Raw genomic sequence first — 137,120 nt, forward strand, 5'->3', positions numbered from 1 at the left:
TCTGCAGCAGCTCTGCATCATGTCTCCCATGCCCTATATCCCTTCCCTAGCCCTGTGTGATGTGAGACATCCCCAGCTGGAACCAGCAACCCTGCGGAGCCAGGGATGCAGCAGATGCGACAGACCTGGCTCTGCCAGACCCCAAATCCTCGATGCGCTCAGAGGAATTCCCCCCAAGTTCATGGGGATGCAGCCTCTCTCTCCAAAACCCTCCTCCCCAGCTGTATCACCACTAAGCTAATGTGGCTAATTTTAAACGAAGCTGCCCTCCCTTGACATGCATCTCCCCGTGGCATTGAAATTAAATGTAGGCTGTAATTTGGCATTTGAGAAGCGAAAGGCATGGTGGCCCTAAGGGAGACGATAACAGCTTGGCTGTTTGTGTTAAATAGCTGTCTGCGAGCTTCAAACTGCAGCCGGAGATTCAGCTCGCGGCGGGCAGGCTGCCAGCCGCCGGCCCGCTTTTTGGCTACAGCTCCTCTGCAGCAGGAAGCTCGGCGGGGGGGGGGGGGGGGGGAGGATCTCAGTCCCTACCCCCCTTTTCCCCTCCTGCATCTCACAGGGCTTCTGCTTTTTCCACACCCTCCACGGCTTCTGTTGAAACCATCTCGCAGGCTCCTTGATTCGCCAGAAAGGGGTGTCCAGAGGGCACGGCCACTGGGCAAGCAACAGGGATGGATGCACAGCCCTGGGGAAGGAGCAGCACACTCCTCCAGGGCACCCAGAAACCTGGCGCGGGGCAGCACAGCCTGGCACAGACCCCCCTGGTTTATGCTGCAGGTTGCACGGTGAGGGCAGCCCATCAGGGATGTCCCCATCGCACGCTGCATGTTTCACTTGCACGTGGCACAGTGGTGGCAGCCCACCGGGGCCACCCCTGCTGCACATCACACATTCCCTTTGCATGTTGCACAGTGGATCTGTGCAGCTGGGAAAGAGGGACACATCACAGGGTGAGAGCTCCTTGGGTGGCACTGTCCCTTGTGCCAGGCCTGGGGACAGCACTAGGCAAAAGTAAAGGCTGATACTGCACTGAGCAGGGAGGAGCTGCCACCGACCCGAGCAAGGTTAAACCCTCCTATCAAGCATAACCTTGGCCACCACCAAATGCTGCACCACCGTGGACTTGCAGGGATTTGGCTTGGGCATGGCACAGAGGTGTCTAGAGCAGCTCCAGCCCCTGGCACTCTTCATGCAGGAAAGCCACCCGGCACCTGAGGACTTTGCTTTAAATAAAACTTTGCTTTGCTCAAACCAAATGTTTGCCTTGGCCTGAAACAAAAAAATAATTCTAATTTCAAGCTTTTTTTTTTTTTTTTCTATTTTAATTGTAATGGCTGTTGTTAATAAAAGGGAGACTCTGAGATAGCCATTCCAACAGCAGAACATGCCTGGTTTGGGGGTAGTTAGTTTTAAACCAGAGAAATTTGCCAACCCAGTAGGAATTTACCTGTGCTCCCTTTGCACACGTTCCCCCCTGGCTGAGAGGTGCCTGCCTGGGACAGGGACCCCCAGCCGCATTGCAGGGGCCACTGTGGCAGGCGGGGGCTGGCAGTGGATGGGTACAAGGCAGACGTCCCCGTGTCCAGAGCCCACTGCAGCCCAGGGATGGGGCTTTGCAAGGGACTGGGTTCCCTGATGCACCCCCCAGCCCTTCCACTCGCACAGGACACCCAGCCCACCCCACCACCCATCTCCATCCCTCTGCCCTCCTCGTCCTCACCCGCACCCAGTTGCCATTTCCCGGGAGCCGCTCGTCCCTCCCAGCCCTTTGTCCCGCTCGCCTCCATCCTCCTCTTTGTTTAGCATTTTAATTATTTTAATTACCTTGTTTGCCAGCTTATCGCGGCGCTCAAACCCATCTGCGTGCGCGCAGCAGACACACAGACTTTTATCTTCAGCCCGCCGTCAGCCCCATTAGCATTTTTCGCTCCGGGTTTGGTGGAGGAAAGGAGAAATTAGCATTTGTGCCTCGGCCTCTGGGGCCAGCATCACCACCGTCCCTCGCCTTGCAGGGTCACTTCATTCTTCCCAGATGAATGGGACTAATTTATCTCCCCCTCCCCACCTTGTAGCCAGTACAGATGAGAGATTTCAAAGATAACAACTATAAAGCGCAAGTGGGGGGTGATGCCTGTGCCCCACCATGAGGCTTTCCCTCCCTGGGGAGACAGTGCCCAGGTGAGATGGGAGCCATCCCCAGGGAGCACCTCTGGACCACCAGGAGCAAGGTGTCTTTGGGAAGAAAGAGCTTCTTTCTGTTGGATTTAGATGCCAAAAAGCTGTTTGGTGGGGGAGGCGGGGGTCAAAGGCAGGGGTGCTGGACCTGACAACCTGAGGACGAGCAGAAGGAGATGGGAAGGCTTCATTCCGTGGTTAGAACAGCCACCTTGGGTACTTTTCAGGTGGGCTGTATGGCTGGAGGCCCCCTCTCGTTTAGGGACAAATGACACATTTCACTGCTGGAAATGCTTTTCTAGCATCCTCTTGGTGCTACTTAAATGCCTCTCACAAAGAGACCTGGCCACCAATAAATCTGCATCAGCTCACCTTCAAATGCACTTCAGTGCCCTATTTTCTCTCCACAACAACAAAATAACAGCCCTGGTTTTGGAAATGGCTGCCAGCCCCCCACTGGGCTCCTCTGAGCGACCCGAGAGCCCTTTTCCTGAGCAAAGTGTTGTTACAAGCGTGCCAGGAGGTGTTGTGGGGGGCAAGGCTGGGTCCCTCAGGGGAGGCTGGGTGCCCATGGGTGCCCAGTTGTGCCGTGGTGCAAGCAGGGTGGAAAACACTCAACAGAGCAGGGTTGAGGATCCAGGAGCCCACCCCGCTCCCATCACCTGCTTCTAAATCCTCCTTTAAACACCCAACACACTTTAATGCGTGAATAAAGGGCCTCACGCTTATGATTTGAGTCATCAGGGAGAACAGAGTGAATAAACCAAGGTCCAGATCAGGAGACACCTCCCCAAAGCCTGTGCACCTTCCTCATATCCAGCAAAATGCTCTAGGACTCAGAAAGGGTGGTAAAGACCAATTTGTTGGCCCTAAACCTGTTAAAAAAACAATTCAGAGGCAGAAAAGCATCCATCAGCCCAGAGAGAACTGAGGGAGGTGGGCAGGAGGTCCTGTGGGACTGGGAGCAGGGAGAGTTGGCCCCAGCAGCCAGGGACCCTCCATGGCTCCACACTGCAGCCTGTAATGGGAAAGCAACAGGCAAGGTTTTTTCTGAGGTCTGGGCAGTGATAACTTGGCAAGGAAGAAATCAGAAAAGTTCATTAAAATAACATTAGGACATCAGCCCACCAAAGTGACGGGATGAGGAGCAATGCTTGGGTGAAGAGGAGAAGGGTGAGGAGGAAGGGCTGCCCGATCACCTTGGCGCAGCCCAGTGCCGCTTGCTGGTAAGGCCAGGCTCGGCTGTGCGGTGCCAGTAGCAGCAGGGCAGGTGAGAGAGGAGCAGCAGCTGGCGGTGTCCAGCCGTGCCGTGCCGTGGGGAGCAGCCACTCCATTCACACGCACATCACGAGCTCGGCTGCTGCTGGGAAGCGCAGCGAATTTGATCTATAATTTACAGACACGTCTGTCTGGGGAGCGGCTCCGGCAGCCGGGGAGAGCAGCGCTGCCCTCTCGGCTCTCGCTCTTCTTTTCCTTTAAAACACCTTTACATGGATGCATGGAATGGATAAGGGACGGTGTCAGGTGCCATCACCTCCCTCCCCTGCCACCACAACCCCCCTGGCTTGCTGAGCAGGTCCTCACATCCCACTTCTTGCCTCCCTGGGCACGGCTCGGAGGTGCTGGTTCCTCCATCTTTAACTCAGGCCATCAGGACACATTTTCTTAGGAAGCCCCCAGAGAGATGTCACATCTACCAGGGCTGGGCTGGATGATGCTGGTTGCTGTGGAAACAGCAGGGCCGGATCCAGGGACCGCAGCATCCTCCCTGCACCCGGGACCAGCTCCTCTCGCTCAGTTTGTGGCTGAAGAGCGTAGGATACAGGAAAGTGATTCTGGTGGCATTGAGCTGTCCCTGTCCCCAGCCTGCTCCAGTCCTACCTTCCCCAGGCGGGCAGGGGCACCCTGTCCCACCTCACCTGTGTTGTGCATGGAGTGTTTCCTCACACAGGGCTCCCTTCTATGGGAGATGATGCACTGGACCTTGGCCATCACCTCTTTTCTCAGCCACCTGGGGTGCTGGATCCAGGCACTGCATGGTGCAACCTCCAGTCCATTATGCCCCCAGGAAAGCCTTTTGCACTGGCACCAAGATTTCACGCACCTGGTGCACTGCCACTGGCCCTCCTAACTGACACCCAGACCTGGGGGAGGCGGATGCACAGTCCCCCATGAGCACAGCCAAATTTGCCAGGCAGATGCCCACCAAATGCCAGGCTCCCATCTCTCCCAGGCTCATAGCACTCCACTGCTGGGCAGCTCAGCTCGTTAGGGATGCCAGGATGATGGAGTATCCTGCCAGAGCAGAGGAAGCCAGGTAAACCTCTCCATCCATCAGGGCCCACACTTTCTGCCAAGCGCATTAGGGGATAATTAAGTAAAAATAGGCCTTCCGACCAGTGTAGCTCATTAAGGGCTAATTAAGTTAATTAGTGCCAGGTGTGGATTGCAGCGCTTGCGCGTGTGGCTGTTGTTTGCTGTAATTGCATTTTCTCAGCAGCTTCCTCTGCCAGGCTGGAGCACGGCCAACAAGGAAGGTATTCAGTGCCTTGTGTTGGTGCAACACAACCCTGATGGGCACCGAATGATGGCATCACACCGTGGGCAATTAACCCTTCTCTCCCCGTCTGCACCGGTGGGTCTCCAACCCCAAAACCAAGGCTCGGCTACGGGGCAACATGCACAGCGCCTTCCTGTCCCTCTCAGTGTGTTCCGCCTGCCTGCACGCAGGGAGGGATGACAGCACTTGCCGCAGTGGTCCCCAAAAGCAGCCAGAAAGGCCAGGGATAGCAGCAGAAAACATCTCCTTAGGGCTCAGCAGGGCCACCAGGACTGAGATCTCTGAAGGTATTTGAAGGGAAATACAGGCAGGAATGAAGGAGCAAAGACAGCTGAGTGCATTGGTTGTATCAGCACTGGCAAATGAAAGAGGGATGGCAGAGGAAAGGGTGGAGAGGATGAGAGAAAGGCGAGAAGAAAGCATGAGATGGTGAGGAGAGAGCTGCAGGCTCTGATCTCCGCTCTCCGCAGCCGGGAGCAATTAGAGCTACTTGCTTGTGCCCTGCAGAGACACTGGAGGGATGAAGATGTGACAAAGACCAGGCTATTTTTTGCTAAGGTTACTGTCACTAATAAATGGAGACTGTCCCTTGCCACATGTCCCTGTTCCTTCCAGCATCTGGACATTGGCATCGTCCTCTGAGCGCAGCCCCCCCCGTAGCATCCTCGCCCGGAGATGACCCGTGCTCCCTCTGGAGCAGCGAGACTCATAAACAATGCCATGAAATACGGCACAGAGGGGACGGAGAGGCCGCACAGGCACCGGCAGCTCTCCTCCATCCCTCTCCCCATGCCATGACTCAGCCCCCAGTGAGCAGGAGCAGGGCAGAGAGCCCCATCCATAACCTGGGATGGATGCTGCGGAGCACAGAGGCATCCCAGGGGCTGCCTTGCCTGCGCCCTCCAGCCAGCAGCGACTGCTGCTTGTGCTGCTATGGCAAGTATGATGAGAAAAAGGGGGCTGAAGGGGAGGCAGGAGGAGAGCTGGGTCCTTGCAGCCCCGCCGAGGTCTCTCAGCACCGAGATAATTGCCTGCCGGTGACAGCTGAGGTCAGGCATGACGGATACCTTGGGAAGAGCTCCCAGCTCTGAGGCCTCCTTGTAGCAGCCTCATTCAATACTATGGTTGAGAGGCAATTTTCCCCATCTTCTCCAGTGCAGGCTCTTTCTGGATGGATCAGGGTCCAGGCAGTGATCCTTTGGGCATCCCTGCCTTCAAACTCCATGCAGCCCCATCCAAAAGCTCTACACACAGGCTGTGACCCACAGGGAAGGATGGGGAGTAATAGAGGAGCAAGCTTGAAGCCCTGGAGCTCTCATGGGATGCAGTTAGCACACCCAGGCAGAAGCTGTGCCCACCTGGAGGTCAGTGGGGCACATACAGACCCGCTCCTGCCCTTTATGCACATGACCAAAGGAGGCTTTTCTACTTTCCTCCTCCCACCCCCTGCCACCCCATCCTAGTGCACCAGGGATGCAAGGAGCATCAGGCCACCCCGCTTCATCTGCTATGGCGAAGAGGCTGGGGAGGGGGTGCCCTGCAGCCCTTTTATATGGCTGAGAGGCTGGTGGGCACATCCCAGGGCTGGCAAGGGCTTCATTCCCCCCCTCTGCAGTGAGGCTTTACTCATCTGTGCCCCTAGGAGAGCTGCACATTTGGCACAGAGATGCCAGGATGAGACATGGCGTGTGATGGAACCAAACTGGCACCTGCAGGGGCGAGCATGTGCCCATGCAGGAGGGAGCAGGCAAGGAAGCAGCAGGCAACATGCTCAGAGGCAGCTCAGGCTGCCCTCTCCCTGGAGCTGAGCATGGAGGCTGACAGGATCATTACAGCTCCTATCTGGGCCCACTGGCTCGTCCCTCTCCCCTTTGCCTTTTGCATAATGGATAGGCTGTGAGTAATGGGAAATGGCAGCCCAGCCGCGCTTGCTGGCAGCCCCTTAATGAAGAATATGGAAATCTCATCAGTCCAATCAGGCCAGCAAATGAAACTGCTTTCCCCCGCCGATGTGAGCAGAAGGCTAACGACCCACTCTCCCCAGCTCTATCCCTCTCCCAGGAAGCCCCCCCTTCCTGTATCTGCATTGACAAGCGAGCTGTGAACTTCATTTTTCTGGCAAGCAGAGCCCCAGCTCATCTTCCTCACCCCCTTCCTGAGCCTTGGGCCAGCAGGTATTCCTGCCCTGAGCCTTCCTCTTGCTCCTGCAGGGAGCAAATTCACATGGAAGATCCACCATGGAACTGTGAAATGTTGTCCTTCAACTTGGCTACCAGCATGGCCTAGTAGTTTGGCTTGTGTACCCTGGTAGGATGTCTGGCTGAGAAAGTGTGGCTTAGTCCATAGTGGGACACAAGGCGAGGTCAGTAAAGGGATCTCAGTCCACCCCGGATGTGTAGAAGGATGGCTGCCCTGGATAACGATCTAAGGGACGCAGGCTCAGTTCTGCTGTGGACTCCCTGCACTCCTGTTTGCCCCAGATCTGCATCGAGGCTTCCAAGCCACACCTATTAGGTCCAAAATGTGGCTAAAAATAGGTGTTTGTGCATCACCTCACACCAGCGGGTCCTGAGCTCCATGGCAGCATCCTCTGGCCTTTGCAATGCTTCAGGCTGGGGACAGCGGTGACATCCTCCCCTGCATCTGCCTGCTCCATGGGCAAGGGCAGGTGGCTGGCAGGGAAACGTCAGCTCACTGGGTTAGGGGAATGTTTAATTACTGGCTTTCACAGCCTGCATGCAGCTCCTAAACCGATGGTGCACTTCAGCTGTGAATTTGCCCACAAGCACCGAGGTGGGTATATGTTTTAATAAAATCCCAAGTTATGTATACACCCAGGGCATTCATCCATGCATAAATATAGCCGTAGCATGCGCTTTTTGTACAGCAGAATGCTAGCTCAAGGCTGGAGGAAATAATTCGTTTTCATGAGTTAAGATCATATCTGGAAACACCTCTAACAAGCCAACATCAGTGCGGCGGCTGAGCTGGCGCTGGTTCCCAGAGCAAGCTGTTTGCACACACCAGTAATGATGTGAACGGGTTCCGTTCAACGGGCTGATCAACATCAAACCATTGAAATTAAAGGCTGAGGAGAAGCAGAGTCATAAACATTTATTGCAACACTCTGCATATCATCAGCTGCTGATTTGGAGGCAGTGGAAATGCGCAGCTGAAATAATAGGATTCATCGGAGACTGAGATGAACTGTCCTTGATGGATGGTTGTAGAAGGGAAACAATGTGCCATCTCCAGCACAAGGCCATTCCTAAAATAAAGCAAGGGGGTGGGGGGATGTTGCCTTTATTAACACTAATCCCTCATGATTTTAGAGCCCACACCAGCCGTCAGACCCAACCACGGCTGAACAAGGAAGCCAGCTTGAAGATGATGCACTGGAATATCCCCGAGGACTGGAAATCAAAGTTGTGGTCTCTAAACGCCAAGTGTGTAATTTGCTGGAAAGCTGACACTGTTTCTGCTTTGTCTTGATGTGTTTTCCATTTGTTTGAGCCCCTTTATATTTTTATCTCCTTTCTTCAGACAGAAAAAGCAAATCTAGGAATTTATTCAGCTGGTTTTTCTTTTCGTCCCTGTTTCTTCTGTTGCTGCAGTGACACAACTCAAGCCCATTAATAATGACACAGACAATTAGCCTTTTACTCCAAAAGCACCTCCATCTCCTACCACCCACCAAAGCAATGCATGTCCGCCTTTGGGGGGGACACACAGCTGCCATGCAGGTTGAGGCAGGAACCGACGGCGCTCAGAGCTCAGCACCACTGTAATCAAATTGTCTCCTGTCACCTTGGAGCACCTGGTACTGCTCCTCCAGCTAACGGGCTGGGAGGAGGAGAGTGCTGAGAAAAGCACTGTCAGAAGAAAGCAGGAAGAAAATCATTTGATGGATTTTTTAACATCTTTTCTTTTTTTTCCCCTTTTTTTACATTGATCTGAAAATTGAGGCTATGGATTGGTATTTAAAAGGGAGCTTCAGATGAAAGATCTCTGTCTTTCTTGCTAGAAATGATCCCAAGGAAATATTTCCATAAAAAAGTCTCTTACGTACAGATAATCCAAGGTGGTTTATGTGCATCAAAGTACCTAATATTTGAAACAGGAGATAAAACCCCATTTGACTTCATCAGATTTGTAAAAGCTTTGGCAGCGCTGAACATCTGCCACAGGCCCCATGGAGAAGATCTTGTACACCTGCACCTAAGCCTCTTTTGGTGACCCCTGAGTGTGGCTGGATGCAGAAAGACTGCTGCTGTGGCAAACTGTCCTTCATTTGCCACTAAAAAGGGGAGCTGCATTACAGCTAACACCTTGTCAACCCTCCATGGCACTGACAGGACAAGCCTACCTGCACCAAGGCAAGAGGGAATTCAGCGACATTCCTGTCCCATCTGAGGCATCCCTGACAGCCCAAAATTTAATTTATTAATTTAATTTATGCCTTATTGGTGTCTTTTCTACCTCCTTGACACCAGCATCTCTGATAAAAGAAGCCTCCCCAGGAGCCTCTACTGTACCTCATTCTTCTTGCTCAAATGGCTCAGAAGGGACATGCTTTTGTTTGCACCAACACACAGCTGAAAACAAAAAATACCCAGGGCTACATCAGTATGGGTTGTGGGTGGTTGCAGGTAAATGGGTTTCCCGCTGATTTGTATGTCCTAATGCCTATTAACTGGTACTCTGTCTCTACCGCTTCTTGCTCTGCCTGACAGGTTAAGCCCACATGACTTGACAAGACATTAGCGGCAGAAATTCCCTTGTGCCAGCCTGCCGCAATTCTCACTCCTCAGTTCAGATGTCCGGTGCTCAGCTGCTGTTGGATGCAGCATTTGAAGTCGCTGCAGCCCACCTCCTCACTGAGAGCTCCAAGGCAGTGCTCTGCAGGTTGCGAACTATGTACAAACAAACATATTTCTACGAGATGAGGCTGGGTGCAGTGAGTGACCAAGGCAGCACGTGTGGGGGATGCAGGGTCACCTAAGCAGAGATTTGCTGCCCAGGTCCCTCCATGCACAGAGGTCCCTGCAGCACCCCCTCCTCTGCAGGGCATCCCTGCTTCACAGACCTTCCTTGTGAAGGTGAGAAGCAGCCCACAAGGTACCTGAAAGAGCGGGGATGGGGTCTGGAGGGAGTATTTTCTATAGGGCGGTGATGGTCTTGCCTTGATGCTGCAGGTCCCAAGACCAGCTACTACATTGTGTTCTTTCCCAGAGTGGCCTGGGCTGTAACCTGGTCTGGACAATCTAGGATCAACCCCTCTGCCGTATTTCCAGGTACAGGAGCAAGTAACTTTTGACCAGTAACTCTGGGTGAAATTAATTCTGCTGTTTAAAGGATTAGGAGCCTACTGCTGGACTCATCAGTTAGGCTCTTCATATCATCAGAAGGGAGGGAGAGGCTGCTACAACACAGAGGCTTGCTCAAACACATCTCTTTCAGACAAAGCCTCAGATGAAACAGCCCACATTTCTGAAGAGGAGTCACCTCTCTGGATGTCTCTAGATCATTACTGGAGAGCCATTCTGCTGGGCTGCGTGGCACATGGAAGAAAAGGGGTAGCGGGAAGCTGACATCCTTCTCCCTACCATTGTCCTGGCCCCTGTGCTATTACTGGGTAAATAGAGGAAAGCTCACAGGGCCACTTACCAGATTTCACACTATGTCACTTCTTCCTGTGCCTTAAAACCTTCCCTAACAGAACTGCTTTCTTTCCCTCCCTCTTGTGCTTCAAGGATCCCTGTCTCAGCCTTTGCTCTTCCTCCTCAGCTTTTCTTGCCTCTTCCAAGAACTCTGTTCCCACCAGCGGTGAGAACTTCAGTTCTCATTCCTTCTTCTTGTCCAGAAGCAGTTTTCTTCTGCTGCACTTCCTAATAGAGATCTATTTGTGAGTATACCTGAGCCTGCTTCCTCCTACCTGCCCTGAGCCCTACTTAGTCCCACAAGGAGGAAACATAAGAAACATGAATGCTAGTGCTTTAAAATGCAAGAGAATGGACTTCTTCAGCGTGGCTTCATGTCTCAGGGCTTGCTCAGAAGCAGTTTTCAAACACTTCAAATCACATGATGAAATCTGCAGCTCTGCACCTTTGGAAAAGGTGAATCACTGCTCAGGTAACCCATCCAAAACTGAGGGGTCAGCAGAGGTGCAGGTGAGGGAAGAGCCATGCGAGAGTGCCTCCAGGCCTGTGCATGATCCCTCACTGCAGCAGAATCATTAACCCCTGAAGCACATATGTCAAACCCAGCTCAGGGATCACGCCTGCGGGCATACTCTGGTTGATGCAGGAAGCCTTGCCTTAGCAGCAGCTTTTGGAAAGACCTTGCCAAGACTGGATGATGGGAAGGAAGGGCTGCTGTGTGTTTCTGTTTGCACTGACACACTTGTCCCATTATTCATGGCTGGTGTGCATTTTCTTCCACTTGGTTCCCAGCTTACTTTATAGCTGGGGTTTCATTCCTTCAAGGCAAGCCATATTGAAACGGTGCCAGTGCGACAGTCCTTTGCCAAGAGCCAAGTGGGCATGCTCTGGGCTTTGGTTTTTGTTGGCGCTAGTCCCAGAACAAGGTGTCTGTGGTCTTCAATTGTCTCTGTTGCCTCTTCTCTCCCCTGCCCAGCTCACTAATCACTTTTTAGCTCTACTAGCTGACTCCTTGTATTCAACGAGACGTGACGGAAGAGTAGGAGTCTCAAAGACAAGTGCTATGAAAACAGGTGTCCAAGTCCTTTTCCTCCAACTTCTTGCTTTCCTCCAACTGACGTGACAGGCTACAATGCCTGAGCTCACTTTTAATTAGACTTCAGATATTCCATCTAGGAGAGAGCAATAGCATATAAATCCATTTGGGGCTAAAGATAAGCTTCCAGCAGCGTCTCTCATCACCTGCAAGACACTCGGTGTCTCCGCCAAGAGTTGAAGGCTCTTCTCCGATGCTAGATCAGGTAGGGGAGAGTCCCCCAGAACGGCTGAGTACTGAAGGAGGACAGTTGCGGGATGCTGCCCACAGCAGGAGCTACTCACTTCCCAATGCATCCTTGCTCAGCCAAACAACACTGACTTGGGCTTTATTTCCTGTTTATGCCCACAGCAGCACTGAAGAAAACCCAGGGCCCATTCTGCCCTGCATCCCATCTCTGCCTGTGCCTTTTGCTTTGCACAGTTGCCCTAAAAACAGAGCAGTGTGGGGCAGAGTACACTGAAAACAACACTGCTTTGCCAGCAACAGGTCCTCAAAGCCTTCTGCCCAAACCATGAACTTATTTGCCTTCTCCTACGACAATACAAGGTCTGAAGGTGAGGAAAAGAGTGATGCTATGGGGTCCACCTCTGAAAGGAGCTACCTAAACCCAGGCACAGGTTAGGTCAAGTCAGGCAAATTTCTCTATGGGTTTTGGCTGCTATTGGGGCTGCTCATCAGTGCAGGGGGACAAGGCAAAAGACATTCCTTTCCTTCACAAAGGCACAAGTCACTGCACCTTCATTGCTTCTGCCCTGCAACGTAGCACTGAGAAGGCGCTGCTGCTCTCCCAGTGACTGGCACGAGGAAAGCAAACTGGCTGTCCTCTGCATTTGATATAAAGCTTTCCACAAACACCAGCTAATGGGAATTCCTCAGTGGTGTCCCTGGGAGCTTCAATATTGGATGTCAAGGCAGTCTTTTGTCTTCTCAGCAGGCAGTTGGACCTGATGTGCTTAACCCTTTCCAGCCTGAACTAGAGGGCACAGGACTGAGCGTGGCAGGGTCTCCGAGTGGGCTGCAGGTCCTGCTCCAGCTCCCTGCTGTGCTTGGCTGCTCCATGCCCCTGCCTCAGCTGCACAGCACCTCTGCTCCTGCAGACTCGGGGCACCCACAGCCTCATTTTATCGGCCAGGAGCCTCGGAGGATGGTGATCCAGGAGGACTGAATGTCCCACAGCTCAGAGCTGGCAGGCACACAGGGCATGCTAAAGGGTTTTGTTTGTGCCCGGTGAGAGCAGCTGTAGGCAGGAGTGGGTGAGCAGGGGAGTTACAAAAAGAGAAATAAGGAAACAAAAGGCGCGCTGGGGCAGAGGGGGTATGTTTGCATGGGGGAGGGCAGGAATTTCTTTTCTTTGCCCGAAAGTCTGAAGTGCTTTTCTTTAGTGCCTATGTCGCTGCATGGGGCCTTGGTCAATAACATTCCTCCCTCGCCCTGCGGAAGGAGACGGGCCAAGCAAGACGCAGCTGAATGAAATTCCTCTCACCTCACCCCGTAAACATCCCGAGAGTCTGGCCCCATTATGGCTGGGTACAAAAGTCTGGGTCCGAGGCCGAACAAAAGGATGGGGAAGAAAGTGCAGGTTGCCAGGGCAACGCTGTCCAGGCCGCCTGGTTTTATCAGCAAGGGGCCTGGGTTTTCTGCCTGAGTTACAGGAATCTGAGGCAATTTATTTCCACCACAAGACAGAGGCTTTAGAGAGCAGGGTGGTGAGGCTCGGCTTCGCCTTTGCTCTTCGCAGCAGGGCAGGTGAGTTGGGAGCAACTGACACGGTCTCCAGGGAAGCCACGTACCCAGACAGCCGGCAGCATCCCGGGAGATGCAGGGAGCAAAGTGGTGCCGAGGGGCTCTCCTGCAAAGGTTAACACAGCGGTAACCCTCCAGCGGGTCCATCCCACCTGCCCATTACAAGACATGGACTCTGTCCCAGCCTCTGCTGCAACACAAAGAGCCTGCTCACTCCTCTGTTCACTGAGGACGGATTTACCCCCTTCTTCCTGCTCAGGGATCCCAGTGCCCCAGCAGGTAGAACTAAACTGCGGAAAGCTGGTTTTCAGTAGCCTGATGGAGAAGGTTTTACAATTTAATCAGAACACACTTTGTTATTTTCCTTCCCAGTGAAGGCTGCAGACTCCCAGGTCTAGCATTGCCCCCACTAGAGAGGACCTGGTCCATCCCCAGATTGCATTAAAGTTGCCTGTGACAGGCCTGGATTGCAGTAGGAACATCTGGGACCCAAAGCCTGAGAGTCAGAAGAAGCAGGACTGCCAGGTCCTCTTGGCATGTCACTTAGCAAAGTGAATGTAAGACCTTAAATCTGTCTGAGCCCCTAATTGAGGACTAGATCTGAGATGTGCTTGCCTCACACTGACAAGGAAGAGTTTAGCTATGGGAAATCCAGTTCTAACTGGATCTATGTACTCCTCTACCAGTTTTGGTGACAAGAGGGATGCTACTTTAGACACCTGGAAGCAGCAAAGATAACATGGCAAGCTGAACTGAGATAAACCTTATAAAGGATACTATGACACGGGGGAAAATACTATTCAGGCATCAGCTCAACACGGTAGGTTTATTGAGTGTCAAGGATGTTTATGATGTGGCCCCCAACCAATCTGAAGGAGATGACAGTGCTGGGGGTAGGTAGGGTCAACATGCAAGATAAGAGGATGACAGCATAAAGACGGAATGGTATAACATAATAAAAGACAACAGTCAGATGCACCGATGCACTGCAGCCAGGGCAAGCACATATCTGTGGGTTCCAAACAAAATAATGTGCCAAACTGCTGGTGCAGTGGCAAGGTTTCCAGAGGCAAAACCTAAACCTCTCGCAGGAGAGAAAGAACCACACTGAAGATTGTGAACCTAATACCCATTCTTCCTTTGTTGTTTGTGGGCTTGGGAAGTTTGCAGGATAGGTCAGTAGCATGCAAAGACCTGGAACAAAACCTGCAGACCAGCATGGTTAAATGGCTGGAGGAAACCCATCTCAGCATGCCATGGAAAGCATTCAACCGACTCAGCCTGCTCATCTCAATTTATCTAGACAAATTTCTAGACACATGCAGCAAGCTGTGCTCAATGGAGTAACAGGGAAATTACTAATTAAACTGAAGATGATGGCACCGGTGGAAGAAATAGAAGTTGGGGGCAGAAGCTGTTCCTCTGGACAGAGGCAGTAGCAGGGTGAACAGAGCTCACCACTGGAGTTTCTCCCAGATCAGTCCTGGGATCGATCTTGTTTATTCTCCCCGTGAATGATGTTGTCATAAGAAGTGGAAGCGCTTAGGTTAAGCCAGCTCATGACGCAAAACGGGGAGGCATCGTGAATGCAGAGGAGATGGGAGATCAAACAGAAAGCAGCAGACAACCTTGAGCATAGAGACGCAGGAAGGAGTTGAAATTCACCAGCACGAAATGCAAGACTAATCACAGGGTTGGGGATTTTTCATGCTAGACAGGCAGTGTGTCAGCTGGACATGACTGAGGAGGAGGTGAACTTGGTTGTAGCAGTCATGGGTGATTATAAACCACCAATGAGCTAAAGGCACAAAAAAGGTGAACGAGACCCAAGGGGTTTGGGATATTTCCAAGAAGAAGAAGATTATTAATAGTGTTTGCACAGTCCTGACAAGACCTGGTCTAGCATCGGTAGCAGTCCTGGGCAGGTAGGCTGAATTCACACCAGAAGCAATGCAGAAAAATTCTCTGAGTGTGATCAGGAGAATGGAGATCCTATTTCACAAGTAAAACAAAGGCTGGAAGGAGCTGGTTTATTAATCAGGGTGGGAGGAAGAAAAGGCATATAAAATGATGGGTGATGTTGGCATGAGAATAAGTGATACCAAAGCACACCAGAAAAAGTAATTAGGAAGCAAGGATCCTGACAGCCCGAAGACCCTGTGCTTCCATCCCACCTGAAGACACCTGTGCCCTTGCCTTCCAAAGAATCTCTTTTGCAGAGGAATCGATTGTGCCCTGCTCCTTTCCCCTCCCTACCTTCATGTCTGGAAACCGATCCCCACTTCAACTTTGAAGAGGGAGGAAGAAAAGGAAAGCCAGTAGACTGGGCCTTTTGTACAGCAAAGCAGATTAGGGGCCTCCCAGGGACTTGCAGCTTGTGTTCAGAAGAGAGAAGGGCTGGGAGACAGGGGGAGAGACGGAGGGAGGGAAGCAGACAGGGAGGGAGGCTCCACTGTCATCTGTGCTGGGTGAAACTCAGACCTGCCTTTGGTCTGCTCAGCAAACCCTTTATGTCCACCCTCCTTTCTTCCTCCCCCCACCCTGTTTGACACCGTGGATCAGCATCTTGGGGACTAGGATCTCTTCAGTTCCAGCAATGGATTTAATTCCTGAGACGTGTGTCACGTTCCCCCACTCCCATGCTGAATCAGGAAAGCATTTGCTCAGACAAAAGCCAAATCCCCCTCCTAGGGGTAATCAGGAAGAGAGTCCCTGCAGCGGTCTCTGCTCTGATGACAAAAGGTTCCTTGGGTACAGAGAAGCAGGTTAGTGCCACCATGGATTACAGAAACAGCTGTGGACAGCAGGGATTAGCCACCACCTGTGGGATGAAGGCTACATGTCTCCAGTCCCAGGGCCAGGAGGACAAATGCCAGATGCTCTGTGCTACCTTTCTGCCCAAGCTTGAGCCTTGAGGTGTTTTATTTTCTGCTCCCCCCACCAAAGTGCCTAGATCCAGGTTTGGACAATCTCTTTTGATTTGGAAAGACTGATACCCTCTTTGGTTCTGGGCTGCAGGAAATGACCAGTGAGCACATAAAGGTGGTGTGGTGGCTGGCTTCAGAGCCCTCTGCTACCACCCGGGCTCAGAGCTGCTCCTCATGCAGTAGCTTCGTTATGCAGCTCGTACCACACTGGTGTGATCTTCATTTTCCAGGTGACTGCCATGGGGCTTTCGGAAAGACCCCTGTCTTGAAGGGAAGCTGCTACACTTGTCTAAGTGCTCTGTAACATCTCACCTGAGCTGTGTCCATGCAGGGCCCCAGAGATCCCATTCCTTTAGCCCTTCCGGGCTGCAGTTGTGTCCTCAGTAAAACAGCCCCAGCACAGACCCGTCCTCAGGCAGTGGAGCTCCGAAGCTAAAATCATTAACAGTTTCAGAACATTCAGCTATTTTAGTGAACTCAATTGAAAAGCTTTTTAGGAGACTAATAATCTTACCTCCCTAGCAGAGATTGAATAATGTGCAGTAAATCCTGCCTAGGGCTTCATGCACTGAACAACACAATGGAAACGGAGCAGTGCAGGACTTTGTGCTAACCATGCAAAGTCTGTCCTGAGTGTGGGACGATCGGGGGTCCTCAGGAAAGCAGCTCAACTCTGTCATTCACATTAAAATAAAAATCAGGTGTCATAAAAAAACTAAGGTCTGTGCAAATGACTTTGAAATAGCAGTTCTTACGCTGCAACCAGACTGGCCTTTGGGTAATTTCCATGCATGTTTTGCTCTGTAACAGGCACCTATACTGTTGGTTTTATTTTGGCCAGATTCAAGTATATTTCACAGGGACAGGAAGAGCTGGGAAGAACAAGAGCTTCTTGTTGAACCAGCTCCAGAGTCCATCCACAGAGCCCTGCTAGGAGCACAAGGGCCAGAGACAGAACTGGAGAGAAGGCTACGCATGGGTCTTAAGTCCCTGCAGAAGGCAGGGCCAGAAACACAGCTGGAGATGGATGCACCTATAATGTAGCTCGGGCAAGAGCAGGGGGTCGGGGTCCAGGGCTGAGTTAAACTGGTGCGGCTGGAGCAGAGTGTGTTGCAAGGACAGCCCCTGGTCAGGGCCGCTAAAGCCCTCAGGCCTTGACAATATGAGCTGCGCAGCCTCATTGGAAGCAATGGAAATACCTTAAACAAAACCCAGCAGGTAGATCCTGCTCATGCCTCTGCTAATAACCACCTGAATTATCCTCGGTGTCCTCTTGCATATTGCTTGCATCTTGGGAAGAGGAGCTGGGAATCAGAGTGTTCCCAGGGGACACGGCAAACATACCAGGCATGCCCAACATGAAACGGGATCTAACAGGGAAGAGGAGAGGGAAAGTGGAAGGGAATCCATTATTCATGAAGGCAACAGTAGTACAACACGGCCTCCACAGACCCATGCAGCGTTGGATAAGGTTACTGCAGAAACAAGGGTTGGTAATGGTATGCCAAAGCTCTGCTACTTGGGTGCAGAAAGCAGAGAGGCATTGAGTCCTGTCTTTCCCATCCCATAACACTCTCCTGATGCATATGACAGCAGAAATAAGCTTCTTTGGAAGCTCTACCTATGGTCCCTGGAAGACTTAGGAAGTTAGAAGCCCATAAAGCACAGGAAGAGGGAGTAGCAAGAGAGATGGCAGACAAGTGAGACCAGGGTAGCAGAGAAGCGAATGAAACATGAATGCAAACCATACAGCCACAAGGCTCTGGTTAGCCAGAGGAAGAGCCGAAGCTCAGAGAATGGGGTTCAAGAGCTTTGGCACAGGCTCCTAGATGGCTGTATCAGAGCTTCCTGTCTCTCCATGTATGTTACCTGCTCCCCTTCTCAGCCTCTCACCAAGGCTGATCCTGATTTCCTCGATAGGGAAACCTATCAGGGCTTGGCACTTGTCTCAGATTACAGCATATGCTTGCTCTGGCTCTGCCGTGTCTCACAAAACAATGATTTCTATTACACCTCCTAGACAGCCTCTCTTTTTTGTTCCCTGTGTTTGCTCCTTTCCCTCTCTCTTCCCCTTGAAACCAGAGACACTGGCTCCTATCAGTCAGGCTGGCTGTAAGACACCTCTTACACCTGGATGATGAGCAGGTAGAGATACAATGCTGACTGTTACAATACAGAGAATACAGCTTAGCAGCTGTCCGAGAGAATTAAACATAACTGGTTGCTTAGGCAGGAGACCAAGCTCTGACTGTCTAACACTTACCTTGGGAACATCCTGAAAGTATGCCAGAATATTCATAACAAAGAGGAGGAATCAACAGCTCGTAAGAACATAAATATTAAACAGGGCTAGATTGATTTGCAGGGAAAGGGTTGTAGCCTTTATAGCTCGTTTCCCCTCAGTGCCATCACCTGCAGCTCCTTTATCGGGGCTACTTAAACTGTGCATGAGATGCTAGCTCTAGTTTTTTCCAGGCATCAAATGCTGGTTGTTGTGTGTATCACTGTAGCTGCTAGAACACAACTGCTCAATTAGGTTTGTGGAGTAAGGATAGGTATTGCTTCCTGGATGTTTGCTGCTCTCTCTCTCTCTGTGTCTATATATATATATAAATGCAACACAGGTGATGAGTAAGACAAGCATTCGGCTATTTGCTCAAACTGGTATGCTCCTGCTTACCTTTTGGGTCTGCTGTGTAGGGGAGAGGCGATGGGGAAGAGGATTATATACTAAAACAAGATTTAGATGTTGAATGTGAATACGGGTTATTTTTCAGGGGGAATAAATCCACTATTCACTGCCATGCTTTTGTTTTGCCTTGAACAGAATCAAACCTGGAATCTTGCAGGCAGCAGGAAGTGCAGAATTTCCTATTCTGGGAGCTCAGGCAAGCAGAAATGTGTGCAGGCATCTGAAATGAAGATGATCTCTCAACTAAGCAGGTGAGGAGGCAGCAGCAGTTGTGAACTTGTACTGGTGGCGTGGTGGCCCTGTGACTGCAACACACTTGTAGGGGCTACTTTGATGGAGTGGAGTACAGGCTGGCTTAGACTCTTGCGCAAAAAGAGGTCTCACTCAGCTGAGGAAGGCTCTGTGGGATCAGACCGTGCTGGTGCTGTAGGAGGTGCTAGTATCAAATGAGTGTATGTCATTGCTGTGCCTGGAGGGATGTATGGCGCAAGCACACTGGCTTGGATCATGTCCCAGGTAGAGTGTTGAGGCTGCCAGGCACTGCAGCCAGGAACGCTTAGTGCTCACCTGGAATATGTTGCAAGATATATTTAGAAGACTTCTTTTATTACTGTTTTTAATTACACCCAGCTTTTCTGATACTCCTGGTGGTGGTCGGCCACATGGCTTTGCAAAAAACAAAAGCCACCATCCAGCAGTGTGTGGGCCCTGTGTCTGCCTGTGAGCCAGGTCCCATCTGGCTGTAATTACTAGCTTCACATCAGCAGAAGATGTGTAATATTTAAACACAAATGTTTAATGTTTGCATAGCAAACCTCAGGATGGAAAGCCCTTGATAATCAGCCTTGCAGGAGAGGAGGTGGGTCTGCTGCAGGTGAGCACTGAGGTTTATGGCTTGTAGCAAGATTTGTGGCTTTTCCTGGGGATAGAAGGAAAAGCAGCACAGCCCAGAATGCCTTCATGGCTCATTCCAGGCAGAAGCTCCACACAGCCTTGTAATCCTCATTTCTTACTTGTATAGAGAGGAGCTGCAGTCAGAGGTGCTCTAACCGGGCTACAAGCCATGCAGAGTGGTACTTGCAGGATGATAGAGAAGTCACTGAAATCAGCACAGGCTCCTTGCCCAGAGCAGTGGCCGCCAGGATAGGAAACAATGTCTGGTGGATCTCAGCAGCTCACTGTCCAGCTAACCCCAGAGGAGTGGAAGCTCTGGCACATTCCTTGAGTACCCAAGCGCCCAGAAACACAGACAATGTACTGCATTAGCCCCTAAAAAGTAAGTCTGAGAGCACAGCAAGCACTAGCTGTGACAGGGTGGATCTTATCTCTGCAGAGAAGGTGGCTGGTGGTGAGCCCCGGCCATTCCAAGGGGCCTTCCCCTGCCTGCAGGGGACCCAGTCTGATATTTTGCTTATGAAACTTTGCCTCCTCAGAATTCTCTTTTGATCCTTTGGGGAAGGAAATAACTATCTAGTACTTCACACTGCTCCACATAGGATGACAAGGAAGAGAACAGCTTTACCCGCTCCCAGGCACCTCTGGAAGGTGACAGACATGTGCTGTCTGCAGCATCCTCATTTCAGCATTAAGGTCCAAGGACAATCTGGCACACCCAAGCCAAATGACAGTCCTGTTGCTGCTGGTCCAGGTGCCACCTCCTGTAAGGTAAACAGCACCCTCCTGATGGGGAAGAAAAGGTATGCCTGGAGATGGCTTTTATTCATGATGCCATCGTGTGGCTGGTGGCTGTCTCTTCCTGAGCTTGTCCACAACCTGTCACAACTTGTTTCCTATCAGCAGGAGGCTAGAGCAGACGTAGGATAACAAAAGCCTCCTCACTGTCCCAGGGGGTTTGGGAGCTGCTTCTCTGCTGCTTGTGCACCCAAGGTGAGCCAGCCCTGCCGTCGTCATTGCCTCTGAGATTGCTCATCTCGGCAAACTTTAAAGCTGCATCCTGACAGACCAGAATAAATCAATCAATAAATAAATCGTCCGTCTCGTCTGCTGGATTCTGCAGTTTATTTCCTCAGCACTGATGAAAAATAGTTGGATGCTTAGTAGCTTCATGAGACTAATTATGATAAACGGCCCCATCGCTGCTAATATCCGGCCACTAATTCCCAGATGGAGCTGCAGAAAATGTCAGGAATGGAAATGTCAGCTTTCTAAAAGGACCTGGCAGGTATTGAAGTGGGGACTGGAGTGTCAGCAGAGGAGGGAGTAGGGGGAGAGCCGGGAATTAGCAGGATGACGATACACATTTGAATCTATAATTCTTCTGACTTGATTGTCCAGTTTCTCTCGGTTGTCTACGCTACAACCATGGCTTCCTTTGGATTTTGCTTCCTCTGAGCTCTGCTCCCAGCAAAGAGACAAAAGATTTGGTAATCATTAAATGGGAGACATTTCTGTTGGGGAGAGGAAGCTCAGTCTTAAGCTTCAGGAATCTCCTTCCTGCTGAGATCCCCAGGAATGTTGCCTTGTTTTGGGAGACAAAGACACCAGTAATTCCCTTTACATTGAGTGTGAGGTGAGCAGGCTGACTTGCAACACAAGGTCACACCCAAACTCAGCTCTTATTTTCTGGGTTGCACATCTGTATTCACCTTCATGTTTACACTGCTGCAATAATCAGCTGCATACAAAAATCAGACGGAAAACAGCAAAAAACCACTTGGGTTTTTTTTGCTTTCAACAGATAGTTTTTAATGGTTTCTCTGTGTTTGAGAGGGCTCTTTATGGGGAATAGTCACTGCTAAGTGAGAAGGTACTTCAAGAGTAGATGAACCAGCCAGACAAATGATATAAATGCCCAGATATTGATGGTGCTGTGTTACTGATGGTAGGAAGTCAGAGCGGCACCTGGTGCAATACATCAGCTCATGAACAAATGTCAAGAAGGCATGTTTTGAAGCTGTTCTAAATCCAAAAATGTTGAGTTGTCCTCTTATCCGGAAAGATGTTGCTCTGTCATATCCGCGTGCTTGACCCTCTGCTTCTGGTGGTGCATGCTTTTCCTAAGGCCTGGCACAAAGATATGCTTTGATTTTGTTACTCTGTTCGGCCAACCAGCTCAGACACTGCTCTGCACAGCTTCTGAAATGGTGGGGTTCAGGTGAGGGTCTAGCCCAGCTTTTGGCATATGCTTTCTAGTGGGGAAAAAATCGGGACAGGTTAGGGATTCCTTGATGAAATGCCAGTCGGTTGGAAGAAAGGCTTTTTGCAGGAATCTGTTACTGTTTGTCAGCAAAGGGCAGATTTATTTATTTATTTATTTTTCCCTCAAACTAGATTACTTTGATGCTTACCTGCTGAAAGGGCATAAACCATTAAGCCTAATGGTCTGTTCTGTATGACAAATTTGAAGCAGAGCTCCCTATGCCCCCCAGCAAGCGCCCTTATGAAGGGAGCCGAGGTGTTGCTGGCTTCCTCATGAAAAGCTTGATGCTCATCTGGAAGCTTCAGGGAAAATTTCCAGCCTTTCTAAGAAGGGGCAAGTAATTTCTCCTGTTCCTATTAAAGCAAACCCCCAAACGCTCCCCTGAACTCTCGGAAGCGTGCAGTATTAACTGGCTGAGGACCTCAGCTCCCTGTATGTTGTCTGGGAATGTCTGAGTTGCAAGACTGCTCGTAGCTCTTCAGAGATGTTTTGCAGTTCTTTGAGGATTGTTTTCACCAGGGCTGGGTGACAAATTCCCTGGAAGAGAGCAGGCTCTATCTATAGCCTCCTGAGTGTTTTGCATGCTTGAAGAGTGTTTATGTGTGAATCTGTAATTTTGGAAGCGTGCCAGGAAATGTCCTCCTACCCAGTGCAGACTGGGGGTATACTGGCTTCCTTGTGAGGCTGGCCCTGGTCCTCTTACGTGGGATGACTCGTGTTCCAGAGGGCAACAGCCCCCTCTCAGCAAGAGCAAGGCTACAGCAGCCTACCCTTATGCTCCTGAGTACCAGTGGTTAGACTGATAGCTCCATTTTGATGCTTTCACCTAGGAAGATGGGGAAGTGCCTGTACCATATTTGCTGGGGGAGCTACGGAGGTCAAAGCCTCCTGTCAGCATGTCATCTCAGGCTGCATGAAATCTGGTCATTTACCTGCCTGAGGCTTCTGAGGTATCTAAGGGTCTATTCCCAGGGGATTTGGGAGCATCTCTGCCACTCACCTTTTCTAAAATCAAGGTCCCTCTAAAGAAGAAGACTCTTCTTGGAAAAATCTCCCAGCCTGCCGATGGGTGACAGGTTCTTTCCACCTGCAGCCCTACGCAGAAGATGCCAGAGTTGCATTGGAGACCATTCTGGCCAATTCCGCTGAATCAGTTGTGTAAGAAATGCCTGCTGCCAGCTTCTCTGCCCACCACTGTTGAGATCTCCTCACTGAGGCTTGCTTAGCTTTTTCATCATCACCACCACCACTCCCTGCCTGCTCAGGCTTGGCCTTGGTAATCCTCACTGTCGTCTTCCCGCTTCTGGCCAGCCCCATGCTTTCTGCACACCTTCCTCGGAGAAGCAACCTCTGCCTGCAAATTCCTTGGGGAAGCCTTCTGGCTGGATTGATGGTGTGATCCCAGGTGTGGAAGAACGTGCCCTGGGGAGATGATTTGCTGTGGCACAGTGGTGAAAGCTCATCAACAACAATGTCACTACCTGGGTCAGTCTCCTTTGGTTTTGAGGCTGCAGTGAAAACTGCTTGCAAAGGACAGAATTTGCTGCTGGCTGGTATGAACTGCTCTTCCAGTCCCAGCCTGACTGAATTCAAGGTAACAGCCTTGTGCTGAGTGCGCTGTTGAAAGGAGCAGGAATATAAGGTGAACCTGGCTTCTCCTTCCCAGAATGAAACTGCCTCTTCAGGAGAAGGGAGCAGGCAGCATAAAGACAGACCTTGTCCTGACTCTCCCTGCATTGTGACTTTCTCGTGGGTTTGCTTTCTGAGGTTCAAGTCTAAGGAGTTTCTGTCAAACGTACTGTTCACATTGTCAACATGTGGTGTTTTACTCTAGATTAATGCTGTATCTCGTGTGTGGGAACACATGTAGGTGTGGAGACAGAAATCTGGGGCCTTATTCTTCAGTGGCCTTGTGCTTGGAGGATCATTTGCACCTTCAGCAAAATGTGTGTGGGGTGGGTATGGAAATACTGCTAAATCTGAAGGGCCTGCCACCCACATGGGGTAGGTGCAAGTGATGAAACAAAACAACCCGTGCATCATCTCTGAGGTCCACAAAGTTGGGAATTTTTGATATTTTATTATTCCTCCCATAACCAGGGTAAGGCTGTTCTCTGTAGAAGCGAGCTTTGGTGTGATTAACTGCCCTGGCAGTGGTGTTTCCTGAGCTATTGGTTTGGGATAGATGCATGAGATCTAAAGGAGTGCAAGTGGATGGCACGAAAGGTGGCTGCAACAGCTCATGGACAATAAAAGAGGGATGCTGGGCTCTTCAGCCAGGAATGAACCATTAGCACATGTCACATATTTCCTAGTGCCAGCTCACATCATAACACCTACTGAAACTGTTTTGATTCTCATGTTTGATAAGTGGGTGAGATGGGAGCCCTCACTATGAGTCCAGACTCTGCTAGCCCCTGTGCATGCTTTCACTGCACCAGTGATCTGTCTGACTGGATGGGCATAATTGTTTAACTAAGAAGAAAATTAGCTCTATCACAGCTGAAACAGAGGCGAACTCTGCTTTCCTTCTCCCAAAACAGCCTTGCAGTAAGGAAAAATCCTATGTTAAGTCACTGATCTGCCTGTTTCAGCAGGGACTTGGGAGCCTCTTCTTGAACAAGTGTTTTCTGGGGAACTAAGCATCACCTGCAGTTACAGGCAGATCTGTGGCCTTGAAAGAGCCCACAGCAGAAAAGGAGCAGGAAGGAGAGCTGTCAGGAGAAAGACCTTTCATTCTGGCCCTGCTGGGGACAGCATCTCAGCTCAGACTGGTATGAGAAGGAGAGAGCATGGAGGTGCTCAGCTGTGCCAACTGCCACCTGGTTTTTGGAAGTGATTAGGGCTCACACTCCCCTGCCTGGCCATCCTGGCCTAAAGGAGCACCTGTGGAAGCAGGGCATGGCGTCAGTGGAGGCTGCAAGCCCTGGGAGAGAGTTTCTGGGGAACCAGAAAGCCCTTTTGAAGGCAGGTCAGGATATCAGCCAGTCGTGGCAGCCCACGGCTGGGGAGCAGGGTGGCTCTCACACCTGTCTGCTTTCTGTTCTGGCCTGGTGGGTTTGTGAAGGCCCAGCCAGTTGAAACTGCTCAGCTTTCATCTCCTGACTCGCTGAAGCATTCTGTGTTGAGCTTTGAAAGCCTGGCCAAAAATGAAGCACAACTAACTGCAGGGAGAGCAAGACCTGCTGTGAATCCCAACCTGCTGCAGGGGAGACGGAGCTGGCGTGAAACAGATGGGTATTATTCCCGTGCAGAGGGCAAAGGGGCTTCACCATCGCTTCCTCCCAGCCAGAGCATCTGGCATGCGACTCAAGGGGACTTCAGTGAGAGCTGTGCTTCTATCAAACCTAATCAAGGCAAGTCAGCACGCGCTCCTGTCTAAAGTAAAGCAATGAGGCCAGCAGTACGACAGGGAACCTACACTTGGGAATTCCTCCAGCAGCCGCTGCTTTGAGCAGGGCCAGGGGCAGTCCAGCACGAGGTGCAAATCTGCGCAGGGCTGGGCTGGAGAGCACCTTGGCAAGAGCTGAGCGTTGCTGCAAGGAAGCCGTGTTATTTGGAGGATTTGTGTTTCTTTCCACGGCCTCCACCTCCCCCTGCTCAAACCTCGCATCCCCTGGCTCGCACATTTTTGCATGGCACAAGTGCCTCCACCACCCTTGACTCGCAAGCCCTTTGCACCCAGTGCCAGGCAGGCAGGGAGAGGAGCTCATTGCCTGGGCTCTGCTGCCTCCTCATGGCATGCGCCCTGCCCCCCCGCCTGACCCTCTGGCCCTGTGCAAGGCCATGGCCTTGGCTCAGCTGCCTGGTTTGTGCTCAGCTCTACTCCTCTGGCCCTGCTCTCTAGGACTCGTACCTGCCCCGGAGCTAAGCTGTGCAGCAGCAGGGCTTCTCAGCTCTCTGCTTGCCTGGACAGGGCTGACAGGCATTGGGGGGGGGGGGGGGGGGGGCAAAGGGGCTATGGAGCAGCTCCTACCTATGGCTCCCCTCCTGCAGGAGCCTCCACTCCGGTCTGCTTCATTTTTCCTCTTCCTTCTCTACCCTTAGCTCTCTCCCACACTGTGTCTCTGACTTTTATGGCACTTTTATGTTGAGTTTGTTTGGTGTGTGGTTGGTTGGTGATTTGTTTGTTTGCTTTTTTGTGGGGTTTGGTTTTTTGTGTTTTGGTTTTTTTTTTTTGGTGGGAGGGGTGGATGGATTTATTTTATTTTTTTTAAATCCTTGTCCCTTCCTCCCCATCCTTCCCAACAGGATTTTGTGCCACCTTTGTGTCTGTAGGGCACCATGTGTTCTTCATGACGATATCAAGTGGTGGTAAGTCACACATCCCCAGCTGACATAACCTCCCAGGTGTAACTGATCAAGGCTTTCATGGGTACATAAGCTCGGTCAGAGACCAGCCGTTGTGTATCTCTGCATCCTGCCTGACTACAGTGGTTTCGGGGATGGTGTAAAGGAGGGATCTGCCAGACCTTCGGGGACAGCCACCGGTGAGGTTGGTGGCCAGCCGGCATGGAAGGTGGCACCAGAGCAGCCCAGCCCCTCGCACAGGGGGTGTCCCCGGAGCTGCTCGGTGATGGGGTGGCCGAGCCCCTGCAAGGGGAGGGCTGATGGCGGCTCTGTGCCGGCCCGGTGCTGATGCTCAGTGGTGGCTCTGAGGCGGCGCACTCTTGGTGCTGTCCCTGTGGCGGCGGCAGCGGAGAGCCCGGCAGCGACCTCGCGGTGGCCGCACCCGGCCCGCGGTGCCCGGCACCTCCCTGGGGCCAGCCGAGCCCCCCCCGCCCCGCGCGTTGGGCCCGCCCCTCCGTCCGTTAGCGATGAGCGCGGAGCCGGGCGCCGGCAGCCGGGGCGCATCGAGCCGGCCGGTGCGGGCCGCCCGCCAGGGAGGGATGAGCCGGGCCGGGGGAGCCGCAGAGTCCCGCCCGGCCAGGTCCGCCAGCCCCCGGCCAGGAGTGGTGCCGGGGCTTCGGGCGCTGGGGGGTGTGGGCGCGGGCCTCGCCGTGGTGGAGGGCAGGAGGTGTGGAAGGATGCGGGGGGGCGGCCGCGCTGCTGTGGGTGACGGGGGTGTGAGCCCCCCTCGTGCTGTGCGAGACGGTGGAAATGGGCTGGGGTTGGATTCCTGAGACCGTGAGAAGTGGACGCGGGTGCCTCGCGCTATCCCATCTCTGGGGTTAGCGTGCGGCTGCCCTTGGGTTGCGCGCTATAGAGACGGAGGCTGTTGTGCTTCGTAAATGGAACAAACGTTGCTGGAGTCACGGTTAAATGCTTTGTGTGGTGTCTCGTAACACCCGCCATGGCCGTAACCTGAACGGTGCGGTGGATCCTTGTCGCTAGGTGCTCTGTGTAACGAGCAGGGCCGCTCGCCGTCAGTCTTGCTGTTCCCCCCTGCGTCCTCAGGTTCTAGTGGAGGCTTTGTGGTGCTTTCCCATGGAGAAAGGAATGCGTTTAAAAACGCAGAGGCAAATCAGGTTTGGAACCACCCAGATCCTTGGAGGGAATAGGCTGCTGTAAAACTCAAAATTCCTTTCAACTCCCTTTTTAAAGTAGAAGAGATCTGAACTACAGGATAATGTTTAAAGGGCTTTGTGGAGAGCGCATCACCTTGTTTGAGCTTATATGGCTTAAACGGTAGGAAGAAGGAATTTCTGCGTGTTGGTGGCCAGGTAGTGCGGTAGTTGGGTTTTTGGCTATCGGCAGGTAAATAATGTCAGATGAATGACTACTAGATTTCAACCTGCAGTTTTGTTTAGGGGTTAGATTATTCTTAAAGTACTTTTTTTTTCTGTTGCAATTTTAGCCTTTTTGAACCTTATTTGAAAGAAAAGAGCCCATTTTGTTAGCTTTGCATCAAAGAACTGAAGTACAGGCAGCAGATCAGCAGATCAAAAAGCTCATAGCAGACATTGAGCAAGACACGTGGGAGTTTGACTTCTTGGGTATGTAAAGCCTGAATTTACCAAGAAATTGTAATTATAGCCTTGCCACGATGACACACAGACACTGTACCTAATGTGTCAGCAGTGCCATTACAATGTGCTTTCATTTTGAGTAGTTCAATTTAGTGTAGTACAACATACCTGGCATATCTAGGAAACATGCTTTTCAGGTGTGAGAGAGCATGTCTGAACTGCTGGAGAGACAGGTGCTTCAGCAATCAGGAAGAGATCTTCAAAGATTATTATAGCTAAAACTGAGATGGCTGGTGCCAGGCAGATGTTGAAGAGGGGGGAGAAGCTCCCAGATGCACAGGGGCAGCGTAGAGCAAAGGGTTATTGAGGTGGGCAGAGGATCTGCTTTCAGGGAGACATCTTGTCTGCTTGCAATGAGCTGAACTCCTTTTTTCCCCACCTTTAAACCTCAGCTTGTCAAAGGGGAGCTCCTGCCCTGAGGAAAGTGCTCTGAATAGGAAGGATTGAAGGCTGCAAACATGGTTTAAACTTAAACAGGGGAAGTTCAGGTTAGATATATGGAAGAAGTTACTCACTTTGAAGGTGGTGAGGCACTGGAAGAAGCTGCCCAAAGAAGTGGTGAATGCTCCGTCCCTGGCAGTGTTCACAGCCAGGTTGGACAGAGCCTTGGGTGATACAGTCTAATGTGAGGTGTCCCTGCCCATGGCAGGGGGGTTGGAACTGGATGATCTTAAGGTCCTTTCCAACCCTGACTATTCTATGATTCTATGGCATACAGCCAGCTTCCTGCCCAGAGTGTGACACTAACAGGGCACTGGGCAGTTTCTCTGCTTTTCTTCAGGCAGTGAAGAAATCCTCAAGCATGAGCTGCTCCACACTGTCGGCAGTTGCTCTAGTAGAGCTGGCTGAAAGCTGCTGTTGTGTGTTCACTGCAAGATGGGAGGTGTTCCCTTCCCCAGGTAGCGACAGCCTTGGCAATCCACACCAGGCTTTGCTGTCCATGGATGAGGGTCTGGGGTCATCCTCAATGGAGGATGGGGAGGACAGCCCTGGAGTCTACACACTGCTGATCATTTGGGGTGAGTGGGAAGGCAGAAGGTGATGGTGGTGGAGTTTAAGCCTGGGGAAGAGTGAATTGCTGTGCAGTAAACTCCTAGGCTCAGTAGCTAGGTGAGTAAAAGAGAGAGTCTCTCTTCTCATCATTTAAACCAACCTGGAGGCTGTTCCTGAGGGCTGGATGAGAGCACCCACCTGGCACCAGAGCGAGCTTCTCACCATGCTTTGGGAAATCTCCTCGCTGGAAGCCCTGGCCACAGCCCAGCAGCTGGGGTGGCAGGAGAGTAGGATTCCCTTTGTATTTAGCAGTTCTTCCATCTCTACATTGGCTTTAGCATGCTCAGACAAGCTGCTTTGCTTGTCTGCCTGGGGAATTGCTGGGGAAACTTTGGAGGCCTGTTTTCTTTCTTTATTTTAGGTGGTGTGTGTCAAGCTTTTTGCAGTTACAAACACCAGACCTTCCCTCTGTGCAGCTGGGAGATCGTGACAGATGGAAGTTTTTGAGCTGGACACTGAGTAGGGGTTTGTTTTATTTTGAGATAAATGCTCAGGAAGGACTTTACGGAGGTGTGAGCGAGCACACAGGGAGCAGAGCATTGAAGAATTAGGTCTGCTGTGGGCAGGCTGGGTACACACTTCCCCCATCACAGACAGTCGGCCGTCAGTGGCAGCAGAAGCCGCGTTATTTTGGTTCTAGGCAGAGATTGCCAGTGCTGCTGAATTGGAAGTGGGCTCCATCACTCACCCTACTAAAGGTTCAGGGTCTTTGAGTCCTGGAGGTAGCTTTTTTGACATGGATGGGGTTCAGATTCTGGTCCAGGAGATAAAAGTACAGGTAGGTCCCATTGCCACCTCAGCCCTGCTCCCAGGAAGAGGTTGCTCAGGTGACATATCAGGAGAGCCACCGCAGGGTTGTTCTGCCTTGCTGCTGTTCTCTGTGCTGATGCAGCAGGCACAAAAGAGTCCAGCAGTGATTCATCAGGAATCCTTGGATCTTGGCTGATACCAATCAACCCTGCTGGGCTGCTAAAACAGATATGGCCAGAGCATAAAATAGCTAATAAAAACAAAATCCTCCATGGAAAATTCATTCTTCAGGGTATAAGGTTCCAGTTGCCATGCCAAAGAGAAGCTGAGAGGAGAATGAGTTGAGATTTTCTAGCTTGAAGCAGGGGAGGGGGTATTATTGATCTTGTCTCCCAGGTCTCTCCAGTCTGTTCGTTTCTCCGTTTCACTTAAAGGACTCGCATCATGGTAACTGTGATTTATTATCGGATTTCTTTTTTGATTCAACCTCTCAAAATTGTGTGCTGGCTTGAACCTGCAGCAATAAACCAGCACAGTTATTCCCTCTTATCTTCAGCATCCATGTAATGCTTTCTCTGCTGTGTGTACCTGATTCATTCTCACAGACAGGCAACAAGGTGAAATTGAGAAGGAATTGCCCTCTTTGACCAAGAGTATAGAACAGGCAGAGTTTTGACTCCATTCAGGAGCAGAGCAGAGAGGGCATGGCAGGAAGGGACACTGTGGTAGTGTCTCCACATCGGATGAGACTCCAGACAGGTACTGTGCCACCTGTAGCCTGCAGGACCAGGCAAGGTCTTTCTAGTGCTTTGCTGTGGCAAGCTGGAGGACCCCCACATGGCAGCCTGCTGCAGGGGTTGGCCTCCAGAAGTAAGTGAAGAGGATGTGTGGGTCCCAGCAAGGGTGGAAGACACAAACCGTTAGGCAGGGCTAGATGAGGAGCCTGGGTCTAGCCCTGAGCAGGAATTGATGAATAAATTGTGTCATACCTGGCGTAGCCTTGAGAGATCCCAAGGAGAGCTTTGACTCATAATGTATAGGACTAAGCTGGGCAGGTATGCGTCCATCGTTATGTTGGCGTGCGTGCGTGGAGGCTGGAGGGGCTTGTGGTACTTGAGCCACAATGTACTCATTACTTAGAGTAGTCGTCTCTCTGTTTAGACAAGCCTAAAATCAGGGGTTGCACTATTGTCGTGCCAGAAGTGCGAGGGCTGCTCTTCATTAGTTTCTCTCAGCACATGAAGGCTTTTCTAAAATCAAGCCATAGAGCTGTGGTATTTGCGTGGACTTGCTTCTCCCATGGTGGAAGTGCTGAGATCACCATCAAAAATGCCCCCTGCAGGAGGAGAGAGGGGACCTTCTTCCTGTATTTTGATACTTGTTAGGCAATACTTAAACATCTCTCCTGAATTATTTAAATGAAAGAGTCAGACTCAAACCTGGGAGTAGCTGTGTTGGTATTTAGGCTGTAGCCTACTCCCACTGGAGTCGAGCGTGACAAGATTTTTAAGGGATTTGGGTGCAGCAGAAGCATTTCTCTTGTAGTCCCAGTTTACTCAGATTCTCCTGGCAGCCTTTTGAATGCTGCCACAGATCCAGGAAGCCCCTGCTGCTTCAGAAAAGTAGCTTTTCATGTGTATATTGCTGGTTTATCCCCCCCAAAATCCATCTGGAACAGCAAAACACTCCCCAGGGTTAGTGAATCACTGAGTCAGTGACGTGAGACCAGCGGACCCCAGGTCATGAAAGCAAAGCTTGGTGTTGAAGCAGGGGATTGAACTTGCCTTGTTACCCACTCATTTTAGCAAGTCACCCATCCCCAGTGTGGTGGGAGGGTGTGGAGGAGTGCCAAAGTTACAGTATTTAACAGGCTTTTAATGTTTTCCACTCTAGCAAGCTCAGGGTTGCATCACAGCATTGTTCTCCAAAGAAGATGGATAAAGCAAAGAAGGATTTGATGAGTTCTCTGGGTGGGAGCCCCAGGCCTCCGGATACCAAGCGGGAGGCTTCATGCCTAGACTGCAGAGCAGGAACAAGTTTGTTGGTTTCTGATAGCTGCAAACGGGGGCCAAGGAAATACTTAGCATTTAGACAAAAGAGGTATTCTGCTGAAATTCTCACTCCAGCAGCCTCCAACATCTCAAGGGTAAGTGCAAAGAGCAATTCTTTTCCTACCATTGTCCTTCTAAAGTGGAAAGACCTATAGCACACCTGGTATAGAGGAATACAGTTTTCACCCGAGGTCCTGGCCCTTCGTTTTGGTCAGAGGCCTTTGTGCAAGACCTTGACTCTTGCAAAGTGAAGCCATAAGTCCATTCATGACGGTAGTTGTGCTGCCTTCTTCAGTGGCCCATGCTATTGCTGTCGTGATGTTACCCAGGTTTAGGATGCCAGCATGGCAGGGCAGGCATGTGGTTATGACTGCAGATGATATTTGGAAGTAAAACCCTAATGACTGCCTGCCCCAGTCCACATCTTAAGCTGATATCTCTGCTGACAAAACCCCTGCCTCTTGGTGTGTTGGGCTGAAGTTTCAGCTGTTTGTGTCTCTTTGAGACTTTTCTGACCATTACTCACAGTCTCAATTATCCCTAAAGCTCTGGTAAAGTCAATTTTATAGTCTCACTGTCTCTCTGGACCTCTTTAACGCACCCTCTGACTGTGCTTTGTTACCTTTGACACTTCCCTTACAGGCTGCATTTCAGGATGTTTGTGCTGGCCCCCAAATACACCATGCTTTGCTAAAAGAGGCGGACCTCGAGCAGCACACCCCTGAAGGTAAATATCCTGAGAGGAAATGTGATGTGGCAGGAAATGGAGCCATAACTCTTAAGGCTGGCCATAATGAGTATGCTGGGAGCTAGGCTGATGACTAAATTAGTGCTTTGCTTTCCTTCTCCTCTCGGTGACCAGGAATGGTACTTAGCTGCGTGAATGTCTCTGAAAAGTGAATTTAGAGGCGGAGCAAAGTGATCTGACTGGGTGGTAAAACCATGCTTGCATTTTTCCTGCATATATGCACTTCCCCCAGGCTTCAGGGTGGACCATGTTGCTGCCTACGGGCATTACAGTCTTACGGGCTGTATGCCAGGAGAGCACTCCGGTTCTATGTGTTGTCATTGCATATGGAGCCATCAGTGCCCTTTCCTGTTAAATTGGGACCTGCATGTGATAGTTATATTCGGAGTTTAGGTGCCCATAGCCAAAATCATGGTACTCTCTCATTTATTCATTCTCCTTCCAATTGCACCCTGCAACAGCTGAGTCTCTAGATGCAAGGGGTTTCTGTGTATACAGAGCTGCTGGTCCCACCTGCTTACGAGAGCTTGTATCATGGATGCTCAAAAATAGGAAAACAAAAGTTTGCCAGCATTCTCCTGGCCCCTTGAACACTCTTGGGTATATGGATCATAAGCTGGCAGCAGGTGGGGAGAAAGCATACATGTGAGAGGATTTTAGTCTTTGAGAAAGATGGTAACTATATTTACCACCTTCCTGTGCATGGAAGTGACATTTGTTTTCATGAGTGAGGACAAATGACTGCATCCTCAAGTGAATCTTGACAAGCTTAGACTCATCCCTAACAAGTGGAGACAGATCTCTATTTATGATCTGCTGCTCCTTCAAGGGGGAAGAAGCTATCAAGCTGAAATGTAAATGCAAATGAAACACTAAGTATTGACATAAATAGTTGATAGTGCACAAAGAGCCATAATGGATGGAGGTGACAAAATCGAAACAGCTGTGCTCCCTGACAACAAATATTAATCAGGGTCATTCTGTGAAGACCCTAAGCAAGAGATATGTATGAAGCTAAGGACCTGCATTTTAGGAATTCCTTGACCTTGTTGTAAATGGTACATATTGGGATGGACAATGCAAGTGTTTGGATCATATTTGTTGCAAGCTAGGCACCCTTTCTAAGAGGGATGAGTAGAGAGGAGCCAGTTCAGAGGCCATTTCCATTACTCCTTAAGCAGACAAAGTACAGCTACAAGGGTTGAGTCAGGGACCATTTAGAAGGGTAAAGGGAATGACCTCTTAGAGGACCCTTTCTGTACCTGATCATCCTGAAATGCATCTGGCTTCAGTATAATTGGCTGCTCTGCACAACTGCTTTGAAATCAAGGGGTTGCACCATGCAAGCAGAAGCACATGGAGCAGAGTGAAGGATCTGGTCCAAAGCTTGACCTCCAGAAAACCTGCTTACGAGCCAGAGTCTTAAGTTTATCCTCAGTAGAGTGTGAAAGTTCATCAAATGGAAAGCTCCCCGCTAAAATCTATTTTTAGGTCAATGCTTAGCTCTGTCTAGGGAATAGTGCTTTTTAAAGCTTGCATGCAATTACTTAATTTAGGTTAAGCTTCAAATTCCCAGTTTGCTGCTGTTCTATTATTTGCAGCTTGTTTAGCAATATGAACAGTTTGGTTTATTTATGGGGTAAATGACATGGTTTGGTTTCAGCCAACTCTTGGAAATGTATACTTTCTGCTTAGTCCAATTTCCATTGAAAACATTTGGCCGAATCGTGAGATTGGTGGCTGTTCAACTCAGTTTTTTCTCACACCACTGCAGATGTGAGTGGGAGGTTTGCTTGAGCAGAAACTGAGGGGAGGTTAGTCCCAAGTAAGGTGTGAATAGGGACTTCAGCACCTAAAAATGACCTGAGCAGCTTGTTCTCTCCTGCAGCATTCCTTTACCACCATTTTAAATGAGTTCCTCCCAGCTAGAACTGACTCTTGGTCTCAGGCCCCCCCAGAGCACAGGGGGAATCCCACCCCTTTCTGAGAGGGAGGGAAGCCATGCACTGTAGACAGTAACTTGCCATGCACTGTAGACATGTTTTTCCTTTGTGTTAACTGGTGCAGTGCTGTGTTTTGACTTCTTATAGAGAGTCTAAGTGATGTTTACCTTGACCAGTTAACACAAAGGAAAAACATGACTGCTACTGCTGAACCCAGGACATAGAGAGTCTGTAGCAAAGCTGGGACCAGAACAGAGCTCCTTAGAGCCAGGTCAGTGCCCTACCTCCTAAGAAGGTGCATCACAGTAATTCTCAGTGGAGGCTTTTTCTATGCCATCACTTTGATACTGGAAAACGGTAAGGACATGTTGTAGTGGGGAAAAAAGGTCTTCCTTTCTGTTTCCCCTTTGATATCTACTTGACTTCTGTCATAAACTTGGTGAAATGACTTCTGCAGACAAGCCAGGAGACAGCACAGTTCTCTTGTGTGTGTGAATGTAAAGCAGGGTTGGTGGTTTCACATGTGTGTTTCTCTGTCTCTTAGTCACAACCTTCAGGATGCCTGAGGATCTTGGAAGTGTGCTGGATAAGCAAGTGATGGGACCAACCACTGAGAACCTCACCAACTCAGATTTCCCAGTACAATCATATAACCCCAAAGTGCAGGTTCCTTACCAAGTGCTTCCAGGGCAGTGCCCTCGGAGCATTTACATAGAGAGGTAGGTAACCAGAAAGTAGCCGGAGACATCTTTATGGAATGAACAGAGCAGATTAGGGTGTTAATTTCTGCTTTCAAGACTTGACATGTCAAAAATCTTTAGGAAAATACTGTCCTGCAAGGCAGTGGTCTCCGAAGTGGGGGATGTGCATTGCAGGGGGTGCACAAGACAATTCATTGGGATGCAGGAAGAAAATATATTTTTAAAGAGTGTTTATTTTATCCTTTTCTCATAGTTTTTAATTTCTGTTTTGCTGTATGCTCTAGATTATAAATACTGGCATAGTGTATATATGTGTATAGAATTTATAAATTGGACTAGATGTTCATTATAGGTATTTATTCTATAAGTGAAGGTAGAAATAGCCATGTATGCAGCTCCATGTGTTCAAAAACTTCCTTACTGGTAGGGATACATGATCTGAAAGTGGAGTTGTAGCTTGTGAGCCCTTCTGGGTGCATTAAGTGGTTATTTCCCATTCCGATTCAAAACAGGAGGAGACGGCTATATCTCAGCTTCGATATTGCACAGCTTTTATCCAGCAAGGGGATAGACTCCAATCAGCTCATGCCAAGGCACCATGATCCTGACAATATGCCAACAATTGAGGATAAGAAAGATCCTCTCTTTCCCATCTACCTCCCGTTAAAGGTAAGAGAGCACATTTGGCACTTGTGATGTATCTCATTGCTGATACCAGAGGATGGTTCAGACAGTTGCAGGACGCTTGGCCTTTATTGATACAACAGGCAATACAACAAGGAAATGCTTTAGAGCAGGCTTGTGCCCTGAAGAATCTCCACAAGATGCTGAGCGTCTTCTGCAGGGGGCCCGCAACTTCCATCAGAACTGATAATTCTTGAGGGTGCTCCTCACTGTCATTTGTGTGTCCGAAGAAAAGGTGGTGTTTCATGCTTCCTTCTGAATGGAGGAGTCAGCAGTATTATTGCATGAGATCTCTGCAGGTGGTGAGGGTCTTTCCTGGGATCTGTGCTTCCTAGGAAAGGGCTAGAGGTACAGGTACTGTTGCCTGGGAGAAGACTGAGATGAGCACAGCTTTTGCACTGGGACTCTTTCCCATTTTTATAGCCATTTAGGACCTGGGTGTTAATTTTCCTCTCAGAACATTTTGTATGGGGTATTTTCTTCTCTCTGAAGTAAGACTTAATTTCACTCGTGTCCTGGCTTTTTAGATATTTGATGATGAGGAGTATGACTGTCGAACTCCAGAGGAGTGGATCTCACTAGGACTGGAACCAGGATCTCATGATAGAAAGCCAGTGCCTGGACAAGCACTTTTACCTACAGATGATGTTCTTGGACACGGTAAAGCTTGAATGACTTGGTGCTCAAGTGAGACAATGTTAACGGTTTCAGGCCTGTTCAGGAAAGGGAGCACTTAGATTCTGATGCATTTAGCTCTGAATAGCAGAAAGCAATACTTCATCTTGACCAGGCTCAGGCAGTCAGAGCAAGGGATCAGAGGTCTCATCAACTCTCAGTCCTTCCCAGGACTGACTGCTTCCATATTTTTAGTACTAGCTTCTGCCTTTTGCCCTCCTGCTTCTGTGCCTGGAAATCAGTACAGTCAAAATTTCACTTTATTGGTGTGTAGATATCATCATAAAGTTGGTTAACTTACATGCAGTGTGTTCTGCCTGGATTCACTGCAAGGGCAGGATCAGAAGTCAAGTTCAGACAGCAGTGAAAATCCAAGTAGTAAATCTGAGGCAAATTAAGTGATGTGGACATTGTTTTCCTGTCACTCAGAGCTTTCCCAATGAGAAGGCATCACTAGGTACAGCTGTACTAATGTCCAGTTATGGCTGCAGCTGATATCATCACAAATGCACTAGCTTTAAAGCATAGGAACTGGCATGCATATTAACTACAGCTCTGGAGCAACCTCCAGAGGCAGGGCTGTCTGCAAAATCTAAGCGTAAAACAGAAGCTGTGTGGAATCTCAGCCAGCCAGCATGTGATGGCTGAGTGCAGCTTGCAGCTGTAGTCAGACCCCTGGGCCCGGAGGAAGGTGAGACCGCTGATGTCTGTATAGTGCCAGTGTTGTTGCAAATTCCTGTAGTCCAGTGGTTAATAGCATCCCTTCTCAACCTCAATGTAACACTATCCTGACCTGTATCTATATTGATCTCGATATATATCTGTCAGGTTAGCGCCTCCCAACTTTTAAGAGGATCTGAATATTCAAGAATTAGATGCCCTGGGAATAACCTGGAGAAGTAATAGATTGGAGGAGAACATACAGGGTTTTACACCCACTCCCAATGAGAGCTTGTGGAGACACAGGGGTAGACCACCCATGGGGAAGGGGAATGGGATCACCACAGAGCCCATGTGGGTCATAAGGGGTCCTGGATCAAGGGTTGAAGGAATTGGGAAGCAGAGAGGTCCCCAAGTATGGCTGAAAGAAGATGTTAGGGGCACACAGGACCCAAATATGAGGCTATAGCTGGAAAGAGTGAGTGGGAGTGCCTGAAGCAGGAGGTGGGAAGGTGGTCCACAAGGAGCCCACAGAGATAAGAGGAGGAAAACAAAGGGCTCTGGTGTGTGCAAACAGTTGGAAATGGTAAGCTGTAGGATCTGAGTTTGTTCTTTACTTGATCGCAGCAGAAATCACGAGAGATTGACCGAGATTCAAACTAGTAAATGTAGCATCAACACTCTGATCAGGGAAGTCCTTTTGCTGTAGCCCCCTAGGAGAATGGACTAAGCCTGTTTTAATCCTTGATTCGCTCAGAGGACCCTAAAAACCCAAAATTGATCTACCAGTGGATTGATGTTGGTGTTCTGGATTACGACAAGAAGACAGAGCTCTACTTGGTCCGTAAAACCAAGAATGGAGTGGTGTGGAATGAGGAAGGGAGACCCATCCTCAATGGAGAAGTAACTTCAGAAGGTGTGTTTTGAGTAGGGCCCTTTGGGACCTGGCATATACTCTGAAGTGCACAATCTTAGGTGGGGATGGGAGGGACATCAAGACCTCATTTTATTTCCTTTCCCTGTTACCACTCTTGATACATGTCTGCTCAACCTGTCCAGAAAAAACTTCCAGGGGAGGGAACTCCACACCTTAATTTGACAACCTATTTGAGGTCTTCCCTTTGGAGGTATCTTTCTTTTTTCTCTGTCTCCCATCTTTTCTGCCTGCAAGAACAGTTAAATGATGGTCTTTCTAGGCCAATACCATCTTGAAGGGGAACATGGACAGATTAAGATGAAGTACCCCCTTGAAATGTTTGGAGGTACTGCTAATTCTGTGCTCCTTGCCTCTTGCTGTCTTCAACTTTGGCCCCTCAGTTTTATCTCCAGTAAGCCAGCCCAATTACATTGCCCATCAAAAAGCTGCTGTCTGAAATCCAAGCCATTCTGAGTTTTGTTTTCCCTGTAGACTCCTGTAAGGTTTGCGTTCATTTCCCAGGAAGAGCCCCACTGTTGCCATGTCAGTACTGGGTGCCACGTGTTTGCCTGTTGTTTCTGGCTGAAGATCCTCGGGTGTTTGCACAGAGAGTAGTTTCTGCTGACAACTTGCGTAAGAAGACGCAGGCGCTGCTTCTCTATAACTTGTATGTGGACTGCATGCCCACGGATGGTCTAAATAGCATCAGTGAGGAGAGTCTGCAGAGAATGAAGTTTTTGGCTATGAACACTCCCGAACTGAGGAAAGCAGAGAAGAGGTAAGGTATCAAGTACATGTCTGGAATCTCAGCCTTCAGTCCATTAACGCTGTAGGACTTTATAGGGCTACAAACAAGTGGCAGTGGAGGCAAATCTTGAGGGTCCAGCTCATAGACCGTGGATCTCATCTGCCTTCCAGCCTGTGCACATGCACACCCCCCTCTTGCCCAGAGTGTCATCAGAAGTAGGTATGACAAGAGCTCCCGGAGCACATGTACAGGGGGGTGATCTGCCAGTATTCCCAGGTGAAGTAGATGTATTTTTCATATGCAGATCCACGAGCCGTGCTTAGACCTGCAATTAAGTGGCATTCAACAGCAGGAAGGTTGGACAGAAATGGCATAGTTGACCTTGCTGTCTCCCTGTGCTTCCAGAGAACAGATCAGTCATTGCTGGATTGATCTGCAGACCACCAGCTGTCCCCAGAGAGTTGGCTGTGGTGACTCTTCTGTCTATTAATAGCTGCTAAAACAAATCAAAAGATGATCTGCACAGGGTGAAGCAGATAGAATAGGATATTTCCACCTGGATATAATCGAGCGTCTCTTTAAGATGCAGCTCGTATCAGGAAGATGTTTTAAGAGTCTCTGCACTGATGAATCATGAGCCGTTGGTGGTGTCACTGGGAATCAGCCATGACTGATTGCCCTGCTCAGAGACAGGAAGGTGTGAAGGGCTGAATGGTCTGCCAGCCTAAGCTAGAGACTAGGAGAGTAATCAGTCTCTGAGCAGAAATATAGGCTTAGAGAAGTGTACTGTGCTTGAGGCGGAGTATGATGATTTCCTTTATTTGCTTTTCCTACAAATAAAGCAGGTTTTCAGCACTTACACACGTGTTCTGGCTGACGAAACCGATGTCAAGGGGTGTTCAGCAAGAGGCAGTTGGGAGGACAGTTTGGGTAGCCCAGCTTTTCCAGAACTACCAGCTAGCTTCCCCAGTTCTTGCTGATTTCCCCTTGCCATTGTAATGCTTCTCCCCAGTGGAGATTTTGCTTTGAGTAGAAAAGGCACTTGAGAAGGCTGCAGTCATAGTTCTCAGGTTCCCACTCGCCTCTGCCATTACATGTCTAGTTGATAGCTTTGCTGGCTGCTTCATCGTCTGCATAGCTCTCCTAATGCATTCAGTAGTAGGTGAGCTTCAGGGTTAGCAGATCCAGGAGGGAGGGAGTGAAGGATGGGGTTTGCAGTAAAGCTCCAGACGTACTTCTGCTCAGACACCTTGAGTTATCATTGTTTCCATGTCTTGTAATAGGATATTAGACCATATGTGTTGCCTGGAGAAAGAAGTGAGATTAGACTATGAACGTACCCTGAACAAGATTAGTTTTGACAGAACTGTCGCTTCCAAACCTGAGGTGTTTTCTTATGTCACCTTGCCAGACAAAGAGGAGGAAAAAGTACCAGAGAAAGGTATGGAACACAGTGAAGCAGCTGGAATTCAGCATGGCTATGGGGACCTCTTGTCTTTGATAGGATTCACATTTTGTTCTAGAAACTTTTAGGTTCATGTTAATGGCTAGGGCTCATAAGGGGCCGTGTCAGGTGATTAGATGAGACTTGAGTATGTCTGCTCTTTTTTAGGGTATATTTACATGTTTGTGTTACCTCAGTATAACACATTATCATCTGTCAGCAAATCTGCAGTAACTCTGCAGGTGTGCCCTTAATGGCACCAAATGCAGGCAGTGTAATTAGCTTAACTGCCTTCTGCTCTGCACTGTGCTTGGGCTGGCTCAGCTGTGCCATACCTCAGATGTGGAAGAGAGCTCAGGCTTTTCCAGAGTCTCAAACTGGAGGATAATGGCCACAGTAAAATGTGAGGGGTTGGGGTGGTATTTTGTGCACTTCACGACCCCCAAGGTTGGATAGCCTTGAGGCGGTCCCCAGGAAGCCTCTCACAGCTGAGATGGCTCGGCTCTGCCTTGAAGCCTCGGTGGAATGATTCTTCAAGTCCTGTGATCTTTTTCATGGCCAAAGCCGTAGGAAGGTCAGGACCCAAGGCAGTCCCTCAGCCCCCATGGGAGCCTGCAGAAAGTGTCTGCTGCAGAGCAGAGACTCGCTTTCCCTCAGCTATCTGCTGAAGCTGCTACCTGATAAGGCCTATGCATCAAAGGAGAGCCCTTTTCCCAAGCACTGTCCCAAAGGGAGCTGTACTCTTCCACCTAAACAGAAGCTGGGATGGCTGTTGCAGGCAGTAATGTTCTTTCTCGGTGCCAGGGCTCATCTGTATCCCAGACTATCCTTTTAAGAAACAAAAGGAAGACTTCAACTTTGTCTCACTCCTGAAGAGGCCAGAAGTCATCCTTCTCCTTCCAGAGGTGCAAGATGAGTGTGACAAGGTAGCCATCATGTCTCTGTTTAACACAGCCTTGGCCAAGTGTGTTTGCTTGGAGGAATTTGAACAGATCCAGACCCAGACCTTCACTGAGGTGAGCAGAGGAAGCGTGGGGGGTGAGCACATGGAGCAGCCAGCAGGGCCATCAGTGTGTATTAGGCAGATGTAGCAGCTGCAGAGCAATTCCCTGGATGGAAATGGATGAGCTTTCAAATGAGATACAGTGGGTGGAGCAGCGAGAACTTTGCATATGTGTGTCAAATTCATTGGGATGTGGGCAGTAATGAGCTTTCCTCCTCCTGTTTCCATGCAGCTCACAGTCCTGGTGAGCACTCAAAAGTTTCCTTTTTGGTTTTGTTTTAATTTCTCTCTGTCCAGCTGCAAGTCACAAGAGCTTTGATCTCCCCTGAAGCACTCACGGGGGTAATGCATTTCTACACCCTGTGTTCTTTACGTATTTAGTTACTCCGCTTGCAATGACAGCAAGCAGACTAGAACAAAAATCTGCAACTTTGTGCTAACTCTCAGCAGATCTTTCTGCTCTCTGGATGAGGACAGTCCATTGCACCCTGGAGGTGGCCACACAGAGGAGCTTGCACAGGGTTGCACACTAAATCAGTGGCAGAGGGCATGAGCTGGTCCTTCCCAGTCCCATGCTGCTATAGCTGGGCAGTGCTGTCATCCGCTTGGTGACTGAGGTTGTTCTATTAGCCACAAACAGCAGCTGCCTGTGGAGCAGAAGTGGTATTTTTATAAATTAAAACACTGCAGACTGCTGCTGCCCTTGGCTTCTCCCCCTCTTTCTCCTCACTTGTCAAGAGGAGACCATATTCTGTCCTTTCCTTGCTCATCATACTGTCTGCCCACCTTTTGTAAAGGGACCCTGACACAGGCAGCTCCGGGGATACTGCTCTGTAGAAAAGAGAACAAAAAGGAAACACTGTGCATAAAAAGAAAGAATAGAGCACTCCTGCTTTTTAATATCAGGTGCTTTTTTTGTAGGTCTTTTGTCAGTGGAGGAGTTGCATGCTCAGGTTCAGATGCCACATTTGTGTGCATGGATTTGAAAGCTACTGTTTAGCTGCCCCAGCTCTGAAAGAACGGTTGCCTTTCAGAGCAGAGAAAGGTCCAGCAGCCCCAGCTAGCAGCTAACCTTGCGATACTGCTTTCCCATCATCCCTGGGGGATTACACAGCTTGCTTTTTTCTTTGCCCTAGGTTCAGATGTTTCTCAAGGATACTTGGATTGATACTCTAACGACTGCAATAACGAGCAACTTGAAAGAAGCAGGCACAGACTGGTACAGACTGGAACAGACCAACTGGGATGTCTACCTGCTGTCCAAACTGCGTAAGCTGATGAACCGCATCAGATTCATGCTTCAGGACTCTCTGAGGTCTCTGGTCCAGAACTCACTGATCAGCTTCACCCAACTTGTGCTGGATGCTTGCCATGCTGTCCTGAATTGCTCACAGGACATGAAATGGGGAGATGACCTCATCAATAGTCCCTACAGGTAAGGAAGGGAGAGAAAAAAGGGGTGGAAAGAACAGAGCCGTTGTCTTTCTGACTAGTGTTTGTACAAGCAAGCTTTCTACTGTGAGGGGACCTTAGGCTGGGCCCTTTCATCCAGTTCTCAACCTGACACATTTGGTTGAGTGTGGAAGATGGCACTGAGCTGGCTGCTCTGTTAGTACAGATCGCAAGTTGCTGTTAGTGATACAGGCAGCCCCTCGGAACCAAGGTCTGCTACTTTGACATAGTGTGTTGAAGATCAGCCACTTCCAGCTTTTGCAGAGGAGCAAATAATTACTAGTAGCTTTTTTTTTTTCCTGGAGGCCAGGAAAAATACCAGGAGGCATTGCTGCTGCTTTCAGGAGTAGCATCTAGCCTGTTTCAGGAGTAGGATCTAGCCTGACATCTCTAAAGAATACCAGATTTGGGTTGTCACAGTGCCTAGAATTCTGTTCCACCGAGTATCTATTTAAGATTTCTGTTCTTTAGGGTATGAAAAAAGGAAAGTTTAGAAATTGAAAACAGGAAGAATAGGTAAAAAGCTGCCACTCACATGAGAGCTCTTACCTTGAAATCTGTGGAAGTCTTGACACTGACTTCAGCTGATCCTGAGCCACACTGGTAATGTACCAGATTGGGAGATACTGTGTCTAACTTCTAGAAGGTGCATTTTAGGAGTAGATTTGAAATGCTGGATGCTTGGTTTGAAGAGCATCTGCATTTTTTTTTTCTATAAAGCAGCTCCAATTCTCAGGATAAGGCTATGACTTTTGGGGGTCTTAGTATGTCATGATTGACACTTCCTTTGCCTTTCAGAGACAAAAGTTCTAAATGTCTTTGCTGGTAAATTCAGAATGCAGTGCTTCATGCCTTAATCTGCATGGGACAGTCTACCTCTTCTCTGCTTTCCTGTCCAGTAGGCATTTTAGTATCAGCACCAGAGCAATATAATTGTGTGCCATTGTCTCACAAAACATCCCTCTTCTTCCTTGTCTCTTCCCACTGCAGGCCTCTGAGGTACCCACTTTTTCTAACAGACCTTGTGCTAGACACCAGTGGCATTCACTTCAGCCCCCCTGCGGAGAGCTTTGAGAAGTCCCTCATTTCTCTGTTTGATGAGGGAATCCTGGCAACACGCACTGTCCCACAGCTGGAGAAGGTGAACAGCATCCCCGGTGATACAGTTGTGCAAGCTTCAGTGCATTGCAGTTTGGCATAGACACCCCTGAGCTTGTACTGAAGGAGGGAGTTGTAGAAGTAGATAGTTGGAAATCCAGTTAAGTTAATTTGGGCTCAGCACTGTGCTAATGCTGTTCTCTTCTGACAGGATTTCTGCAAGCTCCCCAGCCCTGTAGCTATTTTAAGTGGTTGCAATCTCTGTTTTGGTGCTGCAGGTTCTGTGGAGGCATGTCCTAAGTAGCCTGGTTACCCTAATGAATGGCAGCTGGTAAAAGCAGATTCATAAAGGAAATAGCACTTTTTCCAATGCTGTCAGTCTGGTGCAGATCTCTTCTGCATGTGCATCCTGCCTGTTACTGTGGAAGACCCATCTCCCTAGAGCCTCCTTTTTTAGTGGGGGCAACTTAAAGCTAATAAAACAATTCCTGACACAGTGCAGAAAGACTGCATGAGCTCCCAAAGGTGCCATGGGTGATTGTCTCACCCCTTGCAGGCATGGTTATCTCTCCTGGTCATGAAAGATCTCTCTCTTTCCTCTTCCAGTATGTGCTGGAGAACGTAGCTATCACAGGCACACCTTTGCTTGACTCAGTGGGCTTGCACGAACCAGAAGTGGAAAAACTACGTGAGACTATGCGCTCTGCCATTCAGATGGCAATGATCCCTCTCCATGCCTATGCCAAGAGATACGAGAAGTTCTTGGAGCTAAATAACAATGACATCCAGTACTTGCTAAGGTAAGCGGCTTCTGACAAAGGTACCTCTAATCCAAATGGAAGCCTTTTCAGAAGCTGTTGTGTGAATGGGCATGAGAATGTGGGACTTGTTCTGAGACCATGAATGTGTGTGACGTGCCTCAGATACGAGATGAGGCATCTATGAGAGGCAGACTTCAGCCATGGGCAGTGGCCCATGCTTTTAGGGGACATTGGTGATGGCAGTGAGAATTTCTTCCTGCTTCTGACAGCAGTCACGTTCCTGTCATGTTTGCAAGTGTAATTGGAGATATTAATGGCCCTAAAAATGACTCATCCTGTTTGAAAATACAGTTGGCATACTTGACTCTGACCTCCTTCAAATAGCGTCTGTTCAGGCTGACAACATTCTGTGGAAAGTAATGTTTTCTTTTGTTTCAGCCTCATTGTTTTCACTGCCAAAACTCTCTGCACCTATGCTGCCCCTGTTACTTGAATGGTCTTCTTTTTAGGCCTCTTGTTTTCTACAAACAGGGGAAATTAAGCCCTTTTTTGTTATTTGGGCTTATTTTAGGAGTCCTATCTGATAAATTCCTGTCTCTTCCCAGAGCACACAGAAGTGCCTGCCTTCCACCAGGATGCCTCCTGATCTTGCCCTGTTTATACCCATGCTTTCATTTTGTCTCTCCCCTTCCTCTTGTCTTACTACCTTTTTCATCTCTTCTGTTGTTTTTCTGCAGCTAAAATATTTTGTGCTCTTACTCCACTCCAAACCTATTGTGCTTTAAAACCTGTTGTAGATTTGAGTCTGTCCCTTCCCTTGCACCCTAATAGTGTTTCTCTGCTACATACCAGTTCCATGTCATCTTGTATACACATCTTCTGGAACTGGGGACTTGCCTGTGCTGCTGCATGGGTGTAGCTGCAGTTCAGGTAGGCATAGGTAGCTTGGATTCCTCTGGTCGGCATTGGTAAATGTAGCAGTGGAGACACTGAAGCAAAGCCTTCAGTGCAGGCTGGTCACCTAAATGGGTGGACTTTACATGGAATGTTTTTACTACTGTAGCTTTTCATGCTCTGTTAAAGGTAGAGCTCATGTACTTGACAGATACACTTCCTATGTAGGTGTATCTTTGGTTGCAGAGTCTGTAAGGCATTGGAACCTTCTCAGTCTGTGTTTACAGAAAGTTGTATACCTTCAAATAGATGCATGTTTTAATAACAGTGAACATATCATTACTTTACTGTTTTGATCCTTTGGGCAGACATGTCTGGACATCCTCTGAACATCCTGGATGCTTAAGTAATCTTATGGCTCTACCTTACCTTTTTTGTTGGTGGTTTGATTTACAGAGACTACGAAGAGCAATGTCCATCTGCTCGGGAGGTGAGGAGTATAGTGAACATGTACTTGTCAGAAAAGGAGAACCTGAACAGCACTCTACCCGTTTCTATTGTCATTGGTCCCTTCCATGTCAGCACAGAAGCTGTTAAGCAAAATCTGACTGCAAAATACAAAGCGCTTGCCACTTCCATGTTGGATATACTGGCTAAAAACCTCCATTTGCAGGTGGAGAGTGTAAGTTACCTGGTTCAACAGGTTATATGTCAGTGTCTTGTCTTGTCCTGCTTTTGGAGCTGCTGTGTTTGTGAAATGGCCAAAAGACGGCAACTGAGGCCACATTAATGAAGACATTTTAAAGACTGCATCAAAGTGAATATTTAAGAAAAAAAAAACAAGCAGGGGAAGATACAGAGACTCAACCAAATAAAATATTAAATATACTTACTAAATTGTGGGCCTGAAAGCTGGATCTCTTGAGACAAAATTCTTCAACACCTTGACATCTTATAAAAATGTGTTGGTGGATTGAAAAGATCTGCCTAGTAGACAACTGCAAGGTCCTTCTGCTTGTTCTGAGGGTAACTGGAATGTAGACAATTGCATCTGCTAGAGGGTTGCCTGAATCTGTTATTGTCATAGTTTCAACTACATACCTGCTGTTCCTCTTCCTCTTTTTTTGTCCTCATTTTGTTTGAGGCCAAATGAGATGGATGGAGAAAGACAAAGAGCAGAAAGAAAAGAAAAAGACAGAACAGGGCTGTGTACTCATCACTTTAGACCAAGTTTGTAATGGGAACCAGGCAGATCATGGCAGGTTTTCCCGTCTGCCCATTTGCAGTTAATGACTTTTTGATGGTCTTTTCTCTGCTGTGACCTCCTGCAGATCTGCAACACGTATGAAGCCACCAGCTGCAGAATGCATGAGAAACCAAACAATATTGAGGAGCTGACTGAGCTGCAGGAGTGGATGAAGAACATCCCCAAGCAGCTGGCTGTGCAGGAGGTAGGGCTTGCTCTCCTGGGCAAGGAGCACCAAGGGAAGTGAGGAGGGAATTTGTTAACGCAATGGGTGGTGTCTCAGAAGCAGAACTCTGATTTTTTTACTTGGATGTCTTTGCATGCAATGCCATAAGATTTCTGGCTTTGTATTTTCATAATTCGTAGGATTTGTATATTTAAATAACACATCATGAATTTAAATATCTATTCAAAACAAAAGAGCAGTTAAAAATCTTGCCTAGAAGACTTATGTATGCTTTTTGCTACCTTCATGATCCATTCCACATTGTGTATTGAATAGCTGCCTTCAAAAAATTAATCTTGTTTTCAAGAAAATATGTCTGCTACCAAATGCTCATTTTGCTGGTAATGTACTTCTTCTAATAGGACAGTCTAGTGCTGAGCTATTTCAAATTTATTTGAAGTGTAGGTCTTCTCCCAGCTGAACAAATGGGAACCAAAGGCTTCAAGCTGTAAACTCACTTGCCCATACCAAAGGAAGGACCTGGTAGATAACCCAAAACACTCAATTTCTGTCCAGCACTTTATCCACTGGGTCATATTTCTTTTCATCCATATAGAACAGAGGGTGATGATGGTGTGACCATTCGCAGAGCAAGGGGTTATAAATCCCTTCCCACTGTTCACACAGCAGAGAAGTAGCCCGCATCACATTAAGCTTGTGCGACTAAAGCTCTTCAAAGGCATCTCATGAAAATGGGGTACACACAAGAGGGTTGGAATCAGTATAGTCTACAGGTGTCTGTTTTTTGTCTCTTTCTCTCACCCTGTGCAGAAGCTGATTTGTGAAGTCGTGAAAGATTACGAGATCATGGAGGAATTCTTTTACAACCTTACCAACGAAGATTTCAGTGACAGGTGAGAACAAGGCATTTCTCCCATTGTCAAAGTGGGACACTTTGCAGCAGTTACCATTCTTAGTGCTTTAGGGGCTATGGGTCTAGCAAGAGCTCCAGCAGAACTTTTAAATGTCTCTCAGGCTATGTGAGCACTGAATTCTTGAAATTAAGTTTATAGAGAAGTGTGGGTTCATGCTGCCTTCCAGCCTGGGGCAAGGCAAACTGGTAGCTATTAACCTGTTAAATGTATTAAAGATATTTTCTCTTGGGCTTTGGTTTGGTTGGTTTTTTTTTGAGACATCTGTAAGGTCTCAAAATGCAGAGTTTAGTCCGTGTCTGAAAGTGAATGAATACTTCCAAGGTAGGAACACTCCCAGAGTTTTCTTCCCTTTCCTTCTAGGGAACATGAACCCTGTATTATTACTGCATTTCTTTCCCATGCAGTCTCCTCTTAGTTTTATCTTTGGCTATGTTACATGTGCCCCAATAGCAGAGGCAGCTCACAAACACAGCAACACAGCTGAAGTCAGCTCAGCCCTGGATGTGACTCTGATATGGCATGGCATGGCATGGTCCCATGTGTCTGCAACTTGAGTGAGTTTCTGCAGAGCGCGCCTGAAACTGGAAACATGGGATACACAGTGCAAAATAACCAGGAGAGCAGCTCAGCTCTAGGGCACCTTAGCATGGATGTGACTGTATGGCCACTGACCAGGCCTGGCACATGTAGAATTAGTAGGAGATTGCTGCATTCCCAGGCACTGCAAGGGGTGTGAGCTCGAGTGTAACGCTGCAAAGCTTGCATCTGGCATTGCACGCAAGCTAACAAGTCCAAATGGCAATGCAGAGCCCTTGGTAGACATATAGCTCCGAAGTAATGGGTGAGCTATGGCTGAGCAAGAGCCAAGGAGCCTGCCTTGGAATGAGCAGCCACTCTGTGCAGCCTTTCCTGTATCTGTACAGCACTCCCCAGGGCACTCTGCAGGAGCCTAGCCAGGACTTTGCTGTATCTGGGTTACCCTGGCCCCTCACTGCCCTGCTCAACAGGAGACTGGCTTTTTCAGTAGCCCTGAAAAGCCGTAAGCCAAGACTGTGACCTCATTTTTTTCAGTTCCTTGTGAATACATTCAAAACCAGACATTCCCTCTGGATGCCAACTGTTATTTTGCAGTCTCCTAGCTTTTCAGCAACATAGTGGATTTGTTCCTTTTAGAAAGGCCCCTCCACTTCTCCGCAGCCCTCTCCAATTGAATAGCCTAGTCACAAGGACTGCATATCAACAAGACAAGCTGGAAAAAATGTTTTGTTGAAACCACATGTGTTGCTGTTGTTGTAAGGCTGCCTTGTTTGGTGGGATTTGGCTTTCTCATTCTGTTATTTGCAGCGTTTCAAACATATGCTCTAAAAGCTTCTCTCCCTCTCTCTCTTGCTGGTTTTGCTGTTTGTTTTGTTACACCATGTGAATGCAGGTGGGCTGCAAGTTACTGGCCATTGAAAATAAGCAAGCAAGCTGAGTGCCTTGGGCAGCAGCAGCAGAAGGATGCAAAGAGGTTTCATAAAAAACATGTCCTGGATCAGAGCAGCTTTCACAAGAAACTGGAGGAGATGAAGGTAAATAAGCCCCTGACAAGAAACTGTCCAGAGAAGGGCGCCCTGAAGCTCTTGTGGTCGGCCAGGTGGGAAACTTTCAGATGATATTTAAGTCAGATTAGGTTTTAGGTCAATATACTGTTGGACCAAAAGTTATTACACGCACACACACACCCCCTCACACACACCCATTGTAATTTATCGGAAGTTGGGCTTTTGATTGAGTTTCATTTTTGTGGAAAAAGCAATACTGTTTGCAGAAATACTGAGTTTTCACTGGGAAAGTGTTCATGAAGATACAATACTCCAATTCCCCGTGCTTGGGCAACACATACACCTCCTTTTTCTCAGTGTAATCCATTCCCGGCAGAGCATCTCCCATGATGTGCTGCCATCAAGGGGGAGAATACAGCATTTGGTCAGGGAACTCATGTGAAAGACCCTGAAACAGAGGCAGAGTTTTGAGCTGGTTTCTGCTGAAATGATTCAAGTTTTATTTTTTTTCACCAGAAATTCTTAAATGCAGAGAAAAAACGTTGTCTTGGGAAGGCTTTAGTCAGTGACATAGATTATCTTGGAAATAGCCTCCCAGCATGATAATACCACAACACTGGCTTGAAAAAAAGAAACAAACAAAAATCCCCTGAACAAACAAACAAAACCAAGGAACTAAAACAAAACAGGGAAGTCATTAGAGAAGCTCTGAGTATGTGTTGTTAAACAGTTCTTGGATACAAACCCAGGGACCTAGTGGAGCTATTGCTTTCACTTCACTGATTCTGTAACTAATGACAGCATAAATGCTGTGGCAAGAAATCTGGGCACAGACTTAGTGCTCCTGTTCCTCAGGGATTAACTATTGTCACAAAGACGAAAGCATCTGGTCATCACATCTGCACTTTCAACCACCTGAGCAGTGATTATAGCTTCTCCTCACTGCTTACGTGGTGGTCTAAACAGAAGTGGAATTGGGTTGGGGAGCTGAAATTCTGAGCATAAAAATCTTGCCTTTGAATGTAACAAAGAGCATCTATGATTCCATGAAGCACACCAGGAAGCTGAGATCTCCAGAGGCAGTACTCAGCTTCAGACCCACATCTCATGCCTGCCTTTTCTCTTCCAGCTGACTGTAGGTGGATTTTCCATCCAGGCAGATGCTAGCCAAGCTAATGAGTTGGCTAACAAAGCAAGGGAGGTCAGGAAGCAGCTGCAGGAGCTTCAGAATTTGGCAGCTGTCTACAACAACAGGGAAAGAATCTTTGGGATCAAAGTTACTAATGTAAGTGTCAGGTCCTGTACCTACAGGACTCTAATCTTTGTTGGGTTTTCTAGGTGGTAGAGCAAATAATGAGGCAGTTCCTCAGGAAGGAATCCTTCATGCTTTGCTGATTTATCTGATTAGGTGCTCTGTAGAGTGTAGGGTGACCACAGTGCTCCGTCACTCCACTGTGGCACAGAAGATCTGATGCCAGACAAATGTGGAAAGCTGCATATGTGCCTGATACTGCCACCGTGAGAGACTTTGTGTGGCCATGCTTAGATCTGAGTGATGTTAATGAGGAGAAATTGCATTGGGGTTGTCTTGAAACAGCAGTTGAGATGCATCGATTTCTGTGAGGCTATTACTGCTGTTACATAGAGGTGCAGGCAGCTGGTTGGGCTCCCAGTGTAGAGTGTTCTCCTAAGGCAGCAGTTCACATAGTTGCAAACACTCATTTTGCCAGTAGCTGTTCAGATGCCAATGAATCATTATCATCTACCTTCAGCCCAGGCTGGCTGCAGAGTAGAAGTACAGTTCACATGATCCTTCCCTCTACCCTTCAGTCTGTGGTTTCTACTCCTCACTGTAAGGAGCCAGATTTCTATATGATTTCTATATGATGCGCAGTGAAAGCATGTGTGCTGTCACTGATTGTGTGTGAACTGCCCATCAAAATCTCATTCGGCAGCAGAGCATGTGCAGAAGCAAGTGAAGAGAGTGCTTTTCATGCCTGACAAATGGTGCAGGCACAGTTCCACCACATACATTTTGGCCTGACTGTGAAGCCCAGCTCTGCTAGTTGCTCTCCCTTGGAATCTGCATTGTGGTCCCAGGAAAATGTAGTATCGGCCAGCCTCTTGAAGTGCACATTTTCTCATTGCTTGTTTGAGATCCAGAAAACAATTGTGCCTTTTTTTGCCTTTTGACATAAAAGCTGTCATCCTGAGCAGAATACACTTGTCGCTTATGCTTGCTTTTTCTCTCTTTCCAAAGTACAGTGGGCTGTCCAGGATGGTTAAGGACTTCCAGCCATACCATGACCTCTGGACAACAGTGTCAGACTGGATGCATCAGCATGAGAAATGGATGAGTGATCCTCTCATGGAAATTGATTCTGAGCAGATAGAAAAGATTGTCAATGACTCTTTTAAGACAATGCAGAGATGCGTGAGGCAGTTCAAGGAGTCACCAGGTAGACAAATGGTCTGGAAGTTGGGGCATATCAGCATTTTTTGTGAGGCATGTCACGGAGTGTTCTGGACAGGGATTGTCAGGATATCGCATAGATGTGTTGTGTGTATTAGAGTCAGTTGAGAAAATGCTAGCAGTCATTTTCCACTTTTTGTCTGGAGCTATGGTGATGCACATCTAGATGTTGGTTTGCTGTTTGAAGTACCAGTTTGACATGGAAACAATCAGGCTGCAAATCCGTTTTATACCCAATTCCCCAGACAGTACTGAAATAAAAGCCACCCTCTTACTTTGCAGTTAATATTTACTTATTTATATGAAGTAAAAGAATCCAGATTAGTCATAGAGAATCACTATGTAGCCCACTGGCTAGACATGTGGGTTTAAGCCCTTACGCAAGGCAGGCAGCAAAGGAGCTTGAATCTGGGTCTTCCGGGTGCCATCTTCTTGGCCAATCTTATTTTCTCTATTGGCCAATGAATTTAGAGGAAAGCCAGAGGAGCTCTTGATTTCGTTATGAATAAAATGAGAATGCAAAATCTGGAAATGATCTTTGGAATGTAATAACTGTTTTCCTGCCTGTCTGAATGTGTGTGAAGTTTAGATGATCACATCCAGCCCTTGCTATTCACGTGAAGGTCTTTTAATCATGCCTCCTAGTAAAGCTGGAATGGAGACTTCAGTTGTAGCTTAACTTCCCATTCCACGATTCTCAGAGATGTGCTGGTCATTCTCTAGAGCTAATTCTAAAATCTCCTGCCAGATGGCTTAGATTGAAATATATTTTGCAGTGGGAGAGTTTTGATTCATCCTTTTTAACTTGAACTTGCTCTTAAACAATGCCATGAATCAGCCCCAATGGAGGAGGTGATGAGTGGATGCATGAGTAACTATGAATCATTATGGTAAACAGAAATACTAAGAATACCTGCTTATATTCATTTCATTATTCCCTAGCACCTGGTTAAATATGAGCTTCATCCTTGAGGCTGCCTTTTCTTTGCATACCACCCAGCGGGGACTGTGAGGTGCTCAAATCCTTGCTGTGCTTGTGTGGTGCAACCACACAGGGTGCAATAAAAGGAGGCACATACTGTAGCCAGGTTTTGGAAGGGAATCAAGTCCCATGCTCTTTGCCTGTCTGTTGCTTTATTCACAATAGCACAAGCTGAAAAAGGGCAGGATGTGAACAGTGTAGAGACGTGGGCTTCCAGAATGCCCCCAGAGATCAAATCCTTTTCCTTGACTGTGTCCTTTCTGTGAGCCAGAAGTACCTTTGACTTTAATGTGGCCATAGGGTAGCAGAGCCTCTCTTGCCTGCTTTCCATGTCCATAGCTGGCTCTGATCCTAGTTTACTTCTATCTCTGAGACATAGTGTCCATCTTCTACTTAGGGGAGTGTGCTATCAGTTTATTAACAAGTTTAGGTTGAGAGTTAAGATTTTGGAATGATGACCAGAGCTTCTGAAATACCAGTTGTTAGAGGGGACTCTGTCATGCTTGGGGCCCATATTAAGGAACTAAATTGGTTTGCTTCTCATCTTCTGGTAGGCTCTAGGCTAAGGAACAGTTCTGCTTAGCATGAACTTGTCTGTAACAGACTTCTGGCTTCTGGGAGTGGGCTTGAATCCTTGCTTAGTAGCCGTGCTTACAGAGCACCTTTGTGTCCTCGTTACTTCAACCTGCATTTTTCAGTGTTTTCCCATGCTGCTTACCTACCATGTATCTACAAGCACATCAGGCTTTAGACAACTTCTAGGAACTTCCTTAAGGCAACGTCCTCACACACGATTGTTGCTGATGGTGTTCTGTTTTTCTCCCTGAAAGCCTGCCAGGGTGTGGCAATGGAGTTTCGAGACAAGATTGGCAAATTCAAGCTATACGTCCCCTTAATTCAAGGGCTCTGCAATCCTGGTATGAGAGAGCGGCACTGGGATATGCTGTCGGAATCTATTAAGATGGATATCAAGATAGATCCCAGTCTGACAGTTTCTCGCTGCTTGGAAATGAACCTGCTGGACCATATCAAGAGCATCAGCAAAGTAGCCGAGGCAGCTGGCAAGGAATACGCCATTGAGAATGTGAGGAGAGAGGGGCTGCTGAGTCTTTGGTGGCTTCTCAAATACGTTTCTGTTGAGCAAGTAGTTGTTGTCTTGGGTGATATTCTTGTTGTCCCAGAGCACGAGACACATTCTGCAGCAACAGTAAAAAGACTGCTGTGCTTCAAGAGGGGAGCAATGGTCACACAGTTGAGTTCACCTTGCACAGTTTCAGTTGTAGCATAACAGCGCCGCCTGATGATCTGCTGGTTGGGTCTGACACCTCACTATGAGATTAGTGACTGTTAAAATAAATTGAATGCCATTCTGCCAGTCAAACATTACATCAGGGAGATTAGTTGTGGCTGGAAATGGAGGTGGCAAATCCTTTAACGCAGTAAATGTCCAGGGAAGACTTGCTGACTCTAGAGATTCATAGGTTAGTCTTTCAGTTCACCAGTTCTGATGTGACCTAAGGTCTTGATTGAAAGTCATTACCTTCTGGCAGCTTTGTTCTCTGAAATCTCAGGCAAGTTCCCAATGAATAGCTGCCCCTTTCACAAAGCTACCATTAACCATAATCATTAATAGGCACTTTGCTGGCTGCCTCTCCGCATCTAGTAGCATAAGTGGGCCTGGAGATGAAATTGCACTTTTTTCCCCTCAAGGTGTTTCTTTTGGGACAGCACTGAAGCGTTGAGTCCGTGGGCAATGCAGATGAAGTGTGCTGTTGCTGAGTATGTCACGCATTAAATACACAGCTGCAGTTTCCAGTGGAAACCAAGAGCAAAATTCTCTCACTTGCTAGAGAGGGGCATTAGGAGAGTTCTAGAAGCTGGGATAACCACTGCACATTGTATCTGAAAATTCAATTGCATGTCCCTCTGTTTCAGGCGCTCAACAAGATGGAGAGTGAATGGAACTCCGTATTTTTTGCTGTGGACCCTTACACGGGAACGTTTATTCTGAAAAACGCCGAGGAAGTTTCTGGGCTCCTAGATGATCACATTGTCTTGGTTCAGAGCATGTCCTTCTCACCATTCAAGAAACCTTTTGAGGAAAGGATGAACGCATGGGAAAATAAGCTGAAGATTACACAGGTATTGCTTTCTTACCTGCACACACTTGGGAGAGGCAGGCAGCTGGGCTGGGCTGCAGTGCTTAAACATGGGCACTGCAGTTGCTACTAGGGAATTGGGAGGAAGACCATCAGGAGAAAGTCAGTCTTAAGGGAGGACTGTAGTAAAAGAGGGGATAAACTCAGCCTTATTCTCCAAACAGCAGTGATGAAATTCCAGCTTTTTTTCTGCCTATTGTAACACTTTTGGGTGGGGTCAGGACTGTTCCATTGCTGGGAATAGTCCTACTGGCATCTCTATTACACTATTTTACACTATTACACTATATTACACTAAGTGGACCTTACAGATTCTTGTAGGCCCTGTGAGATCCATGCTGAGCATTCACATCTCAGTGTAGGAAATCACAAGGAAGACTGCTGCTTAGAGCAGGATCTGTCACACCATGCCAGCACTTCTTCATCAAACCAGAACCTGAATGCTCGGCACCCAGCAGGACTCAGCTAGCAAAATAGCATCTTGCTGCATGAGAAAAATGCCAATGCAGATCTGCCTGAAGAACTCTGTGTAAATGCTGGTCTTTGATGCATAGCAGTATTGTTACCTGTTACTCATAGCTATCTTATTTTGTTTATTGTTGCTTACCATCTGGGTGTGCTTGGGCCATGAGCTGCTTTGTCTCATGAAGATACAGAAATGCTATTATAAGACCTAAGGCAGTAGATGATGTGGGAAAATTCAGTTAGTTACTGTGTAGCTTTGGCTGTGATGTTGTCCATGTTTACACCCTGCTTTTCCTACCCCTTCTTTTGATTGCATTCGTTCCTGTCACTAAAGGCCCACTAATCTGCTTCTGGGAAGTGGCTTATCAGGGTTAGCTGATGGAGTGCAGCAAACATCATTGCCTGTATTACTGGAGAACCCCACCTGTTGCTAAGTCAGGTAGCTTGCCTGTGTTCAGGGGGTGAGAGGTAGTGCCCTGTGACTAAGGAAGTCTGAAAGGGAGGCAAACACTTGAGCTGCTTTGCAGTGTTGGGCAGGTTCCCCATACCTTCCAATCTCCTGTGCCTTAAAATGGAGGAAGGTGGTTTTTTCAACCTAGTTCTCTTGCTCTTTGGCTAACAAACAGGGTTTCCTGCCTGATGTCTAGCTTGAATGTTCAGCTTTTCATTCGTTCTCTCACTCATTTGGAGTGTTGTTTAGAGAACTTTTCCTGGTTTATTCTGTAGGCAAGGCTGGGGCTGAGGTACATCAGGCAGGAGAGAGGATTCTGCATCTGCGATTGTGTCATATTTTATTGTCATTCTTCTTCCCCAAAAAGCTCTTCTCACAAAATAAAATCCCCATCTTACTGTAGGATTGCACTGTGCTATGTTCTGTAAAATACAGAAACACTAGCCACAGAATTTTGATCTAGAAACGAAAAGTCCCTTTGAGTGTTCGTACTGGCTTACGCGTGTCTCGGCTACCCCCGTTGAAGTAGTGGGTGTGGTGGTTTTTTCCAGACCCGTTCTGGTGTGCAGTTTGCATGGTTTTGTCAGCAGGTTCCTAGCATGGTGTCCTGTTATGCTGCTCTTCTTGCTTCCTGCTAGGCTGTCCTAGAGGAATGGCTGAAGTGCCAGCTCTCTTGGCTCTACTTGGAGCCAGTCTTGAGTTCAGAGGACATCAAAAGACAGCTCCCATTGGAAAGCCAGCTCTACCAGGAAGTGGATAAGGACTGGAGGGACATCATGAAGAGTGCTAATGAAAACCCTGAGGTGCGTACCTTGATGAAAGCCAGTGCAGGTATCACAAACTCCTTGGAGCTGTGCTCATATGAGGGCTGCCTTTGAATTGTTGTTTTAGTAATGGTGTGGGCTTGAGCAGCACTGTTTAAACCAGGAGGCCTTGTCCAGGGCTGTGTGCTAGGTTTCTCCTCCTGGAACTTGGCCTTTATTTCTGGTGTCCAAACAGAGTAATTCCCTGTGATGCCTTGCACCAACTCGTCCACCACACCAGTTATCTTCCCCTTAGCACATACTCGCTACCTCCTACAGCTCTTGTATCCAGCTCTGCTATAATCATAACCTATAAGATACATCTCATTTGATTCCTTCTCAGGCCTGATCCTTTAAATTTAGAGCCATTATTTTCACCCATTTCTGTGTCCTGGTAGCAGTGCTCTGCACTCTTCTGTTCTCCAGGCTTCACTTCCCAGGTCTCCACCACCACTTGTATTCCATATTACAAATGTTGGTATTTAGGGGAACCCAGAAATGTGCTTGTCACATCCATAAGTGCTGTTTCCCCTCCTTGCCCACAAAGCTCACACCTCTCCAGATCCCTGTGAAAGTACTCCTGTGAATGAGTCATTCAAATCCTACCAGTAACATCACTGGGCAGCCCAATTGTCTCCATTTCCTTATCTCTCACTTCCTCAGAATACTGATGCTTCCTCTGTTCTCCATTCTGTCTGTAGGTGATTTCTCTGTGCCCTGATCCTGTGCTACTACAGAAGCTCCAAAAATGTAACCAGCTACTGGAACTGGTTCAGAAAGGGCTAAGTGAATATCTGGAGACGAAGAGATTTGCTTTTCCTAAGTAACCTGAAATGTCAGTGGACTGGATCACACTCCCTGGTTCAGGAAATGGGAAAGGAGAGGCTCACTCCAGTTTTCTCTGAAGAAAGAGCAAAACAATCTAAGTTTAGGATATTGTAATGAGAATGTAAACATAAGCAAGGCTGTACCTTTCAATGCTGCCATCTGATGGGGATAAAACAGAGAGACACAAATGTTGGCATTTCTTCTTTGCATATCTGTGCCTCATGATTTGTCTAGAAAGGATGGGGTGAAATGAAGGAATACTATTCCTTGATACGCATTTAAACCCACTTCAGAATCATAGAATCTATGATTAGAATAGTTAGGGTTGGAAAGGACCTTTAGATCATCCAGTTCCAACCCCCCTGCCATGGGCAGGGACACCTCACACTAAACCATCTCACCCAAGGCTTTGTCCAAACTGGCCTTGAACACTGCCAGCAATGGAGCATTCACAACCTCCCTGGGCAACCCATTCCAGTGCCTCACCACCCTTACAGTAAAGAATTTCCTCCTTATATCCAATCTAAACTTCCCCTGTTTCAGTTTGAACCCATTACCTCTTGTCCTATCACTACAGTCCCTAATGAAGAGTCCCTCCCCAGCATCCCTACAGGCCCCCTTCAGATACTGGAAGGCTGCTCTGAGGTCTCCACGCAGCCTTCTCTTCTCCAGGCTGAACAGCCCCAACTTTCTCAGCCTGTCTTCATACAGGAGGTGCTCTGGCCCCTGAGCATCCTCGTGGCCTCCTCTGGACTTGTTCCAACAGTTCCATGTCCTTTTTATGTTGAGGACACCAGAACTGCACTAGATCTCTCAACTCGGGTAAAGAGCATAGCTGTTGAACTTTACCTGGCCTTCCTGACCAGTCTTCATTCTCCTTACTTATCAGCCATGTCCGTGACAAATGCAAACAAGAGTTTGCATGGTCTGTAAGCAGTATTCCTGAGTCACCTCTAACATCCCTGTGAGGAGTGGGATTCCGGTCGGCTAAGGATGCTGTTTCTAAGGCATCTGAGACCTGGTTTTGATGGCACCCACTTTGGCAATATGGATTAATCTATACCACGGTGTTTCACAGCCTCACTGTGAAAGGGCATGCTCTTGCCCAAGGAGTGTGATGCTTGATATAATACTGTAGTGGTCTAAGCCCAGTTGGCAACTCAGCCATGCAGTCGCTCGCTCACTCCCCCCACTTCCTCCCCTCTGCTCCCAGAGGGATGGGGAGCAGAATTGAAAGAATGTACCTCCCACGGGTTGAGATAAGAGCAGTCCAGTAACTGAGGTATAACACAAACCACTGCTGCTGCCACCAATGATAATAATGAGAAGGGAAATAACAAGGGAAGAGAACACAACTGCTCACCACCCACTGACCGATACCCAGCCTGACCGAGCAGTGATCTAATGCTTCTGGGTAACTGCCCCCAGTTTCTATAGTGGGCATGATGTGCTGTGGTATGGAATACCTCTTTGGCTAGCTTGAGTCAGGTGTCCTGTCTCTGCCTCCTCCTGGCTTCCTCTCCTCCCTGGCAGAGCATGAGGCTCACAAAGTCCTTGGTCAGACCAAACAGCTGAGCAGTAACTAAAACCATCGGTGTTATCAGCGCTGTTCCCAAGCCAAAAGTCAAAAACACAGCACTGTACCAGCTACTGAGAAGGAGGAAAATGACTGCTACTGCTGAACCCAGGACAAATACCTGATTTCAGGTCCTGTGAGAACTCCTGTCCATCTTAGTGTGTTATTTTATCCTTTCTCCTCTCAAGGAGGAAATCCCTTGATACGCAGGTCTCTAAACCTACAGGCTGTAGTCTTGAGAGCTGCTGTACTGTCTGCCAGCCGGTGTTTTATCTTTCTGATGTCATGTTCACTCATCATTAGATACTACTGGACAAAGGGGGACCTGTACATGAGAGCAGTCAATGCTGAATTTCTCTATGGCTATGAGCACCTGGGGAACACTGGCCATCTGGTTATTATACCCCTTGCTGACAGGTAAGGAGACTATTTTCTATGTAATAAGTAGATCTTTTTCCTGGATGAACAAGCCTTACTGGGAATCTGACCATGCTTAATGCGTGTAAATAGAAACCGTTTGTACAGTAAAGGACTAACTGAGATTAGGGCACAGGAACACCCTGGCATTGGTTCTGCTGTATTCCTCATGATCAGTGCTCAGACTGATTGCTTTCATTCCCCTCATTGTAGTGCTCTGACTCTCATAAAATGTCTTCTTGATAGCCAAGGAGCTCTTCTACAAACCAGTAGATATGGACATCTCATACCCTAGAATATGCAGCAGCAATAACAGTTTTACCTGTTTGTAACTGTCCTTTTTCTCTGTAGCTGGTGGCAGAAGGACTTATCCGTTCAGACCCAGATGAATACTAATCGAGGCCACGCAGCTAACTGCTTTGCAGAATGCTGTATATCTAAGCAGTTCCAGTAATAAAGGATGGATTCTTGCTTGTCTCCAGCTGCATGGATCATGTGTCTCCCTTACTGAAACCAGTAGCAGAAATGCTTTTCATCATCTGGTCTCTTCTTTGTTGTAGGTGTTACCTGACACACACAGGAGCTCTGCACCTGAAATTTGGAGGAGCACCTGCAGGAGCAGCAGGACCAGGCAAAACAGAAACAACAAAAGACCTGGGCAAAGCACTAGCAATCCCAGCTGTAGTGTTCAACTGCTCTGACCAGCTTGACTTTCTGGCAATGGGAAAGTTTTTCAAGGGACTAGCCAGGTAGGATGAAATGCTGTGTGTCATTATTGAGGAGTGGGTCGGGTACAGGGGTGCCGGCCACTGGGAAGTGGTGGGTATTATTCACAGCAACCCAGAAGAAAAAGCAGGAGTAAGGGGGTTACTGTGTTCCAGAATGAGCAAAGTTCCTTCTGGCAGGAATTTTGTGACAGTTGAGCCAATTAAAACAAAAAAAAAGGGGGAGGGGGATAAAAAGAGATCCTGTTTATTTAAGGCAAAATTAAAATGCCTTAAAATGCGCCAATCCACTACACACTAATCCACCTGTGCAAGTGTTTGCAGCTCTGGCCTTTGTTTTAATATCATACATGTTGGACTGGGATTCAGCCTACAAGCTGCTTAATCTTAAGAAAGAGAGAATCTGCTGAGTGTATCCAAAATTGAGCAGCCAAGAGAGACTGCTCTAAGCCCTGAGGGATCCTCTCAGAGAAGTTTCTCTCTTCTCTACCTTTCAAACAGAGCTGGTCCAATTAGTCTGTTGCACACTGGTGAATCTGAATGTTATTCCAACAAAAGCTGATACTCTTCTCAGATGTTTTCTTGCCAGTAATTTAACTTCTTTCTCAAACTGTGCCTTGTGGAAAGATCATCTTCCTCATATACATGCTTCCAGCTTTATACCCAGTGATCCAAGCTCTGAAAAATGGACTTAAGAGATGTCTAAATTGTCTGCTACACTTACAGCTCAGGTATAAAACAGGAATTCAACATGACACCTCTTTCAAGCCCAAATCTCTAACATGCAGAATTTGTCCTAGGCTGTAGGAGCAGTCATTGCCATGGACTTGCAGGGGCCATGCGCCTTCTCACTCACCCATGGCCTGGGATGCGTAGTTGGGGTGAGGGCTAAAGGCCCTTCCACTGTGCCAGTACACTGTAGCTGTGGGGCCTTAGGGGCCTTTTAGGTTCATTTCTTGTCTCTGTGCTGCCTCCCCAGTATGTGAATTTACAATTTCTAGATCTAGCTGAACATTTGACTGCAAGTCCTCTTCTGTAAGATGTTCCTGACTCCCCTCGTTTTTCCTTCCTCGCCTAGCTCTGAGACATGGGCTTGCTTTGATGAGTTCAACCTCATTGGTATCGAGGTGCTGTCTGTGGTGGTGTAGCAGATTACAACCATTCAGAAAGCACAGCAGCAGAGGGTATGTAATGAACTGGTAGATGCAAGGGCAGACAAAAAATCTCCACTTGAGCTAGTCTAGGCAAGTCCTTGTCTTCAGACTAGCTTCACTGCTTAGGGGCAGCTCAGGCAAACTTGAGCTTGGAGAAGCATGAGCAATGCCCTAGCTGGGAGCATCACATCAGGCCATTACACAGTTAGCACCTTGGCTGGGTTTTGTAACTTCACCCTAGTCTGTGCTACCATAGTTGCCCATGCTTGCACAGGCTCACGTACATCTCAGCCTGAGCTGCAGTGCCAGCAGACTTTGGTGTGGGAGACACTCCAATACAGATCCACTGGTACAAATTGGAGCTGAGATAAAGACAGTCCGTGTTCTGCTGTGAATTGCTCAGCACCACATTTGTCTAAATGAGTTACCAAAGCCTTAGTGGATTCTCAAAACCCAACGTGTTCAGGAAAATGCATACTTGTGCATGCCCAGAGTTGCAATGTAAAGTGAATTTTCGGCTTTACATGGAGACTCGGCTGTCAGCCAGTCTAACAGCCAGCCTCTGCTTTGTTGTCAGGGGGCTCAGAGGGGTTAAGACCTGAATCTCCTTTACTTTGGCTTGGAATTAGAAACTTGCTCTCCATGAATTCTTCTGCATTACCTTATCCCCCATCTGAAATTACTACCTACACAGCTTTGAAAAGGATTTACGTTTCTCTTTGCCCTCTCTGCCACAAATTAATTCAGATCCAAACTCTACTGCAGAATAAATGAAAAGATGTTTGTTTACAGCTGGAGGGATAAAAGTCTGTTCAAGAGAAAAAAAAAAAAAAAGAAAAAGCCTATCAGTAAATCTTCCATGAGCCCAGTTTCTTAAACAAGGAAAAATATTGCTGGTAATACTAGATTCCTGCAGTGGGCCCACATTAAGTCACTACAGTTGTGGGCACCTCTGTGTGTCCGTGCTTCATCATTTAACTACTGGAAGCCATTGTTTTCTTCTTGGAAGATGCTGCTATATTACTTGATTTTCAGGTCAGGCTCTGCTCTTCAAGGAGGATGATATTTTTAATTTTCTAGGCGAATTGCTTCATGTTTGAAGGTGCAGAGATCCCACTGGTCCCATCCTGTGCACTCTTCATCACAATGAACCCAGGGTATGCTGGGCATGCTGAACTGCCCGATAACCCGAAGGTAAGGAGGACAGACTGCATAGACAGAAAGAAAAGAAGAGCGGGCAGTAGAGGTGCTGGATGCTACCCAGATGTCGTGGTTTAAACCCAGTCAGGTAACTTGTTCACTCACTCCCAGTGAGTGGTGCCGAGCTGACAACAATCGAGGTCTGTCCCCCCCCACCGGGGTTCTCCCCCACTCCCGGAGGAACGGGGAGGAGGATCGAAAGAGTGCAACTCCCACGGGTTGAGACAAGAACAGTCCAGCAACAAATCACCACCGCTACTATCAACTACAACAATAAGGGAAAATAACAAGGGAAGAGAATACGATACCACCGGCCAAGAAAACGAGTTCCACCCGGAAGCCCGTGTCCTTCCGGGTAACTCCCAGTTACCCCTCACCCCGGGCATGACGTGCTGTGGTATGGAATACCTCCCTGGCTAGCCTGGGTCAGGCGCCCCGTCTCTGCTTCCTCACAGCTTCCCCTCCTCCCTGGCAGAGCATGAGCCTCACAGAGTCCTTGGTCAGGGTAAACATCACTTAGCAACAACCGAAAACATCGGCTTCACCAACACTGTTCTCAGGCTGGAAGTCAAAACACAGCACTGCACCAGTTAACACAAAGGAAAAAACATGACTGCTACTGCTGAACCCAGGACACCAGACTACTGGTGTGTCCATGACAAGGATTAGGAAGTGATGCTTTTGGAAGGTTTCTAGGATCATTTTGAGATTTGAATCACATCTGTAAGCAAATGACGCTCCTCAGATAGCAGTCTGCAGGGATGCTATCCTCACAGGTGTCAGGCATGCTCGGGCTGTGTCCTCTAAACAGCCTGGGATAGATACCCAGCCTTCTCAGTTTGCTGGAAAAAGCAGGAAACAAGTGTGTTAATCTTGTGTTGGAACCATATGTTTCAGGCTCTCTTTCTTCCTGTGGCTATGATGGTCCCAGATTACTCCATGATTGCTGAGATGTCACTCTACGCCTTTGGGTTTGATGAAGCCAAAATCCTTGCAAAGAAGATCACCACAACATTCAAACTATTGTCAGAGCAGCTCAACTCCCAGGTAGATGCCTTAATGCCCATAAATGTCTTTTTAAATGTGAGATTTTCAGCCTAGGCACAAAGTACCTGGGTGGTTCTCCCAGTGCCTTGTAACTGCATATCACATATCACAAAAAGGTCACAGTACCCATTCTTCATCTACCTCCCTCCTTTCTGGTTTTCCTTTTTCCTCCTGTGGCTGGACTTGCATTCAGCTGCAGTGCTAGTTAGAATTACAATGGCAGGACAGTTGCCCTGCCTACTTCTCCTTCCATCTAGGATTTTTTATCATCCAGATATTCTTGTCTTCCTCACCCGCAGTCTGTACAGCTCAGGACTAGTTAGTTGTTTGAAGGATACTGAGGGCAAACTGTGATAGGAAGCAGTTGTTCTGAAGGCATAACTCATTTTTCTTTTCTTACCTGCTAACTGAGTGCATGCATAGGTTCACTCTATTTTAGGTGGTGCTCCTGTATCTGATGTCATTTTCTCTGTACCTTTCCCAGGACCACAATGACTTTGGGATGAGAGCTGTGAAAACTGTCATCTCAACAGCTGGCAACCTAAAAAGAGAGAATCCTACTATGGATGGGGTAAATGTGCGAAGACTTCACGTTGTCACAGACCTATTAGGCCTTTTCTGCAGCCTCCTAAGAGAGGTGAGATCTCTGAAGTTCTGAGTTCTTAAATCTTTGCAGGAGCTGATCTGCCTGCGGGCTATCAGGAATGCCAATGTACCCAAATTCCTGAAGGATGACCTCATGCTCTTCAGTGGTATTGTCTCAGATTATTTCCCAAGATCAAAGAAGAGCTTGTTGCTTACGGCCACCTGGAAGAAGCCATTCACAAATTCTGCATCAAAGAGAACCTGGAGGATACTGATGGTGAGGGAAAAAAGCTCCCTGTGCGCCTGGGCTTTTAGTCCTCTGCCCTAGGAAAAGAGACAGCAGGTTCCAGACCCACTCCACATTGTCTTTCTCTGCAGGTTTTGTGACTAAGTGCATCCAGCTCTATGAAGCTACTATGGTTTGACATGGCCTTATGCTGGTGGGACCAACAGGTTCTGGTAAGACAAAGGTATGGTTGTGAGACTCTGCTGGCACCAGTAAACCATCACCTAGCTATGGATGCAGAGGGTTAAGCTTCACAGAAGACTCACTCTCCAGCATTTCCACCTTCTCTCAGATAAAAGTCAGGGCACCAAGATGATGCCTTTTGGTACTGATTTATAGCCATGGGGAAGTATATTACTAGCTCACTCTTTCAAGTTGGGAGATTAGACTGAGGCTTATTAGCTCTGCTGCAGATTTCTGAGGCTGAGACATGCTTTGACATCTTGAGATGCTTCAGGCCTTTTGGACAGGAGATCTAACTTCCTCCCCTCTTCATCTAGAATGCTTGCTTTCTGTGAATACAGCCAGGCATCTCCTTACAGTCATATTATCCTTCACTGTATCTCCTTTTTCACTGCTTTTTGAATGCAACTGCTGTGAGAGCCAGAGGAGCCATGGCAGTTAAATCTCTTGCTCTCCTGCTTTTGCAGAGTTACCAAGTCCTGGCAGCTGCAGTGACATCACTGAAAGGTCAACCTGCAGCAAGTGGTGGGAATTACGAGGGAGTCAGATACTTTGTACTGAATCCCAAATCCATCACAATGGGCCAGCTTTATGGAGAGTTCAGCTTGCTAACGCATGAGTGGTAAAGTACAAAACCTGCTTTCCTTCTTTCCAGACTGGAAACAGTTTTCTTCTTGTCTTGAGCATCTTCTCTTCAAGGCTGAGAACTGTTTAGAGTAGTGGCATGAAACCAGAAGCAATCAAGTCCTTATCCTCACCAAGCTGCAATAGCCAGTCACAGCTATTTAAGCTGACATCTTCTATTGTGTGCTTGGCTTGGCTGCCAGCACATGCCCAGACAGTTACTGCAGCTCAGTAAGCAGCATTAACTGCATAACAAGGAAGAATTAAATTGCTTTGGAGCACATAGCCCTGCTCTAAGATGCAGCAACTTAAAAACACTTGCTTTACTTCTGAAAAAAGCGCTTGAATTGTTCTGTATAAATACACTGGTGGCCTTGAATGAGGAGGAATGACTTTCAGACATAAAGAGGCATTTCATTGCTGTTACCAGGGCTCCTGCTTGCTTACACACTTTAGAAGCAAGAACCAATAGCCTGTTTGCCCTCTTGATAGCCAGGTCTTACTGCTTATGTTTCCGTGTGTGACCTCGGGTTGAATTTGCAGCTCGCTTTATCCAGAAACTAAGGTGTGGGAAGCAGTGTGAATCTCCCTTTAGCCCTGTTACCCACCACTTGCTTAGGGGCAAAGCTAAAGACTCTGGTCTGTGAAACGGGAAACTAAATAAATGTGAAACTAACTACCTCTAGGAAAAATGCAAGTAAGTAAGCACTGCTGATGCTGAGACTCAGAGCTTCCTACCCTGGGCTCTGGTGCTTCTTTACTGAGGGGCATTCTCTAGGATGTTCCAGTTAAGCTCAACAGTTTATTTATGATGTGACTGTACCCAAGGGCAGCACACAGGCATGTCAGCATGACAAAAAGAAAAATACAGCAGCCGTGTAAAACATATTTACAGACAAATCCGTCTGGTTTGATCAGCTGAGCTTTTGAACAGACTGTTTTCCCTTGATCTCAGTAACAATACCCCAGAACTGACAAGCACTATAAAAATAACAAATAATTAATAATGGGAGTAAAGTCCAGGGCCTGAATGAAAATTGCACTCCAGGTTTCCATGTACAGATTAAGTTCTTGCTGCAAACAGCCAGCATTCCTTGTGTCTGCTCCCCTGTTCACCATCTCCAGCATCACCTGGTGATGGATGCTGAGGATGCAGAATTTCAGTTGTAGAGAGGGTAGAGTCATGCTCTTTAGCCTGGATTCATCCTCATAACCTGTAGTTACCCAACGGAAACATCTGGTGGAGAAGAGGCACAGAGAGCTGATAACCCACCTATGACCTGAAATGGATGCTAGCAAAGCCTCTTTGTTTTTCACTGAGGGCGGAGATGTTAAAGGGAAACTTGGCATTTTACAGTTAGATGACATGAAATACAGATCCTAATGCCCATAGAAATTGTTTCATGGTGTCACTCAGACTGAGGTGTATGTCTCAGTAAAAGAAATAACAAAATGGACCTTTAGGCAGCTCATCAAGTGAGGCACAGATATCCTTGGGCACAGGAACCAGGGTAAGATTCTAGCTCTGTTGCCTTAGGTTGTGAAAGCTTTGCCATGGATTTCAGCAAAACCAGAATGGGCCAAGCCCTGCCTTCCTCCCACCTTTCAGGACAGATGGGATCCTTTCCTCACTCATCCAGCAGGGAGCTGTGGCCACTGACACCATCAAGAAGTGGTACATGTTTGATGGCCCGGTTGATGCTTGTGGATTGAGAACATGAACACAGTGCTAGATGACAATAAGAAGTTGTGCCTGAGCTCAGGGGAAATCATCAAGCTGTCAGAGGTAACTCATCTCTTATGCTTTTGCTGCCTGTTGTCTGTTTTCCTTCCTCTCTCTTGGAACAGGTTTGCCTTTTACTTTCCATTTGATGTCTGTGGTGGACTTGTGTGAAACTGGTGTCTCAGTAGTAGCCCTGAGCTGCCCAGAAACAACAAAAAGGGCCTCTGCAACAAAGGAAAAGATTTCATCTTTGCCAAATTATGCTGAAACATATCTTGGAAGTGATCAAGTCCTTATCCTCCTTGCTTTCTTTTTGCAGTTCCCAGTGTATGACCACGGTGTTTGAAGTCCAGGATCTGGCTGTTGCTTCCCCTGCCACAGTGTCTCACTGTGGCATGGTTTACCTTGAACCCAGCATCCTGGGGCTGGAGCCATTCATTGAGAGCTGGCTGCAAAAACTTCCAGGCATCATGAAGCCCTTCTCACAGCAGCTATCATCTCTCTTCAAGAGATTCCTCAAGGTGAGCAACGCTACTGTTCCAGCCTTTCCATGGCTTGGAGGTTGTCAGCTCAGTTATCAATCAGCCCAGACTTGTCAAGGCCTGGATTTAAACACTTCATACTACCAGTATACAAACTGATATGTAAATTTCCTGGGTTTAATATGGGTTATTTGCTGATCCCTATAGATTTGACTTAGTCTTTTTGGTCATTATGGTTTTATTTAATTGTAAAATTATCTCCTGGACAAAATTGTCAGTGGTGCAGCACCATTGCTTACAGTGGAATAAGTTATGAGAACTCCAGTGAGAAAGTTATAAGAACAAGTCTTGTTTTTTCTACTCTGCTCCTATTTTATTGAATAACATGGAGCTGCAAAGGTAAGCTCTGAAGGGAGCAAATGATTTAAGAGCAGTGATGGAACAAGATGCACATCATTGTTGCACAGAACCAGCAGGCAGGCCCAGAGGTTTCTTGGGGTTAAGACTGAACTGAAGGGGTTTGACTTGCTTCTCTCCAGTCAAAATGGTGGCATCTGGGACATGGTAGGAAATGGCAGCGTTTTCAGTCATACCTTCTCTGTTAAATATAGCCTGCAGGCAGATGAGGAGAAACTAGCATCCTAAGAAGGTAAACACGAAGTCAAACGTGTTGGATAGTGACACCGAGTTGTTCCTCTTTCTCCTTACAGGAAGGCATTGGCTTTGGCTGGAGGTTTGTGAAGGAGGTAATTGCCTCAACAGACAGTAACCTCACAAGGAGCCTCCTCCTGCTCTTGGAATGTTTCTTTCAGCCTTTCATTCCCATTGAGGCAGGATTTTGCTACCTCTATCACCATATTATGCCTGTCACTCTTCAGGGCATTGTGCCATGCACAGAGTTAGTCACCAGAGAATGAAGTGTTGGTTATTACACCAGAGAATGAGGTGTTGGTGCAGAAAGGTCATGCTGTGGCTCACGTACATGGCAGAAGGTAATACAACATCCTGCAAAACACAGGTAAACCTGGAAGGATTATGCTTTGCCCACTGAAAGAGCAAAAGATAAGCTCCATGCCTACCAGGCTGGAGGGAAGACGTTCACTTTTATTTATAGCAGAGGGAATTGGAGAAGGAGTGGAAAGCAGAGATCAGAGCTAAGCAGTGATGCACTTCAGACTGCAGATCTTTGGAGAATTAGTATTGCAGAAGGCTGGATGATTTTCAAATTAAAACCCAAAGACTAAATTCTTCTCCTAGCTCCTGTTGAGTGACATTAGTTCAGCAAGGGGAGTCTCTCAAGTACACTAATGAAACAGCAAGTTCTAATCCACAGAATACATTAACAAGGCCTGTGAAAAACTGGCTAGCAAAACTTACATAGAAGCTGGAAGAATTACAAGCACTTTAAGAGGAGGCTGGGGTTTGTGTAACTTAACCGGGCCTGAGAATTTTACTTTTGCTCTTCTCTGATTCTCAGGGAATTAGGACAATTCCCCAGGAGAAGACAGCTCATATCAAAGAGCTGATTGAACCCTGGTTTATATTTGCCTTGATCTGGAGTGTGGGTGCTACTGGAGATTCCCAAGGTTACATGGCCTTCAGCTTGTGGCTGAGGGAGAAGATGGCAAAGGAAAAGGTGAGTAAAGGAAAAACGGATCCTCTCTCATTATAGAGAAACTGGTAATGAGGAATGGGGGTCAGAGCTTGTTGAGTGCCCAGAGGCTTTGTATGGACTTGCTCTTGGGATCTGGTGTACCACATCTGCCTCAAACTTCAAGGGATCCTTGGAGCTTGAAGATCTGGGAGAGAGGCCTGAGCCACACTGGTCTGGGCAGCATCCCATTAGTAAAGTGTTCCTTGCAGTAGTGCACATCCTTCTCTGAACTCAGCCACGTTCACCAGCAGCTTTACTCTCACATATCCAGTTACTTTTCCCAGAAGAAGGACTGGTTTATGACTATAAACTGAAGGATGCGGGGCTCAGCAGTCCTGAAGATGATCTGGATGAGGAGGTCATTAGGGAGGGCAAATATTTCACTTACAACTTCAAACCAAGAAATTGTGAGGGAGGGACTAGAAAGTGACACAGTCCTGCAGGATTTGGTGGGATTGGTCATCAAGGGCAAACAAGGAAGGCCTATAGGAACCAAGTGGGAGTGTTTAAAGTTAAATCAAGCTTTTCATTAAAGGAAGAAGGCAATTTCTTGCCCTCAGGGTTGTGAGATTTGAGCCAAGCACTGATCAGTTCAGACCTGAGTGTCTCTGCCAGTGGTCAGGAAAGCGTGAGGGCTCTGCAAGTGTGGCCACTGGAGGAGGACAAGGAGAAGCTCAGATGAAGAGGTTGGTCGGTGTTAGAAAGCAGTGCACAACAGCAGAAAAGCTGTGTGCGGTGGGTCTGGAGGAGGAGCAAGGCAGACCCACATGCCATCTTTTTGACCGGAGGCAGCAGAGGAGCGGGGCATGCAGGGCCCATCTGATTGACAGTCACCACCCTCTGGGCTGGAAAAAAAACCCACAGGAAAAATAAGGGAGGAAAAATGCTTCCCCCTCCTGAAATCAAAGCAAAGCAAAGAGCCTTACATGAGTATCGGATGTGTAGCAGAAGCTGTCAGTGTCGTCACTGTGGAAAGGCCACATGGGTGTCAGGAATGCGCGATTTCTCAGTGTTCTCCAGCACATCCCTGACAAAACCTCTGTCTCGCTTGGTTTGCCTGTGGCTCGACTCTAGCACATGTCTTGTGCAAGTACAAAACTTCCATGTGCCTTTGAATGCAACATGGATGATGGCACCGAATGTGAAGCTAGGATCCCAGCTGAGCCCTCGGTGGCACTCTGCCATGGGGCACTTACAGGGTGGGTCAGCTTAGGACAGAACTGCAATTTGTGCAAGTACTGCAAGTGCTCCGTCCTCCTTTGATCCCAGTTTTCAGAAGGGAGAGCAAGTATATTATTGCTGGGGCAATAACCTCTAACCTTTGGGCTATCTCCCTCCCACATGAAAGCAGTCAGAGCCTCACAGCACTGCCATACAGAAAGGTGAGGGTGACAAGACTAGACAGAGGGGCTGGAAGCCTGGATTCCTCATCAGAATCTGAGCTACTACGCAAGGAGCTGTGACAGGAAAAACACAGCAGATACAGTTTTCCTATAGAGGATAAATGCAACGGCCCCCTCTGAACGCACCCATACCTTTCAGGTGTGCTGGGAGAAGTGGCTGGACCCAACAGCAGAGTTCATCATGGTTCCTGATACCAACTTCTGTGACATTATTGTGCCCATAACGAACACAGTCCGAACGGCCCATCTGCTGAAGCTGTTGCTCATCAACTATAAGCCAGTATGTGCCCAGCCTTATCTTTGATTTTTAGAGTTATCCTTGTTCTCATCAACAGCTACCTCATACTTTGGAGATTATTTCCCGCTCCCATGGATTTGTGTTTCTCTGCTCAAAAGCTGTGCCTAAGCAACAAGAGCTCTCCATTGAGCCTCCAGGCACCATGCCAGCACTGCAAAGGAATGTCAACACTCAGGCGTTCAATCAAAATGCAGCAATTGCTAGATTGCTCCCCATCAAATTCTAGCCCATCAAATTCTACCTGTTTCCTAGAGTTCCATTTCCTACTTCTCTGATTGGATTCCTTCCACACCAGGGGATCTGTTGAACGGCTGTCAGGAGCAAGCCTTCTGTCTTCTCCCAGCCTTTGAATGCCTAAGGGAGCAGTAACTGCGTTTCCTCCAGCAAATGCCAGAGAGCTGAGAAACACAGTCTGTATACCTGTGGTTATGCTGCTGATTGTGTTTCTAAGTTCTCTGCATTGGTCCCACTGGCACAGGGAAGACTCACAATTACAGACAAGCTTTTGAAGAACTTGCCTCTCAGATACATTACCCACTTCCCGATGTTTTTGCCACGTACCTCTGCTAACCAAACTCAAGATCTCATTGACAGTGAACTGGGTAAGAGGCAGGTTTCCTTCCTGTGTTTGCAAAGGCAGCATCCCTGAGCTCAGTGTTTCTATCAACTTAGCCATTTAGTTTCATCCTGAGACCTGAAGGGGCCCCAAGCACACAGCAAATCTGAGCTGGGATTGTGAGAGCTCCTAATAACTCGATACATTTGCAATGAAGTGAGAAGGATTAGTGAGGGTCTGGAAAAATTGCTCCAATTCTGGGTATTCCAGAAATACTCCGTTTCACAGCACAGGTGTTTGCAAACCTTGGTGTGGGATATTTATAGGAACTGATGAGATGAGAGCACTTGGTTGCTGACCCCAATCCCACTCCCCATGGTAAACAGCTTCCCTTTTTCCTCCATGGTCAGCCACTGGTTTGAAGTTTCCAACAGCACTGACATTCATTGACACTGTGCATAAGGAGGCAAAATTTCACTCATGTTTGGAAAAAAGCCAATGCCCCAACTCTTGCACCAGACCTTTTCTGTGCATGCACCCATATAAAGAGTTATATGGAGTGAAAGTGTAGAGAGCTGCAACTACTGCCCCAGGAAGCCTCTGGAGAAAAAACTGCTTTTGGGTCAAGCTAAAAGTACCTTTGCAATAGGAATAGTCCTGTGTCCTTACAGAGTTTTGTCCTTGCAGGCACAAGGGTGTGTTTGGGCCTCCAGTTGGGCGGTACCTCATATTTTTTATTGATGACTTGAACATGGCCATGCTGGACACATACAGTGCTCAGGCACCCATCGAGCTGCTGCAGCAGTGGAAGGAGCACCGGGGCTGGTATGACGGGAATCAGATCAGTATGACTCAGATCCTTTGCCATCTTGGCAGAAGTTGGCCTGTTGATGGATATGCTGATAGATAAGATGATCAGGGGCCGGAGCACCTCCTGTATGAAGACAGGCTGAGAAAGTTGGGGCTGTTCAGCCTGGAGAAGAGAAGGCTGCATGGAGACCTCAGAGCAGCTTCCAGTATCTGAAGGGGGCCTATAGGGATGCTGGGGAGGGACTCTTCATTAGGGACTGTAGTGACAGGACAAGGGGTAACGGGTTCAAACTGAAACAGGGGAAGTTTAGACTGGATATAAGGAGGAAATTCTTTCCTGTGAGGGTGGTGAGGCACTGGAATGGGTTGCCCAGGGAGGTTGTGAATGCTCCATTGCTGGCAGTGTTCAAGGCCAGGTTGGACAGAGCCTTGGGTGAGATGGTTTAGTGTGAGGTGTCCCTGCCCATGGCAGGGGGCTTGGAACTGGATGATCGTAAGGTCCTTTCCAACCCTGACTATTCTATGATTCTATGCATACCCACTGTGGAGATTTGTGATGAGGGTTTCGGGCTACAACTTCACATTCATTTCTAATTTTGCACTCTTCAAGGTGCTTTTAAGAAGCTGGTAGATATTAATTTGGTCTGTGCTATGGGGCCTCCTGGAGGTGGAAAGAATGCTGTCACTCCATGCCTCACTCCCCGTTTCAGCTACCTCTCCTTCACTGGAATGGAGGACAGCAGCAAGAAGGCCATCTTCTCCACCACCCTTGGCAGCTGGATTGGGTAAGTTCTGCCAGCAGCTGCCACCTTCTCCTCATGTTGCAAGTCAACCTGATAATAATGGAGGTTGGAAGGGGAGGAATTGGTATTGATGATCTGATCAAAGTGTTGGAAGCTGGAATTTGCATTCATTGCTTGAAGATGCTTTTGGGAAAGTGGTGTTTGAATCTTAGCGAACAGAGAAGCTCATACAGTTTAGTCTCAGGGTCAAACTCTGCTGGTGCCAATCAGCAAACTTCGGCTTTGTCTTTCGCAGGTTCATAAGAAATCCTATGGTCTAGGCCTTTCAGCTAGGATTCTGTGATGGATGATGGAGATATCCTTCACCTCAGCAGGTAAAGCTGTGACTCGTGTATTCTGTCTTTTTCTAGATGGACTCCTAGGAGAAAAAAGTTACAAAGATCCAGTGCATAAGTAAGAGAAGACAGAGAGAGAGAGGGAGACTGTGAACAGAACAAGCTGATGGGCACAGCATGGCATAGCTTACCTGTGCTTTCAGCAGACAGACACTCGCCCAGACAACAGCCTTCTGTGGAAGCAGAGCCTTCTGTTACTTTCCATCTGCTGCAGCCTGTGGAGAGCTGGGCAGGGTGGATCCAAGCATGGTGCTACAGCCACCCAGAAAAAAAAAGGGCTCCTTTGGAGCGTAGCGAGTCCTCGTATATTTGACAGGGTGGAATTTAGGATCATCTTTGCAAATGTGCCCTCACCTGCAAATATGCCAATAGGAAGGAGTAAGAATAGTGAGCTATGGAAGAAGCAAAGCAAGGCTTTCTGTGTGCTTGCAATATTTACAAGCATCAGTACCTGACTGTGAGCTTGGGGCACACTGAAGCACCTGACTGTGATTTAAAAATAAATTAAAGACTTTTGGAAAGAGTTGGAAAGTGCAAAGTGCTGGGGTGTCACAGAGCTCTGCTTCCCCCCTCTGCTTGTAATAAACTTAACTGGGAGAGAAACGCAAAAAACAGTATTTTATGCACTAAAACTGGCAGCTGTGCTTAAATCTTGCCAGACCGTTGCATAAGAAATTATTCCTCAGTGGCTCTGCATTTGCTGATCTCAGTAAATTGCCAGGCACTTTAGTAAGAGGGCACTCAGCCCTTCTAGCTTAAAAGTAGCTGAGACTCCACTCTGGGAGTATAAAGAGAGAGAAGGAAAACCTCTCAGGAATGGTTCAGGTAAGCACCAATTACCGGTCTGGCAGTGCCTCCTCTCTCCCTGGGGTGCATGAAGTCTTAACCCCACAGAACTGTTGTGATGCATTCTTCCCTCTCCAGATCTGATTCTTTTTGGTCAGAAAACTCATTGGCAAACTGTCCACTGCCGTGAGCAGGTGCTTAGTCGGGTCCCCCCATAGTCTCTGCATAAGAAAGCAGAAAAGTGTGCTCCTGGCAAAGTCCCAGCAACACCTCTGCAACCCAGTCCCACCTGTCTGCGCTGCCAGGACCTTCTCAACCCATAGTCACCACCTTTATATCCTCTCCACCTTCCTCCGTCTCTGCAGCAGGAGCACTTGCAGTGAAAGACCTGAACAAGCCCTTGGTTGATGCAACTACTGGCATGTATTTGACTGTCACATCCCAGCTCCTGCCCACACCAGCCAAGTCACTTTACACTTTCAACCTGAGAGACCTCTCCAAGGTGTTCCAGGCCATGCTCATGGCTGAGCCCAGCACCATCCAGGTGAGCCCTCCAATCAGCATAGTCATGCCACCCAGGGGAATACCAGAAATGTTCCAGTGTAAGGAACTCATTGGTGAGCCTACAAAGAGGCCTCAGTTTCCTGCTGGAACTGTGTTTGTTACTGTTCAACGAATGTGGTAACCTTCCCTTTGGCTATATTGCCTAGCACCAGTAGTACACAGACATCCCCCCCACCGCTGCAGCCCTTCCTTGGCATGGAAGCAGGTGAGTGGCCACAGGGAGTCGGTATGATATAGCTTGGAAATTCAGGGCTGGATGGAGCCATAGGGGACCAGACAGGGGCAGAGGTTTGTCCTGTTACTAGCCCGTAGCAATGGAGGCTTCTGCCCCTTCAGCTCTCCTAGGACCTTGCTCTGGCTCCAGCCTGGTCAGTAGAGGTGACTTATGACAGGAAGTTCTTGGGACCCTGGTTCTGTGCTACAGCTGAAAAAAAGATCTTTAAAACCAACCAAAAAAAAAAACCAACCAAAAAAAACCAAACCCAAAAAACCCCACAGGCATTTCTGAAAACAGTAAAAATTAAATCAAACTGAGGGAAAGATAAGGACAAACAACATGAAATTTTAATCTGAGAGAAAGCCTGACATGGACAAATAGAGGGGGGATTAGCTGAAGCTGTAACGAGCTCCCTGCAAAGCAGCTGTTTTGACAAGAGCTGATTTTGAGAGGAGAAGGGAATGCAGCTTCCTCTGCCTAGTTCTGTCTCCACTCCAGCTGCCTTCTAGCAGGAGCAGAGATGGCCACGTGCCAAGCAGGAACCAGCTTTCCTGACAGTGAGGCTCTTAATACTTCTCTGCTTCTCCCATCGGGCTGTTTGCTGGGGTTTCTTACCAGGACAAACTGCAGCTGCTGAAACTGTGGTACCTTGAGAGCTGCCGGGTGTTCTGTGATCGCCTGGTCAGCAAGGAGGACCGCACGTGGTTCAACCACCTGGTGAAGAGTATGATGGAGGAGTTAGGCACCACTTTTGAGGAGGTCATCCCCTCCCAGCCAGTTCTGTTTGGGGACTTCATGGATCCAGATGCCCATATCAAACTACAAAGCAATTGATGGCCAGGAAAAGGTAGGAACCGTGGGAATCATTATGATGTGATCTATGTTTGCATCTTCCGTGTCTTCTGCAAACAAATGAAAACAGTTAATAGTAACCATGGGGCTGCTTGAATTGGAGGTGTCTGGAACCACAAAGGCTCCCAGGGCTCTCCTGTGAAATCCTACCCCAGATACGTATAGTGGCTGCATTTGGTGTGATGGGAACTTGAGGTGGAACAAGTTGTCTCTGTGTTGCCATCCTGGGGGCAGCCTGCTGTGCCAGGTCTCCCAAATGACCTGCACTTGGGACTGAAAAGTGAAATTTGCTGGAAAGAAATGGCACATTACTCCCAAACAATACTACTTTTGCAATTAAAGACTTCACAATTGACCTTTACAAATAATTACTGTTACTGCCAGATTCCCTCTTGGAGAAGATACTGTGAGTACTTTGGTAATAATAATTAAGCAAAAGCAATGAGCAGTGTGTTTTGCACTCATTAGCAGAAACATGATTATCCTGTTGTCTCTGCTCTTGTGATAGTTGTGTGACAGGCACTGGTAATCAACTGAGCTTTCCAATCTCTTTTGCAAAGTAGCTAGGTCTGTCCCCCACTGAGGTGAGCGCAGCTGAGACAGCCAGACTTTCCAAGCTGCTGCACGTTCCACTCATAGGTGTAAGACTGGCATCTAGGCAGGGATCTCAGCACTGTCTAAATTCCAGCTGATGTCACTTGCCCAGGTTCACAGTGAGCCTGCTGAAGGGGTAGGACCAAATCCCAGATGTCTTCATGCTTCATCGCCTGTTCTGGCTTGAGGCTGTTGTTGAAGAGAGCCCTGGGAAGGGCAGGAGAGACTGATCCTGCAGCTATTTCTGTGCAATGGCAGGACCAGGAGAGGAGTGTGCTTCTCTACTCACCTGTACCCAGTAGTGTTTTCTTCCAGCACTTGCCCTTTCCATCTAGGATCCAAACCACAGGATGCAGCAGCAGGCAGTGGTCAGCTATCGAGTGAGGAAGCTCTCCCATAGGGAGGCCCTGGAACAGCACGAGTCAGGCAGCCATAAGCTATTTTATTTTGAACTCTGCCTTGCTATTTCTCCAAGCAAAGGGCACTGTTGGGAACAGCAGCCCTCAGTCACCTGCCTGAGTTAGTTTAAGGTCACCTTTCAGCAGCTGCTGCCACCACCTCTGGCTAAATTCAGCTCAGCCCAATGGCAGTTGCTATAGGAGCATGAAGCAAAGAGAGCCATCACCTCCCCACAGGCAGCTACTCACAGACCCTGCTGAGCACCAGGATCTGCTCTCCCAGAGGCCTGTCTGTGCTCACGACCACCCATCCCCTCTCCACTGGTTTTATCTGGTAGCCACAATTGACTCTTTCTGCCCACAGCTGAAAGCTGTGATTGAGGCTTACCTGGAGGAGTACAATCAAGTCAACACCCCAGAGCTGAAGCTTGTGCTCTTCATGGATGCGATACAGCACATCTGCCAGATCAGCCGGATTCTGCAGCAGGTTCCAGGGGATGCTCTCCTTCTGGGTTTTGGAGGAAGTGGGAGACAGTCTCTCACCAGGCTGGCATCTCACATGTAAGTAATGCGTTCCTATGCACATAATGTGGAGCAGCTCTGTCAGGGCTGCCTCTGGAGAATCTCTTTTTCCTGCCCTTCCTGCTACTGGTTACACATTTTTCTGGTTGCTGACTTTTCAGATTTAACACTTAAGAGCTAGGGCTCAGTTAACATGCCACATCCACAACAGAAAAACTGGACTCTTTTGCCTCCTAGTAGCTTGGGTTGTTGTTGCAGGCATGCAGTGAATGAGCAAAAGCAGCACGGTCCATGTCAGCTCACTGGTCTGTGCAGCACTCAGGGGGATAGACAGGGGCTTCTTCCTGGGAGCTGAGCAGTAGAAAGACAAAGACAGGAGCTACTAGTGACCAAGTGGTACTGGCAGCTTGTCAAGTAGGACTGGTGAGTCTTGGGAGTCAAGGGGCCTTAAGTGGAAAAGGGAATGAGGCTGAGGAAGAAAATTCTTCCAGCTCTGTAGACAGGGTGTGATCCTAGAGGAATGCAACCACAGTTCCCAGGTGCACCAGCCTCTGAGGGAAGCATCCCAAAAAAAAGCCAGCCATGTTGAGTTGTGCCCTCTCTACTCTGAGGCACTGGGCACAAGAAGCAGCGTGACTCTTAGGTCATGGAGTTGTACTTCTCCTGGTTTCTAGCTAGCTTGGGTATCTCTGGCTTGAGTGAAACATGCTCTTGAGTTGGTGGCTCAACATGCACAGGGACAGGCGTGTGCTCTGGATGTTGCAGGAGAACAATTTGCTTGAGTCTGCTCCCCCTGAATCCACAAGGCATGCTCAAGAGTGACAAGAGGAGATTTTAATTTGCTGTAACTCCACAGGCTTCTCTTTCCTTTAGGGCAGATTACGAGTGTTTCCAGATTGAACTGACCAAAAATGATGGCATGACTGAATGGCGAGGTGATGTGAAGAAGATCATGATGAAGGCAGGCACTGGGAATCTACCCAAGCCCTTCCTGTTCGTAGACAGGTACAGGAGTATTAGCATAGTGGACTCCATCTCAAAAGGAGTCAGAAACACATCTTGAAGGTCAATAAATCCCCCTAAAAAGGATTGAGGAGCCTGATACAAACCAAGCACAACTTGTTTTTCTTCAGTAGCCTACCTTCATCATCTTACAGAAAAGCCCCAGGGAAACTGAAGGTGGTGCATATGTTGCTAGAGGTACTGAAGAGCTGTGTGGGAGCGGGCTGATTCTTCTGTTGCTCAAGGAAGCTTCCTTCAGCTCCATCCAAGTGTTTGATAGGATCAAAGATTTTAGAGCCAGCTGCCTGAAGCTAAGCACTATTCTGACCATTGATACTAGAAGTCCTAAGTAACATCATTCTCTTTCTTTACAAAAATAGCAGTAAATTCAGGGCCTTAAACCTGCTGGTTCCACAGGATAACATTAGCTTGTTACTGTAAACTATAACTTGCTAATGACTAGGCCAAGTTCTGGAATTCATGGTTATGTTCCTCATAGGGTTTTTTACTGCCTTCATTGTTACTGGAACCAAGTCCCTTCTGGCAGTGCCCTAAACAGTGAGATAGATGAGCATCTGTCATGCTGCTTATTCTTGCATCCTTTTCCCTGCAGTGAGAAGCATATATGGGAGAAGAAGGGCACGAGAGGGTGCATTTAGTCAAGTAGAAGGATGCTGTGTATTTCTGATTTAGCAGAAGTGGAGAAGTGAGTGTAGCTCTGGAGGAAGATAGTCCCACAGACTGTGACACATCCCTACAATTACTGTCTCCCACATCAGTAGCTTCACTAACTGTGAAGTGTTCTCTGCTGGAGGAGCAAAGATCCAGGGCACCATGGGACCTGGGGTCTGATTGCAGTCACTGGCAAGGCAGGGGGCAAGGCCCTGAGCTCAGTTTGTCTGTATAGAAACACTAAAGGGGAAGTAGAAGGTTTGTTCTCAGACCCCTCGCCCCTGAGGTGGCTGAACATGGCTTTCTATGGGAAACAAAGCTCAGAGGATGCCTTACTGGAGCTGGGTGATCACAGAAATGATTTCTTTCACCAGAGGCCCATGGCTGTATTTATCCAGAAGTCATCTCCATGGTGTGTGGAGACAGGATTGTCCTAGGAAACTGCTTTTTTCCTTTTTTTTCCCTCTATCATCTACTTAGATTAAAAATGAATCCTGCCTTGAGGATGTCAACAACCTGCTCAACTCGGGTGACATTCCCAGCATTTACAGCCTCCATGACAAAGAACAGATCATGACAGAGATGAAGCCCATTGTTTGGGATCTAGGGCAGCAGCCCACCAAGGCCAATCTGATGGCTGCATACACAGGACGGGTTCGCAGCAGTACCCACACAGTCGTGTGCATGAGGTACAGCGCAGGGGGAGGGCTCCATGCTGTCAGTGTTACTCCTTTCTTGTCCTTTGCCTTGCATCACTTTGTTATGGGACCTTTGTTTCCAGGCCCCTGACTTTGCTGGACTACAATTTGTGTATTATCTTCCCATAGGATACTGAATATGGTTTTTTACACTTGGCTGGTTTCAAGATGAAGTTTGAAAACTTTAAGAGTATGATTTCGTGTGATCCAGACTAAATGCAAGATTCCTCTTTGTTCGTGCACCATTGAGCTGTTTCTTACAAAGATATCTTGCTTGAATTTGGGGCTCAGTTGTACCATGTTTATTTGTGTATCTAGTGCACAGTCCCTGAGCAGCTTGCCTGCTTGCAGGAGGGCTGCCAGAAGGTACAGTGGTCTTCTTGGTGCAAACACAGGTGGAAGAATCAAGGCCATGATTTTGGTCTGACAGTGCAATCTCTGTGCTCACCTGCTTGAAATAGACTTCAGATCACATGTATTTCTTACCCCTTAAGTGTACTCCCTAGGGAAGGCCTGTAAAACAACACCTCACTACTATCGTAATGTTCACAGAATATACCCAGGACTTTCAAGGAGTGAGCTATGACATGTACCTTTGGACATGCACACGCAGTTCACTGCCTGAACTTTCATTCCCTATTTGCCTCTCTCCTTCTTCTTCCTTGGGTATATTCCCTTCCTTCTTACTCTGTAAGAGTCCAGGCTGACTTTAGGGAAGTAGAAAAGCTATTTTATCCTTGTATGTATAGCTAGTTATAACAGCTCATTTCTGCATGTGTCTTTCCCTCAGCCCTACTGGAGAAGTCTTCCGTGCATGCTTGAGACAGTTCCCCTCTCTTGTGAACTGCTGCACCATCAACTGGTTTAATAAGTGGCCTGCTGAGACCCTGCAGTCGTGGGCTCCTCCTTCTTGCTTGAGATCCCACATCTTGGTGCCAGTATGGAAAATGTCAATGGGATGGTAGGTGCCACACTCAAAACAGCTCCTGTGCGCTCAGTGTGCCATGCCTCTGTATCCACACAGACAATGGGTGCAGGGCACACATGCGGAAAGGCCCCTACCCTGTAGCAGAAATGCAGACACAGAACTGGTTAGCTTTTGTATGCCTTGACGTGCGCATGGCACTGAAGGCCTCACGCATACATAAGCCATGCTGTGATTCAAGCTCTTTGTAAGCCCCTTGTGCTCTCTATGGACATCACATAGACTTGCCTACTACATGTTCAGTACTGAATGAGATTGTTTCTTTCCTTTCTCCTTGTAGAGTCAAGTACGTGTAGAAATTCATCAGAGCATGGCAAAGAAGTGCCAGGTGTACCTAGGAGAGCTGGCCAGACACAATTATGTCACTGCCAAGAGCTACCTCGAGTTCCTCATCATCTTCAGTTCCCTGATTGGAAAGAAGAAACAGGAACTGAATACAGCAAAGAAGAGGATGAAAGGTAGCCTGGACAAGGTTTGTCCCTTGCACCCAGGAGAACTTTGGACCCCCCCTTACCTACTCTAAGCAGTGTATTTGTAGTTGCAGAGACACGTCCTACGCATCTCCTGTTCAACAGAACGCTGATGCTAAATCAAATGAGAGCTATGCCTTCTGCCACAGCCAGTCTTTCTGAAGGTCTGAGTCTGTAACAGCCATAAAAGAGCGATGATCCCCGGTCTTCGAGGACACAGACCTTTCTGTAGCTCATCTTCTCGCAGGATGTTCCTTATTAAAGCCCTATAACAGCAACATTGTTCTGCTGACTGATTGCCCTGAGCTTGCGAAGTAACGGCCATCGTGTGCGGGCGCCATTAGGCGCTACTGTTTGCAAGTACACCACAGCGACAGACTGGTACTGAAGCAGGGACCGGGGCCAGACCTGCTTTGTACAACGTGGCCCTGGGCAAGGAGCCCCCCCAGGACAGCGCAGCCTTTCCCCGGCGCTCGTCGGGGCTGCTGCCTCTGCTCTTGCTCTCGCTGCTCCCTGAGCTCCTGCGAGCGGCAGCCGCGGCAGCGAAGCTGCGGGAGAAGCTGGAGTCCTTCCGCCCCCTCCTGGCGCCGGCCGCCGAGGACACCCTGGCATCCATGGCTCCAGCGCAGGTACCGCTGCTGGGCCGCCCTGCGCTGTGCAAGTGCGGCTGCTCGGACTGCACACAGGAGCTGGGGAGGCCTTGCATGGGTCATTTGAGCTGTCAGGAAAAAGGCCTTTGATCAGCACAGCAGAGCTGCACTGCCAGTGGGAACGGCCTTCTGCTGGAGTCCCTGCTCTGGTGGTGCTGGGGCCAGTCACAACCTACCGGCCAGTTGCTAGCAGAAGTGATGGCTCACATGCCCCTCCCTGAAATCACTCCCCATGGGTCAGTCAGCCAAGCCACCAGCTCCTTTTCCTCACTGGTTTACATCCTTGCACACACAGAGTAGCAGCACTACTAACACGATCCTCAGGTGGCCAGAGAAGCTCTAAGCTCAGATTGTTGTGGCTGAAAGGGATCCTTCCCATCACCAGGGAGCTGATTCAGCTGCAGCCTGCCCCTGCTAGCCCAAACCTCAGGGGTCACTACACACAGTCACTCATCCCACTGCAGAATGTCCTATGCTGGCTGTCCGTATCTTCCCTCCTATTTGTGCTCCTGCCTGTGTCCTACTATGGGATGGCCAGACACAGGGAACAGAGCCACTAACATCATACAGCTCTGCATGCAAAGGGGAAGGAGCTTGCAATCTCCCATGCTCCCACATAGCAGATACGGATTTGGCTATATTCCACATTCCGTTTGCACCACTTGGTAGTGTTTTAACCCTGTGGGTAGGTAGAAATGACAAGTTTAGAAACAAAACCCTCAGCATATCTCCTTATTCCTCCATCTCCCTACATATTTGCATCCCTATGCATCCTCTCCCCTCACCAGTAGGGAAAAGGGGTAGAACAGCTAATTCCTGGAGGACTAACACCACACCAGGCACAGCTAGAGCTGCAGCTGCTGGATGGTCTCTACAGGCTGAGGAAATACCTGCTGCTGGTTTAATGTGGGAAGGGGATCCCCTCCAGCAGTTAGGCCCCACCATGCCTCTGCTGAACAACACGGGATCTACCAGGGTAGCTGTGATCCTTGCCTAGCAGTGCTGAGCCGAGCCAAGCCAAAGGGTGCTCTGGCTCCAGCATGCTGCTGAGGCTGTCTCTGGTGTTGCAGGTGGACACAGCAAGGAGTGGAAGAGACAAGGAGTGCTGTGCAGGCTGAGGAGGTGGAGGCCAAAGCGAAAGCTCAGGCAGCCCAAGCCATTGCAGATGATGCTCAGAAGGACTTGGATGAAGCCCTCCCAGCCCTGGACACTGCTCTTGCCAGCCTGAGGAGCCTCAACAAAAGTGATGTTACTGAGGTAAGTGGGTTGAGGGGGGAGGGTGGCAGAGTTGCATCTGGTCCTTTGAAACTATTCCTCTTCTATAGGCTTGCAGCGTCTCCAGCTTTTTCCAACATATCCATCCATCCATCCACCCATCCATCTCACTGGGCTGACAGTATGGGCATCTGCCTGTGCAGCTTCTCAGGTTCACTCCTGAACCAAAGAGTTTTGAAGGGCAGAGAGGGAGCAACTGGCTCTTGGATGTTCCTAGGTGTCATTTCAATTGTGCCAGAGAAGTTGTTGAGGAGGGCTCACCCCATGGTGCCAGGCATCAGGCAGTACCACAATGCAACCCTGCACATTGGAGGCAGAGCACAAGGCCAGATCTAGCAGCAGACTGCCTGAACCAACAGGCTCTTTTGAAAGGAGATCAACTACAGGCAGAGAAGAGGAAGAGACCATGGCTCATGGGCTGACTTCAGGGAATAATGGCTTGGAATAGGATAGAGAAAAGAAGCTGATTCTGAGCCTGATGAATGTCATAGCTCATAGCCTAGAGAGCAAACTCAGCAAGTACAAGAGTTCACCACACAGGGACAAGCTTATGTATTGCTCTGCAACTGTGAATTACAGACCTTTTTATTCCCCACAAAACATACAGAACACCTCTCTCCCATTCCTCCCCTCCACTAGCAGCTCTGCCCTCGAGCCTTGGACCAGTATTCCCCAGCTTGCTGGTGGCACCCCCCACGGTGTCTTTGCACACTCTTGATAAGGGGCTTACTCTTTTTCCAGTGTTTCCCAGTCTAAGTCCATCTGTGTCCCAGCCTCCAGCGTGTTTCCTTCAGGCTGCTCTCCCTGTGCACTCGCTCCGTGAGCATCTGGAGCCTGGACACTCCCTGGTAGGACCTGCTGCATGAACCTCTCAGACATGTCAGTGGCCTGTTGTTCTAGATTCATATAAGGAGCAAGATCCACCTCGCAGAGCAGTGCCAGCATCAGGCCTTTCCCCATGTCCCCATGCCACTGTGCCAGGTGCTTTGCAGCCTTCCTGATCTGGCTAAGGATAGCGTGGATTTGGAAGATCTCTGCTTCCAGGTCCATCTAAGCCTTCCTTAAGTCGTCCTTCACTGCTTTCTCCTCCTCGTCCAAATACCTCAGCTTGCACTGCAGGCTGATTGCCCAAACCTGCAAGCTTGCTGTGCTGACAGAGTTGATGATCGCATTAGTTCTTCAGCTCCTGAAGCCCCACTCCGCCTGCCCCCTAGCACAGGAATGGGACAGGGGATCTCAGAGAGGGTCAATTGGACAGGACTCCCCAGTGCATGTGCAGCATGAGGGCTGCAGTGCCACCTTCTCACCCTTGCTTCCCCCATTACAGGCACGCTGTCAACAACAGGCCACTCCACCAACTACGACTGCTGTGGAGATCCCTACAGACAAGCCACAGAAGCACTGGATCAAATGGGGCACAGCGTTGATCTGTGCCCTGGACTTCTAGGCAGGAAACCACCTCAGCCTGAGTCATGGCCTCCGCTGTCCGGCACAGAGGAGGCAGCACAGCCAGGCAGCAGCCCCTCTCCTGCCCTCTGAGCTGTCAATAAATGGAGCTCAGCTCAATCAGCATCACATTCACCTGGTAGTGTTGCAATCCCCACAACTACCTCAAGGTTCTAGCACACAGAAGAGCAGTGCCCCCAGCCACAGACGCACCTCTCCCTTGGGTGGCTGTTACAGGATAGCTTTATTCTTTCAGGCAGATCCTTTTTTTACAGCACTCAATATTAGACACAGCAAGAGACAGAAGGATTTTCTTCCCTTCAACAAATACCAAAAGAACTGTTTCATTCCAGAGTCAAGATCTGTACTTGTAAAATTAAGTCCTCTCTGTGGCAGCTCCCCTCAGCCCAGCTGTACCTCAGGACACCTCCAGAGGTGCTGACCTCTGGCTGGCACAATCTCTGCATTGCAGTAACCAGCTGCCTCTCCCCATGCTCAAAGGCTTTGCCAAGGCCACCAAGGGACTCCACATGCAGCACCTGCCCCAGCACTGTGCCCAGCAGCACCAAAGCCACACCATGAACTTGGTTTGTTTATAATTCACAGGGTTTCTCTGAGGACAGGGCCTGGAGCCATCCTGGGTGACCCACAGAACTGGTTGCCAAGAGAGCAGCAATGGCAGCAGAGCCACACAGAGTGCTGGGGCCAAGGCCCAGCTCCAGGGATGAGCCCACCCCACCTCACCTGGCACCAGAGCTGCCCAGGGCGCAAGGAGCCAGGCTGCACTGGCAGGGGGGCTGTGTACCCAGAGTGCTGAGGGGACAGGGCAAGGCAGGACCAGCCTGGCTGCACATGGGCCAGCTCTGGGAATGGGGCAGGAGAATGGGCTCTGTCCAGGAGCCACCTTGCTCAGCAACGGCCAAAAGTGGGGGTCAGAATCAAAACTTTGGGGAAGGGAGGGAGAGGGTCAGAAAACGGAGACACAAATGTCCTGGGGAAGCAGGGAGCTGAAGGCCTGGACTGAGGACACAAGCCACAGCCCCTGTGGCCAGCTCAGGCTAGCAGTGGCATTGCTGGCATTCCCACAATGCCAGACCAGCCACTTCCCCTCCTGCCAGACCTCAGCCACGGCGCCGAGATGCAGGCCCAGGGCATGTGAGCTGCGTGCTCTGGCTGGCTGGTGGCTGCAGGGCCTCCCCTCAGGACTGTGTTTTCCTGCCCTTCACAACTCGGGCTCAGAGGAAAACCCGATTTCTCTCTGGCCCCAGGCTCCATCTCGGCTGAGGGCTTGTCGCTGTGGTCCCATTCCTTGGGCAGAGGGAATGTAGATCCAAGTGCCACTGCCCAAAGACACAAGGCCCAGCTGCTGCTTCTCCCAGTCCTGGCTCCCCAGCTACTGGCGCTTGGCTTTATAGGGGCGAGAGCGTTTCCGTCGGTCCGGCTTCCTCTGCTTGTGCAGGCGGCCGATGCTGACCCCCTGCCGCCGGCGCACGGAGATGTTCTGCTCCACCAGGCTTGCCAGCATGCCTGCAGGGGATAAGCACACACATGCCCGTGTTGGTACTGCCCACACTGGAGCACAGCCCTCCCTGTCCTACCCAAGCCCCATCAGTAGGCTCCTCCTGGGACTATCAAACCAAAGGACGCTGAGCAGAGAAACGTGGCTCCACAGACTGAGCTCTTCCGCATGCCCCAGACCTGGCAGAAACAGGGAGCGGGGCAGGATGAGCTCCCCAGGCTCCCAGGTGCCACTTTGCCATGCTCAGTGCGGCTCCCTCAGCTGAATGCAAGCCCCATGCTCCATCCCCTCAGGCACAGAGCACAGCTCACCTTCCTGGGCCAGCATGGAGATGAAGGTACAGATGAACTCATCGTAGTTGTGGGTTCTCCTCTGGTCATCAATCTACAAAGAGATGACAAATCCACACATGGGTGTCAGGGAGGAAGAAGAGCTCAAGGCTAACGGGGACAAAGAATGGATGTGACAGGACCCACCTCCCAGGCCAAAGACACCAGAAGAGGATGACCACCTCCCCACCAGGTCAGGCCAATGCACAGCTGGGACTGTGTCCATCCCAGTTCAGGTGCCAGCATTTTCCACAAAGGACAGCTGGGAAGAGGTGACCATGGGCAGGGGAGGAATCCTGCCAGGCCCTGAAGCACAATCCCTGCTTCCTCCTGCCAATGCTGTGTCAAGCTGTGGCCCAGCTGCAGTGCTCCACCTACCTCAAGCTCATCAGTGCTGACCAGGGCCTTCAGTTTGTCCTGGCAGGAGCTCTGCCCCATAGGGTGGCTTGGTAATGGGAAAGGGTCCCACATGCTCCCCAGGGCCATTCTCAGCTGAACACTCTGCTTCCACTTTGGCTTAACAACCCAGATTGAGCCTTCAGGGAGCTAAACTGGCAACACAAACAGGCCATTGACACACACCTTGAACTTCTTCCTCTTCTCCACCTCTTCCTTCAGGCAGGCCTCATAGTTCGCAATCTCTGCCTCCACACACTTCAGCAGTGCCAGCAGCTCCTGCCAGGACCAAGCAGAGCAAATGTCAGCAGCCAGAGCCCTGCTGCAGCCCAGGAGCCAGCGGAGTGAGCTGGCAGATGTTCCTCTCTGCACTGGGAAAGGGAGAATTCATCAAAACCAAAAAATACTTGCGAGGGAAGGGGAAGAAACCACAGACCAGCTCATTGTAGTGAGTTTCTGAGTCAGGGTGCTCAATCAGCCTGCACTGAGGCTGCAAACTTCCCTTTTGAGTAAAAGTTTCTCGCCAGCTCTCCTCCAGGGCGCCCCTGGTGCACTTGTGCTGCCCGAGCTCTGAGCTGGAGGGCACAGACAAGCAGCGAAGTTCCCAGCAGGCTGGGCCCTGGGGGTGCAGGGTCCCTCTGGCCCGAAGGAGAGCACAGCACCCCGGACATCTCGGCTGCAGGAGGCAGCGGCTCTGCCCACTTGCTGAGGGAAACATCCCCATGGTGACACAAGGCACAGAACCTGCTCTGCCCTGCACCTCGAGGCGCGGCTGCGGCGACGCGAGCGGGACAGCGTGCACATGCGGTTCAGTCACTGCCAGCGCTGCTGCGGCTCCATGTCCCCAGGGCTGCCGCAGCACAAAACTCACCTTGGGAGAATACTTTTCCCCCCCAGGGTGATCACTGGTCCTGCCAAGTCCCACCTTCTCTTTGCTGTCACTGGCCTCACTGCCCTCCTTCTCGTCCAGTTTGATTGTGATCGGGGCCTCATCACCAGGTTTGATGGAAGCTGGGGAGCTTTTCCCCCCGTCTGCACACAGGGGAAGGAAGCGTTAGGAGCTACAGCAAAGGACCGGTATCCACTCCTGAAGTCAAAGGACAGCGTCCAGTCACCCCAGGGGAGATGCCACCACCCCCAAAGCTGGCAGGCACCTACCTGCGACAGCCAGCGGGCAGAACACGCCGTCCTCCGTGAGGTGCAGCAGCCCAGTGCTGATGACAGGCCCCAGGTCTCTGACGGCACGGTTGTAGCGCATGCAGTCGACCCGCAGCAGCCCATCCTCCTCACCAAAGAGCACCTTGGAGATGTGGGAGGTGACGGGGCTGGAGGGGCGCGTGGGGTTGGCTGAGCGGATGGGGGACCGCAGCGGGGAGTTGAAGGCGCTGCCGATCTCGGAGGCCGTGTCTGTGCTCTCGTTGCTGGGGGTCGGAGAGGGCTGGGAGTGGGTGACCACCGCCACAGCAGTACCCCCGCCGGTCGTCTTGATGGACAGGGGAATGGAAAGATCCTTCTGAGACTCTTTCAGCTTCTCAGCCAGGACGTTGATGGTGTTGGGCTGGAGGACGGAGAGCTGGCCATCCACAGCCCCTGCCATGTGCTCCTGCTTCACCTGCCCTTTCCTTTTGTACCTGCCCACGAACACAGGAGGGAAGGTGAGTACCTGGTGGAAGGAGGCCCAGCACAGCCACTGCCAGCTTCACACTCATCAGTATTCACTGTCTCCTGGCATGAAGCAAGGCAAGAAATACTTCTTGGTTGCCCCCACTGCCGCTTGCTTCTCTGGCAGCACTTCAAAACTGAACCCCTCTGCTGTGGGCACCCCTACACAGCTGGAACACACCTCTACTCTTCCTCCACAAGCCCCCAAAGCACCCTCGCTGTGACCCCATTTCCTGACCTTCACAGCAGTTCAAGCACACCAACACTCACCAGGAACAAATCTGGCAGTCTGGACTGGGGAACAGAGGTTCCTCAAAGCCTGCTGCCAATAAACAGCTATAGATAGAGCAGCCAAAATTCACTCTTGATAGTGAAGAACTGCAGAAGAGGTTCACAAAATCCAGCAGTAACACAGCAGGTGGAAAGAAAAGCCCCAGTTGCACACACAGGCACAGGCTCTACACAACTATCAGCTCTCAGAGATCTGGGAGTCACCACTGGCAGTTCAGCTCCCTGCCCTCAGCTCAGTCACCTGATGGCTGAGTTGGCGTTACGAACTTCCTCCTCGTCATCATCATCATAGTCATCCTCATCGTCAGAGTACTGCTGGTGCTGTCGGACTGGGACCCGGCTGCGACCCACTCCTGCTGCAAGGTCCTCCTCCTCCTGCAAAACACCATTGCTGATGGCCTGCTGGCAGCGGGGGAAGGGGGAAGAGCCCAGCAGACATGTCCTTGGTCCAGCCAAACACCAGAGCCTGCCCTTTTCAAGAGGAGACAGGGGACTCTTCCCTTGCTTCTCAGCTGACCCCCATTGATACTAACATCTTCTGTCAGGTCAGTCCTTATTTGCCCTCTCACTTCCCAGTCTGGGTTAGTGCAAGGGCAGGCAGGCTGCAAGGCAGGGGAAGGGCTTAAACCAGTCAAGAGCCACAGCCCCCCAGAGGTGAGGGACTGGGAGCAAAAAGTTCAGCTCAAGTCAGGCGCTATTGGCCTGGAGCTGCAGCCTACCTGCATGGGGGACTTGGCATAGTTGTGGTTGTCCAGGAAGGCTGGCAACCTCTGCACGATGGGGTTGGGGTTTCCTGGAGGTGCCCCATTGATGCTGCTTGCTGATGTCTTTGCCACTGGTTTGGATTTGGTGGGTGGGCTCTGCATGGCCGCAAGGTGGCCCTGGGTGGCAGGCTCATCGGTGCCATCTGCCACACAAACACAGCACAGCCTTTCATGACCAGCACCATCACCTTTTACTCCATGTCCTCTGCCACCCCTTGCCCACTGCAAAGAAGAGCTCTTATACTCCATCAGACCCACTTCCCATTCCACTTCCAGCTGTCACCTGTGTCCCCAAGCTTAAGCCCTCCCATTTCCAAACTCCACGTCCCTACAATTCTCCTACCAAGCACAGAGGCATCTACCACACCCCAGCACCGTGTGCATGGAGCTGGGCATGGAGAAAAGAAAGCAAAGCTGACCATAAAACTGCCTCAAGCTCCAGGTCAAGACAGCCACTGTCACACCACAGCAGGCCAGGCTGGCTGGCAACAGCACTGACGGGGGTTGTACCTGTATGGGTGCTCTCTAGGGTCACAGTCTTGCTGCTGGCTGGCTTCACCTCTTCAGGAGGCTGAGAGTCCTGAGACTTCTGAGTCTGGATCAGCTCAGGCTGAGTTACTCGGATAAGCTTGAAGGCAAATGACAGATGGAAACTGAGCACTGGCCGGGGGTGACCCAAGCCACATCCCTCCCATTCAAGCTCTGCAGAACTCATGAGGGTGTGCACTACCGATGGACAATGCCATGGATAATCTCCCAGGTGATCAGCCGAAGGCCGGGCATTGAGGCTGGCTATCTCCTCTTCCCAGAAGACATTTCCCAAGGACAAAAACCAAACCAAAATCTAGGGGCCCCCACAGCACGTGGAGATGCCCTGGAAACAGAACCTATTCCCACCTCAGGCTCACACTCCCTTAGGGTTTGGGCTGTCCTACCTGCTGCAAGGCCTCCAGCACAGTCTGGCGGTTCATCTTCAGGATGTGGAGTTTGGACTCGTACTTCATCCTCCGATCAGGCACCACGGCCATCAGGTTGAAGCGGATGTCGTGGTAGGGCTCCCTGCAGGAAGGGACAGTAGACATCAGTCTGGCTCCCAGCAAGAGCTCCTGCCACCTCCTTCCAGGCAGCACCTCCCCTGCCCTGGCCTCTAATGCCATCACACAGGAGGCTTTTCCCCCAAAGTTAAGTTAACCTCACTCTGACTGAAGAAGCAGAGCAAGGTTGCTTCAGCCATAACACAAAGCACCCTTCACAGGTTGGAAGGGGCGTGTGGTTGGAAGGGGCATCTGCTCCAACCCCTGCTCCAGCTGGAGCTGGTTGTCCATGACCACATCCACATGGCCTTTGAGTATCTCCAAGGACAGAGACTCTAGAACCTCCCTGGCTACCCTCAAGACCAAGCATCCAAGAGGTACAGCTCAGCACCAGTAGCACCATTCCTTCTCCTACGGACTTTAGTTTACAGGGACCTCATCTGACCACTCACATCCATTTGCATGGACTCTGCATCACACGAAGCGTATAGCTTTTCCACATACTCTGAAGGCAGTCAAATTGCAAGCAAGAGAAGGCAAAGAGGCAGTACACCTGCACCTCTCCCAGGCAAAACTCTCCACCCCCATTTGCACAACTTGTTGCACAGAGACCACAGTAGAAACAATCCAGGGAAAAATGGGCCAGTGCGTGCACTATGGCCCGGGACCTTACCCTGCAGTGGCCAGGCCGATGCGCTCCATGATTACTCTCCTGGCTTTGTCCGTCCATTCCTCATCATCAGCCCATGGCCCTGTGAGAACAAGAAAGAGCTGGACTCAACAAGGCAGAGCCAGGCTCCTGCTGCCAACACGCAGAGCAGATCTTGCCATCCACACCACAGGCAATCCAACAGCTCCCTTATGTACCAGCACGCAAGTCAAGAGGAGCCTGGGTGGCAGAAGCACCACACTCTCAGCCCATATGTGGAACCTCCTGCCTCTGCCTTCCAAATGGAAACATGAGCTATCTGCAGGGCAGAAAAGCAAATTCTGAACCCTGCCAACCACAAGTGGCTCACAGGCTTGGGCTCCCAAAGTCCAAGGAAATCCCAGCTCCTGCTGGGATCCACCTGCCACTGGATCTGGTGCTATGATTAAGTAATCCAAGCACATCAAGTGGGTACCTTACCAAAGGGCCTGACAGACAGAAGTAAATTCCTAGCAGTAACAAGTTGTGTCTGGAAGACAGATCTGAGTAGTCAAGTCGTAAATAAACAAAGTATCCAGAGCAGCCTGCTGGGATCTGCAGTGGGACCTTGTGCATCAACACACAGCAGTTATTTGGCACATGAAGAGATCAAGGAGGAGACAGATTCTTGCAATACAGAGTTATGTCAGAGCTGCAGAAGGACCCTGCAGAAGGACCCCTGGGGAGGATAATGGCAAGGCTGGAAAACGCAATGCAATGCATTTAGAAATTGTTGCTTTCCAGACACAGTCCCCAGCACAGAGGCTCCAAAGTGAGCTGCAGAAACTCAGGACAAAGCCATTGGAGTGATTCTCCACAAACACCATAACACATACATCTGGACAAGCCAGGGTGTCTGTTCAACTGTAGGGACAGGCAGGCTCTTACCGTGGTCAATGGGATAGACCTTCAGCCCATCCAGCTCAAACAGCCGTCCCTTGATGGGGACATAACTGACAAAGTGAAAAGCCTCCATGGTTCGCACAGCGCTGATTCCATTCTGCTTCTCTGGCAAGTGCCGTGGCTCCGGCCTGCGAGGGCACGAGAGGCAAGAGGTGAGCGGGGAGCCTGCTTCCTTCAGCAGCAGTCAGCTGGAGATCCCCCCTCACTCACCTGGCATGGCTGTTGTGGGCCTTGGCCAGCTCTGGGGCATTGCCGATGGCATAGCCTTTGCTCTGCAGCGACAGCAAGGAAAACAACTGAGAAGTAATAGGAAATGAACAAAATGCTTCACCCAGTGGCTCCCCGGTCCCTCCCTCCCAGGACTGGGAGAGCAGCTTTCAGGCACTCCCTCTGCTCTGCTGAGGTGAAACCCAAGATAAAAAGAACAGACAATTTCTGCTAAAGGAATGAGAGTCAGAAACACAGACTTCAAGATATGTCTGAAGGTAGGAGAGAGGAACTTCGATCCCAGACTTAGAGAATGCACCTAGGCTAGGGAAGAACACAACACAAAGCTCAGAGCTGGGCCCAGTGTGAGGGGACCAAGGCCCTGCACAAGGCAAAGCAGGAAGATGGGAGAGAAGAGGCAATAGTGATGTAGTGTGGAGCCAAAGGGCTGGAAAGGAGCCAGTCCATTAGAGCATCAACCCAAGGGGAGCAAGAGGCAGATTCCCATGTGCTCCTCGTGCACATCCCTGCCCCTACCTCAGGGCTAAATCCTTTGGTGAAATCCTTCATGCGGCTCAGCGTGGGGCCCAGGTCAACATTGTTGCAGTTCAGGAGGACACTCAGCAGGGCATGGGTGGCACAGGAATTGGGGATCAGCTGGAGGGTGACACAAGGACCTTCTTAACCAGCAGGAACAAGGCAACTCTTCAACAACCCCCAGTGTTGACAATAATCAACTGAAAAGTACTGGCACAAGTACCACTTGTGAGAGCAGTGACCTGACCTGGGCTCTCAAAGGACAGGAGGGTAGTCTTGTTTAGAGGGTTCACCATGCCCCATGAGCTCACAGCCCTCCCTGGAGTCCCTCCAACCTAGAGCTCAGGGCAGAGACTCTCAGGAAAGAGGAGCTGCCCTCAGCACCACATCGCTTCCCTGAGGTGTCGCATGAGACACCCACATGCTTCCCCTTGGCTCCAGCCTACCTGGTGAGCAAAGAACATGTTATTAACGATGTCATCGTCGATCACCGATGTCTCATCCACCAGGGTAGAGACCTTGCGGCGTGACCTGCGCTCCTCAATCCACTTGAACAGGAAGATGAACCCATAGACAGGGCTGTGGAGAGAAGTCAGCAGCTGTATCGTTTTGGATGAACCACAACCAGTGGGGCTGCACTGCCCAGCACCAGCAACCTTCGATGTCAAACTACAGCAGAGCAAAGACAGAGAGGAAAAGAGAACCACCAGCCCCATCTTTCTGCAGTGACACATTCTGCTTAATAAAACTCACGCTTTCACACCTGTGACTTACCCTTGGCATTTGCTCTGCAGATCATAAATCTCTTCAACCTGCACTCCCTTGACCCCTGCAAACAAAGAGCAGAAGCTAGTGTAAAACCCACCAGAATGGACACACCGTTAAACACAAAACTGACTTCCCAGGAACGTTTCTTGCACTCACCAAAATCTTCAACCAGGAGTGTGAAGAGACCTGGAAAGGAACAAACCCAATAGGTTACTTCTGACGGAAGAGAGCAGAAAGGAAACCTGCTGCTACTGGTCCACGAAGGTCCCATGTGGTGCCAGGCCAAGGTACAGTCAGAAGAACGCAGCAGAGCAACACCAGGATCATGCTAACCCCCAGGAGCAGACTCACCACAGTCCTGGCTCACCACAGAGCTGCTCTGGCTCACTTCAACCCTCCATCCCATGCATCATCCACTTCCTCGAGGGGACCTGAACAAACCCTCTCCTGCCAGAGGCCAAGGAAGCTGGACCCACCTTCAGCATCTGACCCACTGATGACCTGCCAAGAAATAACCCCCCACCACGAACAGCAGCAGGGAGCACCTAAATGACACACACAGTTCTAACTCATCTCCCCGTCTCCCAGGGGACCAAAAGCCTGCCTCCAGCAACGACAAAATTCCCATTACAAAAGGACATAACCAGGATACACACACAACAGCAAAGAGACCGAAGGATGATCAGACATCAGGAACTGAGCAGCAGCTTCCACTGCCATGCAAAGGCAGTCAGCCTAGTTTCCAGGCAGTTCCCCTGTTAGTGAGCTTAAGACTGGAATAATAAATCTGCTTCTTTTGCTGCCATACAAAGGCTGCTGAAAGCCTGGGAGAAAGTCTAAGGAATTATCAATAAGAAGGATGCAATCCTGAAAAACATCCCTGTAAGCAACGGATTTAAGGAACCTGTTGGAAGTTGCTCAGCCAAGAAGGGAAGAGCCAGAGGAGCTTCCACACCAAAGTTAAAATGACTAAAACAGGGAGGACACTTCTGGGAGCAAAAAACCAGAACTGACAGTGGGAAGAAATACCCTGTAGAAATGACATGCTTCAAACTGATGAGAGCCTCCTTGCTCTCATGATACCATGGAAGGCTGTGTTGTACAGGTGACATCTACAGAGACTTCAGGCAGCACCGCTGCCTTCTGTGCAGCAACCCACTTCAGGCAAGTGGTCCTTGCATTCCACAAGGGTCTTCAGATGCTCACTGCAGCCACGGCTTTTGTTCCCTCTTTAGCTGGAAGCAGGAGTCACAGCTGTTTACAGATAAGAGTCTTTCAAGTGTAAAAGCTTCTGCAAAGGTCAAAGGCCTCAGTCACTCTCCAGTTCCAACAGTTACAGTCAGTTGATGACAGCAAAACATGTGTGATGTGAGATGTGAACCACACCTCAAGCTCTGCCTCGCAGCCAGTGAAGATCTGCACCAGACCAAGGCCTTGTGGACACAAACAACACCACGTGCCAAAAGCAGCGCTGCTCCTGCAGGTACCACCAGAAGGAGATGACCAAGCATGACTTCCAAGCTCACCGTGGCCTGGAGCACTCCTATACCTCTACAGCAGTCCTCTAGGACTGTGTCTGACCAGCAGGACTGCACCGAAGGGTATGGGAACTCAGCTGTTGTGTGTTTCGCTCCAGTGTGAGCAACATCACTGGGCAGAGAGGAGGGAGCCAAACTCTGCTTTGGGCCAAAGACTTCAGGGGTCCCTTCCAACCATGTTTTCTCTCCAGTTCATTTCAGTATTTTGTATTATCTCAGCATCCCAAAAGGCATACTCCTGCTGCCATCCCTCCTGGAACACTCAGAATCCCCATCCCAAAGTATCTGGACTGCCTGGAGGAAACATTCTGGTGTTCACCAGCACAAGCAGCACTACACCAGCAGCCTGGAGGTTCCCAAGGCTGCCCTCTCCACCCAGCAGCCACAACAGACAGCCCAAATCTGGATCTACCAACCCTTCCTGATCGCTAAAGCACTGAGAGCTTCCAATCGCAAGCCCTGTGGCAGGGGCTGGTCAGCTTATGGGATGTGCTGAATGCTGAGAGCAGCACATGAGACATTCCTAACTGCTGTCCCAGCTGTCACGTCTGCATCCAAAGCTCCACAAATTTGAAGCATGCTGAGAGCTCACCTCTGCCCAGGCAGATATATTCCAAGCAAAGAACCTTCCCTCCCAGGTGGGAGAATTCAAACTGCATCCTGTCTTCAGCATGTGGTGAAGAAGGGGGAGGATGGGAATAACCTGGACAATTCACAGAGCTCCTGCAGCCCTGTTCACCCCATCCTTGTCCTCAGCCCGACATCCAACCTCCTGACACCCCTTTTCTGCCTATCCTACACCCCCATAACCTCCCCCTATGGGCTATGTCCTGTACACATCAACCCTGCACTCTCCCCCAGCACCCACTCCTCCTGCCCACTCCGGCGCTGCACCCCCTAATCCTGCCTCCACAACCCCCTCCACCCCACAGCCCCCTCCCAGGCCCCGGCTTGCCTCTCACAGCCCCAGGTCCAGGCTCCACCACCGACCCGTCCCCTCAGAGCCCCCCCCCCCCGAGCTGTCCATGCCCTCCTCTCGTCCCGGTGCCGGCCCCGGCACTCACCGGGGTCGCTCTCCAGCTCCAACCAGCCCTTATTCATCTTCCCGTGGGCCGGCCCGAGCCGCCATGTCCGGCCCCGACTCCCAGCCCGGCGCCTCGCCGCCCGCCCCGGTGCGTCATCGCTGCGCGACGCCGCGCAACGCCAGCGCCCCGCGCCACGTGTGTCCCGGGCCGGGGCGGGGCGGGGCGGGAGAGGTGGTGCCGGAGGGGCCCGGGGCGGGCCGGGGGCTGTGGAGCGGCGGCGGGGAGGCCTTGTGTTAGGGGGTGGGGGTGGGGATGGGCTTGTGTTAGGGGGTGGGGGTGGGGATGCGCTTGTGTTAGGGGAGTGGGGGTGGGGATGGGCTTGTGTTAGGGGGTGGGGGTGGGGATGGGCTTGTGTTAGGGGGTGGGGGTGGGGAGGGGGATGGGGACGGGGACGGGGACGGCTTGTGTTAGCGGGATGGGGATGGGGATGGGAACTGGTGAGGCCGCACCTCAGATCAGATTCCGGCGATCACCTCTGGGCCCCTCGCTGCAAGAGAGAGAAGGGCGGAACGGTGGTGAAGGGCCTGGAGCAAAGTGTGATGGGGAACAGCTGAGGGAGCTTGGCGGGGTTAGTGTGGAGAAGAGAAGGCTCAGGGGGGACCTCTCTCTCTACGGCTACCTGAAAGGAGGCGGGGGTCTCTTCTCCCTAGTAACGAGTGACAGGACAAGAGGAAACGGCCTCAAGCTGCACCAGAGAAGGTTTAGACTGGATACGATAGAGCGGGTGCTCAGGCATTGGAACAGGCTGCCCAGGGCAGGGCTGGAGTCACCGTCCCTGGCGGTGTTCACATACTGTGCGGACGAGGCCCTCGGTGCCGTGGGTTAGTGGTGGACTTGGCAGCGCTGGGATAACGCTTGGACTTGATGATCCTGGAGGTCTTTCCCAGGCCGGTCCTTTCTGTGCCCCGCGCTGCGCTGCCAGGGCTCCCGGTGAGGTTGCGGCAGCAGCAGCAGCACCGTCACCCCCCGGGCATCTCCGCTGGTGCCGCCCCAGAGGCGCTCCCGGAGCGCGCCGGAGCCCCTGCACTGCACTTCCTTAGGAAGCGCGCTAAGAATAGGAACCGGATCCGCGGCTTTGTTCTGCGGCTGTTCCCACGCACACCCCGCCCCACAGCGCGCCCCTCGCCCCACTGGGGCAGCAGCGCCGAGGCACAGGTAGGGCTTGTGAGCCTCATGCAGCGGAGACCGGAGGCAGCAGCGCGGTACCTGCCTCCCAGGTTGTCTCTTTCCACCCCCTTGGAGTGTGTGGGTTGTGTTCATTCGGCCCCTGGAGGTTCCAGATTGCCTCTGTTAGCGGTTATCATGAGGCAAGGCTGGAATGTAAGGTGTGCAGAGCCGTGCCTGCGCCCCTGGCAAAGCCCTCCCACTTCAGCCTCACTGATGTAAGTCTGCCCCAGAGGGCCAGGCTGCAGCAGGGAGGGATGGAGATTCAGCAGGAGGGGCAGGCCCTTTCGGGACCGGTTTCTTCTGGTCCTCGTTCCCTCTCAGTTTGAAACATCGCTGGCCCCTGCATCACTTCCAGCCTTTGCAGCTCACCCCAGCGCCAGGTCCCGCACGCAGCAAAGGCCTCAGGACCCCCTCTCGCTGCCCCCCCGGGATGTGCAGCCCAGCCCCTGCTCTGCCTCTCGCTCAGAGACAACGGAGCGCAGGCATTTCAGTGGCGTGGCTCGTTGAAGCACGTGCAGAGCCATTAAATCTAGGCCCTGAGGAGTCAGACTTCTGTCTCTTATATCTGGCTATACACCCATGGCCCTCCATGTCTTTACTTGTTGCCTATAGTTCTCCTGTTCCCCCCCCGACAGGCCTGTGATTAACCAGATCCATGTGCTTGGCTCCGGTCTGGCACGTAGATCAGTGCTACCGGCTCGGCTCTGCTCCCGTCCCTGCAGGACGTGTCCCAGCCCGCCAGCCCCACCACAGCGCTCCCACCCCAGGAGACACCCCATGCAGGCACTCCGAGGCTGCTGCAGAAGAGGGTCAGGACCCACAGCTCATCTCCACGGGTGCACCACGGACAAAGCAGCTCTGCTGGGGGACTTTGCTCCTGTCAAAGACACTGTGGCTCTGCTGCTGCAGCACAAACACACACACACGGAGGCAGGAGCGATGATGTCATGGCCTGGCTTTTTGTGAGCTATTTAGGGGGTTTAATTATTATTATTATTATTTTTCTTTCCCGTTCCTCTGCCTGTGAACAATGCCCGTCCCGGCAGGGCTGCGGTTCACACCATTGTGTGGGGCGGCCTTGCCTCAGGAAGGGGGAGATCTTTATCACCCCAGGCTGACCGGGTGAGAGGAGTGAGCTCACATCGGGTGAGGAAAGCAGGCGAGCACCTTGCCTGCAGCCTGGATGGTGCCTGCAGCCTGCGGGTGCTCTCCACACACCCACCCCCCAACCCTGCATCTGGGAGAGGCCCTGGGTGCTGGTCTAGCTCCATCAGCCCACCCAACCCAGCTTAGTCCCATCCAGGGCCACCAACCACCAGAAACACACCCGGACTGGGATGCAGCCCCCCAAATTGTGCTGGGGCCACCTTCTTCTGCATGTCCCTGCTCCCACCTGGGCACAGTGACAGTGGTGGCATTGGTGCTTCTCATGTTTACCCAGGAACGAGTTCAACCTGCCCACAGCCGTTTGCTTTCCCCTCTGGCCCTGCCCAGCCTTGAAACGGTCTGTGGCTGGAAGGGGAACAGAGGGGAAGGGGAAGCTGCACCCAGCCACAGCTGACTGTGTCCTGGTGTTGCTGGGAAGGCTGGAAGGTGCCTTGTCCACAGGATACACCCCCCCCACAGCTCTGGGAACCCGTGCACAACGAATGACAGGGCTCATCCTGGGCACGAAGGCTCTCTGGGGTGATGCTCAGTTTTCCTGCCACTGTAGGAGCAGGCATCATCTGTCCCAGGCCCAGAGCTGGCATGGAAAGAGCCTGGAGCCGACAGCTGCTCCCTGCAGTGCCACACTTGGGCCCTTTATTTGCAGAGAAAGCCAACCAGCAAGCTCCCTGGGTGACACAGGGACTGTGGTGGCACCGCATGCCCTGAGCCCCAACCCGCCCTGGTGTCCACAGCCCCACATCAGCCACAGCACCCAGCAAGAGCAGGGGATTGGCTAATACATCCCATCATGCCACCCATTTCGGGTGGCTCTGCAGCCACTGAGGGGACAGGGACCTGCCCAGGAGCTGGCCCCGCCACCCCATCCACTGTGGCCAGGAATACCGCCAGGGCAGGAGGACCCCGGGGCCGCCAGCAGCACGGGGAGCTGGTCCTCACCCGCAGCCACCCCACGTCCGTTACCCTGCCTTCTCTAAGCGGCCACTGCTTGTCGGGGCACGCGGCTCCTCTCGCCATGGGGTTTGGCCATCAGTCCCTTCTTGCCTGTGTCCACACCAGCCAGGGCGTGCTTGTCCTGGCCCACCTTGCCCTTGCGGTGGTAGGGGCGGCTGCCGCACCAGAAGCGGGTGCAGTACTCCTGCACCCGCCGCAGACTGTGGGAGCTGATGAGGTGCATGATGTCCTTGAACCAGGCTTTGGGAGCCTGTGGCGCCAGGCGGGGCTCGGGACAAGGCAGGTGTGGGGGCTCATCCCAGCGCTCCCGGGGGAAGGTGTGTGCCAGCTGCTCACTCGCAATCACCTCCAGAGCCATCTTGGCCACAGTCTGGGTGAAGCCGTGCTCCAGTGTCTTGCAGTAGTAGATGCCAGCGTCGTGACGGTGCAGCTTGCGGAAGAGCAGCCCTTGCTCGGTCTGCAGGACCCGATCGTCCGTCTTCACCTGTTGGTGTTGGCCGGAGTGAGGTTGGGCAGTCCAGGTCCAGCCCTGTGTCCCCCCCCGTGTCCTCGTACAGGGAGCAAGGGAGGTGCGGGGGGAGCCTCACCTCATCCCGCTGCTCATCAGGGGGCCTCTGGACGAACCACTGGATGCTGGCCTGCGGGGACCGGGGCACACACTCCAGGAAGGTGCTGTTGTTCTCCGCCCCATAAAGCACCTTCTCCTCAACGCTCTCAAAATCATCCACTGGGGCAAAGAGAGACACGGGCTCACAGGGAGGGCAGTGCCAGGCTCCCACATCTGGATGTCAGCCACCCTGGACCCATGTGGCTCCAGTCCCCTTTTCCCCCTCTCCCTGGGCACAAAGCCCGGCAGCACCCACCCTTTCTTGGGGCACCCCTTGGTCTATGGGATGGGGAGATGAGGGTGCCCCAGCCCATGCCAAGGGCGGTGGGTTCTGGGACATCTCAGGGCACCTGGACAACCCCTGAGCCTGTGGGCCCCCGGTCTCTCACCGGTCAGGTTCTGGTCCAGACACCGGTGCACAGGGTTACTGTGGCGAGTACCCTGGCGGCGATAGCGGCGCTTGCCGGAGGGCTGGTACCGGGTGCAGGCGCTGCCGTCCCAGGTGCAGTAGGGATCCCTGGCCAGGCAGCACTCGGCACAGGCCGTGCCGTAGGTCTCGCACTGGTGCAGCTGTACCTGGGCCACCCCCAGGCTGGACCCCATGTAGAGCATTTGCTGGAAGAACAGCACCGAGATGGTGATGCTGACAGCCCCCACGGGCACAGCACCCAGGGTTCCCCACCAGGGCAAGCACCATGTGGGCTTTGAGGGGCTGGTGACAACAGCTCAGTCCCTCAGGTCACCTGCTCTGTCCCCAGCCCCGTGGCTGAGCTGTGTCTGTACTCACGCGCTTGACAGAGATCTCCATCTGGGTGATAGGCACGGGTGCCTGCAGGGGAGGAGAGCAGACGTCAGGCTGGCATAAACCTCACCAGGAAATGCCCGGCTCATGCAGCTTCTCCAGGTCTGTCACAGGGCACAGGAATGTGCCAGCCACGCTTTGCCCTTGCCCTGAGACCTCCCAGTGCCCAACAGTGTGGTGAGAGCCCTGAGCCCACGTGTGTCCCCAACCCAAGCAAGCTCCGCTGCCTCCCTCCCTTTCAAGTGGGGCAGCAAATGGCACCTTAAAAACCTGCAGCTCCTCGAGGACGATTTCCTCAGTCGTGGATGAGCTTGTCTTTTGCAGGACCACCACCTTCAGCACAGAGCCAGCATCTGTGGGGAGGACAGAGGTGTGAGCGCTCTGCCATCCCGCACCCCAGCAGCTTGCCCACCAGTAGCCCCAGCACCAAGGCTCCTTCCTGTGCGCTGCTCCTGCCCCTCACCTGTCCCAAGGAAGAGGACGTCGTGCTGCCCATCCTCAGCCTCCACCCGGTCCACCACAAGCTGGCGCAGGCGAAGGGGCAGGTCGGTCTTCACCAGGAGAGGTCGGCGGTGCCGGGGGTACACGGGCTTGTACATGAGAGGGTGAGCGCGGGCGAAGTGGAGCACCTCATCGGGGAAGTCCTTGGTGGTGCTGTACTGCCGCCGGGGCTGGTTGGTCGTCTTACTGGGACACTGTGAGACGAGAGGGGACCAGCTGAGCCACCCCAGCACCCATCCCTCTTTCCCCCTCCATCACCCTGCAGAGCGGGCTTGGGTCCCTCCCTGCCTTCTAACTTGGGACCCATGTTCTCCACCCCTTTGCCAGCTGTCCTGGGGTGAATCCCATATGGAGCCCATCCCAGCAGATGAGAAGGTGGGAGACCAGCTCCACACCACCCCCAAAGAGCAGTCAGAGGAGCAGAAGGGACCCAGAGCTCCAGGGAGCCGCTCACCACTCCTGGCCGTGGGTAGGGCACCCTGCCCTCGTAGGCACCCCAGTGGTGGTGGGGGCTCTCTCGGTGGGCGAAGGGCCCGTTGAAGACCTCCCGGATGTCGGCCATGCGGTACACACAGACAGCAGAGCCCTGGAAGACGTGACTGAAAGGGGACAGTGAACGAGGTGAGCAGAGCCCTGCTTGGCACCAACAGCATCAGTTGGAGCACGGGAACACTGACATCACTGTATGGACCAGAGCTGGTGGAGGCTGGGGGACAGCCAGCAGCCACATGGTGATAGTGACAGGGCAGGTCGCGGGTGGCTGCGGCTGGATGTCTGCAGAGGCTGGAGCTGGAACACCCACCTGGTGGTGCTGAAGAGGGCGTAGATCTCCGGGCTCTTCCCATCCTTCGTCCTCAGCAAGAAGACATCCTCTGGGGATGAAACCATAGAGTTTCTCCTGGAAGCCCAGGGACTTCCTGAAGCCACCAACTGTGGGACCAGCCCTGCTGAGGTCTCCAGCTCCATGCACGCCTTACCCAGCTCATCGAAGTAGGTGTCTATGCCACCAGGACCAGGGACAGAGCACACCAAACGGGCTTTGTTGAAGGTGCTCCACTTGTTGACCAGCACCCTCTGGCCACCGGCATCGTTCTGCAGGGACAGGGAGCATCAGAGTCACTGCTGTGACTTGGCACATCCCTATGCCCTGCAGTCTCCACCAGGATCTTACCACGCAGACCCGCGCTACCCGGCTGACAATGGTGTGCTCCTTGCTGTCTGCCTCCACCACCTTCTCCGTGAAGAAGAAATAGGCTTTGTCGTTGTCCCGGTCATCGTTGTCTGGGATCATGTGGGCTGCCACAAATTTGGGGTCTACGAGCAAGTGCCGGCTGTATCAGGTGCGAGAGGGCACAGCCACCATCTCTGGACCCCTCACACCATGCTGCGGCTGGATGCCAGTCAGGGGGACCCCCAGACCCTGCTGCCCCGGTGCCTTCCCTTGCTCATACATGGCATGGGGGATGCCCGCCACTGCAAGGCTCATGATCCCCAGAATTAGGCCAGCCAAGGGGGATGAAGGGGTAGAGGGGTGCTGTTACCATTGAGTAAGCGCTGGTCCACCTCGGTGCGCAAGGCAGAGCGGGTGCCCATGCTGCGGAAGATGCCGGGATCATGGCCCAGGAAGTCTGCGGTGAGGCCGGTGTACAGCTCCCCACCTGCGTAAGCATCCCCCGTGGTGCTGAGCACCAGCCCTGGCTGCACAGGGACCGTCCCTGGTCCCAGCACCCCAAAGGCTCTCAGCACCTGAGGAAGACAACCCACCAATGAGGGTGCTGGCGAAAGCACCGCTGGGCTCGTGCGGGCACCTGCCCCGGCCGGGGTCCACGCTGGTGGGGTCCATGCTGAAGGTGTGCTGGAGAGGGGAGCAGGCAGATGAGCCCCGAGGCATGTCCCAGCAGTGGGGACAACGCAGGGGCTGGTGCTGGTCCCTGCCCAGCTCAAAGGCACCCTGCTGCAAGTAGCTGCAGCCTCAAAGGGACTGTCTGGAAGCAGGATCTGTGCTTTCTGAGGCAAGTCTGATCCCAACAGGATGTGCACGATCTGGAGGGCCCTGCCAGCCCACCGTCTGCCCACCAGCCTGGCTGGAGGCATCATGGTACAGGGCAGGGTTCCCACTGCCTGCACAGCACCAAGCTGCAAGGTGGGAACAGGGGGCCCTGTGCTTCCACCCCGACCAACCTGATTTATGAGCAGGGAGCTGGGAGAGGAGGAAACGCCATCCACACCACTATACTGGCAAGACACCAGCCCCAGGTACGTGTCTGGAAAGGCCAGGCCGAGCCAAAAAGGTGGAGAAGCTGGGGAGGGAGCAGCACAAGGGCAAAGGGGCAACAGGGAGCTGGTTCCTCACACGCACCCCCAGTATTCAGCATGGGACAAACACCAGATCCAGCATCCCCATACAGTCCTGAAGCCTCCCAGGAGGGAGGCAGATTATAGGGGTCTCCCTCCCAGGGATGTCCTGTCAGGGATGCTCAGGATGGGCACCCCACCATAGTGCTTCCCTACCTCGCCACGGTGCCCCACATAGACGAAGGCGCAGACGGGGTGGAAGGCACCTGTGCCACAGGCCAGCAAGTGCGTCCGGTTGTAGGGGTGCAGCACACGGATGTAGTTGGCACAGTCGGTCTGGGGGGACAGCAGGGGAGGAGAAGGGTTGGGAGGGGGCTTGGTGCTTCACCAATACCCTGACTGGGGCACTGACAATGGGCGAGTCCCAGCCCTGGCTCACTTGGCTACACCCACCTCTGCCTTCACCCCAGCGCTGGGGATGCCAGATGGCAGCTGGCACCCACTGGCAGGGCTGGCATGGACTTCACCTGGGTGGGCCCCAGCCATTGCAAAAGGCCAGGGCTTTGCACTGATCCTGCCACCAGGAGCATCCCAGCAGAACCAGACATGATCCAGCCGGCACGCGGGCACCACCTGCCCACAGGCACCCGAGTGCTCGCACCGTCACACAGCCCCTGCCAGCCATGGGAACAAATGCCACCTGCCCAGCAGATCCCAGTGGCAGCAGCTCCTACACCCAGCCCCAGACCCCTAGGAAGGCTCCTCTTCCCAGCGCCCAGGACGTGACCAGATGCAGGGATGTCCTTTCATGTCCCATTCCTGCTTACGCAGGGATGAAACAAAAGGAGGAAACACGGCAGACGCAGACGGATACCTACAGGCATCCTTGTCTGCCTTCAGGACAGGCCTGATCTGGGATTGTCCCCTGCTACCAGGGACTGGTAGCAATGACATCCCTGGGGATGCAGACGTGCACCTCTGACCTTGCGCAGTCCCTCCTGGCAGTTCCCACTGGAAAAGGGCTCCCTTCCTTCTCTCACTGAGCACCACCAGCTGCCCCCAGCCACCGCCTGCCCCCCATTATCCCCGCCCGGTGGGATGTGAGGCCCCTTGTCTGCTGGGAACACAGCCACCGAGCCGCCCCGGGGGTTCCCAGCCTTCCCACTGTTTATTTTCCCTTAGAAAAGAGCCTCTAAAATAGCAAGTTAAAAAAAAATGTATGTTCAAGAAAAATAAAGGCTCGAGCCTGTCCTGGCTCGGATCTGTCGGTGAGAGCTTGGAAAACAAACACACAGAGCGGCACGGGGACCCCCGGGAGCAACGCGCCTGGGCAGGGGGAGCCGGGGGATTTGTCCCCACCATCGTCCTGCCTCATATCGGGGCAGGGGGGATGCAGAGAGGGGTGAGGTTTGGGGAGCGAGGTCACTGAACCTGAGTTACAGATTTCCCACTGCTGGAGACCACGTCACTGGGGCCTGGAGCACAGCTCGGGGCTTCTGGTCCCTCTGCGCTCCGGTCTAGGATCCCGGCTGTCCCTGCCTGCTCAGCGCAGCCACGTCTGGGGCACGCTGGCCGCCACTCTGCAGCCACGAGGCTGAGCAGAGCCCTGGAGGTGGGATTTACTGGCTCCAGAGCAAGTGTTTCACATGGCCAGGCTTGGTTGCTGACTCCTTGCCTCAGTTTCCCTCATCCCAGGGATGGCCCCTTGCTCAGCCACACAAGGGGACCCCCCCGCTCAGGGCAGAGCACGCATGGGGCAAGACTCACCCCTGGGTCCTTCCCCTTCCGAAAGCACTCCTCTGTCTGCCCAGGGAGCGGTGGCCAGTAGATCTGGAACACAAAGTGGATGTTGGAGCAAGGAGAGGGGGCAGCAGGGACCCAGCTGTGCAAGAGGGACAGTGAGAGGGACCAACAGCTCCCCGGAGCCCACCCTGCAGCCCAGGGCAGGACCCTTCCTGCCGGGGAGATGCCCCCCCATGGTCACATCCACAGCTGGATTCGGGTGGTCATGCAGGGGATGGCTGGAGGTGGCCTGGAAGAGGGTCGACTTGCGGGTGGCCTGGGAAGGGGTGTTGTGTGACAGCAAGGAGTGATGGACCCCAAATCCCCCTCAGCTTTGGGCTGCTCTCAGACCAAGGGCAGCTTGGGTACACAAGCCCTTGACCCCATTGCAGTGACCCAGCACACCAAGGAGCACTTCATTTCCTTCTCCACTTTCTTTGGCTAGAAACAGCCCAGATCCATGTTTAAAAAACAAAGTCAAAGTGGACAGTGTGAAGGAGGAGGGGAGCCACCACCAGCATCGTCCACTCTGGTCCATCACCTCTCCCAGCCAGGAGCTCTGCTGGCTGAGCCCTGGCACTGTTTGTTGCAATGAGGGATGCTGTTAGCAAATTGTCTCTGCAGGCTTTTAGCTGTACATTTGGCCTGTGAAGGGGATGCCCAGATGGGGGATGGGCAGCACTTGCTCTCCCAATGGTCGCTTTTTAGGAGAGTGGGGTCCAAGACCCAGCTCAGCACCCAGGAACCACGAGTGGGGCTGCACCACCAGCGTGCAAATGTTCTGATGTATTTCAGCGTGTCTGAGATGCAGACATCCCCAGGGCTTCAACTGGCTTGGTTGGGCACTATTCACTCAGAGGGGTGAGGGCTGCACAGGGGCCAGGGCAGGGATGGAGCCCCCGGGGTGCTCAGCAGGACCTAGCTCACCTCCTTAGCATCTGCATTGGCCCTGTCCAGGAGCAGGGAGTACAGCACATCCTTCCCCCCAATGAAGAGCCGGTCATGGTACTCATCCAGGTAGAGGGAGCGGAAGCCCAGGAAGCCACGGTGGCCGAAGAAGAGGACGGAGCGGTTGGTGCCCAAAAGGTCTGCCAGAGAGGGAGGGAAGTGTCAGCCCACTAACACCCTTCAAACCCTCTTGGGAAACACAAGAGGACACCTAGACCCGCACCCCGGTGGCCACACCAAGGGCTCCTGGCTTTTTGAAGGGGTAACTGCAGGGCCGTGATGGGCACAGACAGGAGGGTCCCTTTGAGCTGCTAGTCCTGACTAAGAGCAGAAGAGCTGCTCCCAGCTGCTGCGGAGAGCAGCATTTACCTCCACCCCCCCTCACCTTGCCCAGCAAGGTTTGGCTGGGCCACCCCAGGCTTCTACCGCGTCCGTGCCACAGCGAGTCAGGTGTGTGAGAGCCTGGCAAAGGCTGTGCCGTGCTGTTGGCTCCGGGCTGGGCTCACACGGAGCCCGGGAGGGTGGCAAGAGCAGGCACAGGGTGGGCAGAAAGCAGGTACTGCCCCTACCAGGTGCCAGGCAGGGACACAGTAGCAGGCACCCAGCCAGTGCCATGGGGAAACCGGCACACAAAGCCCACCACCGTCACCACCAGACCTCGATGGCACCACCAGACCTCACTGTTTTTTTCCCTGCCATGGCACGGGGCAGCACTCTAGGAGAAGCTGGACCGGCATGGGGACACTGTGTCCCTGGGGTGGACAACACATTCCAGAGCAACGAGGCCTGACAGTCAAGGCTTCCAAGGCAGGTCCAATCCTGAATCCTGTCAGATGCCAAGAGGACCCTCGCAGTGATGCCGCCGCGGGGGCAGTGGCGAGACTGGGTCCTGGTGGGAAATGACTTTCAGGGTCAGCAAGCTGAAAACCCCGTCACGGTGGCGCCCACTCAGCTGCTGCCGAGAGAGAGGGCAAGAGGGAGCAGCTCAGCTTCACCCGGCTCTGAAACCCAGGCCAGTGGCTGGGGAGGAGGAAGAGGACAAAGCGCCATTGATGAGTGCAGCCGTGTCCCCAAACACCCTCTCTGAGGAATGCTGACCCTGACCCCAGGGAAGCCCCCAGCCTGCGCAAGCCCCACACACGTCCCCATGAGAGGGGGGTACCAAGCCCTGCTCTTGCTGGAGGGACGTTTATCACTTCCAGGGAGGAGGTGGCCAGCTGCGCAATGCCCCATCTGGCGGGACCTGTAAGAGAAACAGTCCCGGCGGGACAACAGCCCCTTCCACCCCATCACACACAGCTCCCATCGCACCAGGTCACTCAAGGGCAGTCCCAGTGCCCTAACTGGTGGTGCTGGTGGCATCACAGCCACAGCAACTCACTGGGCAGATCCCTGTGCCTGCAAGCAGAGCTGGCACCAGGGGCCCCTCCACCCCGTCTCCCCGGGGGAGGGCACCCTCTTCCCTGTGCCCTCCCAGTGTCTCCGGTCCTCCCATATCGCCGGGCCCAGCCCGGGAAAACTCTTGTCTCCTTCTGTTCTTGCCCAGCAATAATATTTTCCCAGCTCAGAATAACATTGGCAAAGTCAGCAGGCTCCTCGTATTGTTTCAGGCAAGGCTTCCCCTTCTCCCCCAGCCCCAGCAAATTCCTCCTGGTGCCTCAGGTTACACCGGCTCCAGGCCCTTCCTCTTCCCTGGCTTCACCTCCCCAGGGAGCAGCACCCTTCCATGCCCCATCCATCACCAGGACCCCTTTTACCCTAGGGTGGGGGTCCTATAGGAGTCATCCCTCAATTGCGGGGTGTCCCTTGGGAGGGACAGCGGGTAGCTAGAAGGGCACCAGGCTGTGCTGCAGTGCTCCCAGTCCACACAACAGCAAAATGCTCCTTCCCCTCTTACACAAGCAACTGCTGAAGGTCAGAGCAAAAGGAAAAGAGTTTAAGTGAGAGGGAGAGCTGGGGATGCGCTGCACCCACAGCACAATACCTTCCCCTATTGCCCCCCCCCAGTCAACACCCAGCAGTCAGAGCCACAGCCAGGCACAGCCCAGCTAAGCACAGGCAGCTTCGCTTCACCCTGGTTTTCATTTCAGAGGCTTCCAATGGCTTTAATTGAAATTTTCTTTTTCTGCCCCCCAGGGAGAAGGCGGTGGCAGAATTTGTTTCATGGGAAATCTCAGTTTCTGTTTCCAATTTGGAAGAGGAACAGAATAATCAGCTTAAGAAGGAAATAAAAACAGCTTCAAAAGGTTATTTGCTCCCCGCGGGAGGCTGCGGAGCCCTAGGAGCCCCTTGCACCTGAGGAATGGCACGGATGGACTTTGTGCTGATCAGATACCCAGACAGACCCTGAGCCCTGCATCAAGCTCTGCTGGGACCCCTGACCTCCCACCCTGCCATTCCCACCACGGGGCAGAGCCATGAGCCACACTGGGCGCCTGCTGCCTCCCAGGGTAAGCTGGGCCACTGCGTGCCTCAGCTTCCCCCTTTCAGCAGGGAGGGAGCTCCTGGGGTTTTCCTGCTCTGCCCCAGGAGAGAGGCGGGGATGCAGCCAGCCCGTGCCACAGGGCAGGAGACCCCCAGCCCGGGCAGTACAAGGACGCAGAACAGCTTTTCCCCAGCACAGGCACATGCTCTGCAGCTCCCAGGGCTCTCCAAGAGCTGGGCTACCCCAGGCTTTTCCCCTCCTTGGGAAAATATGCATTATGCGATTTATTCTATTTAATTTTTTTTTTTTAGAGCAGGTTCATTGCTTTTAGGCAGGAAGGAGATTGGAGCGCTCCAGACTCCTCTGTCAAGTTTGGCTGGAAGCAGCCTGTGGATTAAGCTGGCAGAGTTGGGGATGCAGCAAGCCAGAGCAGGATCACAGGGAGAGCTGTAATTAAAACCAAGCATTCCCGTGCTGTGCCCCACCACCCCGGCACCCCAGCACCCGCGGCCCCGCAAGGAAGGGGGGGGTCCCAGGAGGCCCGGGCCAACAGCACCAAGGGGACCTGCCGGGCAGCACCCGGCTTCCACCCAGCCGCGGGCAGGACGTGGAGCCCGCACGGGGATGCCCACGCCGGGGAACACCCACCCGACCCTCATGGCAGACCCTGCCGGTGCCGGGGCAGCGCCGTGCCTCAGTTTCCCCCCCCTCCACGAGGGACACGGTCCCTCATGGGAAGCGGCAGGGCTGGCGAGGAGCCCCGCGGCGCATCCCCTCCTCCCATCACCGGCTCCCTCCTTCCTCCTCCTCCTCGGGACTCCCCACACACATCCCGCGTGGGGAACGGCAGAGCAGCCACGCACCGAACCCCCAGCCCAAACCGAGCCCCCAGCTCAAGGTGCTCCCCAACCACCCCCCGAGCCCGCGCTTCGGGCGCTTCTGAGGCTCCTCAGGGCCCCTCCTGGTCCCCGTGGAGGGGGTTTTGAGGACCCCCCTTTGCCCGCTGCAGGTGGCCCCGGCCCGACTCACCGCGGTAGGGCAGGCGGAGCCGGGGGGGGCTGCGCTCCGCCGCCAGCAGCACAGCCCCCAGCCAGCATACGCACACCGATACCGGCACCGCCGCCCGCATCCCGCCGGAGCTCCCGTGGCTGATGGTGGCACCGAGCATTTATGGGGCCGACATCCGACCGCCCATGGCCCGCCCCGCCCCGGCCCGGCCCGGCCCCGGCCCCCGGCGATGCGCGGGGGGTGCCGTGCAGGACGCGACGGCCACAACGCCCCGAACCTCACCTCTCACTCCCGGGACTGTGAGAGCTCTGCGCATCCACAGATCATCACCCTCCACCAGCAGTTTAAGCTTTGCTGCGCAACCCCCTTCCAAAAGTAACCCCACAGACGCCTCTGGCTCATCCCTGAGGATTAGGAGCAAGGCGGGCAGGGGGAGCTAGGGTCCCCAGCCTTGCCCCCTGAAGCAGCAGGAGAGGGTACACAGGCGGGTCCCCCTAGAAGGACGCTCAGCTTGGGGTGACCTCCAAACATTAGCAAGTGCAGGGCTCTCGGATCCCACTTCAGAGGCCAGGCAAGCTGGGGACACCAGGCTGGTTGGGAAGGGGGCTGCACAGGATTGTGGAGGGCACGGGGTACCACATGCAGTTTTGGTGCGCTCACAGAGCAAGGGACAGGGCAGCAAGGATGCACTGCTGTCTGCCTGCAAGGGTGCTCATCTGCACCCTGAGTGGGGATCCAGCCAGCAAGCAGGACCCCACAGCACCCCATGGCACACACAACACTCCCACTTTTGTAATGGAGTAACTCTGCAACCCAGGGTAAAACCACCTCAAATCAGCTCAGCAAGCTCTGGGCTGGCCATCGCCCTAGTTTCCCTGGGGAGCAGCGTGGCTCCAGGACAGATCCAGCACCTCTGGGTGCTGGGAGCCATGTGGAGCTGGGAAAGCAAGGAGATGCAGCTTACAGCAGTTCTGGCAGATAAGCACAGGCTTCCTGCCCGTACCCGCACACTGCCTGCCCAGGCCTGAGGGTCTGGGGGAGCAGCACAGCAGCAGGAGCTAATGGGAGGGAAGGAGCAGGGTGAATCCAGCACCACCAGCCGCTCCTGCATTCCCCAGTACCCTGAGGCAGCCCCGCAGCCTGCCCAGGCAGGATCCTGCCTGCAACCCCATCCCACAGCCCAGCGATCCCAGGGGAGCAGGGAGCACCCAGCAGACCCCACTGGAAATCCTCTGTGCCTGGGCTCCCTGAGACCCCACAGGCAATGCCACGGACAGACACACACGCACAGCCCCTGGCTGTGCTTGCCAAGATTTATTGACTCGATGCGCAGCACTGGCCCCAGCTCCCCTGACAAGCGGGCAGGGAGCAGGACAAGGCACGGGCAGGCAGAACCAGGCATTGGCCAGCCCCTTACCCCAGAGCCAGCGCAGCCAGAGGTGGCACAGGGACAAGATGGCATCACTGAGACCAGGAAAGACAGGAGGCACTGGGCAGAAGGCTCTGATGGCACCTGGAGCACAACCCCCAGGAGGGTGGCTGGGACCTGGATTTCGAGGACACAGCCAGGATGCTCGGCACAGGCATCACCACTGGGCCAGCACTGAGCACAGCCATGCGGCATGATGCTGGCAGGCATCTGCTGTGCCCATGCCCTGCCCCCTCTTAAAGCCCTGTGTCCCACTGCTGGCATCCCCCCCTCCCACTCCTTGCCAGGGTGCTCAGCCCTCGGAGGGCAGCGGGGCCACCGATGCCAGGGCGGGCAGGAGGCAGGCGTAGATCTCAATGCCCCGCAGGAAGACCTGCTCGTTGAGGAACTCGTTGTGGTCATGGAGCAGCACTGGGGTGCGGTTCATGGGCGAGAAGCCGATAGCAGGGTGTCCTGCCTGGGGATGGGGGTGCAGGGTGAGGCCGGGGCTATGCTGGGCTCCCGCCTGGAGCTGCAGGTCTCATCCTGGTGTGGAGCCCATGGGTGGGCTGGCATCGCACTCACCGCTCGGATGTAGCGGCTGTCGGTGGCAGCTGGGAAGATCTCGAGCTTGAGCTGCAGCTTCCTGGCAAGCAAGACCCTGTGGCAGTATGGGCACAGGGGCAGCCAGGTCTCCTGTCCCCCTGCCACCCCATGGGCAAAGATACCATGCCAAGAATGTCATACCCTCCAGTAAACTCAGTCCCATCCCTTTCAGGGGGGCACAGGGAGATGCCTTGGCACAGCACTGAGCACACCCTCCCAATCCCTGCCATGACCCCAGAGACCTTTGCGGACCACCTGGCTCCCAACAAAGGATGTCCCCATCAGGGTCCTGTCCCTCCTGGGGGTACTACTCACATGTCCCTGCAGACCCCGCTGAAGGCTTTCCACCACGGGTTCGATTCCTCAGTGGAGGTGATGTGCTGGTCCATGCATTTCTGAAGGAGGGATAGGGCAGGCGATGGGCAGAGGGTGGGCACGTGGCAGGGGAGGGATGGGCACGATGCACCCAGGTAGCTGAGACCCCCTCACCTGGAGAAACTCATAGGTGACACCATCCCCAGCATCCCGGCACCACGCGGCTACCTGCTCCTCAAAGGCCTGAGGCAGACACCAGAGGAGGGGTGTGAGCAGGGTATCCCCAATCCGCTCCCAGGCAGCGGGACTCGCACGGCGCCCACCTTCAGGTCCACGGTGGGTGGGATGCGGATGTCGAAGCCGGCCGCCATCTCAGAGGGCACCACGTTGAAGGAGACGCCCCCCTCTAGCATGGTCAGGTTGAGTGAGGTGACGTCCCCTAGGGTCAGGCTTGAGTCGGACTTGAGCCTCGAGGGACGCAAGGGAGAGTCACCCTCCGCCACCTGAGGAGGAGGAGAAGCACTCCCCCACCCCGCTGCCAGCCCCAAACGGGGAAACCGAGGCACAGAGCAGACGTGCCAGATCAGAGCCTGGCTCGGGAAGCCAAGGACACCCTCCATGGACCAAACTAAAACCACAGCCATCCCACTGCCTGTCTCCTACCTCTGTTTCTCACTCTCCCTGAAGGCCAGGAAGGAGCTGATGACTTTGTGCTGGGGAGGGAAGGGCAGCAGGTGAGGACTGGTCCCAGGGCAGGCAGGGGAGTGCACAGGCTGTACCCCCTCTCTTACCAACTTCTCAGCCGCTGTGTTGCTGATGAAGCGGGATCCATGCCCGGGGCTGCCCATGCACTTCACCTTTATCCCTGCAGAGGTTTGGGGAGAAGGCGTTGAGCAGACAGCCCGGGTGGCACCAGTGTCTCAGCATCCAGGGTGGGGCAGTGGGCATGTAGTTACTCACACCATGGGCTCTTCTCGCCGTAGAAGACACTGAAGGTGTCAGAGGGGCTGGCCAGGCCTGTGGTGGGCACAGACAGGGGGTCAGTGAGGCAGAAGTGCTGTGATGCACCCCCCTCTGCTCTGTCTGCCCTGGCAGCATTTCCCCTTCAGGCTGGCACCGTGTGGGTCACTGCTGGGGAAGGAGACCCTGGAAGCCGTGCCGGGTGTCAGTGCCCAAGGGTTGATGACAACAGGCAGAGGGGTGTGTGCCAAGAGGAGACACGTCCCTATGCCAGCCCTACCACCACTCACCCTCATCCAGGGCGAAGCCCACATTGAGTGCTTTGAACTCTGGGCGCTGCACGAACATCTCCATGCCCTTGTGTCCACCCACCTCCTCATCTGCAGGGGAGAGCCTGGTATGGAGGAAAGAACCAGGGTGTCCCCTGGCCCACCACCCCCCCAGTCCTCCTTCCACATCAGCCTGGGTGCCACCAGTGCACCTGACGTCCTTGGACATGGAAACTCCTCCAGCCCTGAGCTAGGGGAGCTCAAAATCTGGAGAGGCTGGCAGGGAACTCCAGAGCATCACCCAGCTGCCAGCCCCTTCTATCCCCCTAAGAGGGGACACCCTGGAACTCACCGGGCACAAAGGTGAGGTGGATGGTGCGGGCAAAACACTTTCCCTCTGCCTTCAACCTCCGGATGGCCTCAAGGTACCTGCAGGGTGAAGGTGGTGCCAGGTCATCATTCAAGAGAGGGGCTGGTGTGCTCAGAGCAACCCCAGGGGGGATAAAGCAGTGGCACCCTCAGCCCCTACTGGGGACCACTGGGGATGGTCCTCAGTCCCTGGGGGACACTGGGGATGGTGGCATCCTGTCCTGCACCTATCAGCACCCCCACCACCATGCCCACCCGGTGGCCACAGAGCCTTCCACTCACTGGATGGAGACACACTTCATGTCCTGGGCACCGCGGGCATAGATGTTGCCTTGAGAATCCTTAACAGCCTCAAAGGGTGGGTAGGTCCAGTGTTCCTGCGGGGAAGAGCAGCCGCTATGGCAGAGGGACACAGCGGGCCTAAGCTCCCGTTCTCCTATACTCCAGCCCAACCATGCCCGTCCCACACCTCCCCTTGTCCCAGCACCTCGAAGACAGGCACAACATCGGTGTGTGAGTTGAGGAGGATGGAGCGCAGGCGGGGGTTCGTGCCCTGCCAGGTCAGGACCAGCACCACACGGCCCTGGCACACCTGTGGGGCAAGCACAGGACGTCACTGAGGTCCAGGCTGGGGACAGAGGGGCTGGAGATGAAAATCAACACCCTGAGAAGTGTTTCTCGATGCCACCTGGCAGGTCACCCCTTTCTCTGCTGGGATAGGGCAGGCAGCAGGCGCAGGCATGCCTGCACACCCCAGCCCACCCACCCCAGCCAGCCAGAGCCCAGCAGCAGGCACGAGACCTGGCTGCCATTCAGACAGAGGAAAGGAGACAAACCAGAGTCTTCTCCCAGAGCCAAGGAGCTCCCTGGGTCACTCAGTGCCCAGCAAGAAGTACACTGCAGCCAACATGACCCTGCCAGGTCCCTGGCTAATGATAGCACAGGCAGCTGCAGAGGTCAGCAGGGACCAGACGAATATGGGCTTAAGGAAGGGCTCTGGTCAGCTCAGGATTACAGGCAGAGGCGATTCACTCCTGCTCAGCTCCGGGCAGCATGCAGGAACAGCCTGGTCACTAAGATTCTGGGCAAAGGCGGATGGACGGACAGATGCATGAACGGACAGATGGACAGACATGGGGCTGCTCCTTGTCTCACCTCCACTTTCTGGCAGGCCAAGCCCAAGTCAGTGCCGACGCGCTCCAGAAACCGGACAGCAGCATCTAGGGAGGAGTGGGGATGCCTGGAATTACACTGGCATTTCCCTCCCCTCTCACTGTACCCCCCAGGGACCTCAAGGCTCCCTGGGGTTCCGAGGCCAAGGAAAAAGGTGACCAGAGAGGGCAGGTGACGGAGGTCCTGGGCACAAAAGGTGACCAGGAGCAGCGACAGGAGTGTCTCATCATCATCCCTTTGGGTGAAGATTAGGGGAACATGAAAAAATAAAAGAAGGGGGTGAGTCAGGGGGATGACCTTCCATAGGAGTCTGGGAGCTCCCCACCAATAAAACAATCTTGATGTACCTCAGTACGTGGAAGGATAGAAATGTTAACAGAAGGACATCAGCAGGGGGTTGCTGCCCACAGCCAGGGCAGCATGGAAAAGGGGGACCCTGGGGCATGGGGCTGGAGGAGGTGAACAGCAGCTCTGGGAGCACTCAAGACAACCCTGTCCTAACCAAAGCTAGCAGCAGAGATAAGGCACAAAAGCATTTGCTCCTTAATACCACAATCAAAACAGCCCTGGCACAGCATTTAGGCACCTGGGTCCAAAGACCAGAGCCATAAAGTCACATTGCCAGATCCCAACACAGCTCCCTATCCTGCCCCCCCCCCCCCCCCCCCCCCCCCCCCACCCCATCCTCACCATAGTCAGGTTTGGGGTGCACAGTGTCAATCCTCAGGTACTCCCGGAAAAGCGTAACTGAGGGGTCCTCTGAGGCCCCCGTGCTCTTCCCAGGCTTTCCAGGTGCCATGGCAGGGACAAAGGCTGCAAAGCTCTGGGGGAAGAGCTGCAAGATGGTTAATCACCCACCGGCCCCTCCAAAGTCCGCAGCAAGCTCAGTCGTCACAGAAACCGGAGTGGGACAGGACAAAGGTCTCCCCAGTACAAGTCCTGGAACACCGCCTCCATGGGGGAAATCTCCCACTACTTGGGAATGGAGGCAGGATGCCCCCAATGTGTCCTTTCATTCTCCCCCCAAAGCACATGTTCCTGCCTCAAACACAGTGCCAGGGCAGATGCAGGCAAGGAAAGAGGGACACTGCATGCTTAGGGAGTGCAGGAGAGGTGCAAGGAAAGATGCTGGAGATGCAGGGAAATGGGGTGGTAAAGGGGGATCAGGTGCTTACAGAAGACAGAGGGGCTATGGGCTACAGGAGTACACGAGAGTGACAGGCTATTGGGTGTTTGAAAGGTGCTGGGCAGCCGGAGGAGCAGGAGGATGTGGGGTGCTTAGGGGCACGTGACGGGTGAAGGGGAATACCGGGGAAGTATGGGAGTAGGGGTGCAGGGGATCATTGTTAGAGTAGGAAGAGACGCAGGGACACCATGGTTAGAGTTATGGGAGTGTGAGGTACCATGGGTAGGGGTGCAGGCGTGCTGTGGTTAAGGGGGTGGAGAAGAGGGAAGGGGGGGGCAGCACACCACGGCTAGGGGCACAGGGGTGTGCAAGGTCCCATGATTAGGGGCTCAAGGACTGCATGGGTTGGGATGCAGCAATCGCATTATTGGGGTGCAGGAGTAGCACAAGCAAGAGGGCAGAGGGGTGCTGAATACCGTGGCTGGGAGTGCAGGGGATGCAAGATACCATGATTACGGGTAAGGGGGTGTACGGGGGGGTGGCAGAGTACCGTGGTTAAGGGTGGAAAGTACCGTGTAAGGAGGTGCAGGAGGGATGCGGGATACCGTCCTTAAGGGTGCACGGAGGTACGTGGGGGTGCGGGGTACCGCGGCAAGCGCCGCGTGTTCAGGGAGAAACGAAGGCACGGGGTCAGCCCCCGTGGCTTGCCGGGCGCTGCTGTCTCGACCCCGCTCTCCGGACACCCGCCCTCCCCGGCCCTACCTCCGCGCTGCTGCCGCCGGCGTCGGCCCGGCCCGGCCTGGCCCCGCTCCGCCAGCTCGGTCCCGCTCCGCTCCGCCCCGCAAGCGGCAGCGGGCAGGAGGCGGGCAGGAGGCGGGCAGGGGAGGAGCGGGGCCACCGAATGGGCTGAAGGCAGGGGGCAGGCAGGGGGACGGCAGTGCACCGTGTTGTCCCACACTGCAGGAAGAGAGATGGGGCTGGAGCCCCACGGCGCTTGGAGACACACGCAGAAACCAGAGCAGCATCAGTTTATTGGCCTCCTGACAGACGACACCCTGTCTTGCCAGCAAAAGAAACTCTCAGTGGTTGTCCCCTGCCACCCTGGGGACACCCCAAAAGAGAACAGACACACACCCCCACCCCCCACCCCACCCCACCCCCCGGTGCGCCCCAGTCCTCCACTCGGCAGGGAATGAGGCAGCGCTTACTTCATCTGGCTCAGGAAGTCCAGCAGGGCCCGGTGGAAATCCGCCGGCTTGTCCAGGTAGCATGCATGGCCGGCACCGGGCACCACGGCCACACGGTGCCCAGGGAGGTGCCGCAGGCTCTGCAGGGCCTGGGAACCCAGCCTTGTGTCACGGTCACCATACAGGATCAGGGTGGGTGTCTTGGTAAGGGGAAAGAGAAAACCAGAGAGGTTGTGAGAGGCGGAACTGGCCACCATGCTTCCTCTGGGCTGTGCCCACCTCCATCTTGTCACCATATGGGGCTACAAAGCCAATGGTGCAGTAGCTAGCTCCCCCATGAGCTGGATGGGCACAGGTCTCCCTCACTCACCCCAAAACAGGGCCACCCTCCATGCCACCCTCCAGCCAGCTGGTCCACAAGGCTTGCCAGGATACAGGGACCCCCAGCAGCCCAATAACCCACCTCACCTGGACCTGCCGGTACTGCTCAGCAGTGTAGTCCTTGGTGCCCACAGGTGCAATGGACACGAATCCAGCCAGCTGGTCCCCATGTGCCAGGAGGAAGGGGAGGACAAAGCGGCCACTCATGGAGGGGCTGACGAGAACGGGCCTCTGCATGCCCAGCTCCCGGAGGACATGGTCCAGGAAAGCCACCCGGCCCTGCACCGTAGCCACCGACTCTGCAGGAGGTGAATCCCCATAGCCTGGCATGGGGCAGAGAGCATGGGGTGGGCACAGGGCAGGGAGGATTGTGCAGCCTGCAATGGTCTCTCCCCCCAGGGCTCAGCTGGCGTGGCAAAAAATGGGCACCCGATCAAGCTACAGTGGTTCTACAGCCACAGCCACATTCCAGCCAGCCCGAGCCAACCCCAGCCAAAGGTGGCCACAGAGGCCAATGCCCCAGCACACTGCCCCAGGGACCACCGCTAGCACGAAGAGGTCCAGAGCCCAGCAGTGGCTGAGGTGAGGGACTGGAGCTGTCCAGAGGGATCAACTTAAGTGCAGCGCCATGGTCCTACCAGGCAGATCTATTGCAACCGCACGGTAGCCTTCTCCAGCGAGCAGCGCCAGTGTGCCCAAGGCTTCCCACGTCTTGGAGGTGAATGCCTGGCCATGCAGGAACAGGACATCGGGCCTACAGTGGGGAAGACAGGCGGGAAGAGGTTCAGGGAAGATGCCATCCCTGCAGAGGTCCAGCAGCCACGAGGGCTCATATAGACCGACCCAGGGCCTGTCACCCCCCTCCTTCCTGCAGCAGTGGCACCGGAGCCGGCGGAATGACCCACCTCCCGGGGCCGGCAGTGCCGCTGCCCTGGGGCCCTGCAGAAACCTCCCTGTAGAAGACAGGGGGCTCTCCCGCAGCCATCCCCGTTCGTGCGATGGCGCTGGCCACCGGCCAGTCCCGCGTCGCCTTGTCAGACCGGGTACCAGACGAGCGCTGCCCGCTCTGGGCGGCCGGGAGCAGGAGGTAGAGGAGGAAGGTGAAGAGCACCCCGAGGAGCAGGAGCTCCAGGCGGCTGCGGGTGAGCAGCATCCGGAGAAAAACGGCAGCCAGGGACCTGGAGCCCCAAACCCCACTGCTGTGGGGGACAGGCCCCAACCCGCAGCGCTCTCCTCAGCTCCGGGCCGGCCTGCGGCCCCCCCGGCAGGAGCTGGCAGCCCCGCTCGGCCCCGGCCTCCCGAGCTGCCGCTGGCCCCGGCCGCCGGCGCTGCCGCCCCTCAGCTCCAGCCGGGACACGCGGCTCCCCCGGCTCGGCCCTCACGGCGCGGCGCCCGTTGCCCCGGGCTCCGCCTGGCGGGAGGCCGCAGCGCTGCAGGCCCCGAGTGCTGTCGACCGGGGCCGGGGCCGTGCCCGCCGCACGGTGCCGGGGCCCGGTGAAGAACGGCTGGTGCCGGGAGAGGAGCCCCGGCTTGACGGGGCTCGGCGGCGCTCGGGCAGGGCTGGGGTCGGTTCGGCAAGGGCTCGGCGGTGCTCGGCAGAGTTCGGCTGGCTTGGCTAGGGTTCGGCAAAGCTCGGCAAAGCTCGGGTAGGGCCCTCGGCTGCACTCGGCTCGACTCGACCAGAGCTCGGCTAGCGCTCGACGCATCTTCGGCCCCGGTTCGGCTCCGCTCGACCCGAACTCGGTGAGGCTCGGTAGAAGGGGGCCGCTGCTCCCCCCCGCTCCGCTCCACCGCCCTTTGGACCGGGGCGCGGCACCCGCAGCCCCGGAGCACTGCGGGGAGCGGGAGGCGAGCAGCGGCCGGCACTGGGGGCGGAGGAGCAGGTAAGGGCCGCAGGCCCAGCGCTGGGCGGGGAAACTGAGGCAGGGGCCGGGGCCGGGGCCGTGAGCGAGCGGCCCCACGCACGCACCCCGGTGCCGGCCCCCTTCGGGGTCCCCCAGAAAGAGGGTGATGCCAGGGTCACCCCCCGGTCCCAGTAGCAGTGCCACAGCCTCTGCCTTCCCACACCCGCTGTCCTCGACACCAGGACAAGCGCCGTCACTCCTCCTACTAGGCACGCGTCTGTGGTTTTTCACTCAACCCCCCCCAGCAGCCCTCCCGACCCCAGGCATGGCAGCCCCGCGGCTCACCGAGAGCACCATAACGGTGGAAGGCCAAACCCTCTTCTACCGCCAAGCTGAGCCGGCCCAGCAGGCACCGAAGCTGCCGGTGCTGCTGCTGCACGGCATTCGCTTCTCCTCCGACACCTGGCTTCAGCTGCGGACGCTTGCCACGCTGGCCGAAAACGGCTACCGAGCTGTGGCTATCGACCTGCCGGGTAAGGCGCAGTGGTGAGCACAGGCTGGAGCGAGGGGCGTGCAGATAGAGCTGCTCGGGTTTGTAGTGCCAGGGTGGCACCCCCGGCATCCCGCTGTGCTGGCTTCTCCTGGTCACTAGGCGGCTGGGACAGTGACAGAGCAACTTCTGTCTTCCATGGCTCAGGGCTGGGCCGCTCGAAGGATGCTATAGCCCCAGCACCCGTGGGCCAGCCGGCGCCCGGGGCTTTCCTGAGAGCTGTTTCGGAGGCTCTGTGCCTTGGTCCAGCTGTGGTGATCAGCCCATCGCTCAGCGGCATGTATTCCCTGCCCTTCCTCTTCCAGCACAACCACCTGCTCAAGGCATATGTGCCTGTGGCACCCATCTGCACCGAGAAATTCACTGCGGAGCAATATGCCCAAATCAAAGTATGGCCTGGAAGGACATTGAGGGAGGGTGGGGACTGGGAGGGAGTGATGGGAAAGAGACCTTGCAACCAGAATAGGCAGGAGAAAGACCAAACTGGCCTCTGCCACCGGAAAAGGGGAACATGCTGATGAAGGAGTCCGACCATGGGTAACCAAAAGGGAAAGAAGGGGCATTAGGAGACCCAGGAGTCTAAGCCTTAGTTTCTCTTTGTCATGGTGGGTGGGGGATAAGGCAAGTGTCTCCCCTCCATTTCCTGCACCAGGGTGTCCCTAGCCAGGAGGAGCAGGTGCTTGGGTGCTGTTGGCAAGCTCAGGGTGTGTTCCCCTTCTGCAGACCCCCACGCTGATTGTTTATGGGGACCAGGATGTGGAGCTGGGGCAGACCAGCCTGAACAACCTGCAACACCTCCCTGAGCACCGGGTGCTGATGCTGCGGGGTGCCGGGCACCCCTGCTACCTGGACAAGCCTGATGAGTGGCACCATGGGCTCCTGGCCTTCCTGCAGCAGCTGGAGTGAGCAGGATGGGCTGTATGGAGGGACCCATGGGGCAGGAGAATATGACCAGCCCTCCTACCCCTCTGCTTGCTCACACACCTGTGTGGCAACCCAGCCCTGCTGCACCATGCTGGGTCCACGCCATGCCACCACCTCCCTTGGGACCAAATAAAGACCCGAGCTCTGCCACCACTTTCCTGCCACCTTCCTGCTGCTTCTTTCCACTTTCCCTGCCTCCTTCCCTGGTCCCCACCTCCTCCACAGCCACAATCCCATGCACATTTGAGGGGTGACAGCAGGGGAGGTGTGGCCACTGAGGGACAGGATGTTTGGGGAGCGTTTCCCTGTGGGTGAGTGCTGGCTGTGAGGCTGGTGGAGCCCACCCATCACTTCTGGCAGGACCCCTGGGAGCCTCAGAGGGTGCTGGGGAGCCCTGGGGCTGTGTTCAGGACCAGGTATGTCCCCCAGGGTGGTGTCACCCATGTCCCCAGCCTGCCAGCCTCCTCTTCATCCTCCTTTCTCCTCCCACCCCTCCTGGTGTAATCCACAGGAGCTTAAAAGGGAGCTGCCAGCCCTGCAGGCTCCTGCCCAGTGCCCCAGGGAGGTGGGGGGCGATTTATGGAGTAAGTGGCTGCCATGAACAGATGAAGGGGCGGGTGGGGAGGCCTGACAGACATCTAGCTGGACAGACAGGGGGACAAGCCCCCTGCCCACCACCTGCCTTCCCCCTGCTTTGGTGCTGCTGCACTGGGGACACAGATGGAGCCGGCAGTGGGGTGCCCCCCTCCCCCCTTGCCCCTCCTTCCCCAAGCCTGCCTGGGCTTTAGCTGCTTACGCCAGGGCCCAGGAGGATTTAGTAGGGGAGATAACAGGGCGGGGGGAGTACTTTGTGGGTGCAGGATGCCAGGGAGGGGGCACAGGGCAGTGCCAGGGTGCAGGAGATGGTCCAGGGAGGAGCTCTGTCTGGAGCATCCCTTACCCCCCCACACCCGGCTCCCTGTGGGAGACCAGCCTCCCATACAGGGGTGCTTCTAGCCGTCCAAGCACAGCCCCCAGTGCCGGAGGGCTCTGGGGTGCCAGCTGCCCTGTCCCTGCCCGCTCCGGTGTCCTTGAGCCCTCGATCCCTGCCAGCTGATCGGCTTCCAGGAAAAAAAAACACGCAATTACAAAGAGGGGTGATGTGTGAGCCAAAGGGGGGGGGGGGCGTTGGGGGCAGGAATGTCCCCAGCGGTGGCAGATGGCCTTACCCAGGGTGCATTGTTCCTTTTAGTGCCTCTTATCCGCTGTAATAGGATCCCGGAGGGAGGGATGTGGGAGAGGGGAAGAGCGAGGGGGGCCCCGGCGTGGACCGGGGTGGGGGCCGGGGCTGCCAGCCTGGCCCTGGCCTGTCAAGCGGCTCATTGTTCCTGCCCCGGGTGCCACTGGGCGCCGCCGGGGACAATGTGGCACTGAGCGGGGTGGCCGGCGGCGGAGGGACGAGGAGCACGGAAAGGTACCCACCCCCCAGGCCCGGGGGCTCGGGGCGGCCGGGAGGGCGAGTGGAGAGAGGATCCCCCGGGGACGGGCTGGGGTCTTCCTCCTGTGTATCCTCAAACCCCTCACCTCCCTTTGCCACCAGAAGGTGCCCCATAGGACGGGCGGTGCCCAGCCTGTGGCTGTCCCGACGGGGGCAAATGGCCTGTGCCCATCACCGCGGTCTTTGGCATCCCTGCCATGGCTCACCTGGGGGACAGCACCCCCCTGCCCGCGGAGCCCCCACATTGCCTATGGCCGTGAGGGGCACCCATTGCCCTCCTGCCTTTCCCCTGCCCCACTGCCAGCCTCATCCTTGTCTTTCCGGCGGGATCTTTTGTCTTCGCTGCCGTTCATCCCGGGGGTTCGGGGGACCCCGGAGGCTGCCCGCCCCTGCCGGCACCACGCAAGGCTTCGGGAAGGCGGATTACAGGGGGGTACACCCCTCAGCACACCCTATCTCAGCCTCCCCTCCATCGGGAACAGCAATATCGCCCTTCCCCAGCCATTCCTCAGCTGCTGGTAACAGGGGGATGAAGATGCAGCATCCAAACCATCCCGCGGGGTGCAAACCGTGGCACTTCGGGGGTGCGGAGCACCCAACCTGTCCCTCGCCCCCCTCACCCTGATGCAGGAGATGTGCCGTAGCAGCGGCGAGTCCTGCCAGCACCTAAAATAACCTCCCCTCCACCCCCCCGCCGTGCCCGCAGACACGGCCCCAGCCCCAACACGGGTGCTTTGTTTCCAAGCTGCTTGGCATTGCCCGGCCCTCCGGGAGCCAGCGATGCCGCAGCCGCCCACCCCTGCTCGGACACACGGCGATTGTCCTCGGTGCCGGCACCCGGGGCCGCGGCCACCCCCGGGCACAGCACACAGGAGCCGAGGGGTGGCCCTGGGGTGCTCGGGGGGTGGGACGACGACGACGACAGGGTGCAGCGGCATCGTGTGTTGGCATCACTCCGTTCGGGCGCTGGGTTCGGGATCTCCATCCTGGAGGTTGCCTCAGTTTCCCCTGGGGCTTTGTGCATGGACAGAAGGGAGGAGGAGGAAGAGGAAGGCTCACGTGGCCTGTGAGATGACTCAGGCCACCTCTGCCCCCCCTGCCCTGTGTGCCACTATCCCAGCAAACATTTGCAAACTAAACCCCATCCCACAGCATCCCCTTTCCCTCCCATTATCCACCCAGCTCCTGGCTTCATGCAGGTGCAGTGCCAGCTCCAGCCCAGGCCCAGCATGGGCCAGGCTGAAGACAGCTGCCTGCAGGCTCAGGCAGACACAGCAGTGAGTCCCTTTTGGGGAGCTCCCGGAAGGTGTGCAGGGTGCCAATGGGGTACCACGGGGTTGTGCAAGCCTCCCCCGCCAGAGGAGGGTACAGCACTGCCCTGCCTCAGTTTCCCTGCTTCCCGGCCTTGGGTGCTTTTCAGGCTGCAGATTTAGGGGAGGGGTAGCTGGGGCCTCCAGCTTTCTGGAACTGCCATGTCCCGCAGGCTCAGCTCACCCTCCTGCCATGGCATCGCAGGACACAGCCAGCAGCCTGGGCAGCAGCCCCGAAGAGACGGAGCTCAGCATCACCCTGACCCTCCGCATGCTCATGCATGGCAAGGTAACAGCAGGGAAGCTTGGCTCTGCTCAGGGGGGTCAGCAGTGCCCAGGGTGAGGGACCATGCTGCTCCTCACCAGAGCCTGGTTTCTTCCCCTACATTCCAAGAAGGGTTTCTTCCCACATCCTAAGCTGGGGAGGGGCCATTCCCATGGCCCAGTGTCACCAGGCTGCCAGTGGCCATGGGGCAGGGCCTGCCTGTTTCCTTATGGGCAGAGGAGGGATGTGGCAGGCAGGGAGCTGCCTGCTGATGGGGCCACCCTCGTTTCTGCCTTTGCAGGAGATCGGCAGCATCATTGGCAAGGTAAGATATGGGGTCCAGGGCACCACCAGCCCTGGGCTTCCCTGGACCTGACCACCTGCCCTGTTCCTCTCCCTGCAGAAAGGAGAGACTGTTAAGAGGATACGAGAGCAGGTAAGGGCATGTTGGGGGGCTGCCAGTCCTGATGCCTGTCCTGCACACACCTGATGGCTCCCACTAGCCCAGCCCTGCCCCCCAGTCCTGGATGGACCCAGGGGAAATGCAGCTTCATTCCCAGGAAGGCTGCAGGTGGGAAGGGGAAAGCCCAGGTCCACAGGCATTGAGCCCCGCCATGGTGAGCCCTTCCTTGGGTGGGGGAACATGGAGCACAGGGACCACGCCATCCCTGATGGAGTGTGACACTGTCCCCAGAGCAGCGCACGCATCACCATCTCGGAGGGGTCCTGCCCCGAGCGCATCACCACCATCACTGGCTCCACCAACGCTGTCTTCCGTGCTGTTTCCATGATAGCTTTCAAGCTGAAGGAGGTAGGCAGACCCCACAATCCCACCCGGTATCACCGCACCTGTGTGCTCCTGGGGGTCCAACACTGCATCCCCATTTCCTCGCAGGACCTGGGAGCAGGGTGTGATGGGGCAGCAGCAGGCAGAGCACCGGTGACGCTGCGCCTGGTCATCCCAGCCAGCCAGTGTGGCTCACTCATTGGCAAGGCAGGAGCCAAGATCCGGGAGATCCGGGAGGTGAGGCTGTGGGTGCTCCAGGTGTGGGCTCCCCTTTTCCCCCAGGGAGCACAGAGCCCTTGGAACAGGGGCTGCCGTGGTCCCTCAGGGGCTGTGGGAGATGATGCAGGATTGGAGCATCACCCTGCGGGTCCTGCAAAGCTCCCTGGGAGTCCACGAGGGTACAGGGGAGGTGGGAGGTGCTGAGCCCTGGGGGTGGAATGGCTGAGGGACCCCAGCGTCTCCCTTTGCCCCTCAGAGCTCAGGGGCACAGGTGCAGGTGGCTGCTGACCTGCTGCCCAACTCCACCGAACGGGCCGTCACTGTCTCGGGGGTGCCAGACACCATCATCCAGTGCGTGAGGCAGATCTGCGCCGTCATCCTGGAGGTACCCACTGAGCACAGCCCAAGGGGGCACATGCTGCCTGATCCCCCCTCACCAGGGCTTCCCTTGCCCACCTAGACCCAGGCACGGGCATCCCTCTGCACAGAAGTCCATAGAACACGATGCCTCAGTGGTGCTGAGGGCTGTGCCCAGCTTGCTGGGGGCATGGGGTTGGCAGAGGGGGTTCAGGGGCACCTGTGGGGCAATGGAGACATTCAACCTCATCTCTTATCCCCTCCACCTCCTTCCCTCCCCCTCCAGTCACCTCCAAAGGGAGCCACCATCCCCTACCACCCTGGCCTCTCCTTGGGCACCATCCTGCTCTCTGCCAACCAGGTAAGGGGCTGCAGCCCCCCCCCCCCCACCCCAGGCACAGGGTGACCAGGGGGCTCAGCTTCTGCCCAGCAGGGCAACTCCAGTGGGCTTGGGGTGGCCTCCCTGCCATGGGGTGAGGCCTGAGGCAGGGGCACCACCCGGCCCCCTACTGATGCCCCTTTCCTCCCCCCCAGAGCTTCCCCATGCAGGGCCAGTACAGCGGGGTCTCTCCTGCAGAGGTGAGTCTGTCCCTGTGGCAGCACATCCCTGATCCCATGGGCACTGTGCCTGTTCCTGCCAGGGATGCCTGTCCTGGGAGGTGCTGGGTGCCAGCCCCCAGCCCCAGGAGTCGATAGAGAATAACACCTCCTTCCTCTTGCTCCTGCTTCCCGCAGGTGACGAAGCTGCAGCAGCTCTCAGGGCACTCGCTTCCCTTTACTTCCCTGGGCCACGCACCCACCATGGTGCCGGGTGAGCATCTTCTGTGCCCCTCCAGGGCTGGGGTGTGAGGTGCCCCTCCTGATCCCCTCAGCCACCTAGCCCTGATGAAGGGGTCCCCATCCCCTGCACCCTCTCTGGTCCCAGCCCCCCAGCATGGTTACCTGCCCCTTGAATGACCCTGTCCTTGGTTTCTTGGGGTTCCTGCACCCGTCAGAGACCCCCAACCCTGCCGTGGGGGAGCACCAGCACCAAGTTACGCATCTCCCCAGGGATCCTTCAAGTTTGTCCCCAGGAACATTGACTGTCCCAGCATGGGGCTGGGGTAGAGGCACAGAGCTGCTGGAGACCCACCATCCTCCACTAACATCCCTATCTCTTTCTACAGGCCTGGATACCAGCTCCCAGTGCAGTTCCCAGGAGTTCCTCGTACCCAATGACGTACGTGTATGTTCTGGGATGGTGACGGGGACCACAGCTTGTCCCCATCCATGTGTCCCACCCCACAGCCACTTTGCAGGGGCCAGAACTGGCCCACACAGGGGAGGCTCTACCTTGACTGTCAGAGCTCAGGAGATGCTTCAGGGGCAGAAGCAGCCGGAAGGGAAACTAAGGCACGGGAAGGGGGAAAGGGCTTGGCCAACACCAAGGAATAGCCCTGGATGTGTCAGCCCAGTGATGCCAGCCAGGGAGGGCCTTGAGTGAGAGCAAAAAAGCAGGGTCTGCCCAAGGAAAGCAGCACCCTGCCCTCCCGGTGCCTGCCTCAGTTTCCCCAGTACTCCCAGACATAGAAAGTGGCCAGTGAGCCCCTGGGAGCTCCCCGGTTGGCATGGCCCCTCCAGCTGCTCCCAGCTCACTCCAGCCTCTGCCCCTCCAGCTCATCGGCTGCATCATTGGCCGACACGGCAGCAAGATCAGTGAGATCCGTCAGATGTCAGGTGCCCACATCAAGATTGGGAACCAAACTGAGGGCTCCAGCGAGCGGCACATCACCATCACGGGGTCCCCCGTCAGCATCACCCTGGCTCAGTACCTCATCACAACCTGGTAGGTACTAGGTGCACTTCCCCAGCACCCCAATGCAGCTCTGGGGGGACACTGCCCTCCCAGCATCTTCAGGAAGGATGAGCTGGGCAGTGCTTTGAGGTCCCAAGATTTTGGGTGCAGGACCCTAGATCCCACAGGGTTTGAGCACCAGCTTTTTAGCCCTCCTCAGCAGGATGCCCAGGTTGAAGACCAGTGCCAGACAGGATGGGGCACGCAGTCCCTGCATCCTAAGATGGGCAGGTTGGGGTGAAGGACCTGCTCTGTCACTGTGGTCCTCACCACTTCATCACCACCTTTGGTTCCCCAGCTTAGAGACGGCCAAATCTACCTCCCAGGTGCCGCCAGGCCCTGGCTCCATGGACCTCGGCGTGAGCTTCAACCAGCCCCTCACCCCGGGCTCTGGTGCAGCGCTGCCCACAGTTGCCCCTGCCCACCCAGCCCTGCTGGGCACCCCCTACACCATCTCCCTCTCCAACTTCATCGGCCTGAAGCCGATGTCCTTCCTGGCGCTGTCCCCGTCCTCTGTGGCGGGTCCCAACGGCGGCACTGCCACCCACACGACCAAGATCTCGGCTGCCAATGGCACCAAGCGAGCCGACCGGCAGAAGTTCTCACCCTACTGAGCCCTGCCAGCAGGTGGGTGAGGGGGGCCGGGGTGCCCCCCAGTGCCAGAGACACCCCCTGATGCCCACCCTGTCCCCAGCCCCTGCCAGGCACCCCATGGCCAGAGTGGACCCTTTGCCCCCTGCCCTGGGGAGGGGTCCTCCTGGCAGATGTCCACGGAGGAAAAGGCTGCTCTGCTGCCTGCTGCCCACCCCGGCAGTGCTGTGTCCCCCTCCTCGGTTCTCCTCCGCGGGGACCACGTGCCCTGGTACTGGGGGGTGCGCAGCTGTCCCTGCTGGCCTGTAGTCCCCTTCTCTCAGTGCCCAGTGCCAGGGTGGGACCCCCACCACCTGCCCCTCGCCCTGCCCACCCTCAAGCTGGCACCCAAATGCTGGGTCCCATTGGATGAGGGGTTGACTGCCTCTGTGGGGGTCCCCCTTCCTCTGGCTCTGGTGGGCGGGGGGCACCCTGGGGCAATTGCCTCCCAGCATACCCATCCAAGAGCCAGTCCCTGCTGGCTTGAAAATGCTGTATATATAAGTCTATATTTTTTCCTCCTTTGTAACTTTTCAATGGTTTAATAAAAAGATAAAATTTACAAGAAAACAAGTAACAACATCCCCCACCCAGGGTGGAGACACCCCCAACACAAGGGGCAGAACCAGCTCCTGGGGTGGTGGCTGGAAGGGCATCTCTGTGGCCAGGGGGATGCCCCTGACTCGCAGCCCCAGCCTCTCTGGGAGTCTTCCCGGAGCCCCATGCGACAGTTTGAGAGGCCATGGGGCAGTTCTCTTCCAGCCCACCAGTTATTACTGGGGCAGGGGCATCTCCAACCAGCACCATTCCTGGGCCCTTTGTAGTGGGCTGGGAGTGATGCCTCCAGCATTCCCCAACAGTGTCCAATCCCCTTTCTTGTGCTGGGGACCCCATGGGAGGGTCCCCAGAAGCAATGAGACTGGAAGGGGAAAGCAGCTCCTGGTCCTCTTCCACTGCTGTTGCCTAGGGGAGCCCCACATGGCCCCACCATCACCCTGTGCCACCACGTCCACCACTGGCCAGCAGCCCAGTTTGGCTGGCATGTGGCACCACTGGCTGGGCTTCAGTGGGGCAGCTGTGTCCATAAACACACTGGCCCCGGCTGCCCAGCATTCCCCATGGAGGCCATAGTTACAGACATCACATGCTGCCATGCCAGCAGGATAAACACAGACATGGCCAGAGCCAGCCCCAAGGGTGCTGTCCCACTGGTAAGTGCCATCAGTGACAGGAGCTCCTTTACCCAGAAGTTAGTTTTGGGTTAAGCAGCCAGGGAGGGAAGGCTCCATGACAGCTGTCCAGGCTCAGTGGGGATTACTGGTGTTAGTGGTGTTAGTTGGTCCATTGCTCCTGGGTAGGGTACAAGGGACATCTGCTCTTCCCCGCTGGCCACAAGTGGTCCCAGCAGGGTGATGGAGATGGAGGTGCCCTCTCATCTGCCTCTGCACAGGAGCCCCTTGGCACCCTGTGTCTTGAGAAGGGTCCATGCAACTAGCCTGTGCTGGTGGAGCCAGAGTCAATCCCAGCCTGTGGAAGGGAGATGAGGCTTCCCCAGATCTTCCTTCTCCTGAATGGAGAAACCGTCTTCTACCATAAGCTCAGAGAAGAGGCAAAACCTGAACAAGGACCCCTCCAAATCTGAGAAGCTGGATCAAAGCAGGTCCAGTGGGTCCCTGGCAGGTTCCCTGCCCATCCTCCTGCCCAGCACAATGGGACAGGGCCTCCTGCTTCTCAGCTGCTCTCTTCAGGAACTTGACCTGGGATGGGGAAGTTCACCTTGGTCTGGTCCAGCCTGTCCCTGGGGCTGGGGCTGATGCAGCTGGCATGGGTCTCCAGTGTGCAAGTTGCTCTCTGGAGAAACTGCAAGAAGTTTTCCTGGACAGAAGCCTCGGAGATGGAAAGACAGAGCTCCTGGCCCAGCGGCTGGTTGAAGCAGCTGCGCCGGAGCCGGGCCAGCTCCTCCCGGATCTGGCGGTTCAGCAACCCGTAGAAGAAGGGATTGATGGCAAAGGAGGAGTAGGCAATCCATGTGACCACCATCTCCCCATGCCCTGCAGCCTCCGTGCCAGCAGCCACAGAGGAGTGCAGGTGGAAAGCAAAAAAGGGCAGCCAGCAGCACAAGAACTGTCCCACAATGAGGACCAAGGTGAGGATGGCCTTGTTGCTTCCCAAAAAGCGCTCTGGCGCCAGTCTGGGCACTGGCAGGTTCCTGGTGATGATGATGGCCACTAGGCTGGCGATGGAGTCAGATCGGTGTCTTGGTGCAACCGCCTGTGCCGGCACAGGCGCGTGCTGCTGGGATGCCATCCGGGCCACACGGTAGACACTGCTATAGACAGCGAAGATGATGATGGTGGGCAGAACAAAGCAGGCAATGCTGAAGATGATCAGGAAAGCCTTCTTGTGGGCCCCAGGGCTCCAGTAAACTGTGCAGCGACTGGCACTGGTGGCCCCGTTGCCTTGAGGCCAGCCTACTATTGCCAAGACAGTGACGAGAACAGACTTGACCCAAATGATGATCACTCCTGCCACTGCCAGCCTGATGGTCATCTTGACCTCATACCTCATGGGGTGGACGATGTAGTAGTACCGCTCCACGCTGATGATGGCAATGGTGAGGATGGAGGCACTGATGAAGCAGACATTCAGGAATATCAAGCCCTGGCACTCGGCAATGCTGTAGACTACCCTGCTGAAGCAGGAGGAGCTGGAGATGATTCCCACAGGCATGAGGAAAATGGCCGAGAGGAGGTCAACCATGCAGAGGTGGCCAACAAAGATGAACTTCCTGAGAAGCGGGGTTTTGAGAATGACAACCATCACCACAGTGTTGGCCACCAGGGCAGTGAGTGTGAGCAGGACCATGCAGAGGAGGCCCACCACCTGCTGGGCAATGGACTGCTCAGGGACAGGAAGCAGCTTTAGGCTGTCCGTGGTGTTCAGCCCCGTTTGGCTTGCCATCCCCACTGAGGGCTACGCCAGCAGCTCTGGTGCCTGGGCATCAAGGGCTCATTTCTGGCATCCATTAAAGAGAAACCCCACCACAACCATGGCCACCATCTTCTCCTTGCCTGTTGAGGGGAGGGGTAGGGTGTAAAGGAGAGCCAAAATGAATGAGAGCCACAGAGAAACCTGGAGATGACCTGAACCCCTCCAAGATGCTGGAGCAGGGAGAAGTGCCAGGCGAGGTCGTGGCACCCTGCTTACTGCTGGGCTGGCATCTGAGCTGTCCCAGCCTGGCCACAGATGGCACTGCCAGGACCTGCATGTACCCGTGCCAGGCTGTGCCATCCCCCTGCACCAACCGCACCAGCACCCCTCGAAGAGGGACAGCACAAACCCGCCTGCCCCATCATTGCTCCTTGCTCCCTCCAAGGGGCACTCTGGGGCTAGGGAGAGGACCCAGCTCACCTCTGTTCCTGTGGAGGTGGGTGGTCTCCTCCTCTCCCAGGGTGCAGCTCCCACAGAAGAATGGGACCACTGGCTCTGTGTGAGGCCACGCTCCCCTTTCCCACACTGTCACCCGCTCCTCACACTGTTTGCCTGCATCCCGCCAGCTGCGGATGGCACCAGCTGTCACTCCCGGCACTGCTTGCACTGTGGCAGTCCCACAGGCAGCTGCTGGCTCCTAGCAGCCAGAGGGGCTCAGCAAGGGGGGACCAGGGACACGAACAGGCCCCGGAGGGTTGGTGCGTCAGCCGTGCCGCCACAGGCTGCTCACCTGCCCTCTCTGGAAGTCACTGTCTGTCACAAGGATGTCCACCATGTGGGCAGCCGTGCCGATGCTGTAGACCCCTGGATTTGTCAAGGTCTTCACGGCCATGAGGATGATATCTGACCTCTCAGAGGGCTGGAGGTACTTTGTAAACATCTGCGGGATGAAGGAGAGGGAGGACTTGTCACCTAGAGCATCCTGGCTGTGCAGCGAGCGCGGGACGCAGAGCCAGGCCGTGCTGGGAGGAGACCAGTGGTGGGGCTCAGGGTCCTGCGGGGAAGCCGAGCTCGCTGGGGCCTTTGCCTGGCCCCTGCTCAGGAACAGCATGAGCCCCGTCACCCCCATGCACCGGGTGTCCCTTCAGTCACACTGAGCCCCAGCCAGGAGCCAAAGGCACTTCTCACCGAGAACATCTGTCTTGTGTCTGTGGTTTTCAACAGCTCCCAGGTGTGCGCCTGTTGCCAGCTCTGCTGGCACTGCTGCTGCCTTCTCTTTAGCAGACAAGGGTACCTGCCTGGGGAGCAGCAAAAACAGAGCGCTCAGAGAGAGGGTGCAAAGCTGGAGGTGCAGCTGAGAGCACTGGGCTGAAGAGTCACCGGCAAAGAGAGGCCAGAGGCCTGGACCCACACAGGGCCAGAAAGCCCAGGGAAGGCCAAGGGCTAGTGCAAGTGTGGGCGAGGGGAAACGGCTCTTTTGGCTGTGGGCGGGCAGGGTGGATCTGGCTTTCTGTTGCCAAGAAGAGTGGCCCCTGGCTGCCCATGCCCGGGGGAACCCAGCCCCACACAGCTTCTCTTACTTATGTGCCGCAGGGTGAAGCAGTACATCTTAAAGAGAGTTTCTGCAGCCTCATGGCAGGTGCCCGTGTTCTTGCAGGTGCAGCAGAGCGTGAGGTGCCCCACCAGCCTCCCCATCACCACAGTCTTGCAGCACTGACGTTGCAGCTCTGGGACTCTCATAGAGCAGGAGCAGAACTGGAAGAAGATGGGCACAAGGTCACCTGGGCACAAGGAGAGCCTCAGCCGCTCCCTGAGCAGCCCAAAGCAGGGCAGGGATGCTGGCCCCATGCTGCTGCCTGTGCCCTAGGAAAGAGCAGGGCCGGGGGGGGGGGGGGGCAGAGCCCCTGCTCATGTGCTCCTGCAGAGCGGGTGCTGCTGGGGCTCACGGACACAGGGCTGGGGCACTGGGGCTGCCCCAGACCGGGAGCTCGGTACCTGTGGCAGGGGGTAGGTGCTGAAGTAGCTGGCCAGCCGGGCAATCCGTGCCACGGCCCTCTCCTGCACCACGGCCACCCCCGAACTGATGAAGGGCAGCAGGAGCTGGAAGGAGAAAGGCTGTTGGTGTGTCAGAAGGTGGGGTGGCACAGCGCAGCACCCCGGCGGTGCCTGACACGGGGCACGTGTCCTCCTTGCCCCTCGCAGCAATGGGCTGTGGCCAGGCGGGTCCCATCCCACTGCTGCTGCTGCCGCCCTGCTGCTCAGAAGAGGTCCCTCCCTCTGCCCGCTGCCCCTGAAGACCCGGAGGCTTTGGGGTGACCCCTCCCTGGGGACCTGTGCTGGGGCTCTGGGGTACGGCCCGTGAAGCCGCAGGGGGAGAGCGCCAGGGCTGGGCTCCCCTTTCCAGACAGGCAGCTGCGCCTGAGCTAGCATTCCTCTGGCTCTGAGTTCTTGCATGTTTTCATTCAAAATAGTGATATAGCGTTGGATAGTCGTATCTTCCAGTTTGGGGTGACTTACTGGTAGCCCTTGAGTGTAGGGCATTCCATATAGCATCTCAAAAGGTGAGATTCCAGTTGCCGAATCTGGCATAGTTCTAATTCCTCATGTATTAACCCTTGTGTATTTATCAAACCCCTTTCTTCCCATATTTTTCTCCCCCACGACCTTTATTCCAGCTCCCCCGCTTCGGACTGTTCCGCCGCGGGATCTCCCCGCGCTCAGTGCAGGGGCCCGCTTTCCCCCCCCCGGCAGCTGCGCCCGTTAGTATGCTCCGCTCCACGCCCTCCGCCGTGACGGCGGCCAAGCGCAGCTCCCCCCCGCTGGAGCCGTCCCGGGCCGCGGCCAGCACCAGCGCTTCGGGGGGAAGCGGCCAGACCCCGGAACAGCCCCAACAGCCTCAAAGAGCCCCAAACCAGCCCAAAATACACCCGAATCACCCAAATACACTCTGAAATCTGGAACTAGCCGATAGCTCCCATCTGATTTCCTGACCAGTAAAAGCGGAGTGTTATGCGGTGACATACAGGGTTCTAAGGTTCCTTTCTGTACTAATTCTTCAATTATTGGTTTCAATCCTTTCCTTCCTTCCAAGGAGATCAAGTATTTTCTGACCCTAATGGGCTCTTTTGGGGTTATTTCCACTTCCAACGGTTCAATATCTAATTTTCTTATTTCTCCCTTATTATACCAGACTTTTAAATTAATCTGTTAATCCTTTTCTGTTAATTGATACAACTTTACAGCAATCGCTCCCTTTTCCACCTCTATTCCTAACTTTGTAATTAAATCTCATCCTAATAGGTTATTCTCTGCCTCCTCCACTAGCAGAAAATCTCCTATACAAATTTTCTTTTCAGATTCTATTTCTACGTTTTTGATAACAGGGACCCTAAAGGGTTCCTCTTTTTTACCTACTACTAAGGTGGTACCTTTACTTATCTCAGATTTTTGTATAATGCATTTGAAGAAGCAAGCTAAGATACACGTGGAGCATCATACAGCAAGAAATATCAAAACCCACTAAGATTTAACTTTTTTCCATACAAATGCAAGAAGTACAAGTACAGGACACGACACGGAAGCAAGATTACTAGCTCAAAGTGGGTAGACAAAGAGTTCTTACTGACAAGTTGTAAAGCATAGGCAGGCATTACTTCTTCCTTTTTTTTTTTTTTTTTTTTTTGTCTGTTTCCTGTCTCAATTCCCAGATCCTGAAACCTTGGGTATTGATCTTGGCTGTTCTCGTTTCCGGCACTGGGCTCACCAGGTAGCCTCTGCTGCACCCCAGACACACCGGGAACTTCTGGGGACAGTCTCTTCTACCTTTTGGTTTCCCGGGCTTTTTGGGCTTCAGCCAATCCTGTTGTCTTCATTTCCCGGGCTTCTCGGGTTTCAGCCAAGCCTGTTGTCTTCTTTTCCCGGGCTTCTCCACCTGTAGCTGGGGTCTTGTCTCCGGGTGAAGAAATACTGTGTCTGTAACAAGTCTGACCGCCATCTTAGCCCCCGTAAGTTCCACTCGTGATGGGGTTTGTTCAGCGCACAGATTTCACAACGTTCTGTAACAGGACATATCTCTAAGTTACCTACCCCCCCCAACAAGCATATTCATGCAGTTTAAACAATGAACAAAACATTTCTATGCACAATATTGTGGTTGACCCAGGGGAATTACTCCCTTGTTTCTTCTTCCTCCTCACTGTGGTATTGACAGGGACACTTATCATACCCTTTGTGATGCAGAGAGTTGACCAGTGTACAGGGGGGTTGTACAGGGGGGTTGTACAAGGGGGTTAGAGAAATTTGCTTGCTTAAACAAAAGTATTGTCTGTTGTAAATGCCTGCTAAGCAGAACAAAGGCACCTGGTCCTATTGATAAGGAAAAGCAGACACTTGGTCCTATTGATAAGCAGCTATTGATAAGGAAATGCAGACACTTGATCCTATTGATAAGCAGCTATTGATAAGGAAAAGCAGAGGCCTGAATCTGCTGATAAGGGGGAGAAGCAGATGGTTTATGGCTGGGACACCGACCAAACCCTAAGGCCATATGTGAAGACTGAAAGGTGAAAAGTGCAAGAAGAGGAAGACTCATTTACTTCATCTTGAAGACCCCTACCCACAGGAGGAAGACTCAGTTACTTCATCTTGAGACCCCTGCCCATGACCAGAGGGGGCACTGCGCAGGTGCAGAGGACCTTCTGGCTCATTATAATACGAAGCGGGGATAGGACATGAATATGTATAGGCGTGTTGTGCAACCTCATGAATATATATAACTTTAGAGAATAAATGTAGAGGGAAACAACACTGAGGTACACATGACTTTGAGGAATTATCCCCGTGCGTCTCAGCGCTGAATAAAAGCAAACCTACTTCACAACTTGAACGAGTTGTGGAGTCAATCCGCGCATCACTAGAAATCGGCGGTGGTTAATTCTGGGTGCTGGGTTCTCAGAGGGAACGGGAGCGCAGGAACAGTGACAAATCGGAAGATGGATACCATTCTGATGGCGACTATGGAGAGCACGACTACAGGAACGACATTAACGATGAGAAAGAAAGCAAAACTATCATGTTACGTGGCCTCCCCATTACGGTTACAGAGAACGATGTAAGTAAGCAGAAGGGGGGGCTTTGCTGTTCATGCACCGGCTTTGCGTCAGTCGGGCTGTGGTAGTGCTGCTGCCATTTTGTGCAAAGCTGCATCATAGCGCCCCCTCCAGTGTGCTGGTCCTGCCATTTTGAATCCTAACAGGGTTTAAACTGCCTCTGTTAAGTAACAGAGGTCAGATGAATGTTAACCAGCTTCTTTCGCACGGAGCAGTCTGAATAGTCTTTTTTCATGCGTGCTTGGATGCGTTCCGTAAGAGGGGATTTTAAACTACCTGCCTTTACTGCTTTTACTGGAGGAGAGGCAGGTTTTTTTCTTCTTCCCCCCCCTACTACTTGCCCACCTCCTTCCCCTGGTTGATAAGGTGTTGACTCCCGCGTACAATGAGGCAGCCCAGTTAGATGTTACACAGAACATTTTGGAACAGTTTTTGCTTCTAAGATATTCATATTGTAGGTCTATAGTTGTGCAAATAACTGTAGCGTAATTTATGACAAAGTTCAATTATGGATTCATCTTTAAACTAGGAGCTAGCATCTTGGAACTACAAGTGTTCTTTTAAGTCACTGTTACTTTGGTACTTCCAGTTGTGTACATATTTTTCAGCTTCTCCTACCTTTTTTCATTAAAAAAAAGCTACTCGCACTGAAGATGTCCGTTCCAGCCAGCTTAAACAGGCAGCTTTAGATCGGTTTTGAGTCTGCTGAGCAGCCCTGTTGTATGTAATGTAGTTTGAACTCTCTTAAGAGCTGCTGAAAAAGCTTTTGGTTTCTGCTGTGACGTTAAAAGATCTGTTAGTGTTTCTTTTTCCTACAGCAGTTTATGTAGCCTGTGACACAGCTTAAGCATCTTTCTTACAGCTGAAGAACTGATGTCTCTAGCTTCCTTGATGAACTAGCTTTTCTCATATCAGTGCCCCCCCCTTTTTTTTCTTTTACCTTTACAAATTCTTTTGCTGCGTGACTCCATTTTGCTCAGGGACCTACAGGAAGGTCTGCAGGTCTCCTGCCCCCAAGCACGGGGATGCTTTGGAGCATCCGTGGTGCACTTAAGTAATGCAGACAGCAGTGGCCCTTCCCTTGCACCCCATGGACCCAG

At 52.7% G+C, this 137,120-nt stretch overlaps 8 protein-coding genes across 11 annotated transcripts; 3 read left to right on the forward strand and 5 right to left on the reverse strand.

The window, feature by feature from the left end:
• Window positions 1-31,658: 31,658 nt before the first annotated feature.
• DNAH1 (dynein axonemal heavy chain 1) lies at window positions 31,659-84,706 on the forward strand (the record flags this gene model as incomplete). Its single annotated transcript, XM_057407843.1, is given in 57 exon segments — window positions 31,659-31,937; window positions 32,497-32,569; window positions 35,078-35,252; window positions 35,747-35,903; window positions 36,446-36,578; window positions 38,011-38,169; window positions 38,692-38,947; window positions 40,201-40,358; window positions 41,166-41,377; window positions 42,501-42,799; window positions 43,807-43,957; window positions 44,521-44,714; window positions 46,026-46,251; window positions 46,901-47,020; window positions 47,813-47,895; window positions 49,346-49,487; window positions 50,590-50,745; window positions 51,721-51,919; window positions 53,746-53,999; window positions 54,851-55,057; window positions 56,629-56,793; window positions 57,495-57,616; window positions 59,501-59,614; window positions 60,175-60,363; window positions 61,418-61,523; window positions 62,574-62,687; window positions 63,591-63,740; window positions 64,225-64,311; window positions 64,417-64,504; window positions 64,507-64,602; window positions 64,704-64,795; window positions 65,262-65,416; window positions 67,028-67,116; window positions 67,119-67,204; window positions 67,468-67,662; window positions 68,334-68,453; window positions 69,101-69,263; window positions 69,529-69,640; window positions 70,813-70,964; window positions 71,430-71,463; window positions 71,465-71,587; window positions 72,222-72,379; window positions 72,955-73,129; window positions 73,499-73,536; window positions 74,634-74,812; window positions 75,668-75,867; window positions 75,869-75,896; window positions 77,258-77,454; window positions 78,289-78,420; window positions 79,077-79,080; window positions 79,570-79,778; window positions 80,578-80,678; window positions 80,681-80,748; window positions 81,053-81,244; window positions 81,761-81,884; window positions 82,977-83,171; window positions 84,495-84,706. Coding segments are annotated over 57 exon segments (8,397 nt in total), but the record flags the coding sequence as incomplete, so codon positions are not given.
• Window positions 84,707-85,777: 1,071 nt separating this feature from the next.
• Window positions 85,778-96,429, reverse strand: BAP1 (BRCA1 associated protein 1). Of its 4 annotated transcripts, none has more exons than XM_057407804.1 (17): window positions 96,314-96,429; window positions 93,868-93,897; window positions 93,718-93,772; window positions 93,390-93,522; window positions 92,944-93,063; window positions 92,410-92,471; window positions 92,185-92,327; window positions 91,282-91,360; window positions 90,510-90,633; window positions 90,085-90,202; window positions 89,530-89,717; window positions 89,052-89,185; window positions 88,016-88,488; window positions 87,783-87,889; window positions 87,044-87,136; window positions 86,444-86,516; window positions 85,778-86,140 (listed from the first exon to the last, which is right to left on the reverse strand). In XM_057407804.1, exons 1-17 carry the CDS (start codon window positions 96,348-96,350, stop codon window positions 86,007-86,009), a joined length of 2,103 nt encoding a protein of 700 aa, XP_057263787.1. In that variant the 5' UTR covers window positions 96,351-96,429; the 3' UTR covers window positions 85,778-86,006. The 4 variants fall into 4 exon arrangements, with proteins under 4 accessions (XP_057263787.1, XP_057263786.1, XP_057263785.1 ...); XM_057407803.1 differs by having other exon boundaries at window positions 87,729-87,889; XM_057407802.1 differs by lacking the exons at window positions 85,778-86,140; window positions 86,444-86,516; window positions 87,044-87,136 and having other exon boundaries at window positions 87,143-87,889.
• Window positions 96,430-99,275: 2,846 nt separating this feature from the next.
• Window positions 99,276-110,167, reverse strand: SEMA3G (semaphorin 3G). The gene is made up of 16 exons (XM_057407806.1): window positions 110,012-110,167; window positions 106,537-106,697; window positions 105,595-105,657; window positions 104,044-104,163; window positions 103,297-103,387; window positions 103,074-103,190; window positions 102,704-102,846; window positions 102,510-102,624; window positions 102,335-102,404; window positions 101,987-102,131; window positions 101,495-101,726; window positions 101,293-101,384; window positions 101,017-101,058; window positions 100,619-100,844; window positions 100,210-100,349; window positions 99,276-100,106 (listed from the first exon to the last, which is right to left on the reverse strand). Exons 1-16 carry the CDS (start codon window positions 110,148-110,150, stop codon window positions 99,642-99,644), a joined length of 2,361 nt encoding a protein of 786 aa, XP_057263789.1. The 5' UTR covers window positions 110,151-110,167; the 3' UTR covers window positions 99,276-99,641.
• Window positions 110,168-111,504: 1,337 nt separating this feature from the next.
• ACY1 (aminoacylase 1) lies at window positions 111,505-117,345 on the reverse strand. The gene is given in 17 exon segments (XM_057407807.1): window positions 111,505-111,876; window positions 111,984-112,044; window positions 112,320-112,399; window positions 112,494-112,562; window positions 112,643-112,787; window positions 112,983-113,032; window positions 113,111-113,184; window positions 113,280-113,336; window positions 113,570-113,659; window positions 113,901-113,977; window positions 114,200-114,294; window positions 114,405-114,509; window positions 115,073-115,137; window positions 115,781-115,925; window positions 116,979-117,086; window positions 117,088-117,142; window positions 117,144-117,345. Coding segments are annotated over 17 exon segments (1,539 nt in total). The 5' UTR covers window positions 117,242-117,345; the 3' UTR covers window positions 111,505-111,711.
• A 33-nt stretch (window positions 117,346-117,378) lies between these two features.
• Window positions 117,379-118,982, reverse strand: ABHD14A (abhydrolase domain containing 14A). Its single transcript, XM_057407808.1, has 4 exons — window positions 118,690-118,982; window positions 118,423-118,538; window positions 117,872-118,107; window positions 117,379-117,603 (listed from the first exon to the last, which is right to left on the reverse strand). Exons 1-4 carry the CDS (start codon window positions 118,935-118,937, stop codon window positions 117,421-117,423), a joined length of 783 nt encoding a protein of 260 aa, XP_057263791.1. The 5' UTR covers window positions 118,938-118,982; the 3' UTR covers window positions 117,379-117,420.
• A 590-nt stretch (window positions 118,983-119,572) lies between these two features.
• LOC130598402 (putative protein-lysine deacylase ABHD14B) lies at window positions 119,573-121,255 on the forward strand. The gene is made up of 4 exons (XM_057407809.1): window positions 119,573-119,667; window positions 119,937-120,161; window positions 120,326-120,567; window positions 120,902-121,255. Exons 2-4 carry the CDS (start codon window positions 119,954-119,956, stop codon window positions 121,082-121,084), a joined length of 633 nt encoding a protein of 210 aa, XP_057263792.1. The 5' UTR covers window positions 119,573-119,667; window positions 119,937-119,953; the 3' UTR covers window positions 121,085-121,255.
• A 1,108-nt stretch (window positions 121,256-122,363) lies between these two features.
• On the forward strand, window positions 122,364-128,312 carry PCBP4 (poly(rC) binding protein 4). The gene is made up of 13 exons (XM_057407816.1): window positions 122,364-122,555; window positions 124,063-124,178; window positions 124,456-124,479; window positions 124,558-124,590; window positions 124,849-124,965; window positions 125,050-125,178; window positions 125,417-125,545; window positions 125,804-125,878; window positions 126,052-126,096; window positions 126,253-126,328; window positions 126,684-126,736; window positions 127,173-127,342; window positions 127,650-128,312. Exons 2-13 carry the CDS (start codon window positions 124,083-124,085, stop codon window positions 127,963-127,965), a joined length of 1,263 nt encoding a protein of 420 aa, XP_057263799.1. The 5' UTR covers window positions 122,364-122,555; window positions 124,063-124,082; the 3' UTR covers window positions 127,966-128,312.
• A 415-nt stretch (window positions 128,313-128,727) lies between these two features.
• LOC130598406 (probable G-protein coupled receptor) lies at window positions 128,728-131,228 on the reverse strand. The gene has a single exon (XM_057407817.1). The coding sequence runs from the start codon at window positions 130,940-130,942 to the stop codon at window positions 129,713-129,715; it is 1,230 nt and encodes a 409-aa protein (XP_057263800.1). The 5' UTR covers window positions 130,943-131,228; the 3' UTR covers window positions 128,728-129,712.
• Between the last annotated feature and the right edge of the window lie 5,892 nt (window positions 131,229-137,120).

The sequence above is a fragment of the Pezoporus wallicus genome, unplaced genomic scaffold (assembly GCF_028554395.1).
Source record: "Pezoporus wallicus isolate ANWC-B61680 ecotype Strahan unplaced genomic scaffold, APGP_CSIRO_Pwel_v1 contig_3568, whole genome shotgun sequence".
NCBI classification, from domain to species: Eukaryota; Metazoa; Chordata; class Aves; order Psittaciformes; family Psittacidae; genus Pezoporus; species Pezoporus wallicus.

Coding starts and splice junctions, on each gene's coding strand:
- PCBP4 (XM_057407816.1), top strand. CDS start 124,083: ATGGCATCGCAGGACACAGCCAGCAGCCTGGGCAGCAGCCCCGAAGAG. Junction 125,179..125,416: donor AGATCCGGGAGATCCGGGAG/GTGAGGCTGTGG, acceptor TTTGCCCCTCAG/AGCTCAGGGGCACAGGTGCA. Junction 125,879..126,051: donor TCCTGCTCTCTGCCAACCAG/GTAAGGGGCTGC, acceptor CCTCCCCCCCAG/AGCTTCCCCATGCAGGGCCA.
- SEMA3G (XM_057407806.1), bottom strand. CDS start 110,150: ATGCTCGGTGCCACCATCAGCCACGGGAGCTCCGGCGGGATGCGGGCG. Junction 101,727..101,986: donor CCTACCCACGGCCAGGAGTG/GTGAGCGGCTCC, acceptor CTCGTCTCACAG/TGTCCCAGTAAGACGACCAA. Junction 101,385..101,494: donor CGTCCTCTTCCTTGGGACAG/GTGAGGGGCAGG, acceptor TCCTCCCCACAG/ATGCTGGCTCTGTGCTGAAG.
- BAP1 (XM_057407802.1), bottom strand. CDS start 96,350: ATGAATAAGGGCTGGTTGGAGCTGGAGAGCGACCCCG. Junction 91,361..92,184: donor GGTCTATCCCATTGACCACG/GTAAGAGCCTGC, acceptor TTGTTCTCACAG/GGCCATGGGCTGATGATGAG. Junction 90,203..90,509: donor TGCTGGAGGCCTTGCAGCAG/GTAGGACAGCCC, acceptor TTTGCCTTCAAG/CTTATCCGAGTAACTCAGCC.
- ABHD14A (XM_057407808.1), bottom strand. CDS start 118,937: ATGCTGCTCACCCGCAGCCGCCTGGAGCTCCTGCTCCTCGGGGTGCTC. Junction 118,539..118,689: donor GGCACTGCCGGCCCCGGGAG/GTGGGTCATTCC, acceptor TCCCCACTGTAG/GCCCGATGTCCTGTTCCTGC. Junction 117,604..117,871: donor AGCAGTACCGGCAGGTCCAG/GTGAGGTGGGTT, acceptor CCCCTTACCAAG/ACACCCACCCTGATCCTGTA.
- LOC130598402 (XM_057407809.1), top strand. CDS start 119,954: ATGGCAGCCCCGCGGCTCACCGAGAGCACCATAACGGTGGAAGGCCAA. Junction 120,162..120,325: donor TGTGGCTATCGACCTGCCGG/GTAAGGCGCAGT, acceptor TCCATGGCTCAG/GGCTGGGCCGCTCGAAGGAT. Junction 120,568..120,901: donor AGCAATATGCCCAAATCAAA/GTATGGCCTGGA, acceptor CCCCTTCTGCAG/ACCCCCACGCTGATTGTTTA.
- LOC130598406 (XM_057407817.1), bottom strand. CDS start 130,942: ATGGCAAGCCAAACGGGGCTGAACACCACGGACAGCCTAAAGCTGCTT.